The sequence below is a fragment of the Hyperoodon ampullatus genome (assembly GCF_949752795.1).
Source record: "Hyperoodon ampullatus genome assembly, chromosome: 4".
Lineage (NCBI taxonomy): Eukaryota > Metazoa > Chordata > Mammalia > Artiodactyla > Ziphiidae > Hyperoodon > Hyperoodon ampullatus.
The window spans coordinates 176,085,438-176,226,244 of record NC_136917.1 but is presented as its reverse complement, the minus strand read 5'-3'; the positions used below and the strand labels follow the sequence as shown (position 1 = coordinate 176,226,244).

At 52.0% G+C, this 140,807-nt stretch overlaps 4 protein-coding genes across 9 annotated transcripts; 3 read left to right on the top strand and 1 right to left on the bottom strand.

Moving 5' to 3' along the window:
- Positions 1–64,860: 64,860 nt before the first annotated feature.
- On the top strand, positions 64,861–69,566 carry LRRC14B (leucine rich repeat containing 14B; the record flags this gene model as incomplete). Its single annotated transcript, XM_079703666.1, has 2 exons — positions 64,861–65,750; positions 68,921–69,566. The coding sequence occupies 2 exons, from the start codon at positions 64,861–64,863 to the stop codon at positions 69,564–69,566; spliced, it is 1,536 nt and encodes a 511-aa protein (XP_079559792.1).
- Positions 69,567–76,682: 7,116 nt separating this feature from the next.
- CCDC127 (coiled-coil domain containing 127) lies at positions 76,683–89,337 on the bottom strand. Its single transcript, XM_079703510.1, has 2 exons — positions 89,214–89,337; positions 76,683–77,823 (listed from the first exon to the last, which is right to left on the bottom strand). Exons 1-2 carry the CDS (start codon positions 89,332–89,334, stop codon positions 77,168–77,170), a joined length of 777 nt encoding a protein of 258 aa, XP_079559636.1. The 5' UTR covers positions 89,335–89,337; the 3' UTR covers positions 76,683–77,167.
- Positions 89,338–90,702: 1,365 nt separating this feature from the next.
- Positions 90,703–111,757, top strand: SDHA (succinate dehydrogenase complex flavoprotein subunit A; the record flags this gene model as incomplete). 3 transcript variants are annotated; one of them, XM_079702924.1, is made up of 15 exons in its annotated part: positions 90,703–90,765; positions 95,775–95,861; positions 96,838–96,999; positions 98,917–99,060; positions 99,284–99,448; positions 100,037–100,185; positions 100,831–100,955; positions 102,491–102,659; positions 103,480–103,675; positions 104,316–104,487; positions 106,271–106,389; positions 107,920–108,031; positions 108,194–108,324; positions 110,051–110,164; positions 111,436–111,757. In XM_079702924.1, 15 exons carry the CDS (start codon positions 90,703–90,705, stop codon positions 111,520–111,522), a joined length of 1,995 nt encoding a protein of 664 aa, XP_079559050.1. In that variant the 3' UTR covers positions 111,523–111,757. The 3 variants fall into 3 exon arrangements, with proteins under 3 accessions (XP_079559050.1, XP_079559051.1, XP_079559052.1); XM_079702925.1 differs by lacking the exon at positions 98,917–99,060; XM_079702926.1 differs by lacking the exons at positions 107,920–108,031; positions 108,194–108,324.
- A 5,194-nt stretch (positions 111,758–116,951) lies between these two features.
- PDCD6 (programmed cell death 6) lies at positions 116,952–133,264 on the top strand. 4 transcript variants are annotated; one of them, XM_079701803.1, is made up of 7 exons: positions 116,952–117,081; positions 117,993–118,054; positions 124,617–124,661; positions 125,545–125,697; positions 129,546–129,655; positions 130,066–130,220; positions 132,695–133,264. In XM_079701803.1, the coding sequence occupies exons 1-7, from the start codon at positions 116,987–116,989 to the stop codon at positions 132,699–132,701; spliced, it is 627 nt and encodes a 208-aa protein (XP_079557929.1). In that variant the 5' UTR covers positions 116,952–116,986; the 3' UTR covers positions 132,702–133,264. The 4 variants fall into 4 exon arrangements, with proteins under 4 accessions (XP_079557929.1, XP_079557928.1, XP_079557931.1 ...); XM_079701802.1 differs by having other exon boundaries at positions 125,545–125,703; XM_079701805.1 differs by lacking the exon at positions 130,066–130,220.
- The last annotated feature ends 7,543 nt before the right edge of the window (positions 133,265–140,807 follow it).

Below are 140,807 nucleotides of genomic sequence, written 5' to 3'. Positions count from 1 at the left end.
TCTGGGATCCTGTGAGCAGAAGGCACCCCACAGTTGCCATTTACCCTACAAGGGAGTCAAGGAGGGCAGGTGCCTGGGGAGTGGAGAAGAGGCTCTGGACCTCCACCTGGTGCCCAGGGCACAGGCCTGGGGCCTTGGATTGGATGTGCAGCCACATCCACCCCCTGTTATCTGTCAGCCTTTGGGCCGGTGGTTCAGCCTCTTGGAGTTTCAGTCTGTTCACTTACAGGATAACCTGTGGCCACCCACCTCTCGGAGCACCATAGCGTCTAATTTTAAAGTGGATGAGTTGATGCTTCTTGAAAGGAAACCCAGGTCATCACCGAGCTGAATGTTCCTGAGTTGAAGGCTGTCTCTGTCCTGATATCTGGGACAACTTTCCAGGTGTCTCAGTTCACACCTGGGCCCAAATTCTCAAAGACAGAGCCTTCAGATACTTTTAGACAAGTGTCCAACCTTACAGAACTTTCCCCAAAAGTGAGAAAATCAGGTTGTGCAAAACTCACTTTGTGGGGAGTTTATTTTATATGACTTTAAAACTACTTATGTTTCTGAGACCTAGGATAGGGATTAAATCTAATGCCAACAACAGTTTGGGACAGGAATTAATTAGAAGTTCTGCACTAAGACTGTGCAAGTCTGCCAGGTACTGAGTATGTGCACCTTCCCCGGCGAAATCTCTCCTGCCTGCAGCCCCCCAGCGTGGGACCCCCAACCCTGGTACGCATTAGCCTCAGAAAGCTCCCCTGGGTCGTCCTGCCTGCAGCCCCGTCCGCAGCCCCCTGCCCCACAATGATTTGGACTGACATCACCTTATCCTGACTACCCTCAGTAGCCTGTTTCCCCAGGCAGCACCGGCTTTATTTCATTCCCCGTATTTCCCTGGTGCCTGGAATGGTGCCTGGCACACAGTAGGTGCTCAACAAGTATTTGTCACAAGGTGGCAACTGTATCCCCTCCTCTGAAGCTCACTGTCACTCCCCCGCCCAGTCCCAACCTCACGGGGCTACGCAGATGCAGGGCTTGCCCCGTGACCTGAGCTAACACGATTCCTGAGATTTTTAAGAATAAAATAACGGCCTCAGAGGGAGCAGCCAGGTTACAGATGATTCTGGGAAACTTTCCTTGCCTAAGTGCAATATAGTAAAGCAGGTTCAAGGCAATTACAGAGAACAGCTTGGCGATACCTGGTGTGACATAATGAATGAACTTTGCATGTGGTTTCTGAGGTGGAGATGATAGTGCACGGTGCAGAAGAGAAGTGCCTGAATGAATTTTCAGTGAATGGAAAAGGTTGACCCTTCCCTTCCTTGTCAAGTGGTTTGGAATTAGCTGCGGGCCATCAGGTGGCCTCGCCCGGAGGGTGAAGAGGTTAGAATGAGTTTCTGAGAGCTCTTGGGCTCTGTCTCTGGCTAGAATGAGACACAGGGCAGTGGGCTTGGTGGTTAGGGATGCAGGCTATGTGGCCATAGTGGCTTGGGTTCAGTTCTGGTTCCCTCACTGAGTGGGTGGGCAGGTAAGCCCCTCAACCTCACCAGCTTTAGAATGGGGAAGATAATAGTATTTCGACGTTTTTAGAATAGTGTCTGGCATACAGTAAGTGCTCAGTAAATGTTGGCTATTATTCTGTGACTCTGTGATAGAGAGGAAGAGAGATTGTCATACAAATAAGAGAGAAAAACGATTGAGTTATAATTTTTCCTTGAATCACTTAATGAAAAATATTCATTGAAGTTATCTTCAAGGTACGTTGATGCTCAAAGATATCACCAGGGAAGAGGAATTACAACTACAATTATGTGCTATTTTAACAATGTATTCGTGAATTTTTTAAAGAAAAAGTGAAAGTGCCCAAATCAGTAGGTCATGAGCTCCATTTAAGTTCAAGGGTCCCAGAGCTTTCCCTATGGATTATTCAAAAAGACTAAAGAAAAGGTAACTGGAAGAAGCATTTAGTCAGCCCAGAGTACCACGCTGGGTAAAGGGTGAGCGTTTGGTTCTCAAACTGATTCTTGCCCGTCCAGAGACGGCAACCCAGAGAATCACGGCAATGTGAACCGAGCAGACAAGCCTCAAAGCCCCGTATAAGCTCCCCCGAAAGCACATGTTTAAATAGGAGGAACATGTGGAAGGGTTGTTGGGGACACAGAGCAACAAAAGCCACACATGAGGAGGAAACTACCACCACAATTTCTGGAAGGTACCAGAACTAATTCTTTAAAACACAGCTAACTGAGGTGAAATTCACATGACACAAATTTAGCCATTTTAAATCAAACAATCTGGTGGCATTTAGTACATTCACAATGGTGTGCAACCACCACCTCTGTCTAGTTCCAGAAGATTCCTACAGCCCAAAGCAGAACCCCACACCCCTTAGGCAGCTTCTCCCATTCCACCCTCTGCTCAGCCCCTGGAACCACTAATGGGCTCTGTGTCTCTATGGATTTGTCTACTCTGAATATTCCATATAAGTGGAATCATAAAATATGTGACTTTTTATTGTGTTAAAATACATATAGCATGAAATTTACCATTTTAACCATCTTTTAGTTCAGTGGTATTACATGCATTCACCTTGTTGTGCGCCATCACCACCATCCATTCCCAGGACTCCCTGGTCTTGTAAATCTGAAACTCTATGCCTACTGAACAGTAACTCCTGACTCCGCCCTGCCCCCAGAGCCTGGCAACCACCATTCTACTTTCTGTCCTTATGACTGTGCCTACACTAAGTACCACTGAGTGTAAGTGGAATCGTACAGCATCTGTCTTTTTATGATTGGTTTACTGCACTGAACATAATGTTCTCAAGTTTCAGCCATGTTGTAGCGTTATCAGAACTTCATTCCTTTTATGGCTGAATAATATTCCATTGTAGGGGACTGCCCTGGTGGCACAGTGGGTAAGACTCCACACTCCCAGGTTTGATCCCTGGTCGGGGAACTAGATCCCACATGGATGCGGCAACTAAGAGTTCGCGTGCCACAATGAAGACCCGGCGCGGCCAAAATAAATAACTAAACAAATATTTTTTTAAAGTTAAAAAAAATTAATATTCCATTGTATGGATGGACCATAAATTTGGTTTATCCATTTATCTGTTGATGGACTTTGGACTGTTTCCAGCGTTTAGGTTTTGTGAATAATGTTGCTATGATTATGTCCTTGCAAGTTTTTGTGTGTACATATATTTTCATTTATTTCACTTATTGGGTATATACCTTCAGGGTCATATGGTAATTCTGTGTTTAACTTTTTTTTTTGGCCTTGCCACGTGGCATGTGGGACCTTAGTTCCCCGACCAGGATCAAACCCATGCCCCCTGCAGTGGAAGCTCAGAGTCCTAACCACTGGACCACCAGTGAAGTCCCCAGCTATGTTTAACTTTTTGATGAACCACCAGATTTTTTTTTTCACAGCAGCCTAATCATTTTACATTTTCCCAGCGATGTATGAGGGTTCCAATTTCTCCACAGCTTCACCAAGACTTTTTATTTTCCAGTTTTATAGTCACCCTAGTGGGTATGAAGGGATATTGTAGTTCTGGTTTGCATTTCCCTAATGACTACTGATGTTGAACTTATTTTCATGTGCTTGTTGACCATCTGTATATCTTCTTTGGAGAAATGTCTATTCAAGTTCTTTGCACATTTTAAATTGAGTTGTTTGTCTTTTTATTGTTGAGTTCTAAGAGTTCTTTATATACTCTGGTCACTAGACTCTTAACAGATATATGATTTGCAAATATTTTCTCCCATCTGTTGGCTATCCTTTTACTTTCTTTCTTTTTTTTTTTTTTTTTTTTTGCGGTATGCGGGCCTCTCACTGTTGTGGCCTCTCCCATTGTGGAGCACAGGCTCCGGACGTGCAGGCTCACTGGCCATGGCTCACAGGCCCAGCCGCTCCACGGCATGTGGGATCCTCCCGGACCGGGGCACGAACCCGTGTCCCGTGCATCAGCAGGCAGATTCCCAACTGCTGCGCCACCAGGGAAGCCCCCTTTTACTTTCTTGATAGTATCTTTTGATGCACAAAAGTTTTAAATTTGGATAAAATTTAATTTATATATTTTTTCTTTCATTGTTCATGCTTGTGGTGTCGTATCTAAGAAAACATACAAGGTCATGCCACATACAAGGTCATGAAGATTTATCCCTGTGTTTTCTTCTAAGAATTTTGTAGCTTCAGTGCTTACATTTAGGTTGTTGACTCATTTTTAGTTGATTTTTGTGTGTGGTGTGAGATAGGGGTCCAACTTAATTATTTTGTATATGCATATCCACTTTTCCCATCACCATTTTTTGAAGAACTTATTTTTTCCCAATAGAATAGTCTTGGAGCCCTGGTTGAAAGTCAGTTGGCTGTAGTTTGGGGGGTTTATTTCTGAACCCTCAGTTCTATTCCATTGGTCTATGTCTGTCTTTATGCCAAAACCACACTATTTTGATTACTGTAACTTCGTAGCAGGTTTTGAAAGCAGGAAGTGTGAGTCCTCCAAATTTGTCCTTCTTTTTCAAGATTCCTTTAGCTACTCAGGACCCCTTGAAATCCATATTAATTTGAAGATTTTTTTCCCATTTCTAGAAAAAAAGCAATTGAAAGTTTGATAGAAATGGCATTGAATTTGTAGATCGCTTTGAATGGTATTGACATCTTAACAATGTTAAGCCTTCCAATCCATGAACCAGGAATGTTTTTCCATTTAATTAAGTTTTTTAAATTTCTCCCAGTAATGTTTTGTAGTTTTCAGTGTACAAGTCTTTCATCTCTTGGGTTAAATGTATTCTTCAGTATTTTATTCTTTTTAGATGCTATTATAGAATGGAATTGTTTTCTTAATTTCCTTTTTGGATTCTTCATTGCTGGTGTAGAGAAGCACAACTGATTTTTGCATGTTGATTTTGTATCTCATACCCTGCAACTTTGCTGAATCCACTTATTAGCTCTAGTAGCTTTATTTGTAGATTCTTTGTGATTTTCTATATATAAGATCATATCATCTGCAAATAGAGATAGTTTTACTTCTTCATTATTAAATTAATTTGCCATTAATTTTTTTCTTGCCTAATTGCTCTCGCTAGAACTTCCAGGGCAGTGTTGCATAGCAGTGGAGAAAGGGGGCATCCTTGCCTAGCTCCTGTTGCTAGAGGAAAACCTTTTGGTCTTTCACTGTTGAGTATGAAATTAGCTGTGGGCACTGATAAGTGCCTTTTTATCATGTTGAGGAAGAGCCTTTCTATTCCTAGTTTTCTGGGTGTTTTTATCATGAAAGTGTTAGAGTTTGTCAAATGCTTTTTCAGCATCATTAGAGATGATCATAGGGGTTTTTTCTTCATTCTATTAATGCGGAGTATTATATTGATTGATTGTTCAACCACCCTTGCATTCCTGGAATAAATCCCACTTGGTCATGGTCAATAATCCTTGTAATATGCTGTTAGATATGGTTTCTTAGTCTTTTGTTGAGAATTTGGAACAAATTTTATAACTCTGCTTTAAAATTTCATTATATTGTACAAGAATACATCTTAAGAATGTACGTTTTGAAATAAGAAGTAACCTCTTTAAGAAACAAGTTTGTGTCAAAGGCCAAAATATAAAATTACTAGGAAATCTGCAGAAGTTTAAGACTTCAAAATGTAGCTACTGGGTAAAAAGCCATTTGGGCAAGGACTGTGATGAGGTTAATCCGTATAAAATGCTTAAGCGGTGTCTGACACATACCAGAGTTCACACGTTTCCATCATGTTGTCTTTGGGGTACAGTCAAGCATCCAAGAGGTGCTTGAGTCCTCTCCTGTGATAATACCCGCCTCAGTACTATAGTTTTCACTTTCTTGTGATACACCCCCTACTAGGCTATCAGCCCAGGACATTGGTCTTTGTATCCTTCAGGGTGCTTAGCACACAGTAGGTACTCCGTAAATGCACTTTAGTGTTGAGAGTGGAAAATATTTAGTGATCCAGGAGAGTGGTGCCTCTGTGACCAGTGTATCATGAGAAAGACCACAGGTCAGGAGTGAGGAAAGAGCAGAAACACAGGGTTGGCGCATCGGGACCGGGCCTGGGAGGAAGTGTCCCCTGACGCTGTGCTTCCTGTGGGATTTCTGCTCAAACCACAAGGGGAGAGGAAGCAGAGCGCCTGGTCCAGGCTGGACCGACAGTTGGAGAGAGGCACCTGGACCCTGCAGTGGTTTTCGGCAGCCCCTTCAATGGTGCTTAGGCAAACGAGGACCCACCTCTCAAATCCTGAAATGCCAGCACTCATAGATGCTTTCATTGGCCAACTTCATGCTGCCAAGAAGTACAGATTTTATTTCAATATTCCCATAAGCTTTGTCTTCCGTGTTTTCACATCAGTTAATATTTTGTCCCTCCTGTCACCCCATCTAGATCCATCACACTCTTCCCAGCTAGAGGAAACAGATGCCTTCCAACCACACTCCAAATGGCTCACAACCACCATGAGTGTGGGGGTCTCGGGCAGGCTGCAGGGGGCGCTGGCAGTGCCCAAGCCCTCCCCTGGTCTCCTGCCCCTCGCCTTACAGGGGCGGCGCTCTTAGTTCTTCCCCGGGCCCTAGATCCGCAGGACGCCTGAGCTCTGTGCAGCTTGAGCACCCACTGGCCTCTGGCCCACTTACCTCTGTGCCTGGGAATTATACTAGGACAGCAGCCTCTTCACTGCTGGCCTAGATCTCCTAGGTGCCCACAGCCTTCGAGCGGTGCCCAGATGGCGTTGTTGCACGTGCCTTTTCCCTTTGCGGTCCTGGAGGGGTGCTTGTTAGGAGCAAACCTGGTAAAGGCCTCCTGAGTCTTGCACCTCCCATTCCGAGTGGCGGCACGACTTCCTCTCTGGACCCGGCTCCGGCTGGTCTAGGACAGACCTGGGTGTCACCGCTCTGTGATGGAATCAGGGGTCTTCTGTTAACCCCCAACCTCATACACTTACAGCAAGCTGCTGGGTGGAGATGACACCACTCACTCTTCCTGCCAACGTGCGTCATCCCTGCCAGGCCCAGCACTGCATGAGTAGGGTTCCCTTGATCTCCGTTCTCCCTTTTCCTTCCCCCTCTTGGTTCACAGAGGGACATATGTCAGGGCCCATTTGTTTTGCCTCTTGAATTCAAACACAGTCAGTAAAATGTAGCAAGTGAGGGGCGAGAACAGTGGTGCCCGCTCTGGGAGGAGAGGGGCTTCTGCACAGCACTGATCAGAGACCCGGGTGCGCGCCCCAACCTCACACGCTGTTTCTCCGGTTTCCTTGCACGCAAGGGTGTTATTTTTACACCCCTGCGACTTGCTCGAGTACACACACCCCTATGCTATATTCCCGCCCTCACTCTGGACTTACTGCCATTATTTGCAGAATTCCTGCCAATTCTTGTGAGGATTCAGTAACCCGGGTCAGGCCTTCTGCTACTGAAACACTGTCCTCTGAGGGCACAGATGTCAAATATCTATTAGTGTCTCATCAAATTCCTGAGCCATTGAACAGATGGGCGGACCCAGCACAGTCTTCATAAAGTGAGGTTCAACATATCCTGAATTGGTTTAAAACAGAATTATAACTGGAAACTAAAAAAAAAAAAAAAAACTACTCCTCACTCACCTCCACCCTCCCTCACCTCCAGCCTCACCTCCAGCCTCGCCTCCACTCTCACTCACCTCCACCCTCACCTCCACACTCACCTCCACCCTCACCTCCACACTCACCTCCACACTCACCTCCACACTCACTCACCTGCACACTCACTCACCCCCTCCTTTTGTTCAGTGTGGTATACCCATTTATAGTACCAATCAAACTGAAAATTCAGGGTTAAACTTTGGTACTTGAGCTGAGAGCTATCTCCTTATGGGCTCAAGGAAACCCACATGTTATAAGCAGACTAGCCATATCATTTATTGTCCAAATTCGAGCACTTTGAGGAGAAAGAGAGAGCTATTGCCTTGACCACAGGTGAAAACCCAAACTGTGTGGGAAACCCTGCCCTGGTGGCCGGTCTGTGACTTAGGGTATCTCCACCTCCTGGGGTTGTTCTTCTCTGTGGGTGAGGAACGCTCATGCACAGGTGTTGGCCCACCTCCCTCCTGGACCAGGTGTGTGACTCCCAGTGTGAGCACCCGAGAGCCAGGCTGTGCAGACGCGCTGCCCACACGGCCCCCAGCAGAGCCCCCAGCCTGCACTCGTCTGGCTCTGCCCGTCAGGCTGCTCGCACTCTGAGCCCGGCCGCCACTGGGTGCTTCTAGTTTGCACCAGCACCACCCCCTCTATACTGTGTTTGCCCCCAGGGATCCCCCTGTTGTGTAATTCCAGGAGTTGTAAGCGCCTGCCAGGCCCTTTCAGAGTGTGGTTTGGGGCTCCAGGGTTAGCTTCATCTTCAGAGTCGACATCCCTCCCAGTTTTGTTTGGCAAGTCCTTCTCTGTCCCTCTCAGGTCCCTTTCTCAGGAAACCCAGGGCCCGTTCACATGGCAGGAGCCACACATGCTCTGCCTGTCTGTGCCTGGGACCATTATGCTTTGTGGTCACTTTCTTGGGGCAGTTCGGTGGCAGGGAGGGTGCATGAAAAGCACCCTTTAGCATTGCAAGTACACACAGTACAGGTTTCTTATTAGAATATCTGTTTTGTTCTTCTAATCATGCATACAGAGTTTGCATTTCCCTTAAAATACCTTAAATTTTGCTTAAACATGCTGCCACTTGCCTCTGCCTTCCTGCACTCCAATATGGCCTCGTGAGGTGTCCCTGTAGCGTTTTCCCTGCTAGAATGTCTGCAGACTTGAAGCTTTCACCCCACCTTCCTTCTGGAAAAAACAAAGGTGCTCCAGCCCAGGCCCAGGCCCAGCCCCGATTCCCAAACAACCTCAGCCCAGTGTCAGCAGTCTTCACCTGTCCCACCAAAACTAAAGATTAAGGCTAAATCATGAGGTCCTTTAAGAAAGCACAGGAACCATGTGTAAAAGCCCAGGCGTTGTGGGTTCCTTACCTTAATGGTTAATATCAAATTAGGATGTGGTAGCAGCTACCTTCAGGGCGCCATCAGGCAAGGAGCAGTGCCAGCCGGAGGGGCACTCTTCCAGGGTTCCTGCACCCTTGTTTGAAGAACCCCAGCAGCAACTTTCCTCGCAGCTGCTGTGTTACAGCTGTGGTCGGGGTCCCCACTCAGAGGATGCTTTGGAAAGATGTTAGGTAACATTTTAAACCTAGTAGTGCAAACATACAATATCACACTCCCACTTACCGTCTCTGTACTTGCTGCTTCTTTATTTATGTAGGAATGTAATCCAAAAGTGTAAAAAGAAAAGCAAGCAAAGAAAAAAAATCCCATGTAATTGGTGATTTAGGTGAAATCGGCTGTCAGATCTACAATTTAGAAAAATTAATTTCAGTCGTCCATTGAGTGTCGTCTAGAATTAGTGTTTTCTCTGCTGGAAACATGCGAAAGGCCTAGGGAGGCCAGGTGTGCTGGCTGAAGACAGGATGCCCGGCAGACAGATGCCCGCGCAGCAGCTGGACTCAGGCAAAAGGGAACTTGCTTTTGAAGGTGTTCTGTTCTGGCTCAGTTTAACAGTGATGTGAACAAAAAAGGACAACGAAACCTCGGAGGGATGAACATGAGTTTTTGCCTTTATACGTGAGAAGCCACACCTCTGACTGAGCTGACAAATCTCAAGAGCACTTTTCTTTCCTGACAAAGGGTTTTCCAGATAAATTAAGCAGGAAAGAATGGCTCCTATCAACTTTTCTCCGAAAGAACTGTAAATATGGCTGCAGAGGCAAATGGTGTCGTCTGCAGGCCTCGAAGCCCGCGCACACTCTGCTGGGACCGGGTCTCCACGGAGGACCCGGGGTAGAAAAGTTAGGTTTGCTGTAATGAAGACTACGGGAGGTTTTTCTAAGTTGACGTGATCTTTTCCGGTTTAGAATGAACAAAACTCTTACTTCCAGCTGAAATCATATTTCATCACGAGGACACCAGTCTGGACTGACAGTGGTTAATGGCAGTTTTGCACACTTTTTATCGAACACCTTCAAAGAACTAAATGAACTAAAGACCTAAATTCAGCCCAAATGCCTTAAAAGCCAACATTTCATTGTCAGTTTGCATTTTGTACTAAAAAATAAAAAGCTTTGAAGTCCTTTCAAGATGAAATACATTGCTACCTTGTGGAATAATTGGTGAATTAGATTCATAGTAACCTTTCCATTTTACAAATGGAGAAACCAGAAGTGCAGAAATCTCGGGGACTTTGTGCTGAGCCACAGCTGATGTAGAACCAGGGTTGACATTTACACACCCTCGCCTCGGCCAGGGGACGCCCTCCACCACCTGGCCAGCCTCCTCCTCCTGGGCCCCTCCACACCAGCCCCCTCTGGCCCTTCCTTCCTTGGCTTCCCCGGTAGGTCCGTTTCCCCTCTGTGCTGAGGGCAGGACCATGTCTGTTTGACTGACCACCGTGGGGTCAGCAGGTGAACAGTAAACAGGACGTCACTCCCTGGTCACTGCTGGTGCCATGGGCTCCTGAGCCCAGGGCAGGCTTTGGTCTGGGACTTAGTGTTTGCAGCTGCTTCTGTCCTGGGTAAAGACCAAGTGAACATGTGATCGGGCTTCCACGTACCTCCATCGTTGTCAAAAGGATGCTGCATGAAAGACCCCTCCCAAGACTTTCACAGCTCCTGAGTTTGGGAGCTTCTCGATGGCTTATGAGGCTCTTCTCCCGGCCCCGCCTCTCGGGGCCCAGTCACCCAGGAAGCTCCAGCTCAGGACTCTGGAGACAGCTCTGTCCCTGCAGGTGCCCTGCAGAACACCTGTCCAGGGGACCCCTCGGTGGAGATGTGTGCCCTGCCCGCCCTCGTGGGAGGTGTCCCCCGGACGCTGTAGTCACCAGTGGCCCTGAGTGCCAGGAATCATCACATCAGCTTTATCTGTGATCGGGTAAATCATGGAATGGCCCCTCTCTGGTGCTGCGCGGCTCATGGAAGGTTCAAGGTGGAGCGCGAGCCTGCTTGCAAAGCTTCTGCCAGAACTGGCATCCACGCGGCCACCACATTTCCTTGTCACGCGGCCACACCTCATGTGGGTGGGCAGGACGCACCGTCCTCCCCGGGGAAGCAGGGATCCCTGAACAACTGCCCCACAGAGGGTTTGCCCTGTTTTCTGCCAGCTCAGCACCTTAGTGGAACACATTTCCTCTGCCCAGCATCCTGGAGACTGACTGCCCCCCAGAGGGATCTTTCCATGTAAGTTAAGCTCCTTTAGAGTCCGAGCTTCTTTGTCATAAATATTTGGTCCAACATTCCTCTGCCTTTCTCTTCTGAAGACGCCGTGGCTGTAACTCAGCTCCGTCAGCAGGCAGGGTGGGCCACACGGTGCACTGGCTGAAAGCAGACCCTGGTTTTGGAGACATGGGACGAGAAGATAGTTAAGTGCTAAGTGAGCAGTCTGAGCTCGCCTGCATTAGGGAGACCGAGAAGCATTTGTGGAGGGCGTGAGGTGAGCTACAATGGCCCAAGGCTCAGGGCCCAAGGAGCACTGGCCGGGAGAGGAGCCTCACCCTACAGGTGGCAGATGCTGCCGCCTCGGCCCAGGAAAGGCCCAAAGGTGGTGGCTGGATGGAGAGGTCCAGCTCCTGCTTCCCCAGCCAAGGACAGGCAGGTCCCACCAATGTTGATCTTGTAAACCTTCCTTCCCCCAGGCCCTCCGCTGAGAGGCAGCTGCAGCAAGGCCGTCCTAGACCTCCAGCCCCCGTGGATGGACGCCTCCCCCACCCCACCTCGGGATCAGCACATGAAGGGCCTCACTAGAGTTGGTTCCCATGTGCATCTCTGACTCTGGGACCCACCGGTACCTGAGAGCCGACCAGGTGGCAGGAGCTGCCGAGGCTGCTTCCCGCGGGCCTAGCAGTATTCCTGCCCCTTGTTATGAAACCCCTGCTCTGGCTTCATAGTTCATTGAATGCTTAGAACCCAACTCCTGGACATCAGCTCAGAGGAGCCAGAATTTCACTGGAAACAACTGCCTTTTGCATGTGTCTTGACACCTGCAAGGGGTTTAACTAGAGACCCACATCTCTGTTAGGCCCGCTGCTTCCTCTGCAGCCGGTAACCTTAGCATCGTTGGGGCACCACGAACAGATAGCTGTGGACGGGCCAGTTCAGGAAGGAAACCGCAGGTGTAGGAACCCCGGTTTACGCTCACTCCAGACTCTAAACCGGTAAGTCTTTAATATCAGAAAACACAGGGAGGGCTGGAGAGCCAACTGCAGCTCCGAGAACAGGCTCCCTTAGAGGCTCTGCTGACTGCTGTGAAATTTAAGGAGCCTTGTTTGAATATGGAAGAGCCAGGAATAGCATAAGGTGGTTCCTTCCTTAATTATTTTCAGTGACCTGAGGAAACACAGGCTGCTCTGTGGAGACACTGGGGCAGGTCCACGTCCAGCCCCCTCTGAGGGGCCCCCTCAGGACCCCATCAGATGAAGGTCCTGGTCCTTAGACTGAAATTTTCCTTTTGGGATTTTAAGAACACTTTAGGCCTAAATACAAAGAGTTGTTTTTTTTTTTTAATACTAGCATATTTATTTATTTTAATACCTTTGTTGTTAGTTTGATAGAAAAATCTGTAAGCAGTATTTAATGTTTAATGTAATGAATATTTAGCACTGCATTTTTAAAAGTTTCAAATTAGAGAGTGTTTTCTCATGCCTCTTCTCTGCCAGCTGCACGCGCTGCTGGAATCCATGCTAATAGTTCCTCCTGCAGGGCGGCCAGAGCAGATCTTGATGGAAAACAAGGCTGCAGAAGTGAGACACGGAGTCCAGGGAGGTGCATGACAGGAGCGGGGCGAGGGTGGGTGTGCATGGGTGTGTGCATGTGTGTGCATTGTGCGTGAGGAGGAGATGAAGGTGCAGGGCACAGTTCTCATGGGTGTGTGCGTGTGTGCATGTGTGCTCGTGGGAGTGTGTGCGTGTGGGCGTGTATGCATGTGTGTGTGCACGTGGGAGTGTGTGCGTGTGGGTGTGTATGCATGTGTGTGTGTGCACGTGGGAGTGTGTGCGTGTGGGCGTGTATGCATGTGTGTGCATGCACGTGGGAAGGCCGAGGTGCGGGGCGCAGTCCTGTCCACTTGGCTTCCTCTGAGGTTTGCTCAGTGCGGACTGTGGGCAGCAGGCTGGAATACGCGGCTCTCTGGGGCCTGCGCACTGGGACGTGCTGGCACAGACCTGCCTCCCTCAGGCTGTAGGAATTAAACACAACGGGCTCATTATCAATCTCAGCAGCTGTACATTCATCTCCAGCCCCTGCCTCTCCCACTGCTGGAGGAGGGCGTGTGCCCATGAGGACAGCCCCTGGTGTCCACAGGACACTTCCTCCTGGGAACCTAGCCCACGCACTGGACTCTGCTGAACCCCCCCTCTCAGCTGCCCATGTCCCATCCCAGGCACTCAGGCCCTGGCCGCATCCTGTCCTCCTGTTGCGGGTTCCGGGATAGCACCTGGCTGTCGCAGGAACAGAGAAGGAATCCCTGGAATACCCCTTGCCCACAGCTGCCCCCGGCTTCCGTGGCAAGGCCAGCCTGGACCCCGGGCTTGCCTGTCTGCTTGCCCTGTGCTCCGCCTGCACGTCCTGCCCCCGGATCTGGCCTCGTTCTCTGGGGTCAGGTTTTGGGGATCCCCTCCCCTGCAGACTGTGAGTTAGTGAAGTTACCCCAGTTACCCTGGGCAGAGGCTTGCTGGCTGTGTAGGTGTGGACACAGGGAAGGAGCTGGGCCAGCCATGGGCATCCTGAGGGCACAGCCTGGCATGGGAAGGGGGCCTCTGGCCAGATCATAGTGGTGTCTGTCACCAGCATGAGACGTCACCACGAGGCCCAGTGCTCAGCCAGGCCACCCCCAGGTCCTGAGAATTCTGGGTGGGACTGTAGCATCAGACCTGGGTCCCAGGTGGGCCGGTGTCCCTGGGCTTCAGGGAGGACAGGCACTGCAGTGACAGCAGTGAAGCCGTGCCCCTCCTGCAGTCACCACTCTGGGCTCAGTTATAACCGAGGTTTAAAAGGTGGCTGTTGGATGGGCTGTGGAATTCAGGGAGAAAGGGTCTCCGCAGTCGAGGGCTCCCTGGAGCCCCCTCCCCAGCTGCCGGCATCCAGAGTCTCCTGGAGGCTTCCTGGGCCAATTTCGTTAGAACACGGGTCAGGAGAGCTAGACATGTGCCGGAGGCGGCTGCTCACCAAGGCCCGGGGTCTCTAAAGCTAGGCCAGCGGGATTTGGGGCACATGATGCTTTCGGTGACCTCTGAACTCTTCTAGGAGCCTAGAGCGCGGACCTCAAGAGGCCCAGGCACTTCCCCTTCCCAACGCTTCCCTCCCTGTACAGCTTTGGGCTTAGAAGCATCTTCAGCCTCCACAGCCGGGAGGGCCAGGAAGCCCTAACATGCAGCAGCTGGCCAGTGGAGATCAGGGCCGGGTGTAGACTGGACAGGTGTGGACAGGCTGGATGCAGCCAGATCTGGTATAGACAGGCTAGCACACCAGCCCGGCCAAGGGGACCAGGCTTCCTAGACAGGTTTCCTTTGACTCAAAGGTGGTTTCTGGGTCTCTGCACACAAGAAATCAGTGATGGCCATCGGGGGCCTGGACAGGACACCGGGGGCCGTCACTGGGCCCTTGCAGGAAGGAGGCCTCTGTTAAGAGTACCTGAGTGGCTGTAACCAGGTCGGTTGCCCAGAGCAGCCCTCCTGGGGAGTGTGGGTTTCATGCCAGCCTCTTCATTCATGCCGATGGGGCTGAGAAAGTGGCCATTGATGGAAAGTGGGCCACAGGGAGGCCCACTGTGGGCACCCCTCCCATCCCCGGGGCCCCTGCTCGGACAGACTGCCGGAAGGGTTCCAGTGTCCCATGATGGGTACCTGCTGCTGCCCTTACAGCCTGATCTTTATTTATAAAATCTGGCGAAGGCAAAGGCCACAGTGGTGAATTTCTGGGGTGGAAGTGCCTGGCTGACAGGCACCCCAGCTCAGATGGTCCCATCCTAGGCTGTGCGCCATCTGGGGTTTGGCTGGGGGCTGGTCATGGGGATGCAGGAGGGCCCGACTCCCAGACGAGAAGGGGGCCCTTTGTGACCACTGCCCTCCCCCTCCACCCACCCAGGGATGGTGCCTCTGGGATGGTGCCCCAGGCCACTTTCTGTTTGCTCTCTGCGCCCTGACATCAGCACACTGTGGATTTTCAGAGCAAGGTGACATGACTGTGTCCTGGAGAAGCCCCCCAGCCTGGCTGAGGGGGGTGGACAGGACTGGCTGCCCGGTCTTCCCCTAACCCCATCTAAGACCCCATCCTGTGTCCTAGACGTGCCCTACTGTCCCTGGGCGTGATGACCCAGATGTCAAGGGGTCACCCACAAGATTGGGCATCTGGGCTCCTTGGTCGTCACGGTGGCCGCAGGGCAGGCGTCCCCAAGGTGGCTGTGCCGATGCCTCTGACTTCCTTGCACTCTCTGTCCCCATCACGATGTGAGGGGCTGCACTGGGTCAGAGGCCAGCCCATGTCTGTTCAGGGTAGTGGGGGATGGTCTTGGAACCTGGTCTGTGCGCCACCTGCTGGGGACCCTCTCTATCCAGCACTCTGTCATCTTGGGTGCCTTCCCTGGGGTGGCCCCTGCAAACCCTCTCCTGATGTGTGGGCTGCCTTGCCATGGCTGCAGACAGCCTGCAGCTCCATCCTGGGTTCACACCCTCACTCATCCTCAGGGATGCTGCACCTGAATTAAAATGTGAGCACTGCACAGCGGGCCAGCCTCGGTTGCATCTCTCCAGCCAGCCGGCCCCTGGACGGGCACCCTGCTGGTCCTTCGCCCCGTTCAGCTGGCATCCTTTAGTCAGCACAAGCCTCCAAGTGAGAAGAAACTCCGTTTGCTGTGACATTTGGCTGTTGCTTGCCCCCAGGAGGGAGAAGCAGGTTGTTTCCAGTGGGCATCTTTCCCGAGTCTCTGCGACCGGCCCCCACTAGGCCCCAGCCTCTGTCTCCTCATCTCCAGCACACGCGAGGTTAGAGGGTCACGGGGCGGGCCTGTGCACGGAGACTGGGTCCTCTCCTGCAGCCGCAGGGCAGGAGGAACTTACTGCCAGGAAGTCACTCTCATGATGTCACCCAAATTTTACTAAACTTAGCGGGGGAAACAAATCCTTCGTCAAGAGTGAAGCTTTACAATGTTTTTCCAGATGTAAATTTTCTGTTGTTAAAAGGCAAAAGCAGTTCTGCCGTCGGCCAAATCACACAGGATTCCCAGTGCAGCGGAAAGGTGATCAAATGCCTTCACACCAGTGTTGTCTCAGCCATCCCAGTAATGTGTGTTCACACTTGTCACAGTCTAAGCCACGGTTAGACTTATGATGAGGTAAACAGGCGCAGTCCTACGTTCTGAAGCCAGCCATGTCCGTATGTGCGTTTGCTTCAAACGGGAATCCTGAGTTGTTTCAGAAGTCAGTCCTTTCCTGTCTACTTGGGATGTTTTGCTGGTTTGCCAGGTTTTGGTGAGTGGGTGAGTTGTACCGTATGGAGAGCGGGGCCAGGTGGAAACAGTTAGAAATGCTCAGCGGACGGCCTCCCTCCCCGTGTCCTCTCCCTCCTCTGCGCCCAGAGGCCTGGGAACTATTTTAAGGATTTGCCCACTTGGCTCCGTACTTATCTAGGTGGACACACACAGACATAAACACACACACACACAGACACCCCACAAAGACACACACAGACACCCCACAAAGGCACACACATAGATGCCCACATGCACAGACACACACACACAAACACCCCACATGCTCACACACAGACACCCACAGCCCAGAAAACATCAGGGAAGACGATGCTAAACAGACAAATGTACCAGATGATGGAACTTCACCCTTTAAGATACTAAAACAACGTTCTCTTTTTAAGCATTCCTTATGGAAATGTTTCTGAAACATACTGTATACTTTCCTGTTTTCTTAAACAGAATTGAATGTATTCAAGGTAATTTGTTTTGCTGTAATGTAATAGTTCCTGCCTCTCTGCTCTCAGGCTCCTGTATGTCTGCTGTCCCTGCTATAGTTTGTGTGCAAGTAGGAACATCTGCCTATACCAAGCACGCCAGCCTGGGGCACCCTTCAGGCTGCAGGGTGGTTCGTGTCTGTTCTGGGGTGCAGGCCCTGGACGTCCACCTCCGGTCAGGTAACCTGCCTGGTGCATCAGAACTCTCTTTCCAAGGACAGGAGTGAGCCCCGTCACCAGGGTGGCAGGGGGCTGCTACGGCAGTTCCCAGAGCGTGGCGACAGCTGGACAGGGCTGCACAGGCAGCGCCCTCGGGCACGTGAGCGCAGGAGAGGCTGCAGGAGCCACTCCCTTGGCTTTCCCGAGGCTTCCTCGACTGACCTAATCTGGGAAGTGGCCTCTCGGACGGCAGGCAGCTCCCCTTGGGCCGCTCTTGCCAGGACCAGGCTCCGAGTGGGGGGACCACACAGGGCATGGGGGCTGGTGGAGGGCCGTCCCCCAGGCTGAGTGCTAGGGCCTGACCCTGTCACCACGGGAACCGAAGGGCAGAGAAGGGGCCGGGAAGGCCGTTGCTGCCCCGTGGGTGATCAGGGCTGTGGGGTCTCAAGGAGCAGCCCCTTCCCCCCGACACTGGGCAGTTTTCAGAAGGTGAGCTGGTGAGGTGGGGGCCGATATCCTGCTGACCACGGCTGACCGAGGAGTCGGGACCTGCCTCGTGGGTCTTGGGGAGGAATGGGCCTGGGTTTGGGCATCTGAGCGGCGTCTCTCTCCCAGGAAGGGCCTGAAGTTTGCATTTCAATTCAAAGTAGGTCCTTAGAGACCGTGCTCCGGGCCGCAGCCCACCTCCTTCCAGCCGATTTGTATCTCTAGTAACTTCCGAGGAGGCTGAGGCCTGCCCCCACTCCAGACCAGCTCCGTTCGGTCCCTGGACTGATGTCTGTTTGTGACTCAGGTGTGATTTGAGTTCTTTTTTTTTTTTTTTTGCGGTACGCGGGCCTCTCACTGTTGTGGCCACTCCCGTTGCAGAGCACAGGCTCCGGACGCGCAGGCTCAGCGGCCATGGCTCACGGGCCCAGCCGCTCCGCGGCATGTGGGATCTTCCCAGACCGGGGCACGAACCCGTATCCCCTGCATCGGCAGGCGGACTCTCAACCACTGCGCCACCAGGGAAGCCCGTGATTTGAGTTCTTGGAAGCCAGAGCACGTGGCACTTTGGGGAAGAATCTGTATTTAGAGAATTCCTACTGACAAGGCAGTGCCCTGCCTGGCGGGGGACAGGACGCGCAGCAGGAAGGCCTGTGCGGGCCTGGGAGCCTCCCCAGGCTGACTGACGGGGAGGTGGAGGGCTTCCAGCCTCTGAACTGACTCTGCAGCACATGGCTCTCGGCTCTCGGCTCTCGGGCAGGGCAGATGGCTTCTCTTCTCTTCGAGGCCTCATTTACTGCAGACTTAGAGGACGCACTGCTTTATTTTCAGTTTCCTTGGGAAAGTATCTATGATTAGCCATTCAGAGGAGTCTCAGACAGTTATCATTGTTCCTTTAAAAATCAATTATGCAATTTTAACCTCTTTGGCTTTTAACTGTTACTTGTGGCCTTGCATTTCGTCTCCAAACAAATAAACCTTACGGCATTTCCTCAGGAAATGTTACATCCAAAAATAGAATTAAGTATTTTTTAAACTGAAAGCTTTCTGTCTTTATATAAAAGCATGTTGCACCAAAATTTAAAGGGGAAATCAGATACCAATGACAGCTGTTTTTGGAATGACTGAATGAGCACAATTCTGGGATTTTGATGCAGGATGCCCTAATGGTTTCTATTTACATTTAAAAAACTCATCAGTACAAGTAAAATGTATTTCCTAGGATGGACTTCTTTTCTGAGTATAAAGTGGCATATGGACCAGCTCTGCCGTCCCCACAAGGGCCCCACGTTCCCTATACAGAGCCAGGAGTGCGGGGTGGGGACCAGGGAAGGGGGAAGCCCCTGAGAAATTCCCCGTGCTCCACGGAAGATCCTAAAAAGCATCATTTAAGGTGCATGTTTCAGAATGTGATGGGATGGAACTTATGTCAGACCAAACTTGGTGGTGCCTCCCGTGATGACAATGACAGCCGTCACTCACAGGCATCAGAGAGGGTTCCCTTCGTGGGCACAGGTGTCAGGTGTACCTGTTACAGACATGGGCGCTTCCTCAGATGCTTCTGCTCTGTGACAGCGTGATGACCAGCAGACCCTCCCCAGCAGGAGCTCTTCTGTGTGCTGGGGATTCACCCATACCTCCTGTGTTTCACAAAGATAACTCACATCTCCGGACATACGACGGGTGCCTTCACAGTGGACACCTCAGTGCTGGCCTGTGAAGGTGTCCAGTGCACCTGTCTTACTAGATGTATTAAATTTACCAAACCTCTCTTCCACTTCAGGATCTGGAATCCCTCGACACCTATGTACAGAACACACTCTCTGCCCTCTACCCACCTTTTGAGGCCACGGCAGCCACGGTGCTCTGGCAGCTGTTCAGCGTGGCCGAGAAGCTCTACGGTGGGGACGGGCTGCGCTGCCTCATGGACTTCCTCATCCCAGCCAAGAGGGCCCTGCAGCACCTGCAGCGGGAGGCCTGTGTGAGTACCTCCTCGGGGATGGAGCCCGTGTGAGGCCCGCCCGTTCACTTTTGACTAGGGAGAAGAGACAGGCAGTGTTTTAATCTGGTAGCTGGAAAATATCTAATCTGAGCTGTAGGGATTTTAGATCCAGGGGAATATGCTGGTGAAGGAAGCAAAGGAGGAGGATATGCTTCTGTGCATTTCAGACTAATCCAGAGGTTAAGCGGACATCATTCAAGTGAGCATTTGTTGTTTTCTTTCTGAAAGAAAGCAGGGTATTATTAAAAAATAAAAATAAATTGTAGTCTCAGCCATTTTTTTTGTAGCATTTAAACACATGACCGGGGAAACCGTCCCATTTTCCTCTATTCCATTGGGTCCTTTGGGCACTGGCTCAGCTTATTCCCTTTGGCTTCTGGCTCCACCTTTTCCTGGTTCCAAATAATTGGTGAAATAAGGCATATGTCCCAGAAACAGGGCTTCTCAACCGGCCGGTGAGCATGGAGCCCACTGTCTGCAGACTTCTCTCTGGTGCCCCAGGGAACTCTCACTCCAGTCTATGTACGAAGGGACTAAGTCCCCCTCCTGAGTAGTCATCTCAGGATGTACGGGAGCAGTTCCAGTAACACAGACAGACTCTGCTGAGTGAATCTCTTATGTGTTTAGTTATTTGGAGGATATTTTTATTGTAGGTTATTTCTGAGGCAGTGTTAAAACTAATGACAGCCACGTTGCAGGTATGTTGCAGTGAACTGCTGCAGAGATTCATGGCTAGATCTTAACAAGTAAGACCTTTATTAATCATCACCTTTTACTAATCCATTCATATTGAATTAGGGCCTTTTGAAAAACTACCCCTGGGCTACTTTGATTTATTAAACTCTTTGAATGTCTTTTAACTGAGTGTGGTAGAGAAATGACCGTGGATATCCTCGATTTAATTCTTCGTTCGCAGTAGTCTGCCTAGAGGATATTTCCTTCGTGATTATGTACCTCTTGCACATCTAGAGGGTGTTTACTGATAGGGAAGAAGCAGAGAAATTTGCCTGTCAGGAGATAAAAGCAGCGCACCGAGCCAAGCTGCTTTAAGCTGGATCTGAAAACACTTGCTCCCTTTCAAAGGCAAGTCTTGAAAAGCTTTTCTGAACTGATATTTTGTCGTCTTTCTTCTAATTTTCTTTTTCCTTCCATTTTAACAAGTCATCACCCTTCCCACTTCCAAACTGCTTATCTTCTGAAAAAGCCATATGAATAATATTACTCTTTAACATGATGCATATTTATAAGTATTTAAAAAGCATAAAATGAAATTTAGGGACAGCCTTACTATTTTCATATTTATATTGCTTTTTACTTTTTAATTAAAAAATTAAAATTTGATCATCTATATGACATAAGAGAAAATGAACTTATCTTGACAACTGTGAATATAAAAATGTTTTAGTTAATGTAAATTCAATGCAGTTTTTATTCATTTACCAAGTATCATCGAAGTATGTGGCTTGGATATCATTATTAATCATATTAATTTTAAGATAAGTTTCTGTGTTAACCTAAGAGTTCGATGACCACCATTTTCCCATCCCTCTGTAGAAACCAGAAATGCTTAAAATCACTCACTGACTTATTTGTAACTTTGTTTCATCACGGTTTGTGTCAGAAAATGCTTGGAGAAGTTTAAAGAAAAGTAATCAGAAAGATATAAAATAGAATGTTTCTGCAAGGGGGGAAAGCAGGGGCAAGGGATTAGAACTTAAAAAATGAAATCAAATAGAAATCAGAAAAGGAGAAAGGAATAAACAAGATAAAAACATGGAAATAAAAAGTACAACATATATAATAACAGGTTGAAAATGGTAGGCCAGCAAAATTCTAACCAAGGATAATGGATGTAGCAATGTTCATAACAAATTAATATAGTCAAAGGCAAATGCATTGATAGGGCTAAAGAGGACCATTCAATAATAATACTGCTAACAACCAGGAAGGTGTAACAATCCGTAAACTCCTAACAACATAGCCTGAAAATGCTTGAAGCATAAATTGAGGGAATTACAAGTGGGAGATTTCACCTCCCTCCAAAGCAAACAGGAAAAGCAGGCCACATATTACTTAAGATAAACATCTGAACACGATACCTCTCTCTGCTAATGGGCATGCGTGGAGTGCTAAGCCCAACAGTTTTACAATACATATAGTTCCCAAGCACAAATGGAACCTTCTCCAAACATAACCAATATTTGATAAAATTCTAGTCAAGTTTTACCATTAGAAGATATACACTTATCTCAAGAATGTATACATTAGAGAATATTAAAGAACATACATTCTTAAGCATTCATATACATTTACCAAATTTGACCAGAATTGACCATTAGCAATAACATGTTAACAAATACCAAAGAATTGATTTCTTAAGACCACAAAGCAATAAAACTAGAAATCAAGTTTTTAAAAGACACGCTTCTATTTTGAAATTTGTAAATGTACTCCTAACAGAGAACCACAAAGGAAACTGGCAAAACAGTTAGAGCTGATGAACAGGTGAGTCCTATTTCCATTTAGGACGTAGAAGTGTATGAAAGACCTCTACTCTCGCCAAAACAACAAGAAATTCTGATATAAACCAAACAATTACCCCTTCCTTTAAAGCCGTCCAAGAGCTGTGGATACACAAAGAGCTAAAAGAACTTAACCGTGGAGTGGCGGTGCCTTCCTAAGTGAGCAGAGAGCAGAAGACACTTTCACCCCCGGGGCCAGTCACTGGGGTTTCAGGGAGGACGATGAGGAGCTGCTAGAGAAAGACCATCTGTGCTCAGACCAGGAGGAGCCGGACTTCAGAGACCTTGGGGCTGGAATATCAGGTTGGAATCCAGAGGCGCCTTAATGTAACGATAATCCTCTCTACTAACCCTAGAAATTCTCTAACAGAATAAGTGGAGACTGAGGGGTGGGACCAGAAAGCAAAATATATCAAAATTTTAAAATCACACAGTTTCAAAGTGTCGTGATTTCCAGCTCTCATGGTCTCACGGTTTCACAGTCTTAAAATTTTCGTCTCACAGTTTTAACATGTCCCAGTTCAGAAGTCCAGGTACCAGGCCTCCCTGGATGGAGATTTGTGAACCCAACCACTAGAGCACTTGAAACAGTTGGTAAACCGAAATTTATGAAAGTTGAACCAAGCCTCAAGCAATGTAAATTTTATAATTTGGTGGCCAAGAGAGTCGGGGGCTGAGCTGAAAAGTGAAGAGATACCTCACTGGACTCCTGGGAAGTTTAAAGCCACAATCCACCCCAAACTTGCTGTTTCTAAGTGCTTTAAACTGATAAACCGTTCATCCTAGCTAACAGAGTAAAGCTTTCCTCTTTTTAAAAAGTTATCTGCTTTAGGCAAAAACTCAGGCATAAAATTTAAAAATTACAAAATGTGCAAAGGCACCAGATTATCAACCCATAAAAAGGAGAAAAAATTGTCAACAGAAAGAGACTCACAGACTACCCAGGTTTGGAATTATAAGGCCGACTTTTTAAAAACTATGACAAACATATTAAATAATCTATAAGTAAATATGGATGAAGTGGATGAAGAATTTCAGGAACGATTTGGAAACTGTAAAATGAGAACAAAATGGAAACCTTAGAACTAAAAATACTGTATCTGCAATAAAAAAAAAAACCTTACTGGATGGGACTAATGCAGACTGGATGCAGCAAAAGATAGGATACATGATTTGAAGACATGCCTGAAGAAGTGAAGCAGATGGAAGCACAGAGAGGAGAGAGAGGAGGGAAAAAGTGAGCGAGCTTCAGTAACTTCTGCGAGTATCAAGTCAGACACATGTGCAATCGGATTCCCAGAGGGGAGGAGGGAGAAAATAGGGCCGAAAAAAACACTTAAAGAAATATTGTTGGATAATTTGACAATTTGTTAAAAAACACAGATCTAACACATAGATCCAGGAAGCTCATCAAACCCGGAGCAGGATAAATACCAACAGAACAACACTTAGACACATTGTAATTAAATGCTGAAAACCCATCATAAAGGGGAAATCTTAACACACAGGGGCAGCAACAAAAGTGATGTTGGCTTTTTATCGGAAGCACTGGACTTCAGAAGACGATGGAAAATATCTTCAAAAAGTTAAAGGAAGAAAAGTCAACCTAAAATTCTATATACAGCAAAAAATATCTTTCAACAGAACAGGAAGATAAAATAATGACATTTTCAGATAAATAAAAGAGTAGACTAGCACAGACGCTATGCAAGAAATGCTAAAGGGAGGTCTAGAGTCTGAAGGGATATGGTACCAGGCAGAAGCTCAGATCTACAGAAAAATGAAAAGCACAAAGAAAGGTTAAATTTGTAAGTGTGAATTTCTTTTAAAAATTAGTGCCCACACACACACACACAAAAAATTACTGACCACTTAAAGCAATAAATTGTGGGATTTATAACAAATGTAGTAATAAGACATATGACAACAAAAGCACAAACTGTGGAAGGGAGTAAATCGAATTATAACATTTAGCATTATAGCTTTATAATGCTAAAATTATAAATTTGAAATTATAGCTTTAGCATTTCTTGCATAGCATCTGTGCTAGTCTACTCTTTTATTTATCTGGAAATGTCATTATTTTACCTTACTGCTGTAAGGTTCTTACATTGTTTTAAAATAATAAACTACTGGGCTTCCCTGGTGGCGCAGTGGTTGAGAGTCTGCCTGCCAATGCAGGGGACGCGGGTTCGTGCCCCGGTCTGGGAAGATCCCACGTGCCGCGGAGCGGCTGGGCCCGTGAGCCATGGCCGCTGAGCCTGTGCTCCGGAGCCTGTGCTCCGCAAGGGGAGAGGCCACAGCAGTGAGAGGCCTGCCTACCGCCAAAAAAAAAAAAATAATAATAATAATAATAATAATAAACTACTGCTTTAAGATAGACTGTGATAAGTTAAAGATGCATATTGTAATATTGAGAGCAACCACTAAAAATAACACAGATAGGTATAACTAAAAATTCAATAGAGGAAATAAATGGAATCTAAAAAATAGAAGAGGAGATAAAAGAAAGAACAACAGTACAAAGATAGGGCAAATAGAAATTTTATGCCAAGATGATAGATTTAATCCAGCCATGTCAATAATTATATTAAATGTCATTAAGTGAATTTAACATTCCAAGTAAAATACAGAGATTGTCAGACTGGAAAAAAGGCAAGACCAACTAAATGCTGGTTATAAGAATTGCCCTTTAAATGCAAAGACAATCCAAAGACTGAAAGTAAAAGAATCAAAACAGATATACCATGTGGTCTGAGAAATGCAAAGCAAATGACAAGACAAGTTTTTGCTTACTAATGAGCAGACAAATAGTTTAGTATTCAGAGCAGAGACAGTTCAGCACGATAGACAAGGTGATGCTTTTCTCATTGTGGTGAAAATTGGGATGACCTCTCTGGAAAGCAGTTGTTGTAATGTATGCAGAATCTTTAAATTGTCATGCACAGTTTGACTCAGAAAGTTTAGCCACAGCAAGTGATCTAAAATGCAGGTCCAGATTCATTCCCAATAATATGTGTTGCAATGTTACTTATAATAGTAAAAAACAGGTATACATATTAGGAGAAAGGTTAAATCAATAATGTATAAATATGATGGATTAGTATACACAGATTGTGATATAATAATCAGCCAAAAAGAGGTTGTAAGTTTGGTTTTTTTTGTTTTTGTTTTTGTTTTTTCTGTATGCGGGCCTCTCACTGTTGTGGCCTCTCCCGTTGCAGAGCACAGCCTCCGGACGTGCAGGCTCAGCGGCCATGGCTTACGGGCCTAGCCGCTCCACGGCATGTGGAATCTTCCCGGACCGGGGCACGAACCCGCGTCCCCTGCATCAGCAGGCGGACCCCCAACCACTGCACCACCAGGGAAGCCCTGTAAGTTTGTTTTATATCTGTGTTTTTTAACGTACATTTTAAAAACAAGCACAAGGGACTTCCCTGGTGGCGCAGTGGTTAAGAATCCAACTGCCAATGCAGGGGACATGGGTTCGAGCCCCGGTCCGGGAAGATCCCACGTGCTGCGGAGCAACTAAGCCTGTGCGCCGCAACTACTGAGTCTGCTCTCTAGAGCCTGCGAGCCACAACTACTGAGCCCATGTGCCACAACTACTGAAGCCCACATGCCTAGAGCCCGTGCTCTGCAACAAGAGAAGCCACCGCAATGAGAAGTCTGCTGGCCGCAACTAGAGAAAGCTCACACGCAGCAAGAAAGACCCAACGCAGCCAAAAATAAATAAGTAAATAAAACAAGCACAAGAGGACATGCAGTGACCTTAGCATGTTGTGCTGTTGAAGGCCTGTGAGTGTGGATACAGAGCAGTTCTGCTTGTTCTACTTTCTTCACTTTGGAAACATCCCCTAATTAGCAAAATAGAAAGGAAACCTTAAAAAGTTGGAGATAAAAGGTGATGTTGTAGTCTATGGCAGCTTTTACTGACTGCTCAGGACCTGGGTGTGTAATTCTCAGCCCTGGATGAAACATACAGACACTGATGAGGCAGCAAGTTGCATGTGGCAGCCAGACTCCATGCACAGAGCTCAGGCCAAGGGCACATTGAAGAACACCTAGTCACCATCTGGGAAGCTGGTCAGTCTTCCTGAAATCTGAGCAAATATGTTCAGGTGCTTCTGGTGCCTGGTAATATGTTGTGGAGTGGACCACCTGGGCACCACCCTCTGCCACAGGTTCAGGGAGCCAGGACCCCAACAGGCAGGTAGTTGGGACAGTGTTCCATGGACACACACAGAGGGAAGCTTGTCCGTCTGTGCCCAGTCGGGCCCAGGAAGGTCGCCTGTCCCCTTGCCCAAGACAGCCTGGACAGTGGATGGTCTGCACGGAGCAACAGTATGTGAAGTTGTCAAGGACCCAGGGAAGCTCAGCTGTAGTTTTCACATTTAATCCACAGCCAAGTCCCTGTTCTGGCTTTTCCAAGGGACCAGAAAAGTTTTGTTTTGTTTTGTTTTTAGTGACCCAAGCGGGAAAGGAATGCTGAGATTTTTGGAATATTGTAATAACTGATGTGATGCATCTATGATGATTGAAAACCTGCTATGATCTTGTGACATGCAGGCTCCTGAACCGCTTTGTGAACGCTCCTTATAAAGAAAGACTCTGCACTTGTTTTTGGCAGCTGAACTGTAGCCCTTAAACAGTGACGCCCACCCGCCTCCTTTTGAATAAAGAAGCTTTGGTTCTAACACCTCTTCCTTGAAACACCTCAAACAGCCTTTTTAAAAAATTTGTTTTGGGGGTTTTTTTGGCTGCACCGCCCGGCTTGTGGGATCTTAGTTCCCTGATCAGGGACTGAACCCGGGCCCTCAGCTGTGAGAGCGTGGAGCCCTAACCACTGGGCCGCCAGGGAATTCCCTCAAACAACCATTTAGAGAAGGTGTTGAAATGAGAGAAAGAAAGCTCCTTTCCAACCTTGAGTTTTCTCAGAACTGGAACTATTCAGAACATGACTATATTTATAGCATCTGTTGAATTTGGATTCCAGAGGAGTAGAAAGGTTTACAATCAAAACTGTATAGAGTTTGCCTTTCAGAACTGTGGTGGAGACATGTCCGCTAATGGTGAGCGCAAAAAAATTCCTGTCTGTTAAATGTTTTTTTTAAATCTTGCAGTAACTAAGGCAAAAATAGGACCACAGTTCATAGAAAGAGCAAAGTACATGAGAATTCACAGAAAACAAGCATCAGAAAACCGTTGGCTTCACAATCACGTGATGTGAATTAAAACAACAATATTCCACAGCATACATGTTAATTTAGGAAAGAGTTTCTTGATGTAGAGCCTTACGCTGCTAATGAGCGGGCACGGTAATACCTTACGGTGATACCCTACTGTTGACAGTGTGTCTCTTGGTGACAAATTGGTCATACTGTCAAGAATCATAAGACGTTCATAGCCTTTGATCCTGTAATCCTAATCCCAGAAAATGATAATTTAAAAGAAGAAGAATATCATGATAATGATATCATGAACATGTTCCTTGCATTTTTAATTTACAGTAGAAATCCATAGAAGCACTGTCGATTCTGACAATAGAGGATCGTTAAGTAGCCATCAGGATGGTAACTGAGTAACAGAAGTGCTTGCTTAGGGTGACTGCTGACAAGAATACCAAATTCTGTCTACATTACTATTGCAGTTTAAATAACTAATAATAATAAACAGTGGATAAGGGCACAGAAAAGTTAAAAGTCTCTATAGATGTATATTAGGATGAGATTCTTTTCATTTTCTGTATTATTTAATTAGGGTTTGTGCAGTAAGTCAGTGCTGGAGTAGGGAAAGCTGCCAAAAAAATGCTGGAACTAAACCCAAACAGTAGACTGGGATCCCGTTTCAGAACCTGTATCTGCAGCGCTTGCAGGTGGGTGTCCCACCGCTGTTCCCTAACGGCCTGACACCCTCCTGCCCCACGGAGACACTGGCTCATCCGTCCTGAAGTCGAAACCTTTTTTCTAGAGCAAGCTCTTCTCAGAGAGGTGGTTAAGGACTCACCCCATCATCGACAGCTTGGTTGCAGACTCCAGTGACCCCTTCAGATAAGCAGAAAGGACGGCTACTGTGGGCGGGAGCTGGCGTGATGTGAGGGCCCTAGATCAGTGCCCTCTCACCGTGGTCCCCACCCTGCAGTTCCAGAGGCCGGGCTCTGCCTGGGGGCTGCCCGTGGGAGCGGCTCGCCCCACAGCCCCTGGGAGCGGCTCGCCCCACAGCCCCTGGGAGCGGCTCGCCCCACAGCCCCTGGGGCTGAGACTGTGCCTGCGGTGTCTCCCCGTCCCCAGCTGCCCACCTCCCCCAGCCACCCAGGAAGAGAGGTACAAATGCGTTTCTAACCGCCCTGTCTTCAGTCCTGATCCCTTTGGTGTTCTGGGGTGCTGGGAGGCCCAGTCGCCCAACCTCCTGCTGGACAGAGACCAGGGGCTCTGACAGGTTCCATGTCAGCCGCTAATCTCCCTGCATCCCTCTCTTGTCCCAGGCCAGGTACGCAGGCCTCCTCTTCCTGCACGAAGGGTGGCCGCTGTGCATCCACGAGAAGGTGGTGGTGCAGCTGGCGCCCCTGCGCGGAGTCAGGCTCAGGCCTGGGGACTTCTACCTGCAGATCACTGTGGCGGCGGGGAGGCAGCCCGCCAGACTGGTCTTGAAACGCCTCTCCCGGCTTGGACAAGGCTCGGAGGAAGTCACTGTCCCTGAGACCATGTACGGCTGTGTCTTCACGGGAGAGTTCCTGGAACTGGTGAACGGGGAGCAGAACAGTGTCCCCTTGCAAAACTGCTTGCTGACCTCGGGCTCGGCGGTCTACCGCACCCCCTGGAACAACGTCACAGACCCTGTCTTTGTCCCCACCACCGGAGCCAACCTGCCCAGCTGCCCCAGCGGTCCTGGGCCTCAGCAGCCACCACCCGGCAGCGCCTCGGAGGCTCCAGCCCTGGCACCAACCGTGGCCAGCCCCGCTCCCCAGGGAGGCATGCCTTCCAAGCACACCCCAACCCTGCCCCACTGCGGTAGGCATCCCAGCAGTGACCAGCCCCGCCGTCTTCCTTCCCCAAGAAGGGCTGAGTGCGAAAGCCGCAGGACCCTGTCCGGGAGTCCCAGTGGAGGCCTCACGGGGGTTGGCCCCTCAGAGCAGGGCCCCTGGGAGTGTCCTGAGAGCCCTGAAGAACCAGAAGGGAGGCTGGACCCCATGGACAAGGAGGACGGCTCCAAGGCCCTCGCCTTCCACGCAGAGGCGGGCAGCCCGAGCTCCAGGAGGCGGCCGCCCAGGGCCCCAGACAGTGTGGAGGCCAGACGCTGGTTCAGGAAGTCCTACATGGAGGCCCTGCAGAACCCTATGCCCCTGGGCTCCAGCTCTGAGGAATCCATCGGGGACGAGGCCTGTGGCTCCCAGACCCTCGGCCGCAGGGCCAGTGGGGCTAGGGCAGCGGCCAGTCTTACCCAGAAAGAGATCCCTGGCCCTGCGGGAGACCTCCAGGAGATCCCGAGACAAGAGAGTGGTCCAGGAGCTGCAGGGAGGACCCTTCCCAGGAGGTCTCGGTCCTGGGATAGGTCCCTCAGAAGCTCCCGAGGTGACACCCGGCGGGCCTCCCAGCACTTCGCCAGCACCAGGCCCGGGGGTCTCCTGGGAGGACAAGCTGTGGGGACCAGAACCACAAGCACCAGCTGTCCAGGCACAGTGGAGAGTCCCAGCTGCACAGGAGAGGAAGGTAAATGTCCACCCCGGCTCCCCCACACTCCCCTCCCCCCACCCTCCCCTCCCCCCACACTCCCCTCCCCCACCCTCCCCTCCCCCCACACTCCCCTCCCCCCACCCTCCCCTCCCCCCACACTCCCCTCCCCCCACACTCCCCTCCCCCCACACTCCCCTCCCCCCACACTCCCCTCCTCCCCCTCCCCTCTCCGACCTGTGACAACTGGTCTGGTCACTTGATTCAGTAGAAGCCTGTCTCCATGTCCGTATCAACTGTTGAAAATGTTTACATGTATTCATTTCCGGGGCTGCCACAGCAAGGTACCACGGACTTCGTGGCTCCGAACAACAGAAAATTATCCTCACGGTTCTGGTCCTAAAGTCCAAGATCAAGGTGTCCCAGGGTCCCACTCCCTCCAGAGGCTCCAGGGGAGGGTGCTTCCTGCCTCTTCTGGCTACTGGAGCCCCAGGCGTCCCTTGGCCAAATTCATTGCCCTTCACCCTGTGTCTCACTGTGTCTCCAACCTCCCTCTCCTTTCTCTTGTAAAGACACCTATCATTCAATTTAGGGCCCACCCTAAACTTCACTAGTTCACTTCTGCAAAGAGCCTTTTCCAAATAAGGTCACATCTGTGTGAGAGTGAAGCCCGCCTCTCTGAGGAGATGTGTGAGGCTGAGGCCCCACTTTCTCTGAGGTGATGTGTGAGGGCCAGGAACCCACTCTCTGAGTGATGCTGGTGGACGTGGCCCCTTCTCCCTGAGGTGATGCTCAAAAAGGAGTCGAGATGATGCATGAGGACAAGGCCCCCCTCTCTGAGATGACAAGTGACAGCGAGGACCCTGTGTCTTAGCAGATGTGTGAGGTGAGAACTCCCTTCTCTGAGGTGTTGTGTGAGGGTGAAACCCCCCCTCTCTGAGGTGATTCTTTTTTTTTAATTTTTTTTTATTTTTTGTGGGGGGTACGCGGGCCTCTCACCGTTGTGGCCTCTCCCGTTGCGGAGCACAGGCTCCGGACGCGCAGGCTCAGCGGCCATGGCTCACGGGCCCAGCCGCTCCGCAGCATGTGGGATCCTCCCGGACTTGGGCACGAACCCGTGTCCCCTGCATCGGCAGGCGGACTCTCAACCACTGCGCCACCAGAGAAGCCCCCCTCTGAGGTGATTCTTGAGGTCCAGGCACCCCTCTATGAGGTGACACTGGAGGGCAAGGCCCCATTCTCTTTTGTGACAAGTGACTCGAGGACCCACTCTCTGAGGAGATGTGTGAGGGCGAAAAGAAACCTTTCTCATTGAAGTGGTGTGTTTGGACGAGGACTCCCTCCCAGAGCTGATGCTGGAGGATGAGGCCATCCTCTCAGAGGTGATATGTGCATGAAGATCCCCTTTCTCAAGAGGTGTGTGAGGCGAGGAAGCTCTCTCTGAGGCATGTATATGGCCAGACCCGCACACTGAGGAGACACACGAGGGTGACGCCTCCCTTTGTGGAGAGGTGTGTGAGGCAGCGACCACCTGTCTGAGGTGATTCTCGAGGTCGAGGCTCCTCTCACTGAGGGGATGTGTGAGGGTGAAGTCCCCTCTCTGAGTTGATGTATGAAGCAAGGACCCTTTCTCTGAGGGGACGAGTGAAAGTGAGGCCCCCTTCTGACATGATGGCCGAGGGAGAATCCCTTCTTTTACACAGCGTGGAGGGTGAGGACTCCCTCTCTGAGGTTATGTGTGAGATCGAGGTCTCAGTCTCTGGGGTGATGCAGGAGGCTGAGGTCACGATCCATGACATTATTGAGTATAAAGTGTTTCTCCCTTGGGTGTTTTCTGGTTGTCAGGATCTGAGAACCCGTTTATTTATGTGATTTATTCATTACTCCTCAGGAAAAGCCTGACCTGCAGATGTGCTCACTGACCTTTCCCACCAGAAATGGGACAAGTTCACAGGTCTCCTGTTTTCTCCTTGCATTTGTAGCTGCCTTCAAACCAGAGAAATGCGGTATCTTTGAGCAGGTCTCTTTGCTTTGTGCAGCTGACGTCTATGCAGAGGGCAGCAGCTTCCAAGGAAGCAGCCCCACCCAGTGTTCAGACCTGCTTGCTGAGCCGCTGTGCCCCGAGGGTGAAGGGTGGACGCCTGGCACAGGAGACCTGCCCAGCCAGGCGCCCAGGCAGGAGCTGGAAATCAACCAGGAGCTACTGCAGTCCGGGGCGGTCACCCTCCCAGGTGAGCATGGCTGTCTCGCTGACCGCACACCACAGGCCAGCGGCTTCTTAACAACAGAGCTTCACTTCTCACAGTCCTGGAGGCTGGATGTCCACGATCAAGGTGCAGCATGGTGGGTGCCGGTGAGGGCCCCTTCCTGGTTCACAGTCAGCGCCTTTTCACCGTGTCCTCACATGGCAGGTGGGCAAGGGGTCTCTCTTTTATAAGGGCATTAATCCTATTCATGTGGGCTCCACCCTCAGGACCAAAGCCCCTCCCACAGATCTCACTTCCAAATTCCATCAAATCAGGCATTAAGATTTCAACATATGAATTTGGGTGGTTACACACGGTCAGAACATGGCAGTGGCCCCCACCCTCCCAGGTGAGCTTGGCTGTCATCTGCCCAGGTGAACACCAGGCTCAACCCTCCCAGCAGATCTCACATCTAAGCCAATAACTCAAATAGTGTTTGCAGATCCTGGCTCCATACTCCTCGAGCTTGAAGCCGCAGGTGTCCTTATGGGGGCCCTTTCACAATGGCCCCTTGTTAGTTCACAGCCTCCTGGGACCTTCCTGGTGGAATCTGAAATTGCCCACATACTCACAGAGGGCAGAGAGAGACCGAAGCAAGAGGCCACGCTCCACATTGGCAGGTGGCAGGTAACTTATATACCAGGCTTGTATTGGGCGGCCTCAAGGTTTCCACCCCGCCCTCCAGAATCTTAAAGTTTACCTGGAGGGAGGCCTGAACTGGCCTCAGTCATGTTACTCTCCAGTCGGTCTCGATGCCACACCACTATCTCCAAGGTGCGTCTTTAGGCAGCTTCTGGGAACGCGGAGGGCAGAGGAGCACAGGGGCCTGGGTCCAGCTCGGGGGTCAGCTAGCGGTCGCGTCCTCTCAGTGACCTCCTCCAGCACCTCTGTTTCTGCAGGAACCCGAGACCGTCAGGGAAGAGCGGTGGTGCAGGTCTGTACAAGGGGCCCACTCTGGTCCAGCGAACACATGTCCAGTGCCGAGCTAACCCGTCTGCTGAAGTACCTCCACACCATCCCCAGGTGGGACTGAGCCAGCCTCCAGTTTTCAGACCCTTTGAGGATAAACCCAACTGAGGTGTAATCTCGGGTGGCTCCTGGGCTCTGCTGTGCGGTGCGTCACTGCCGCAGGTCCCGTCTCCCTCCTCCCCCTCTTCCGGGCCCTCGTGCCCGGGCTCTCACCTGCCATCCCCCACGCACCCCTTCCCTCCCGTGCACCTGGACCCCTCTCCTCCGAATGCAGGCCTGAATTCTGCATTGCTCTTCATTGTTCAATACTTGCATTATTTATCTACATGTTTTATGCTCCACCTCCTTCTAAAAAAGATTTGAAGTGTCCTTGATTAAAGACACGAGCTGATGCAAACAGAATATTTAGTATAACCAGGTGAAGAAATCATACAAATAGGAGGTACCTGGTACCAGAAAGCAGAAAAGACTGACTGCTAACTAGGCCTTGTGTCATCGCTGGGCCTCCAGGCAGCCAGCAGCATATGTGCCAGGAAGAAAGTGCACCAGCCCCTCCAGAGCCACATCTTCCTGGTGTGGAATTCCAGGGGACCTTGCCTCCTGCACCCTACACAAGGAAGCAGACATGCTTGGGTGACCCTCTCCAGGGCTCTCCATGGACCAAGGACAGAGATGGGGGCGGATGGAGAACCGGAGCCATGCTCATGGTTTGGGGCCCCTCACCTCCATCAGGTGCAGACGGGCTTCGGGCTCCCTCACGGCCATCAGACCAAGAGCCTCCACAGTGCTGGGTGGACGTAGCCCCAGGGCTCAGTCCTAAGGTCAACGGCCCAGGTTTGAATCCCGGCCCCGAATCCCAGCCCTGCCCTTGGCTGGAGTCAGTAGTGTGCCACGATGAAGGGCTGTCTCATGGGTGTGCTAGAGGGGCTAGAAATAATCTCTGTGCAGTCCCTAGAGTGAAGTCACATGACCTCGTGTGAGAGCGTGCTGGGTGACTCACTGCCACGTGTGAGCACGTGTGGGAACACGCTACCTGGTGTGCCCTCGCGTGACATGGGAGGTTCCTGGTACAGGGTCACCGGTGACCTCATGCTCGTTTGTGGAGTATTGACTTTCTGTTGAAATTTTTTCTGAAGTAGCACGGGTACAGTCAGTGTGGGAACACACAGGCAGGAAAGGACTTAAAATACTGCATCCCCCAGGCTCCTTCACAGAGCGAGGCTCCCAGTTATCTGCAGGGTCTGCTTTTACTGCCCTGAGCCTAGGATTTCAAACTTATCTTTCAGCAGAGATTTCAAAATATAATGAAACGACTCTGAAAAAAATTAGTTTCATCCTTGCACTAGTTCATACTCTATAAGCCTCAGGTAAACACCTTCAAAGCCCTAGAATAATGACATTTTCTATTGACCAGAAGCTTTCCTTTGACCACTGCAGGGAGGTCCTGACTGACCAGGGCCCCCCGAGAGAAAGGAGTGAGACTGCTGTGGAACCTGTGGGACCGGGGCTGAGCTGTACGTCCAGACCCCTGCTTTCTCCACTTCACCACAGCCGGTGCACACAGCCCGCCGCTGCTCACCTGCTCGTGAAGACCTGGGAGAAAAATGTTTCTGAAGACTTGGGGGGCTTGTTCTGGAGCCCGAAGGTTTGGCTGGTTATTCCCCCACAAGGGCTGTAACTGTGAACGTCCTGATAGAGGGCGGCACCGGGAGAAGCCACACGCCCCCAGCTCTTGGGAAGAGGTACCCGAGATGCCGCATCTTTGGAAGGAGCACCCGGGAGGGTCTCATCATCGGTTCCCGCAGGTGTGTTACAAGGAGCCCTGCATTCCTATGAGTTTGCCTCGTGAAAGGACTGCCATCAAACTCAGATACACAGAACCTTAAGCTCAGAAAGGATCTTGGCTGTTATCCATGCACCCTCCTGCGCCATGCAGGAAGCCACCCATCCATCCTGCCCTCCACACTTACCTGGGAATACAAAAGGGAACAGCAGAAGTTCCTGCCCTGATGGAGACACACACGTGAACCCGAATTGTCGCAGCTCCCAGTGTGAGATGCCCACAGTGCTGAGAGGGACTTCCCAGACATACTGTGTCCTGGAGGAGGGAGAGGGTTTGCAGACGAGAGGGGAAGCAAGAACACACACAAGGCCTGGAGCAGTCGGGCACTTTCTGAGGACAGAAGACGCTATGAAGACAGCAGGCCTCCCTGGGCCGAAGACCATGGCGTGTGGCCGGCCGAGCGGCCTGCAGCTTCAGGAAGACAGTTCGGAGGTTTCCGCAGAAATGCAGACCCAAGACATCCAGGCAGGTCTGCACAGCGGCCTGGGGTGGACCAGGGACCCCAAGGGGCCAGACTGGGGGCCTGGAGGCTGCCTGCTGGTGGGAGTGAGGGCGAAGCAGAGGCATCGGGATCCAGAGCAGGGGCAGGCAGAAGAGGAGCGGATCTGCTCTGGGGTTCCAGTTGGTACCAATGTGGATGCAGGAATGAGCAAAGGGATCCGTCTCAGCCACACAGGACCAGGGTCCAGCAGCTGTCTGGCCCCGGGAACAGCCCCCAGGAAGGGCGGGGCTGTCCTGCCAGCTGCCAAGTGGGTGACGTCCTAGAGGATAGCCTGTGAGTCACTGAGCATGACCGCCCCTGTGGTCCTGGTGAGGCCACTTGCTGGGCTCTGGGGCCGCGATTGACTTGGTAGATGATGGGAAACCCCAGGGCCGGGGGCACCAGGGAAGGGAGGCCCACGACGACAGAGCGAGATCCAGCTGTCCCTGTGGAGGCCGCCGGCCTGACCGGCAGGGCGGACACGAGACCCTCCAAGGAAATGGAGCATCTCGGCCAGCTCCTGGCAGCACTGACCAGGACCCGTGTGGCCAAGCAGGTGGGCACTGAGGAGTCCCTGGGCAGAGACATAGTGTCCAGCTGCCTGCCCCCACCTGGGCCTCGTGGAGCGGCAGCACCAGACGCATCAGCTTGGGCTCCACAGCCCCACGTCTGTCCTTGTACCTGGCCTCCCCCAAGAAACACCCTTTACAATGTTCTTGAGCAGTTTTACCCCAAATTGAACACACCTGACTGGGGGGCGATCAGGAACATGGCACTAAAACTGTGCAGCTCTGCCAGCTTTGTGTAAGCAGGCATCAGGTCCCCAGCTCAGTGCTGCTGCGTGTGCATCTAGAGATCAGACAGGCAGCTGAGTTAGAATACTCTCTGGCACTGGAAGCTACAGTGGAAGGCGGTTCCCAGGGACACTGAAAGTTCTGAAGAATGAATATACCAACTTGTCCCGGCCTATTATTCTTTCCTATTGAATCTGGAACTGAAGCTTCTGATCACACAATACAGACAACAGGGTTTTCAAAAGCACATGGCGAGATTTTTAGTTTCAGGGGATGCTCTGCAGTCCTGCGTCAACCCAGACACACAAACGAGTACAAAGACTCCCAGGAACCTCTGGCTCCTGGATGAAGGCCCTGCTTTGCTCACCCAGAGCTGCACCTGCGTGGATGGCGGTGGGCAGGAGAGAGAAAGCAGGCCTCCCCACCACTGGCCCACCACCGTGGGTCCCGGTTGCCCTACCTCCAGCTGAGAAGCAGCTGATTCCTCAGGAAGCGGAAGGTGGATGTGTGTCAAGTCAAGAGTCCCGAGCTCATAGAGCCAAGAGCATCTGGGCGGGGACGCGTCTCATGGACAGACAGGGAAACTCGTTCTGGATGAGACTTAACATGTCCTGTCTTTCTTTCTCCAGGAAGGAGGTGCGGGAGCTGGGGCTGGTCATCCTGGTGGATGCACGCAAGAGCCTGGCCACGCCCGCCCTCTCCCAGGCCCTGGCAGCCCTGCAGGTGAGAAGGTGGGTCCCGTCCTGGGGCGCTGAGCTTCTCCAGGCGCAGGGGGTCAGCAGCCGCCACCTCCCTCGTGTGAACCTGGAGACGTGGGGAGGGGCCTGCGCTGAGAAGTGGGAGGAACAAAGCAGGTTCCTGCTTCCGCCCCTCCCGGTCTCGCTGCAGACCTTCAAGTCCAGCTGGCCAGGGTCAGCCGTGCAGACGTTGTGGTTTGTGCTCTGACTCAGCAGGAACGGGGATGACGTCCCCTCACACCGTATCCGTGTCTACTGTCCGACTAAATCCGGGTGCAGGGTAGTTAGTCACCCTCCCAGACAGGAACGGACGCCTGCAGGGGCGGCCACCACTCACCGTGGGGTGTGGGCCCTGGACATTGGGCGGCCAGGAGTCCCAGAGCCCTCTGGGACGGGGTCAAGGCTGGTGGTCTAGCGGTGGCCTCAGGAAGCCCCAAGCCTGGATTCCAGGTCATGAGTAGAATCCAGGGAGTCCCTGGAACAGGTAGAGAGGCACCACTGGATGTTTCAGGGACCCAGGGCCAGATGGGAGCCTGAGAACATTCAGTCTCCCTCAGATGTGTGTACACAGGGCTCCTGTGTGCCAAGCACTGTGCTGGGGTCCAGGCTGTCAGAGGCACCTGGAAGCCTCTGCAGCTGCTCCAGCGGCTCCTGAGCTAAAACCGTTTCCTCTGTCCCATCTCTAACGGTGCAGCACTGGTCACTGTTCTCACCCAGGCTCCTACATTTTAGGACGCCGAACAGAAGTTCTTTCAATGAAAGATTTAGTGACTGAGGTTAGAGCAAGTCTGATCAGCTGGAGAGCAGAGTCTGGGGAAGGGAAAGAGGGGCCGGCAGACAGGCTCTGCGCGGGGCGGGGGCTGGGGGAGGCCAGGCCGGAGAGGCTTGGGGAGAGGATCCAAACTTCCCGGCGAGAGGAGAGGCGGGCCCAGCGTGCTGTACGCCTTGCTGCGTGCTGCACCGCGTGTGTTGTGTGCGGGACGGAGCAGAACAGGGCCAGACAGCCAGGAAGACGCAGGTGCGCGTCTGCACGCTCTGCGGGCGTTTCCTGAAGAGGGAGGACTGTGGCAGCACTGCTCCTGTGGCATCTGATGGGAACGTGAATATCAGCGACCATGAAGAACCCACGGAAAGTCCGGGGTCCAGCCTCAGGCAGAGATGAGTGAGCCCTTCGCAGCACGTCGGCCGCGCTTCCCCACCCTAGCTGTTGACCTGAGTTCTAGGCAGATCGGACCTGGCCACGTACCAGTTTCCCCAGCATTTCGTTTTGTTCAGACTTCCCTTATATCCTGGGCCACTCGGGTCCCATGGGGGAGACAGGCCTGAGAGAGGTGGTCCCTGACCACCCACGCAACTCCCAGAGCAGAAGCTGGGAGCTGGGGAAACGTCAGCTACGTCTGGGACTTTTTATCACATGCGAATAGTCTAAGGAGCTTCATGATGGGGTTATGAGAGGAAATCCAATTCTTTTCCATGTCTGGACATAACTATTCCACAAAGCTGGCCTGCAGGGCCTTGCAGAGAAAGCTGGCCTGCAGAACCCTGCCCTGTTTTTGGCTCAGCTGACAGCAGGATTTCTGATCCAAATGAGAAGAATGGAAATGAGCTGGAATTTAAGGATCATGTGTCCATTTTCAATTTAAGTTTTGAGGAATGTATAAAAGTACTTAAATATTTTTACAAAGGGCAAAAAATTTCAGCTGTTCTTCATATCTACCTCAAGTAAGTATACTTCAAATTTGTTAAATTATTAAAGTTCAGATACCATAAAAAGCTTTCCATTTTGAAAAGGGAATAGTGATTTTTTTCCCTGGTGGAAGAAATTCCTGAGACTTTGCACATCCGTACCCCACGCACAGCAGGTAACTATTACCTTATTAACATGGTAATTGTCATAAATCATTAACTGTTCTCTCTTATCTGAGAATTAACATTAATTCTCTTTGGCATGGTAACAAATCCTAGAAGTAAAAGTTCACTCAAATAGGAATGTATAAGAAATATAAAACACTTTTCCAAACTGTTTGTAGTTTCAATGCATGATAACTCAAAATTTTAGCTAAACTGAGTAAGAGAAATAGAATATGGCTCTAAAATAGGAAAACAAGATTGTTCTTTTCTGTGGTTTTTCTATGGCTTATTCATTCAACAAATATTTACAAAGTGTCATCCACAAGAAGCCACTTAACAAAAATGTAAGTATATAGGATGAACTTAAAACAGATAAGATATCAGTTAGTCCTGAGGCCCATCCAGTAAATTCATTTCAAAATAGGGGATTACAAAAAGGCCTAAAATTTGTTTATCACTGTAAGAAAGTATTAAAAAGTAAAGCCTTAGGGAATATGAATGAAGAAACACTGGGTAAATAAAAGCATTTTATTGCTGAATGATCTGGCCTCAATATAATCTAGCAAACAGAAACAGGAGTTTGATTAAAGTCATAAACACTTTTTAAAAATAAGATTTTTTTCAACCAATAGAGTTGGAACAATTGGACATCTGTACGCAAAAGAAAAGAAAAAAAAATCTTCAACACATACTTCATATAATATATAAAAATTAACTGAAAATGGATCTTAAACCTACATGTAAAATCTAAAACTGCAAAACCACCAGAAGAAAACATAGAAAATCTCCATGACCTTGGTTTAGTCAACTATTTCTTAGCTCTGACCCCAACAGCATAATCCATAAAAGAAAAAAATGATAAATTGAACTTCATCCAAATTTAAAACTTCTCCTCAAAAGACATTGTTACTAAAATGAAAATACAAAGCCAAGACTGTGATAAAATGTTTGCAAAACATATCTGATAAAAGACTTGTATCCAGAATATATAAAGTCTCAGAACTCAATAATAAGAAAAAAAAAGTCCAGTAAAATATGGGCAAAATATTTGAACAGACTTTACCAAAAAAAATTTATGAACGGGAAATAGGCACATAAAAATATGTTCAACGTCTTTAGTCACTGGAGAAATGCAACTTAAAACCAAAATGAGATCACACATACAACTACAACCACAAACTTGACAAGAACAAGACCGTGATGTTGCTGGTGGGATGCAGGACAGTGTAGCCACTCGGGAAGACTATTTGGCTGTCTCTCACAAGCTAAACCTACACTTAACCATAGCACCCGGCAAACCAATGGCTGGATATTTACACAAAAGAAATGAAAACACAGTGTTTATAGGCTTTGTTTATGATTGCCAGAAACTGGAAACAACACACATGTCCTTCATCTGCTGAGTGAATGACAGGACTGGTGCCTGCAGTCGAGGTAACATGATGAGCAGTGAGAGGCATGAGCTACTGACCTCCCAGCACTGGGGATGCGTCTCAGGGCAGTGTGCTGAGTGAGAGAAGCCGACACTGCACTGCATGAGTCCGCTCATACGATATGTGGAAAGGCAATTTACTGAGACAGAAAACAGATGGGTGATTGCCAGGGACTGCGGAGCTGGACTACAAAGGCACATGAAGGAATGTGCGGGATGCTAAACTGTCTTATATCTTCATTGTGGTGGTGGTTACATGACTATAAGTTATGTCAAAACTTAGAGAACTGTACACTAAAAAGGGTGAATTTATCCTATGTTAATTATAATCAATAAACCTGATTACCTTAAAATTCATAAGGGCAAATAATTTATATTCACAGCAAAGGCAACTACATTTTATGCATTTTAGGAACTTTTGGAACATATCAAAGTAGAGCCAATAAAAATTGGACAATTTTATTAACTCAATGAAGTTAAAAATTAGAAAGCTAATCAGTATTTCTTATTTCAGAACACATCTCCTCCCTTAATTCATAGTATTTTGCTGCTGGTGGATAAAGAATCAGCATTTAGGCCTAACAAGGATGCAACAATTCAGGTAATGGTTCTAGACCGTAAGCACCAGACTGCCTGATGACTCTGACAGATAGACCCTGAGTGATGCATAAAATTAAATATTAGGGCACCTAGACGAGATAACGCATGAAAGAATTTCTGTAAGATCTAGTTGCTTCCATACAGGAGCCTGGAAACCTGTCTCCAATGCCTTGAATTCTTGCAGGACCCCTGCAGAGCATAACATTAGAAAACTTTTAAAAATCTGGTTTTTCTTCTCCACCTCATTTGCTTTCTTTCCTTCTCTTCTTGCTTCTTTCTCTTTTATCTGAAAATGTCTTTACTTTGCCTTCATTCATTTTTTAAAAATGTTCTCTCTTCCCCTCAGATTTCTTTTCTGTTTTTCTTTATTTATTTTTACTTACTTTTGGCCATGCCACGTGGCTTGTGGGATCTTAGTACCTGACCAAGAATCGAACCTGTGCCCCCTGCAGTGGAAGCACAGAGTCCTAACCACTGGACCGCCAGGGAATTCCCAGCCTTCATTCTTTTTTGTTGTTGTTGTTGTTGTTTTGTTTGTTTTTAATTTTATTTATTTATTTATTTATTTTTGGCTGTGTTGGGTCTTTGTTTCTGTGCGTGGGCTTTCTCTAGTTGTGGCAAGCGGGGGCCACTCTTCATTGCCGTGCACGGGCCTTTCACTGTCGCGGCCTCTCTTGTTGCAGAGCACAGGCTCCAGACACGCAGGCTCAGTAGTTGTGGCTCACGGGCCTAGTTGCTCCGTGGCATGTGGGGTCTTCCCAGACCAGGGCTCGAACCCATGTCCCCTGCATGGGCAGGCAGACTGTCAACCACTGTGCCACGAGGGAAGCCCCAGCCTTCATTCTTGAAGGATATTTTCACTAGATATAGAATTCTGGCTAGACAGTAGTTTTTTTGTTTGTTTGTTTTTTCCGCACTTTAAAGATGTTGTTCTGGTGTCTTCTGGCCTTCCTAGTTTCTGATGAAAAGTTCATCGGAAAAAAGTTCATCTATAGGAAATGTGTCATTTTTCTCTGGCCCCTTCTAAGATGTTCCCCTTCTTTTTTAGCAAATTGACTATAACGTGACTCGGCATGGTTTTCTTCTTATTTATCCTGTTAAGTTTGGCTGAACTTCTTGAACATTTACGTTTATGTTTATCACCAAATTTAGGAAGTTTTCAATCATTATTAAGAGTCTTTTCTGCTCATTCTCTCCTCTCTTTCTTGATTTCAATTACACATACAGTAGTGATATTGTCCCATTAGTCTTTGAGAATCTGGGTTTTTTTTTCACTTTTTTTCTTCTCTTTTCTTCAGATCAGATTGTTTCTATTGACCTATCTTCAAGGTCACTGACTCCATTCAGCTATTAAGCCCATCCAGTGAGTTTTTTAGTTCAGATATTGTGTTTTTCAGCTATAAAATTTTCAGTGGGTTTTTAAATAGATTTTCTATATTTCTGCTGAGATTTCCTATTCTCATTAATTGCAAGCATCTTTTCCTTTACATCATTGACATAGTTATAATAGCTGTTTGTTTGTTTGTTTGTTTTGTGGTACGCGGGCCTCTCACTGTTGTGGCCTCTCCTGTTGCGGAGCACAGCCTCCAGACGCGCAGGCTCAGCAGCCATGGCTCACGGGCCCAGCCACTCCGCAGCATGTGGGATCTTCCCGGACCAGGGCACGAACCCTGCATCGGCAGGCAGACTCTCAACCACTGCGCCACCAGGGAAGCCCACAATAGCTGTTTTAAAGTCCTGTCTAATTACAACATCTGTGGTCTTTTCTGGCTTGATCTCTGTTGATTGTCTTTTCCTGAAGCTTCAGAATGTGTCACATTTTCCTGATTCTTTGTGTGTCAAGTAATTTTGGATTATATTTTGAACATTGTGAATATTCTGTTGTAGAGACTCTGGATTCTCTTATAAACCTTCACAGAATGCTGTTTTAGCCTGCATTTAACTTGATTAGACTGAGTAGTTCCAGTCCCTTTCCCCAGCTTTCTCCATGGGGTGGATATTGACCTTCACTTTCTGCCCCAGCTCTATCCTCTGGCTGTTAGGACAGAAAGATGCCCATTTTCTATCAGAGCTTCAGCCACTCCAGCCTCACCATATTGGCAGCCTGCCTTCAGGCCAAAGACACAAAAACAGGGAGCCACCCCATGCCAGTCCTTTTACCCAGTTTCAGTTGCCTCCATGGTGGCTTTGTTCACCCTCCAGAGCTTTCAGATGGCTGTCGTTATACTTTATCCAGAGTCTGGTTTTGTCTGGGGAAGGTCAACACTGCCAGAGCAGAAGTGGCTCATCCTTGGTTCATCCTCTCACTTTCCCTTCCTCCTCCTGCCTTTTCCCTTTTCCTGTTAACACCTTGCCGTCTCTTCTTCCCCAACTTTTCCATTCTTTTGGTCTTTCCTCTCTTTCTCTTTGCTGTCTCTCCTTTCACGTCTCAGTTAGATTCCTGTGTCCAACCACATATACTCCAGTAATGCCACCAGCAGGCAGGATAGCTGAACCCTAAAGTTGCTTCTCAATCCTCTCAACCGAGTAACCCAGCAGTTTTCCCAGGAGTGAGCCATTCTAGTGGTTTTTCCTGAGAGCTGCATCCATGGCCATGACCAGTGAACGCCTTCCTTGGCAGTGTGAGCTGGTGGGTTCCCTGAAGGCCCTGCACAAATTTGTCGACAGCTCCCAGCTGACTGCAGACCTCGAGGGATCCTTTCCCTACAGCCACAGTGCCTGGATCTGCTTTCGTCGGGTAAGGTGCAACTCACAGCTGCTGCACATGCCAGTCTCCTGGGCTTCTCCTTAGATGGATTTTTTTACTTAAGTCAGAAAAGGGCACCCCCCCACCAAGTGCCACACCTGTCATAGTCACCATCAACAGTCCGTTTCTGGACAACCACACTATGGCACACTTGAGAATGCCACTGAAACCCCTGGGCAGGAGAGGATCTTCTTCTGTAGATGTGCAGAGGTCACCGGGCGGCCGCATGGCAGGCTCTGCAGCCTGAGATGGGTTAAAATGTGGGAACCCACAGCTGCTCGTTTCAGCATCTAACAGAGCCTGTCTTTATGTTTCCTGGCTCTCAAACCTCCATAGAAGCTGGAGCCCTTCACCTCAGACTGCGAGGAAGCCATTGTTTTCCTGCAAAATTCAGTCCACTCCCTGAACTCCCCCAGGACCCCAAGCACAGCACAGGTAGGTTCTCGTGTATTTTATTTTATTTGACAGATAGGTGGGAACATAACAGTTTGGTCAAAACCATCATCCTCAGCAAAAATTTTCAAGCCCTTTTTCATTCATGGATCCTTTTCAATTAGCAAAAAACTTCCAAAAGACCACTTCCTCCCCCTTGTGACCAAAAAAATCCCACTCTGCCCAGAAAAGAAACATCACCACTACCTTTGCTGACATGCCACCGAGGCACAAGTGATTGCTGTCAGGAGTGAGTAATTCAGAGGAGACACAGAGGTGAACTGGCTGGAGGGACCTCGGCGGCCGAGGGACCAGGGGCCTGGAGCTGCCTCCCGATGCCCAGGGCGCACGGTGAAATCCTGGCCTCGTCTAAATGCCGGGATCTCCTCCTGCTGCCGCCTTTAAGCTTCCCTCTTCCTTTCTGCCCTCAGACCTCCCTTCCCTCGGGCAAGGGCATCTGGAGCTGTGCTACGTTCCTGCGGGGACTGGGCGGCATGTGGGGTGCGCCGAGCCCACCTGCTTTTAACTCGGTCGGCAGAGCGAGGACATGGGTCACACTGACGTGTCCACTAGTGCTAGGCTTGGGCGGACTGGAGGAGGGCTTCCAAGCGCGTTTCTCCCACCCGGGCAGGAGGTCGCAGAGTTGATCGGCAAGCACAGGGCGATGATGAAGCATGTCCTGGAAGACGCGCGGCTGGTGGCCCTCCGGCTGGAAGGCAGCACCGTGCTGGCACGGCTGAGGAGGGAGGAGCACGGCGCCGGCCAAGACTACCAGTGAGTGTCCCGCTGGGGCAGCGCTGGACCGCAGCCCAGCCGGGGCGATTCCCCGTGCTCTGCCCAGTCACGGGAAGCCCGTCTTCATCACCTGCAGTGTCTCCAAGGAGTTCAAACCTCCATTCCTCTGACGGACACACTGACTGATCAGAGATTAATTCCCTTTGTAACTAAAGGAAGCCTAGCAGATTCCTTGGAAGGCTCAAGTGGAGAAAGATCACTTCCTGGGATTCAGCATCGGTCCTAACCAAATGCTTCCTTGCCTATTGCCTCCCAGGCACCGGGTCCACCCACCCACATTTCCCTGCCACCTCCCGGGTGCCTGCACCTGTGGCTGGCAGGGTGTCACAGCTCACAGGCATGTTTATGCTCTGCTCAGGCTGTGGGCCTCCTCAGGGGCTTCCGTTTTTGTCAGATGTACAGAATGCAGTTGGTGTTTGTAACCAGGCGTCACCAACTTGGGGCTTGCTGTGAACAAACACCCCGACAGCTGCCTTCTCTTTCCAGGGACACCATCGAGGCTGCCTGCAGGCTGTACGACCAAGTGGACGAAGAGGTCCACAGGCTGGTCCTCGCCTCCAACAGGTGTCTGCAGGCACTGGAGAAGCTCCAGGAGCAAGGACACCAGTCAGGGCTCCAGGGGGGAGGCGACCAGGTCAGTGTCCAGGAGAGGTGACCAGTCAGGGCTCCAGGGGGAGGTGACCAGTCAGGGCTCCAGGGGGAGGTGACCAGTCAGGGAGCCAGGGGGAGGTGACCAGTCAGGGAGCCAGGGGGGAGGTGACCAGGTCAGTGTCCTGGGAGTGGTGACCAGTCAAGGCTCCAGGGGGAGGTGACAGGGCTCCAGGGGGAGGTGACAGTCAGGGCTCCGGGGGGAGGTGACCAGTCAGGGCTCCAGGGGGAGGTGACAGTCAGGGCTCCAGGGGTAGGTGACAGGGCTCCAGGGGGAGGAGACCAGTCAGGGCACCAGGGGGAGGTGACCAGTCAGGGCTCCAGGGGGGAGGTGACCAGTCAGGGCTCCAGGGGGAGGTGACCAGTCAGGGCTCCAGGGGGAGGTGACCAGTCAGGGAGCCAGGGGGAGGTGACCAGTCAGGCTTCCAGGAGGTATGGAATCGGGTTACCTGAAATAACCAGTGTAACACTCACTATTTTAATCCAGATCTTCTTTATATTCATATGCATATAACGATTTCCAAAAGCTTATGTTTTTCAAGTAAAATCCTTATTATTTTATCAGCCACTGTTTCCTGGTTAGTGAATGTGAAGCCAGGATCCCCCGCCCAGCCAGCAGCATAGGGGCAGTGAAGAGTGGCAGGAGACTCTCTGGACCCTCAGCTGGCCCTGCATCCTCCAGTGTCTGGTCACCATGGGGCAGTCAGGGTGGGAGGGGCGCCACCCCCAGGGCACACCAGGCTGGTCCCCAGGACAGCCAGCAGTCATGGTGGGGTTGCACACTGTGTATTTTCCCTCCCTGGTCTCCCCACAAACGGCCCTAGCGCCCAGCCATGGGCCAGTGGGGGGCCTGGGTGGTGGGAGATGGTGACCCAGCTGATCCAGGCTGCAGGCAAGCACGGACAAGAGGCTGACCAGCTCACCTCGTCCTGGTGGTGGCAGCCTGGAGCATGGCTGACTCGGGACACCCCAACCTGGAGGCAGGCCCTGCCTGGGGCTCCTCCACCCCCTCCTCAATCCTGTGGGGTCCCCTGTCTACCCTGTAGGGTCGATTCCCTGTCCTCTGGGGCCTCCTCCATCCTATGGGGTCTACTGTTTCTTATCTATTATGTATTTTATTATAAAATGCCCTCCAGGACTTCCCAGAGGAAGGATGGGAACTCTAAGACCTGCACATCCAGTGCTGTCTCTTCTCCTTCACAGTTCTCAGTAGGTTATTCTCCCTCCGGAATGGAGGCGCCTCACGGCTTGCAGTGGAGAGTCTGCTGTGCTCCACTCTCGGCCTTGGGCTGGGCCCTGCTTTCTCCCTGGAACCTCGTCCACCTCTGGTCCTCAGGCCACCTCAGCTTGGTGAGCAGAGGCTCCTCCTTTGCCTCCCTAGGCTCTGGGGATTCTGGGGTTCCTTGATGAGCACCCCCGTTTCCCAAATTCCACACTTCCTGCTGGTCCGCTCGCTTTCTTCCTTTTCCATTTTCCATGTCGCTGGCCTTTTCCTCTACTTTCAGAGTAGATTGTATCGACTTTATCTTCTAACCCCACTTGTGTGTTTTTGCTTCTGCTCTAACGTTTTTAACTTCCATGGGGGTTTTGTTTGTTTATTCCTCTCAATGGCCCTTCTTTACAGCACCTGACTTGCTCTTGGCTGAAATACTGGTCGTGGCGTCTGCCCAGCCTCTCTCCCCTCCAAGGGGGCTTCTGCAGGCCTGTTCTGGCTTCTCTTTTTCATGCTGGAGGCTCTCCTGGGGATCCTAGGTTGCCTGCCCAGCTCACGAGTGGGGTGGGGCCAGTGGAGGCCCCCTGCTGGGCCCACCTCCTAGGCGCGTCTGCTCCTCCAGAGATGCCGCCTCCGACCCCCGAGGGCAGGGCCTGGCTGCACGTCCGGGAGGAGGTGAGACTCAGAGTTCCCGTGGCCCCCTGCCTGCCTCCCCCTCTGCAGAGAGCAGCCCGGGCCCTGCGGGGTGGACGGGGCGTGCACTGAGGCCCCTGCCCCTCCACAGCTCCCAGTCTCCCTCACCTCCTCCTCAGCTTCGCCACCTGCTCAGGACGCCCAGGGCCGTGTCCCTCCTTCCCAGCCTGTCTGTTGTCCCCATCCTTCATACCTTGAAAGGTTACTGAAGCTTTAGCAGCGTTCCAGGAGGGATCAAAGTTAGATATGTTTTAGCCTGCCATCTTCACCCCAAACTAAATACACTTTAACCTAAAAATGGGGTCATCCTATACAGTGTGTTAAGTTGTCTTTTTTTCCTAAGCAATCGCACGCACACTATGGAAGAATTAGAGAGGACCTAGGTTTTAACCACCCTGACATCCTGCCACACACGCTCCTCTGGTGGGCCCTGAGGTGGGGCCGTGTGGGCACCACACCGGGGGAGTCTCCGGGGCTCTGCCCTGCTGTTCGCTGTTACAGACATCACCACCTGCACATCCTTCACACTTCGTGATTGTTTGCAAATTCCTAGGCTGGATTGGAGGGTCAGGGCGCACATCTTCTGAGGTTTTCAGACATCTGCCAGTGGCCTTCCAGACAGCTGGCCCAGCCTGGGCTCTCGGCAGCCTTTGGAGGCCCGCTTTCTCGTTTGCCAGTCTGACAGGTGACGATGAAGTGTCTCATCATTGTCTGCATTCGGATCTTTTATGCTGCAGTTGAACCTTTTCTTCCTGCATTTATTGGTTATTTTTATTTCCCTAATAAATTGCTTTTTCATGTACTTGGCCAATTTCTCTACAGTTTGTAATAGTTTCATTATGTCACTTCTAATCCTTTGATTGTGTTGCAGATATTTGTAATTTGTCCTTTAACTTTGCTTATGATTTATGTGGCCTTTCCTATCTTTCGGTTACAGAACAACTAATGTATTCCATTATAAGACTTTCATGGTTTGAATTTCTCCATTTAATTTTTCAAACCGACTGGAATTTATTTTTTCTCGAGGTCGGAAGTGGGACTCCACCTCTGAGGCACCTCTGCTCTGCTGACCATTTCCTCTCCTCTACCTGACGGTTCTAGGACTGCAGGTGCTTCCTTGCAAAAATCTAGGTTTGATGTTTTTTTCCATGACTCTCTCCGCAAAGAGCATGTACTCTGGTCTCTCCTCTGCTCGCACATCTGAGTTCATTAAATACAATTATTGTCCTGATAGATCCCGCCAAATCGCTCCATTTTTTAATAGCAAACCTCTTGCTGGGTGTCTAACGACCGGATGCCCCTGCATTGCCCTGTGAGGGTTTGCCTCTGATGTGCCCGCGGTGAGCGTAGTGCTGTTGCCATGGGAACTGCATCTCTAAAGTGATGACCGTGACCTCATCGGACTGCGTAGGTGCAGGCAGGGCTGCCATCGCCCCTCCGTCCCAGGTGCCACCAGCCTGAGGAATGTTTCTGGAGTTTGTGTAGCATAGTAACAAGTTTCGAAACTGAAACTTCTGGATCCATTTTTCAATGATCTTAATTTCCATTTCCAAACAATTAAAAGTTATAAACTTGAGCCCTGGAGATCTGTGGTCATCCCACTCCCTCTCCAACCCAAGCTCATTCACTCCCATTCACAGATTGAAAAATCACGAGTGAGAACCGTGGTTAAAACTGAGGCCGAGTAGCCTTCAGATGCGCTCAGGAGACGCCATTCGGACGAGGCGTGTGGATGTAGGAACAAGATGCACTGGCCCCGAGGTGGCATCTGACACCTCCTTTGTCCTCCAAAGTCTTAGGGCTGGACTCCTTAGCACATTTAAAAGTAAAACCTTCTTTTCCTACATAGATCACATCGTGGTTTGAAAAAGAAAGAAATGCCTTGGGCCTTTGGAGCCACTCTCTCTGGGGAACGCAAAGCAGTGGCAGGCGTCCCAGGCTCTCCCAGACAGGCTGACGGTGGGTGCCCACCAGGACACACGCAGGGACACCCAGGGTACTGCTGGGGCTTGTTCTGATTGTTTGCTCCTTGGGCCGCAGCAATATCATCCGAAAGGGCTGCGGCTGATGGAAGAGGACTTGCAAGGCGCAGAGGAAGGGACCCAGGACTTCAGAAGGAGTCTGAGCACCAAGGCCGGCCTGGCTGAGCGGAGGGAGGGCGAGCTGGCCAGGAAGGCCCTCGGGTCTGAGTTCTGTGAGACGGTAAGAGCCCCGGCCCAGTCCCTCCCAGGGTGTGCACGCGTTGCCCGGTCCTTGCTGCGGACATTCGCTGCGAGGTGGGCGCCCCCCCACCAGGCTCTCCGTAGACCTCTGAGGGGTTTATTTATTGTACCAGATGGGCCACGAGGACACGTGACCTGTCCTGTTTACCGGCTCAGTTATAAAAGTCCACTTACTGTCCAAGATCCCAGAACGATTGCTGCAGCACAGCCGCACCTGCACTCTCGCTAGCGCCCTAGAATTCCTGCCGTTAGGGCGCCAGGGCCAGACTCCTCAGGAGCACAGAACCCAAGAGGCCAGGGCAGGCCGGGAACTCTCGGCCCGAGGTCCCTGGCCCATGGGTCCCACACCAGGCGGACCGTCTCATGGCCTCTCCAGCCCTGATGCCCACGGTCGAGTCCGGCCCGCAGTTGCCACCACGAGCACAGGGTCTTCCTCTCTGGCCTCTGGCTCACCCTGGTCCTCGCTTTGGGCGACCTGGTCAGCAGGCAGAGCGTGACCTGAGTTTACTCAGAGTGCTGGCTCAGGCCGCCCAGGCCGCCTTGGCCGTGACCATCCTTCACTGCACTGACCGGTGCCCTCCTGTGCCGGGCAGGTGAGCGGGCAGACGCTGCGGTACAGTCAGTGCCTAGAGCACCTGGACCCAGAGCTGGTCACCAAGGATCTGAAGCGCTGTCGCCGGGAGGCCGTGCAGAGCTTCCCCAGGGCTGGTGTGGTGGTGGTGAGCCCCGGCGGCCAGTGGGCACTGCCACGGGGCCAAACCTTGTGGCTGCAGAGCCGGCAGACCCGATGCCACTGGCAAGAGGCCCTTGGAGAGGCAGCCCCGGGCCCCGGCACCCTGCCTCTGGGCTGGAGCCCCCTGAAGCACGAGCTTGCCCAGGGACCTGAGGGGCAGCCCCTTGAGCCTTCCTGGACCCCTCCCGCTGACCCCGAGGGCCGAGCTAGGGAGTGGGCCCGACTGCTGCCCAGCCTCACCGGACAAGCTGCTGTGTGTGGGCAGGAGGGTGAGCACCTGCACCCAGGTGTGCATGCACAGGACAGCAGCTGCACCTGCTCCCCGCCCACCCCAGGAAGCACCCCCTGAAGAAAATTAGGAAGAAAGCACAAAGCTTCACGATTCCTCAGCTTGACAGTGGCCCCAGCGACTCCCTCTGGCTGGGCCACACTGGGGTCTTTATCAAAGGCCTGGAGGTGACCGGCACCACCGTGGCCTCAGAGAAGCAGCCCCCGCGGAGGCCACAGGCCGAGAGCCCTCGGCTCCCTCGGAACCGGAGTCTGTCCTCTCCCTCCAATATCCACCCTTCCGAGGAGGATGGGAAGGGGCGAGCTGGAAGGTGAGGCAGATGCCCTCAACCTGTGGGCCTAGTGGTCAGTGGGATCTAGAAACCCAAAGCCGTGAAGTGCCTTTCCACAGCGTGGGAAACCCACGGACGCCCCTCCGGGCCTTCCTTGTCAGGTCCAGGCTGAAGCACTCACATCTGATTTTAAACAAGACATTAGTGATCTCCCTGTGCTCAGAACAGAATCTCTGAAAGCCGCCTCCTTTTTCAGGGCGTGTAGTGACCTAGCATAACCGCTCTGATGGTTAAACAACCAACTCTAGTTGTTTAGAGCTCATTTCTAGAAAATTACAATAAGCAAATCAAGCCCACAACGTGAAGAAATTACTTTAAAAATTGCTTTAAAAAAAAGTCTCTAAGTATTGAGGTAAGAGGTGTGTGCCCGTTTATCTGTTGCCCAAATGAAGATGTACGTTTAGTTTGTTAAATCTTTAGGAAGATGTTTGCAAAAAGAGACTTCTTGTTAACTGTCTGGATAAAAAGTGGTCAAGGACCCCGCCCACCCCAGTGACAGTCCGTGACGCCAGCCTGGCCTCACAGCCTCTGGGTTGTTTGTCCCTGTTTGCAGTGAGCCCTGGCTGGAGGGGGCGTCCCCTGGTTTCCTTTGCTCGTTGGATGGGTCCACGTGTGCTTCCTCCAGAGAGCGGCTCGAATCTGAACTGAGACGGTTACAAAATGCTCTTCTGAACCAACCTTCAACCGCCTTGTTAAAGGTGGACCTTGTGGGGTGCGGGCAGGCCGCAGGGAGAGCTGCAGGTCTGTGGACGGCCTTCCAGCTCATTTTGAAGGTGTCGGGGCAGCAGAAGGCAAGGGTAGGTCCACTCACCGGGAGCCGCCTGGCTACCCAGAGTGCACGTCCTGGGTCCGGGAGGGAGCAGGTTGGCGAAGTTGTCCTGCCTTTGCCGCTGGGCATGGGTCCCCCTCCCGCCATTCACGGGCCTCAGACCCACCAAGCCCAGGCCTGGCGATGGGGACCCCGCACACAACCTCAAGGGAGCGAGTCCTCCCAGATGCCGGGGCCAGGGCGGGAGTTTTGCATGGACCGGCCCGTCTTCCCGGAAACCCAGCTGTCCGGAGGGAGCTCCTGCCGCTTGGCCAGCAGTCATTTCCCCAGAAGTTTCCATCCTTTATGAGTCAATTTCCATTTACTTGGTCCAGATGCCCAGACCATGCTAGTGTGTATTTTTTTTCTGGATGTTGAAGAACACTTGTTTTCGGTGAGTGTCTACAGGAGGTGACTCAGCGGCTGTGCGTGGGTGTGACAAGGGCACCTCGCGTAACAGCAGCTGCATTTGTCGGCACTGCCGCGGCCGAGGGCTCCAGGCCCCTGACCAGCAGAAGGCGCCGTCTTCCCAGAAACAAGAAGCACCTGTAAAATCCGTGCTGCAGGCGTGAGAGGGGCCGTCCAGGGTCTGCTGCAAACAGGATGAACTCACAGCATTCTGACCATGGTGTATTTCCTATCGTTAGCTGCTTTTCTTCCAATTAAAAAAAAAAGAAGTAAAGACAGATAATGGCAGGAAAAACTCTACCAACCCCCACTGGTGTCATTAAGATGGAGTAGTTTCAGAAGGTGGCTGGTGAGATGCTCTCAAATAGGGAAGAAACGCGTAGTGTGCGTGGGGACCTCCAGCCCAGACAGGGCCCTCCGCCCACTGTCCATCTCCGCACCACGCTGGCCCCCAGGCCTACTCTCCGTCCTCTGCTGCAGCGGCTTCTCTGCGTCTGGGTCAGAGGTCACTGAGTAAAGCTGACTTTTCAGGAACACCTAGTGGTAGGTTAGCAGCCCGTGTGCGCCAGAAACCGGTTTTCCCGCAAATCCCTAGCACAGCCTTCCTGACAGAGGGCTCCCTGCTGCGGGCGTGCGAATCTTCTTCCTGCCAGAGCTGCCCCCTAAAGACGGTGCTAGAATCAAACCGTCTGGATTCAGGGTTGAAGTTAGGGAGCCTGCGAATCTCTCCTTTTCAGTTTCCAAAGGGATCTCTCTTCTGAAAAGGGGCAGCGTGGAAACATCGATGCAACAGCTTTCCTTCTGCTGTGACCTCCCTGCGCTCCCCTCCATCAGAGGGGCGACTCCAGTACCGGTGAGAGGACAGCTCAGGTGGGAAGCGTCTCGAACTTACTCGTCCCCACAGACGGGAAACCACGGGAGACAGTGCTTTTGTGCATCTCCCGTCTGTGTATACCGCGTTCATTACTCTGGAGTTTCAGTCTCGTTTCTTCCGAGGCAGGACTAACGCTGACGAAGTGCCTCCTGAGGCTGGCGGCCGCGAGGCCTGAGCGACCCTTCGGCTCTCTGTCTTTCAGCAGCACGTGACGGCCGAGATGATCTCCACGGAGAGGCGGAGAGGCAGTATGTTAGGTCCTTAGGCTATGTCATCGACAACTGTTTTCCAGAAATGGAGAGGACGGACCTGCCCCAGGACCTCCGGGGGAAGCGCAGCGTCATTTTCGGGAACTGGGAGATGCTCTATGCCTTCCACCGCGGGCACCTTCTCCGGGGGCTGGAGCGATGCCGGCAGCGCCCCTGGGCTGTGGGCCACGTGTTCCTGAGATATGTGAGTCCCCAGCCCACTGTGTGGACGAGGTGAGGCCAGCCCCACTCGTGCTGGGAGCGGCCCACGTTTCAGGCGAGTGGGTCCCTTGTGTCCGGGTCAGGAGATACGTCCCTGCCAGTTATGACCTGGCTCTGGACACTTGGGCCTCGGGGTCAGCAGACGGCACCCTGGTCGAGAGCCCCTTGGTACTGGGGTTGCACCTGTGTCATCACACCTAATCTGTCCACAACCCACCCCTCACTGCTAGCCGGCCCACAGCAGCTTCCAAAACCGGTGTGCTCCCTGCACATAGGAAGCCCACCTGGTCCCCATCACGGTCCTCCTGCGAGCCTGCCCAGCTCCGCTTCCAGAGGGGCGCCAGGCCCTCCTGACCAGCTCTGAGAGCCGCATGGACGTACAGATCATTCCGAGGAGACCTGAGGTTCTGATAAGTCTCTTCTCAACCGTGAATATTGAGTCTTTATAAAATTCTTAATTTACTCTGAAAAGAAAGTTCTTTCAACAAGTAGTTAGTTACCAAACACAGTTTTGGGCACTGGGGCAGCGTCTGTGCTGGAGACAGGTGACACTTCTGCTTCAGCATTGTTAAATATGAATTACTGTGACAAAACACCGGTGCTGAAGCACATCCCACATGTTGCGTCTTTTCAACTATTTCTTTTTTTTTTTTTTTTTTTGCGGTATGCGGGCCTCTCACTGTTGTGGCCACTCTCGTTGCAGAGCACAGGCTCCGGACGCGCAGGCTCAGCGGCCATGGCTCACGGGCCCAGCCGCTCCGCGGTATGTGGGATCTTCCCAGACCGGGGCACGAACCCGTGTCCCCTGCATCGGCAGGCGGACTCTCAACCACTGCGCCACCAGGGAAGCCCTCAACTATTTCTTAAAAAATGCTTTTAGCCATCATGTGCAACTTCCATGTTGTTTTATGTTGACAGTAATCTTGAGAATTTTAAATGTTTAGACAAACTTGGTTCTTGACTGTTAATGAATATTTCAAACCCTCCCTCGGGCCCACCCTCTGAGCACCCGCTCTTGCCTCTTCCCCGAAAACTGGTATTTTGAGACTGAGTCTAAGGCTCCCACCACATCCGGGGAGCTGAGTGCCCGCTCCCAACTGTGGCGAGACCCTGCGGAGCTGGGTGGCTTCTGACCCCAGCCCTCCCTTCGCAGGAGGAGCAGCTTGGCAGGCACCTGCTCTACAGCAAGAACAAGCCCGGGCGGACGCCCTGCTCTGCAGCCACGGCAACGCCTTCTTCAAGGTCGTCCCCCCGCCCTCGAGCCTTGCCGCCCGGCCTGGCCCGGGCTGACCCTCTAGCCCGGCCTTGCAGGACGAGCAGCGGGAGCTGGGCGACAAGGCGTACCTGGCCACCTACCTGCTGAAGCCCGTGCAGCGCGTGGGCCAGCACGCACTGCTGCTCCGGCCCTGGTCCAGGAGGCTGGCGGCTGCCCCGCCCCGTGAGCAGGCGCTGGGCGAGCTGAGGGCCGCCAAGGACGTGGTGCGCTTCCAGCTGCGCCACGGCAACGACCTGCTGGCCCTGGACGCCGTCCGCGGCTGCGACGTGAGTGCCTCGGACCCTGGTGGGTAGGACAGGCCTCCGGGGAGGTGCCCACACCTGGGAGGACCCCCCAGACCCCCGCCCAGAGGGAAGGGAACGCCCGGGAGAGGCTGCTGGGGCGGGAGCCACGGGAGGAGAGGCAGGCGGGCTCTGAATGCTAAACGTCGGTGTTTGGGGTTACTCCGAAATAACTGGATATGGGAAAAGCTGAGCTTGGCCTTGGGCTGTGGGCCTGAGCCTACCGATTCGCCCCCGCTGGGGGCCGCGGTGGGGCCAGCGCCCAGGGCCAGGAGGAAGAGCGGACCTCCCGGTCAGGCAGGACCGCCCCGAATTCCCTGTCCCAAGTGAAGACGCGGGCGCCTTGTTAGAGCAGCGTTAGTAAGAGTTCCAAGATGACAGATCCGCCCCAGGCGGCCATGCACAGACCCGAAGGCCCCCGCGCCCTCTGGCCAGTGAGCTCAGTCCAGCGATTTGGGACAGCCCAGGCGTCACCCAGGACAGGGCCGTCCACGGGAGGGAGGGGGGCACCTCCCATGAAGGGGCGGCCTGGCTGGGCGCAGTTGACCCTCACGCAGCCGTTGCCCTGGCTCGTGGAGGCTTCGTTACAGGGGCACGAGGTCAGGGCTAGGATCAGGTCATGCCCCGTCCCCCTGAGAGAGGCCGGCCTGCCTTCAGGTGGATCTGAAGGAACAGGGGCGGCTGAGATGCCAGGACGAGTTCCTCGTTTGCTGCAGAGGGAAGAAGCACCTGAGGTGCGTGTTCCTGTTTGAAGACCTCATCCTGTTCAGCAAGACCCAGAAGGTGGACGGAGGCCACGATGTGTACGCGTCAAGGAGTCCTTCAAGGTACCGCGTCAGGCAGGGCGCTGGGGGCCGGAGGGAACGCCCGGTTATTTGTTAGTGCGGCTCTTCGGCTGAATTTTGGAGCCTGGGGCCTCCAGAAGCCGCAAGGAGCCATGTGTCCTTCGTGTTCCACGTGCCAGTCCAGGGGCTAGAAAACAAATGTCTCCTCGTCGGTGACTCCACTTCAGGTTTGGGTGAAGGTGGGCAGAGCACAGAGGTGGCCTTCCCCTGGGTGGTCTCAGGGCCTAACCCCTCCCCCTAGACAGGCCCTGGGGGTGAAGTCTCCCGGGAGAGGCCCCACCGCAACCCCTTCCCTGCCAGCGAGCTCATCGGAGGGGTCCTGTGATGACGTGCCAGGGAGCCCTTCTGGGGGGGGCACTGAGCCCTCACAAGGGAGCCAGTGTGGATGGCGGGGGTGGGGGGGAGGGGGAACGGGGATGCAGGGGCGACGGGCCCCTGGCCCAGCCTCGTCCACACCACTCGGTGTCTGGGTGAGAGGACCCCCAGCACGGGGGCGCTGGGGTCAAGCATCAGCCAGAGAGGTCAGTTGTCCAAAGGGCAGGATCTGAGGTCCCTCGCGGTGCTTGTGGCTGCAGATGGCACAGATCGGGATGACGGAGAACGTCAGGGACAGTGGCTTGAGGTTTGAGATCTGGTTCCGCAGGCGGCGGAAATTCCAGGACACCTACGTTCTCCAGGCGAGCTTCGCGGAGGTCAAGACCGCCTGGACGGACGTGACAGGGAAGATCCTGTGGCGGCGGGCTCTGCGGACTGAGGTGGGCAGAGCGGCTGGAGGGCGCTCGGCGTGCAGGGCCAGCTCGGGCTGGGCTCGGGCTGGGCTCAGGGCTCGTGGTCGGTCCGAGGGGCCCCTTAGCATCATCCATCAGCACACGAACACTTACTTCTCCTTAAAACAACAAGCAAGACCCCGGCCCCCACGCTCCAAGAGAGGTCTCAGCCCCAGCTCCCAGATGCCCTCAGACCCGTGGCGTCAGCTTTCTGCCCCGCCCTGTGGTCAAGGCCCCTGGCCTCCTGGCCGCTGCGCCGATGGCCAGCCTATGGTCTCCCCACAGGTAAGACCCCCCACCTCGTTCCCTCCTCCTTCATGTCTGCCCCCAGTCCCTCCTCTCCCCTGAGTTCGTCATTGGGACACCTCTGTCTACTTCAGAGTGGTAGTTCATCCAGCTGGCTGCCACACATGCCATCTTCATCGCAACCCCTCCAAGCTGGCCGTCCTTCCGGCGGCTCTGACCATCCCGCTAGGCCTGAGAAACCCTAATATGCTAACACCCTGACATCCAAACACGACCACTTGGCACTCGGAGGCTACCACCCTGGCCAGGGCCCTGACCTGTCACCAGAGATGCCCCACGGCCTCTTCATTGCCACGTCCTTCTTAGTGTGGACCCCCCATGCACACAGACACAGGCACACAGGCATGCACAGACATGCACACAGACACACATGTACACACGTGTGCAGAGACACGCACAGACACACGTGCACACGCACACAGCAGCCTTGCTCGGGGCGCCCGGTGGCTCTTCATTCTCCTTGGAGTCAGTCCGCCCTCATGAGGAGCAGCAAGTCCCCAAGGCCTGGTGTCCCCTCCCTCTGGGCCCCCCAGCTGTAATCGCCATTCTCTCTTCGCTTCGTTTACCGAGCATTCATTCGTGCTCAGGCTCTCACCCTGTGCTTGGATCCCCTCTCAGTTTCAAGCGTGGCGGATACCTGTCAGTTTGTCTTTCCTGGAGCCATGCCCTGCCTGGAGGCCTCTGTCCCACTCCAAGGTGGATGTCCCTTCATCCGCAGACGGAGACCCGCCCCTCCCCGGTTGCACACCCAGTTTCTATGGTCCCACGTCTTCCTTTTTCCTGGTTCACCCCCTTGGGCTCCCTGAGAGAGGCCGGAAAGGGCACCTCAGCATGTCCAGTCCCCCAGAGACACTCAGGGTGGAATTAAACCCAGGGAGCTGCTTAGAAAACTCCCCCACACGCTCCTATTTTAGAATTCAGGACACAGGAGATGGTGTCCCCGGGGACAGGCAGCAAGCCGTTCATGGACATCAAGCCCAGCAACGCGGCCATAAGCGACCGGGCTGTCAGTTACACCGGGAAGGGAACAGGTTAGCGGCCACAGCCCCGGCTCCCGCTCGGCCCCGCCAACTCAGACCCAGGCGCTGCAGTGCGCCGGGCCCCACGGGCCAACACGTCGGGCTGGACGGGTGGCAGCCCCATGAGGCCCGATGTGACCGCGGGGGAAGGAACCTAGTAGTTTTCTGGCTGGCCATCTTGCTCTTGAATCTAGGCTGCACCTCTACAGCAGAGACCAAAAGCCTTGTTTTCTGTCCCCGTCCAGAGGCACAGACCCGAGCGTCCAGAGCTGTGCCCTCCTGTGACCACACCGCCCCCCTCAAGAGACCGCACTCCACCCTCTCAGACAGCAGCACATCCTCCTCCAGCAGCCGGTCCTCCTCCCCCGGGGGCCGCTGCCCCCGCACGCGCCCACAAGCCCCGCCTGCTCCCCCTGTCCGTGCGGTGTGCACACCTGCATGGAGGAGCTCGAGCTGAACCAGCAGGCGGGGCCGGCCTTCCCTGCGTGAGTGCGTGAGTGCGTGAGTGCGTGAGGGCGTGAGTGCGTGAGGGCGTGAGTGCGTGAGGGCGTGAGTGCGTGAGTGCGTAGTGCGTGAGTGCGTGAGTGCGTAGTGCGTGAGTGCGTGAGTGCGTAGTGCGTGAGTGCGTGAGTGCGTAGTGCGTGAGTGCGTGAGTGCGTAGTGCGTGAGTGCGTGAGTGCGTAGTGCGTGGTGAGTGCGTAGTGCGTGGTGAGTGCGTAGTGCGTGGTGAGTGCGTAGTGCGTGGTGAGTGCGTAGTGCGTGGTGAGTGCGTAGTGCGTGAGTGCGTAGTGCGTGAGTGCGTAGTGCGTGAGTGCGTAGTGCGTGAGTGCGTAGTGCGTGAGTGCGTAGTGCGTGAGTGCGTAGTGCGTGAGTGCGTAGTGCGTGGTGAGTGCGTAGTGCGTGAGTGCGTAGTGCGTGAGTGCGTAGTGCGTGAGTGCGTAGTGCGTGAGTGCGTAGTGCGTGAGTGCGTAGTGCGTGAGTGCGTGCTTGGGGTGGCGCACGTGCTCATCGTTTCCCCGATTTCGTACCCTGCCAAAGGTTTCCAAACAGATTAGAAATTTTCATTTACTTAAAAAAAAATTTCCGCTTTCACTCAAGACAAGGGGACAGGGAACAAGTTTAAAACAAACAAGCAAAAAGAGAAACCAGACAAAACAAGTGCCTTCCAAAGCCCAAAATGCGCCACTGTCACCATGAAGTCACCACTGAGGTGGTCCCCACCCACCGCAGAGGTGCCTCTGCGCGAAGTGCTGGGTGTGAGCTGCTCAGAACAGGCAGCGGCCATGGGGAGCACGCACCGTCGCCTGCCCAGAGCGACCGCGCTCTCCTGGACACGTCCCTCAGGCTCCAGGACCGCGGGTGGCTCCCATCTGGGCTGCGGCAGCCTCTGGTCAGCCCCGGATCTGGAGGTGGGACTTCTCCCGGCAGGAAGACCAGGCAGAAGGGTCTGTGTCAGAGGGCTCAGGTCTGCCATCCCCAGCACGGCCTGGAGAAGCCACCCGCCAGCCACATTCGAGGTTGTGGCTGCACCCTGGCAGGGGCCCCACCCTGAGGAGTGACCCCATGGGCCTGGACTCTGCGGCCGCGACTCTGGGGTGGCACAGGACATGCCCCTGGGAGCGCGCCTCCCGTGCCGTCCTGTCCCGCTTTCTGTCAAAGCCGCGTGGCCCTTATTGCCGCATTTTGTGCTGTCCCCCGATTGGGCTCACTCTTACCGCCCAGGGTGAGGCTTCCTGCTGGGGGAGGGGTCGACCTCCCTCCCGGCCTTCCCCTTGCGGCTGCACTGGGCCTCCCGATTTCAGAAAAGCAAAGTCACAGACCTCTTGTTCATGAGCATAAGTGGTGTCTGACCTCCAACAGTGCCGTCCTCCTGCTTTAGCCCGGCATCACGGGTCATCTGGTTATAAATCTGTACCTTGTAAATCATTCTCGTTGTGCAAGCCTCAGGGCCAGAGTGCCTGGCACAGTAGGCCTGAGGGGCAGCCGGCCAGGCCGGAGGACGGTCCTCACTGGCTTCTCTCTGCAGACCGGGAATTCCGAGTCTTCCCACCGCCCGTCAGGGGACAGCGGCCCCAGCCTTGCGGGCCGTCCCTGATGCTCGCGGAGCTGTCCTCTGACGAGGACTGTCAGGGTATCTCCCTGGCCCCTCCCGGGAGGGCTCACAGCAGCAGCCTGACGGGGACCAGTTCATCACGACTGTGAGTACCCTTCCTCTAAGCCCCCACGAGAGAAGCCCAGGTGCTGGGTGGGGGGCTCAGTACCCTCCCAAGAGGTGCTGGGCCGCCGGTGACCACACAGAGCCCTCTTTTGGGCCATCCTGTGTGTGAATCCACCCTACACGCACACTCCGGCACCCAGCGGGATGCCTGTGAAACCAGAGGCCTGGCTCCGTCTCCAGCGATTCTGAGTCACTTAGAGAGATTTGCAGGCCTCCTGAAGCATCACCTGGACTTTGCCTGCCATGCGGAGGCTGCACCTGTGCCATCCAGCATGTGCTGGTTCCAGGCTCGGCAGAGCCCCGACTCCAGGCGGGCCTTGTTAGAGCCCCTGCAGTCCTGGGTGAAGGAGGGCTACTGGTTCGCCAAGGAGGTTTCTGAACCCAGCCCCAGATGGACCAGGGTCAGGGGCTCTGCCCTCCCTGGGACGCTTGCCCGGCCCCCAGTCCCGCCTTCTGACGGGATCGCGTCCTGGGCAAGACGCAGTATTTCCCTGCATTGATGCAGACGTGTGTTTCTACCTTCAGGGGTGTCAGGAGAGCCATGACACCTAACCCCGCAAGTAGGGAGCACAGGAGACCCCAGAAACCCTGGACGCACACACAGAGACATCATCCCCTGAAAAGGAGAAACTGGGGACCAATCCGACAGGAAGCCACTCGTCACCAGCCGGTTCAGTGCATTCACCCACACGGGGTTGTAAAGGTCTCCTCTCTGCAAGCATGTCCCAGGTTCTGGGGCGATGCCGCCGGCCCCCTCCTGGGCAGCACCAGAAGGGGAGGTCCGATTTTAAGTGTGTGCTGAGCCAGAGTCCTTGGTGCTCACGCCCTGGGTCACTCACAGTGACCTGATCCCTTTGCCAGGACAAAACCCCTCACGTCTTGGGCGTCTGGACGGTGGTTTGACTGGCAGGCCACACACTCCACCGTGATCCCTGAGGCGCTGGGCACGCTGCCACCACCCAGGCTGCCCGACCGTGTCTCCACCTTGTCCCGATGCCTCCAGAGCGCGGATGCACCGCGGACGTTAACAGCACGCCGGGAGGGGGCGGCGGGCCAGGCCTGGCTGCTCCCCCATCCCCCGACTCCCCCCCCCCCCCCCCCCCCCCGAGAGGAGGCTGCCTGCAGCGAGAAGACCCTCCCGCCCTGCTCGCCAGAGGGCGCAGCTGGCACTGTCACTCCTCCCCACGCCCGACTCAGCAGGGGAGTTCCCTGCGTGCGCCACAGCCCGCACGTGCCCCACACAACCCGCGCGCCGTGCGCGGCTCCGCCCTGGGTGAGAAACGCAGGACACACGCAGTCTCTAGGAAGAGGCCCTGCAGCGTCCTCATCTGTGAGGCCACTTCCTCCACTGAGGTCTCAGAGCCTGGGCGTCTTGGGGGGCTGTGAAGGGCGCCAGGAGATGGTCCCAGGCAGGGGCCCGCCTGTCCCACAGCCCCTCCCTCCGCTCCCACCGCTGGGCTACACTGAGGGCCTGCAGCTGCGAACGTGCGCCCAGATCTGACTCAAGGTCTGCCGGTAAAGGTGGATTCCTTGTGCCTGTCAGGTAGACTGTTTTCCACAAACCACACGCGAAGTTGTCGAAGTGCTCCCATTCACGCCGTCCGCTGCTTGCGGGACACGTGGGCAGACAGGTACACTCACACTCACGTGCTGGGTCAGAACGGCAAACACTGAACTGACACATTTCAGGGCCCAAACCCTCTTACCCTGGGACTCGGACGCCCAGGGATGCCGGCTGAGGCTGCAGCCGCCACGCTGCTCACTCACTCGCCCAGACCTGTGGGTGTCAGCCTTAGAGGACGCGCTCGTTTCTGGGGCCCGGTCCGTGGCCTTGCCGGGCCCCAATTGCTTCTTCAGAAGATGGACGTCCCGAGTCCGAGAGCACCTTGGGGGAGGAGGGGACCTGAGCAAGAGAGGTCCTTCTTTTGGCAGCTGCGATGCATCTGGATGAGCTGTGGCCCCTCAGGGAGAACCCCCTTCAGAGCAGAGGAGCCTCGCCCCTGACGTGTGCACAGCACACAGGTCACGAGGTCCTGGAAGGAGACACTCAAGCCAAGGCTCCTGACCACCTCCTCTGCCAGGCGCGGGGCCACCAGTCAGCACACCCCTCGGGGCCTGGGCATCACGTCACGGGCCCCCCGCTGTCCTGCCTACAAAGACGCCCCGTGATGCCCTGGACGCTCCCACACTCCTAGGCTGCAAGAGGCCCGGGTAGGAGCACGTGGACCCCCGAGCAGAGTCCCACAATGGACGTGGCGCGTCTCAGAGCAGGGGCCCCTCTGGGAGCGTGTTCCCCCGCCTTCCAGGCGATGCAGGCCATGGACGGCAGTCTCCAGGTGCAGCCCCTACGGGGTGCGTCCTGGACGCAGGGGGAGCTTTCCTGAGTTTAGCTGGAATCTCCGTTTCGTTTTTTTTTCAACAAGCTGTGTGTGGCCAGCGGCACTCGAGTTGGGCTCCACCTGTGAGTCTGGGACAAGGGTCCCTGCGTCCCAGGTGGACCCCAGGTGGCGGGGGCACAGCAGCTGGGCCGGAAGCTCTGATCCAGCCTGTGCTGGAAGGTCCTGTCGTGTGGATGGGGCCCTGAGAGGGCACCCCTCACCCAAGAGAGGAGAGCCTGGGTAGATGCAGAACTCAGCGCACTTCCTGCCACAGGTGCTCCCCCCAGACCCCGTCCTGGGGCAGCGGTGACCTCAGGTGCCATCCACCCAGAACAGGAGCAGGTGGCTGGGGCACGGCCCTTGCCTTTGTGATCTGCCGACTGCTGTAAACTCTCTTCCTTGTTACTCTGTTTCAGGGCTGACTGTTGCAGACTTTAGGAACATAAATAAATGGGACATTTTTTTCTACCACATGGTCGTGCTTCTTCTACGGGGTTCTGCTGTGTCAGGGACGTCACCAACAAGCCTCCCCTAGGGAGCGCAGCCCCTGCGACTTTGAGGGGGCAGGGCGTGGGCAGCAGAGCGCCCTCTGTGGTCTGCCTGGTGCACGTCCTTGCCTCCCATGGGGGTGAGGGCAGGGGGAGGTCCCCGCCGTCTCCGCTCACACCTGGCCTGCCTGACAACGCTGGGGCCCCCGGAGCACGATGCCGCCCCCTCCCTAGAGGAGGCACTGCTGAGGCTCTGAGGGAACAGCAAGCAGGACTGTCCCTGACGGAGGGTCCCACCTGAGTGTACGGTTGGGGGGTCCAGCCCGTGTGGGTCCCCATAAGCGGCACCTGCACCCCCTGCACCCACGTCCATATCCACAGCCCTACACACAGCCCAGCACGTCCACTGGCCCCTGACTCTTTCTCCCTCCTAGTGCCTTTGTCTGCCTCTCCCCTCCTCCCTCTCTTGATCTCTGTCTTTGTGGGTCTCTGTCTGTCTTTCCCTGTCTTACTGCCTCGGTCTCTCTCTCTGTCCCACTGAGGTCCCTCCCAGACCAGCACTTGTCCGGGTAGCCTGTCAAGCTAAGTGCTCCAGCCCTGCCCGAGATGATGGTGATATGGGGGTGGGGGGGAGGTCAAGTCATTCAGTGATGATCTAACACCCGTCAGAGCTGGAGCTGGAGGAAGAGTTTTTCTCTGTCCGTCTTGGGTTCTCTTCTGGGGCTTTGTAACAAAGAACAGAGTCATGAGACAAAAGCACGCAGATTTACTGAACATAAGCTTTTGATGACATGGGAGCCCTCATAAGGAAACGAAGACCCCAGTGGCCTAAGCGTTTCTGGACTAAGTTGAGCGAGGAGGTGACTGATTGTGGGAAAGTAACTGCAACACACAGGACAGTAACTTTGACAATGAACTATCCTGACCTCTCCGGTGAAGAGAATGTCTCCCCTCCCAGTTCAGGGAGGGGGGTTTGCCCGGAGTTCCATGTCTGTTCAGGAAGAAAGGGGGGCGGGTCCAAGCGTCCTTAGCTCAAAACACTCCTTCTGCCAAAGCGGCGTGGTCCGGGGCACATGCTCTGCCACCCTCCAGAGCAAGGAACCAGACACCACGTCACCTGCAGCCCCGCCCACTGCGTGGGTCCTGGGGCTCAGCCCAGGGAGGCCTGCAGCTGGAGGGCGCCAAGCTCCCTCCCATGGACGGTGGGGAAGCCTCGGCCGCGGTCCTCAGTGACGATAAAGGAAGGGGGGTGCCAAGCAGCGTGCCGGTGCCTCATGGGGCCTTTATTTATCTTCTCTTAAAGTCAGGAAACAGTTACCAGAGGTGCCACCCCATGCCCACTGCCGCGTCCCTAACTCTGGACGCGGGGCAAAGGGAGGGACTCGGCTCTCAGGGGTCCAAGAAAAGTTTTGTTAGTTCCTCGGACTGTGGGACGGCCCAGGGTTGGGGCAGACCCACGCCATGGAGGGGGTGAGGTACCCCCAGGACAGGCCACCCCTGCAGTGGACACGGCGGTAATTCCAGGGGCCCAGCCCCCTCCCCCTAGCCAAGCAGTCAGGCAGCTCTGCTTTCCCCAGCTGAGCGCCAGCAGGACAAGCCAGCCACCACCAGACGCCTCCACGGCCAAAGCCAAACAGGCACCCAGGACGAAAATAGCCGTCAGATGACCAGAGGGCTGGCTCACCACAGTCCAGGGCAAGCTGCTCACAGCAGCTGCAACTAAAAATAGGCGAGAAGGGGCCGCGTCTTTGGGAGAAGCACAGAGGAGAGCTCTGTCCTGGCTCCAGCCGCTGCAGGTGGGCATGATGCAGTCACTACGCTTCATTTCTGCTGAGGCCTTGGCGTCCCACCCCCAGGTGGCCCGGCAGAGCCTGGACGGGGTGGCCCACAACCTCTACCCGCTGCTCTTCAAAGCCAGCTACTTGCTGGAGCAGGCGGAGGTGATCCGCGCTCTGCTGGAGCGCTGGCCGCTGGAGGAGTTCCGGCTGGGCGCTCTGCTGGGCCCCAGCGCAGACCACCCCGGGGACCTGCGGGACCGGGCCTGCAGGGCCTGCCTGGAGGCCTGCGTGCGCGGCCTCGCGGACCACACGCTCTGGGGCGGGGGCCGGCGGCGTCTGCGGGTGGCCGACCTCACGGGCATCCGAGACGTGCAGGTGCAGGGCTGTCCCTGTGGGAGGGCGCTGGGCAGGTGGGGCCGCACCAAGCTGCTGGCCAGGACCTGCTGCGAGCTGCAGGCGGAGCCCCGTGCGGCCCGGCGCCCCGTAGAGGTCCTCGCCGATATCTTCGTCACTGGGGGCAACTTCGACTTGGTGGTGCGGGCCCTGGGGCCGGAGGGTCCCGCCCCACTGCGCGTGCACTGCCTTTCCTTCCGGGCCGACAGCCTGGGCCCCGGGCAGCTGCTGCACGTGCTGCGTCTGGCGGGGCCGGGCGAGCTGCGCCGGCTCGAGGTGGTGCACAACGTGCGTCTGCACGCCGGCCACGTGCAGCAGCTGCTGGCCCAGCTGGGCTTCCCCCGGCTGGTGTCGCTCACCCTGCCCGCCAAGGCCTTCGACGCGCCCCCTACCAGCACCCCCGCCCCTGACGGCGAGGACGCCCTGCTCACCTCCATCGCCCGGGAGCTCAGCCGGATGACGCACCTCACCGAGTTGAGCGTGGCTTTCTCCACGCTGACCGGGAAGCTCCAGAAACTGCTCGGGTGAGTCTAGGGTGACCAGAAGGAGGGCGGCGGGGGGAGGGCATCTGCCCACAGCCCCTCAGCCCAGGTCAGGGCGACTCGGGGCCCTGGCTGAGGACGCACTAGCGGACTGTAAAACAGACCTGGTTACTTACAAGGCCACAAGCCCCCGTCCCCTCGCTTTTTGCCCAGCCCAGAGCAGCCGGAGGGGACAGACGGAGGGGGAGGTGGCCCGGCTGGAGCTGGTGTCGGGTGCAACCTGGGAGCAAAGGAGAACCCAAAGGAGACTGCCTCCAGTTCGTAAGAAAATGAGAAGAGTCCCCATTAGCAAGCAAACAACATAGAAGTAACTCCATTACATTGTATTACATTGTATTAATTACCTGTCATTGTAACAAATTACCCCAGTGCTGGGGCTTACGAGGGCAAGACAGGAGCCCGGTGGGGGCAGCTGTGGTTTCCCCTGAAGGCTTGTCGGGGCGGGAAAGCAGAGTGACCCACTTGCACGCTCATTCTCATGGCTGTCGGCAGGCGGCCTCGGCTGCTCAGCCCGTGGGCCCCTCCACAGGCTGCGGATCAGAGGGCCAGAGTCCCTCCGGAAGGATGCCCACCTCCCGTAACCTTCCCTGGAGAGCACTGCGCTGATGCTTCGGCACACTGCGTGGTGAGGGCCCGCCACTGGGCCAGGGGAGGCACCAATGAGGGTCGCAATACCCAAGGGCCATTGGGCCACCTTGGCGGCCACCAGCTGTGAATATACTCATGAAAGTTTATGGAAAATCAGACTTCTCATTCCTTCTCATTTCTCAGTGAGTGGGTGTAAGGGTGTCTTTTCTGGCTTAGGGAGTCCGTGGCTTACAGGAATTTCTCTTCTATACAGAGGAAACCCAGAAGTAGCTGGCCGCAGCTGGCCAGGGCCCACACTGCCTCTCCTCCCCTCGGGGGCCCCGGGGATCCCGTCGCCGTCCCCCATCCCTGCTCCCCACGCCCCCCCAGGAACCCAGTCGCCCAATTCAGGAAGGGGTGGTCCTCGAGCCCACACACAAATACGACCCTGCCATGTGGTGGCCCCCTGGGACCCTCAGGACAGGACTGCGTTTGGCTGGCCTGGGTCCTCAGCAGGAGGTGCCTGTGCTCTGGGGAAACGTGTTCCACAAGCCAGACGACACGTCACAAGCCTGCAGGGCTATCTTGTAAGCTCGGCCCTGACATCGCCTGTCACACTCTGACCTGTTCTGCACGCTCGGTCTTCAGTCAGCTGGTTGCTGAGAGCCTGTCCAAGGCCCCAGAAGGTCCAGGCGTGAAGTGTGTCAGGCCTAAGTGGGAGGGAGATGGGTGAGTGGTCAGGGAAGGCTAGGTCCCAAGGTGGCCTTTGAGCGGAGACCAGGCACAGTGAGCCAGCGGAGGGCCCGGAGAGAGTGTGCGAGGCAGGAAACCTGCAGGTGAAGGGCCGGAGCTGGGGGTGTGGCAGGGCCGTAGGCAGGGGTGGGGTGGGGCGGGGCTGCCCGGAGCTGGGGGTGTGGCAGGGCCGTAGGCAGGGATGGAGCGGGACTGGGCAGGGCGGGGCTGCCCGGACCTGGGGGTGTGGCAGGGCCGAAGGCAGGGGTGGGGTGGGGCGGGGCTGGGGCAGCGGGGACGGGGGCTGTGGTCCTGGGCAGGTGAAGAAGGGAGCAGGGAGAGGAGGAGAAGAAGGACGGAAGAGTCAGGCCAAGCCCTGGAGGCTCTGAGCAGGGCAGTGGGTGATCAGCTTCATATTACAGGGCTCACTCTGACTTCCCTGGCCCACACAGCAGACCCAGATGGAGGGGCAGGGAGAGTGGCAGACAGAGCAGACACGCCAAGACCACCCAGGTTTGGTGATTCCCTGGGAGGACTCACTGCTAAGATTTATTACAGCAGACGGACACGGGGCAGAATCTGCCAAGGGAAAGGGCTTGTGGGGAGGGGTTTGGGGAGACGGGGCACGAGTCCAGGGTCCTGTCGCAGTGGAGCCAGCGCGGACTGTGATGGCACATGGGAGGTGCCGCCCACTGGGGAGTGCATGAGAGACCCAGGCCAGGGGTTTTCCTGGGGGCTGGTTGGGTGGGCGCCTCAGCCTGGCATGTGCCGAGATTCCAGACCCCAGAGGAGGCAGGTGTCAGCAGGGACCACGTTGCTTATGCAGACAGCTCAGGCCAGGGACCCCTTATGAGCTGAGTGAGGGACCCTCCCCAAATCCAAGCTCCCAGACGTGGTTCGCAGTCCTCTGACCCTTGTCCACACAGGAGGCCCCCCAAGGGGTTGCGAGCAGTGCAGGTGGGGAGAGGGTCCCTCATGGATGGATGTGGGCGTGAGAGATAGAGGTGGAAACACGCCCCACAGCTCAGGGCCCGAGCCACAGCCTCCTCAGAGCCGGGCGAGGAGGCACAGAGCCTGCTGCGGGGTGGACTGTGCAGGCGCCGGGTGGGCCCGCGACGCTCAGCGCCCAAAGTACAGGTGCAGGAGGTGGTGGGAGCAGCAGCCTCAGCAGGCGAATAGAGAGCGGAGCCCCCCTACCCCGGCACTCAGTGCCCAGCCAGGTGACCCCAGACCCAGGCCCAGGATCCCGGAGGGCTGCTGTGGGTCAGTTCCCGACTCTGAGAACTGCTGGGCAGGGAGCCACCGACTGTGCGTTTCCGCATGGCCGCCGCCTACACACCTACAGGAGAGCACGAAGGGTCTCTGAGGTCCCAGGCAGTGCTGAGGGTGGACTGGACGCTCCAGGGGCCCTTCCGGCCCTGAAATCCTGTGGGCTCAGGCTCTTCTTGCACAGCCAAGCCAGTGTTTCATTTCCTGCCAATTCACAGGCAACTCACTGCCCCCTCAGCAAGCTGTGAACACACAGCGCCTTGTTGACAAAACAGATTGATCACTTTAATTGCTGAGGGCAAAGGCCAGGCCTGTCTTTGGGTGAAGTTAAGTCTTCACGGCTTGTGGAAGTAAATGAAGGTCGCGCGCTGTTCTGATTACGCTTTACTTACCTGCACTGAAACCTGAATTTCATATAATTCTCACGTATCACACAATATTCTTCTTCTTTTGACTTGTTCGACTACTTAAAAAGGTAAGACCCATTTCAGCTCTCAGGCTGACTGCAATCAAGGGAGGGTGTGTGGCCCCCAGAGCGCCTGCCGGGCCTGCTCTCACCGCGCTGTTTCCTGCCCTGCCCGCAGCCCCCTCCGGACTCCGCTGAGAGTGCTGGACCTGGGCAACTGCGCCCTGAACCACGCGGACATGGCCTTCTTGGCGAACTGCACCCACGCCGCCCACCTGGAGGTGCTGGACCTCAGCGGGCACTGCCTGGTGGACCTGTTCCCCTCGACCTTCTTCCGGCTGCTGGGCCAGGCCGCCCCGACGCTGAGGGCCCTGACCCTGGAGGAGTGCGGCCTCGCGGACCGGCACGTGGGCGCGCTGAGCCTGGCCCTGGGCCCCTGCCGCCGGCTGCGGGAGCTCCGCCTCCTGGGGAACCCAATGTCGGCCCGCGCGCTCCGGCGCCTCTTCGTGGCGCTCTGTGGGCTCCCCCGGCTGCAGAGCGTGGAGTTCCCGGTGCCCAGGGACTGCTACCCCGAGGGCAGCGCCTACCCCCAGGACGAGCTGGCCATGTCCAAATTCGACCAGCAGAAATACAGCGCGATCGCAGAGGACCTGCGCGCGGTGCTGCTGCGGGCCGGCCGCGACGACATCCGGGTCTCCACGCCCCTCTTCGGAAGCTTCGACCCGGACATTGAAGAAACGAGCAATGAACTCGGCACGCTCTTGCTGCAAGCCTTCAAAACTGCTCTGGAAAACTTCTCCAGAGCGCTGAGGCAGATGGAGTAGGGAGTAGGCCCTGGACTGTACGAGGCGGGTCCCGGCGGCGGCGGCGGCGGCGGCGGCGGCCGGGGCTGAGCCTCCGCCCCCGCCACCACCGAGGCATCTCCGAGTGGCAGCTGCACGCGCATCCCTTAGGCGCTCCGGGAGCGACGACCCTGCCTCCCAGGAGCTGTGACGGAGCACAGCGCCCAGCACGGCGGTGGCGCCACAGAAGCAGCCCGCGGCGGGCGGCCGTCCTGGTCCGCAGGGAGCAGGGCGGGGGGCGGGGCGGCTGGACGACCGGCCGGCGTGAGCGGGGGAGGAAGTGGGAGGACACCTCCCGGGGCACAGCGATGAAGGCGACCAGCTGAGGAGAGAGTAAAACCGAGGGCAGGCCGCATCCCTTGCCGCAGCGGCTGGGTCCGGGGGTGCAGGGAGCCGGCCCGGCGCCCTCCCGTCGCGGGTGTGCGGCGCGGCCCTGTCTGGATGTTTACAAACTCCCGTCCAGCGAGGACATGGGCTTTGGTAGTTGACGGGTCTGCCCCTGCCCTCGGGCCACTGGGCGGCAGGCGTGCGCTCTGCAGGCGCCAGGCTGAGCCCCGGGCTCCGGCGGCCTCTGGCTCTGAGGGCACGACCGCGGTGCCCCGCCCACCGCCGCCCCCACTCCCACCTCCACCGACTCTAGGCCTGGCGGGCGGGGGCTCCTGCTGCGGGGAGGGCGGGAAGGCTCCTCCGGGAAGCTGAGTCCTGGTGCTTGAGGAGCGGCTAATGCCAATGTCTGGACTTGGTTTCTGCTGAGATCTGATTTGCCCAGTGCTGAGTATTAGGGTAATTAAATATGAATAAAGTGTGGCTTATTCAGATGTGGTTTTCTTTCTTTTTAAATCTAATGGACGAAAAAAATGTCTTGCATTATTTTGTTTCCCAGATGTTCATGAAACTGAGTATGCCTTTTATATATATATATATATATATATATATATATATATATAAATTTATTTATTTATTTATTTGGCTGCGTTAGGTCTTCGTCGCTGCGCGCGGGCTTTCTCTAGTTGTGGCGAGTGGGGGCTACTGTTCATTGCAGTGCGCGGGCTTCTCATCGCGGCGCTTCTTGCGGAGCACGGGCTCTAGGCGCGCGGGGTTCAGTAGTTGTGGGACGTGGGCTCAGTAGTTGTGGCGCACAGGCTATAGAGCGCAGGCTCAGTAGTTGCGGCGCACAGACTTAGCTGCTCTGTGGCATGTGGGATCTTCCCGGACCAGGGCTCGAACCCGTGTCCCCTGCATTGGCAGGCGGATTCTTAACCACTGCACCACCAGGGAAGTCCCTGGGCATGTCTTCATATGCTTGTTGCCCACTTGTATTACTTTTTAAAAATAATTTCATTTATTTACAAAAACAAAAACAGTTCACCCACTTCTCCCTTCCCCCCACAGACAGCCCCCCCGCCCCACCTCTGGTTCTAATCTGTTCTCTGCATCTATTAACTTGGAGATATATATTCCACATATGAGTGAGATCATAGGGTATTTGTCTGTCTCTGACTTAATTTCACTTAGCATAATGCTCTCCAGGTCCATCCATGTTGTCACAAATGGCAGAATTTCATTCTTTTTATGGCTGAATAGTATTCCATTGTATACATATACCACATCTTCTTTATCCATTCATCTACTGATGGGCACTTAGGTTGCCCATATCTTGGCTATTGTAAATAATGCTGCAATAAACATGGGAGGGCAGATATCTTTTTGAATTAGTGTTTTCATTTTCTTCAGATAAACACCCAGAATTGCTGAACCATATGGTAGTTCTAATTTTGATTTTTGAGGAACCTCCATACTGATTTCCACAGTGGCTGCACCAATTTACATTCCCACCAACAGTGTACAAAGTTTCCCTTTTCTTCACTTCCTTGCCAACACTTATCTCTTGTCTTTTTGATAATAGCCATTCTGACAGGTGTGAAGTGATATCTCATTGTGGATTTGATTTGCATTTCTCTGACGATTAATGATGTTGAGCATCTTTTCATGTCTCTTCAGAGATTCTGCCCACTTCCTAATTGAATTTTTTATTTTTTTGCAGTTGAGTTGTATGAGTTCTTTATATATTTTGGATACTAGCCCCTTATCAGATATATGATTTGCAAGTATTTTCTCTCATTCTGTAATTTGCCTTTTTTTTGTTTTATGACTTTGTTTGCCATGCAGAATCTTTTCAGTTTGATGTAGTCCCACTTGTTTATTTTTGCTTTTGTTGCTTTTGCTTTTGGTGTCAGATTTTTAAAAAATCATTGCCAAGACTGACGTCAGGGAGTTTACCACCTATGGTTTCTTCTAGGCCTTAATGTTCAAGTCTTTAATCCATTTTGAGTTCTTTTTTTTTTTTTTTTTTGCGGTACGCGGGCCTCTCACTGTTGTGGCCTCTCCTGTTGCAGAGCATAGGCTCTGGACGCGCAGGCTCAGTGGCCATGGCTCACGGGCCCAGCCGCTCCGCAGCATGTGGGATCCTCCCAGACCAGGGCACGAACCCGTGTCCCCTGCATCGGCAGGCGGACTCTCAACCACTGCGCCACCAGGGAAGCCCCATTTTTGAGTTAATTTTTTATGTGTGTTGTAAGATAGTGGTCTGGTTCCATCCTTTTGCACGTGGCTGTCCAGTTTTTCTAGTACCATTTAGACGAGAGGGTCCTTTCCCCATGGTATATTCTTGGCTCCTTTGCCGTAAATTAATTAACCATCTATGCATGGATTTATTTCTGGGTTCTCTATTCTGTTCCATTGATCTATGTGTCTGTTTTTATGCCAGTACCATAATGTTTTAATGACTACTGCTTTGTAATATAGTTTGAAATCAGGGAATGTGATGCCTCCAGCTTTGTTCTTCTTTCTCAAGATTGCTTTGGCCATTCAGGGTCTTTTATGGTTCCATACAAATTTTAGGATTTTTTTGTTCTATTTTTGTGAAATATGCCATTAGAATTCTGATAGGGATTGCACTGACTCTGTATATTGCTTTGGGTAGGATGGACATTTTCACAATATTAATTCTAAGAATCCATGAGCATGGAATGTCTTTCCATTTATTTGTGTCTTCTTCAGTTTGTTTCATTAACGTCTTGTACTTTTCAACATACAGGTCTTTCACCTCCTTGGTTAAATTTATTCAGAATTTTTGATGCAGTTGTAAATGGGATTGTTTTCTTAATTTCTCTTTCTGATATTTTATTATTAGTGTATAGAAATGCAACAGATTTTTGTGTATTCATTTTGTATCCTGCAACTTTACTAAATTTATTAGTTCTAACAGTTTTTTGATGGAGTCCTTAAAGTTTTCTGTATATAGTATTGTGTCATCTGCAAATAGTGACAGTTTTACTTCTTCCTTTCCAATTTGGATTCCTTTTATTTCTTTTTCTTTTCTGATTGCTGTGGCTAGGAATTCCAATGCTGTTGAATAAAAGTGGTGAGAGTGGGCATCCTTGTCTTATTCCTGATCTTAAGAGGAAATGCTTTCCACTTTTCACCGTTGAGTGTGATGTTAGCTCAGGGCTGGTCATATATGGCCTTTATTATGTTGAGGTATGTTCCCTCTATACCCACTTTGTCAAGTTTTTATTATAAATGGATGTTGAATTTTGCCAAATGACTTTTCTGCATTCATTGAAGCAATCATATGATTTTCAAATTCTTCAATTTGTTAATGTGGTATATCACATTGACTGATTTGTGGTATTGAGCCATCCTTGCATTTCTGGGATAAATCTCACTTGCTCATGGTATATGATGCTTTTAATATATTGTTGAATTTGGTTTGCTAATATTTTGTTGAGGATTTTTGCATCTGTGTTCATCAGGGATATTGGCCTGTAATTGTCTTTTCTTTTGGCATCTTTATCTGGTTTTGGTATCAGGGTAATGCTGACCTCGTAAAATAAGTTTGGAAAACTCCCTCTTCTCTCTTTTGGAAGTTTGAGAAGGATTGGTATTAATTCTTCTTTGAATGTTTGATAGAATTCACCAGTGATGCCATCTGGTCCTGGACTTTTGTTTGTTGGAAGGTTTTTGATTACTCAAATGACATTTTAATGCAATTCAGAATTTTAAAAAGGACATAAGTGTCTGAAAAGAGAACATCTTCTCAAGAGAGTGGCTACTGCCTGATGTGGCCAAATGCTCCTCACACTAGAACCACCCAAGTGGTCAGTGGGGGTTTGAATCACCCTGTGAGTGGGCTTTGCCCTCAGGTCCAACTCCATGCTGCCATCTCCACAGGTACATCCCTGTTGCAGGTGCTCCTGTGCCACCCCCTCCCCCAGGGATGGCCCATGCCTTTCCCCCCACAATGAAGTGAGAGTCCTCTCAGGATCTGCCTGCTGAGGAAGGCAGTAACCTTCCTACTGGGCCTTCAGGAGAGGAGAGACGACACCAGGTGGGCAGGAGCAAGGAGGGACGTGGTGGCTTCTAACTCCCTGTGCTCTTCGGCTGTTCCTTCTTTGCTCACCCCTGCATATGTCCTTAGCTGTGTTATGCTGGAACCCTGTTTCAGCCACATGGACTTTGCTATTGCAAGAAGCTCTTGGAAAGAGAGTAGGCACAGGGCAAAATTTTGAAATGTTTGATTTTAACTCTAAAGAGTAGAGTAGCTTCTGCTGTTTGTGTCTGTGGAATTTTCTTGATGAGACCCAGCCTCTGGGTGGTCAGCAGGTAGGACTCAGCACGGGCATGGCTGGGCCCAGCAGCTGTGGTGGAGAAGAGCCCAGGGGTGCTGCGGTGACCCAGGACCTGAAATTTGGGGCAGGGGTGGGCACACAGGTGTCTACTAGTGGAGAATGTCCCTGACAGCCCCCGCCCCACGCCGAGGAATAACCCATTCTTGTGAAACTGGAGAGGCTGGGAGGCTCGTCCGGAGCAATTCTGAGGCACGTGGAGCAGCCCAAGTGGGACCCACACCTCCCACTCACCCCAGTGCATGTAGTTCACTTGTTCCTGTGGACCCGCTCAGCCCCAACACTGAATGTGCCACTTGCAGCCACAATGGGTTTTACCTGTACCTGCCCAGCCCGAGATTGGTGGCCCTGAGGATGCCCAAGGTGACGTTGGCTGCGAATGCGGTCATGGGTATCTGTCAGGGCCCAGGAGCATTCCTGTGCTTCTTGTGCTGCAGACGGCGCGGCTCCCACACAAAGGCAAAGTGTGGGAAAAGGAAACACGCTCAGCAGGTGAAGAGCAAGACAGAGTGCCAAGGGCCAGGAGGGCGTGAATATGCCACACGGCAACTCGACTGGGCTCCTCCCGGTGAGCCTGGGCGGGCTATCATCTGCACAAACCCACCTGGTCTGCCCAGGGGCCAGACAGTCGTATTGAATGGGGACATGATGGGGACCATGATGGACACTCTGGGACCACCGTCTTCGCCTCCCCTCGTCCCCTTTGGTGGACTAATCATTGCACTTCCTCCAGGAATTCATCAGTGCTTCCTGTTGACCATCCTGGCAAGGAGCGGATGCAGATTCAGGGACTTCCACTTCTCTTTCCTACCTTAGCAACTCTTGTTCCAGACGGTTCTTTCCAATTATATACTCAGAGACTAGGAGACACCTGCAGGCCCAGCAGACCCTCTGTGCAGTGGCCGTGTCCAGAGACCCGGAGACGTCAGCCTGCAGCTCCGTCTCTCATCAGCTGCCACCCACTAGATCCCAGGAGTCCCCTTCTCTCTCCACCAGCCGCTGGCAATCCCACGGGTGAGCGCAAATCCTTGATCTGCTGGAGGGCCTGCCACCTCCTTCAGAGCTGCCCGAGCCAGTGGCTGGCGTTTGAGCCCCGCTTTCTTTGTTCTCTCTGCTCCCACTCCGCTCACAAGCCACGGCACTGCACAACCCAGTGGTTCCCAGGCTTTGCCACACACGGGAGTAGAACGAGGCAGCTGTTTTCACCATGGGGCCCGGGGAGAGAAAGCTGGTTTGCAGGGAGAGAAGATTAAACAGACACGCAGAGATCTGAGGCCAAAAGGTCATTACTGCAAGGTTCCCAGTGTTGTTTACTAGCCATTTCTGGCTCTCCTCTGAGGTCTGGCCATCACTCTCCATCCTTGCCCTGAGGTTCCACAAGGTAGCCTTAAAACAAATGCCCCCTTGTCTAAGCTAGCAGAACTGACCCCTGTTGTTTGCTGCCAAAGCCCTCATGTCTGGGGAAGCAGGACAGCGGTTTTCGTCATACGCCAGGGGGAGAAAAGCACTTTTGGCATCAGCCCACAACACCGGCTCAGTCATTCGAAAAGGATCTGGATTCACATGGATCAGGGCAGTTCTGAAGCCAAGCTGCCTGGGCTCACACTAGCTCCAGGACCACCTGTGCGACCTCGGGCAGGTTGACTTCCCACCCCTCACCCGTAGAATGAGGGCTGCAGAGAAGGGCTCACACCATAGGCCTGAGACTGGGGGCCTCTGAGAGGCCTGCTGACAGGTTGGACCTTGGCTGGCATCTGGGACCTGGATTTGGGAGGGTTCCCTCCACCATCAACTGCTAAGAGTGGATCACTGCGACCAAACCCTGCCAACAGCTCGGACACCTGCTTTCCTCTGGGAGTTTGGAATTTGGGTCTGTGCCAGGCACAGGGCGCCTGTGTGACCGGCCCTCCACAGAAACCCCGGACGCTGTTTCTGAAGAGCGTCCACATGGCCGTGTGACCCCTGGGAGGCGACTGGAAGCTGCACCTGGTCTCCCCACGTTGCCCATGTGCCTGTCCCTTTACTAACCTTGCCTTGTATCCTTTCTATACGACGAGTCTCAGCTGTGAGTACAACCATGTGCTGAGTCCTGAGCAAGTGTGGGGTGGCCTAGGGGACCTGGAGCCCAAGGGTAAGAACAGTGCTCAGCGCACAGCACTAGGGTCAAGATGACGTGAGTGATGTGCGTAAAGCCGATTCATATTAACTTTATGGAAAATGGGTCTAAGTTTGCAGTAAAAATTGAGATAATCTGTTTAAAAATGTAAAGAGTAAGGAATTACACACGTAAAAAGCGGCACTGTTGCTTTTAAATTGAGGTGTTTTAATTATATGTCATTGCTTATAAACACACACAAGGGTACCAACTGGAAATAAGAAACACTTTTTCTCCTTTGGTGGGAAAGAGCTTCAAAACACCACAAAACCTTGACGGTATCACTACCTTCCTTTCTTATCTATTAGGCAGTCCTATCCACTACCTGACAACTTCTAACTGTAATTTTAGGAGAGAGGAAAAATAATTTGAGGAGAAAAAAGAATTTATTTAGGGAGTGATAAAAACAGACAAAACAATGACTTATAGTAAGGATGAATATTATATTTCACATTCTTAGAAACAATGTTTCCCTAAATCTATGAGGTTATACTGTTCCGCTGAATAAAATATTGACAGCTTTAAAAATGCTTCTGAGAAACTGCGTCCTTAGCCGCTGAGGGGGACGGAGAGTCTCCTGAGGCCTCGCTGTCCTGCTCAGAGGGTGGCGGGAGTGGAAGGCCACTGCTGAGAGGTGGCTGTGTGCATGCGTGGCCACAACACAGGGAGCGCTGGCAGAAGGAAAACATCGGATAACCCAGAACACACAACAGTCTGACGCTGAGCCATGAACCCCTGTCTTACTTCTCCAGTATGGCTCTCTCTACGCTCTTAAACTTTTTCAGTTCGACCATTAACTCCCAATATCTGAGATACAGCCACATGAGCCTCCCATTCTGGCGCTTGTTGGTGTTCCAGACGTCACCACAGTAAGTGTCGTGCTTGAATATGTCAGTCAGGCCGGCTGCCATCTCTAGGTCAGCAGCCACTGGGTCAGTGGACGCTCGGCCCAGCAAGCTCTTCTCGATCTGCAGCCGCTTGTGGCGAGGGAGAAGCAGACTGCAGTAGATGCTCTGTCTTTCTGTGAGAGCGTCCTCAAAGTCCCTCAGCAGAAGCCTGGCTCTCCGCTGCCAGTCCTCCTCCTTGCCCAGGCAGCTCAGGTATGCACTCCGCAAGGGCTGCCTCTTCTCCTGCAGGACCTGAGCCCGCTCCTGTTCCAGAAGCTTCTTCTCTTCTACCATCTTGCGCCCCTGAGAGATGAGGGCTTCTCGGTAGCTAGTCGTTCTGTTTTGTTCCTTTTCAAGTTCCAGGGACAACTGTGCCACGGCCCGCCGACTTTCTGAGATCGTGGCATGGTACTTGGCTTCGAGGTCCCGCTGGAAGGCAGCTGTTCTCTGATGGTATGCTTCCCTCTCTTTTTCTATCTCTTTTCGGGACTCCCTAGACCAAATCCAACCTGACACAAAGAAAGTGGAGGAGGAAAACACACATGATGAAAAGTCAAAGCTCAAGTTCTATAATCTTTCTTTACAGAAAACATAAAGCAGCTAAGGACAGCACTTTGATAAAATCTTAAGTCCCAAGAGGTACAAAAAAGACAACATTTTGAATGAAGCTATACAACTGCAAAGTTCTTATCTTAAAATCAGATAAGGGCTCCCCAAAGACAAGCACAACAAGGTTGCAGAGACCCCTTTCAGCCTCCTCCTAATGTCTGATGGCTGAGAAAGGCCACCGCTGCCTTCCTTTGTTCCCAAGCCTACCACCCTGTGCCTACTCTGGCTACGGTGCCCCAGCATACTATCGGCAAGGGTTAGAAATGAATATGGGTGAGTGTGCTTCACACAGTGCTGGCTAGGTTATTAAGAACTGAGCAAAGTTCAAAGTGTGTTCAGCTTTGCCTGGTCATCACTAGTAAACAGCTGAAGCCCAATGTGTTTGCTTATATTCTGATGGGGGTCATGTAAATAAGGAGTCGGAAGTTCAGCCTTAAGACGAGGCTCCACCGTAATCTAACAAACACAGGACAGAAGGGTGCAGGCAACTGGGTGGGTAATGCCCCGCTCGCCCCACAAAGTGAAAAGCCACCAGGCCTCTGGCCTCTGCTGCACGGAGAAGTCCAAGGACAGAGAAAGGGAGTCTGATGACCACAAAGCCTGTGGCCAGCAGGTGCCTGGGTCTGGGTGTTGTCACCAACCCTTCCCCGTCCCACCAATAAGAGTCTGGTGTGTTCCGATAATAAGATAAACGTCAGCGCGCTGCTTTCACCGGTACAGGATCTCCACTGCGTTCCGAACCGGCGCTCCTGCTCAATAACTTAGTAAGTGTTGGGGCAGCTATGCTGAGTCCTAGTTTCTCACAGTGGTAACCTGTCCAACCTGTACAGATCTGAGTCCTCTGGAAAACAGAAGGACTGCCCAACAAGTCTAACTAGCAAAGTTACCAAGAGCAGCAGCTTAAAGCAACACTTAGGCCCAGCTCTCCAAACACAGCCAAGGTGGCTCACGCGTTTCTCTCCTACTTTCTCTACCTCCCTACGGTGTCCACCCCCCTTCCGGTTCTCTTGCTGCTCTTCTGGTCCCTTCCCATCAACACCCAAGGTGCTGTCCTTGCTTGCTGTGTGGCCTTTCCCCAGGTCCCTGGGAATCGCATCTAGTCCACAACGTCAGCCGTCACCTTGCGAGGACAGCGTTTCCGTGCACCTGAGAGCCTCTTCACTTGCAGTGCTGCTGCCCCGATTCTACAATCAGGAGACCAAACTCGTCCTCCCGCAACTAAAGCAGCCCCTAATCCTATGCCAGCTGACAACTCCAACTCCAACGCACATGCCATCTTTGTCTCCTCCTTGGGGCTGACCAGGAAAGAAGGGGTCACAGTATGACTCAACACGCCCTGGAGGCAGGCAAAACGTATGTGTGGAGAAGAGAGGAGAGAAGGACTAATTCAGCTTTGGGTGAACGTGGACAAAGTCCGGAAGGCCAGTAGGAGTTGGCAGGAAAGGTCCCTCCAGGTAGAATGAACAGGGACAGGAGAGCTTCCAGGAGCTGCTGTGCAGGGGCACAGGGCTCATGCCAAGGAGACGCTGGAGCAGACGCTGGAAAAGTCAGACTCCGCTCAGGAAGTGGACTGACCTGATCTGACCGCGCCCTGGCTGTGATGAGGAAGATGAGGGGGCATGGGCGGAGGGGGCAGAAAGGAGGCCAGAAGCAGCGCGCCAGTCCTGCTAGAATAACCCAAAGTGCCATGCTGCTCGCACAGAGCCAGGGAGGCTGACACACACCCAGGCGCACACCAGCCCTCAGACCACAGAGCACCACTCATCAGGAAGGCCTCCTGGAAGAGGTGGCACAGGGACGTGGAGACAGGCTGGGCGAGGAGGTGGCCAGGGAGGTACGGAGCCCAGAGTGCAGGCTGGTGGCCCGGAAGTCTGGACCCCCAGCTCTGGTCCGCCCGGAGGGTCCCGCCTCGTGACTCTGCACAGACACAACTTTTTCGAGCCTCAGTCTCAGAGGCTGGTAAAAGCGCTGGGGCTCCCGCTTTTGGGAAAATGCAATAGAAGTACTCTCTCCTATTCCCCCTGCTGAGAACAACAAAAAACCTGGACATCGTATGTAAAACTAACACAAGACGACCCTGAAAGGTGGAGAGCGGCAGGCAGACTGTTGAGGGACCTTGGCACCCAAGGAAGACCATGCTGGTGAGTCCCATGGGGCTTCATTTTGCCTTGTAGATCCCAGACTTAAAGCTGAAATGCCAATGATGCAGATTTCCTTTAAAAGCCCCAACAAGAGTCTGCTCTCTCTGGCCAAACAACTAGCAAAGGGGCTTAGCAAGACCGAAAACTTTTAAACAATAACCATTCTGCCCCTGCTACATAGCACAGGAGACACTGTGCCCCCGCCTCCATCCATGTGGGCAAAGCCTGAGGGGCGGTGATGGTGGCAGAGGAAGCCATGTGGGGATTCTCCCCTGTGGGAGCATCGGCAGAGTCACAGGGGAGCTGGACCTCCCACTCTTGCCCAGCAGTAACAAGGGGGCCCTTCCTTGGTGTCAATGGGCTGGAGGATGAGTGGGGAGCCTGGACGCCCACTCCCACCTGGGAGTAAGGAGGCAGTGCTACCTCTCCGCGTCCAAAAAGGCAGCCTAAGAAAATATGAATAAAAACCAGCCTCATGATACCCCAAATGCCCAGGTTTCAGTTGAGGATCACTCTTCATAACAAGAATCAGGAAGATCTCAAGTTGACTTAAAAGGTAATCAGTGGATGCCAATACCAAGATGATAGACATGTTAGTGTCATCTGACAGTTTAAGGCAGCCATTGTAATGTAAAGTCTAAGCAAAAATACAGAAAGTCTCAGCAGAGAAATAGAAAATATTTAAAAAAGCAAACGGAACTTTTGAAACTGAAAAAGGCAGGAACTGAAATAAAAAAACATAATGCTGAAACAGGTGTGGAGAAGAGAGGATCCCACCAAGATACTCAATACAGCTCCTGTGAACACAGACATTAAGATCCGAACAAAATACTAGTAAATACAATTCTGCAATATATAAAAAGAATTACACGGCATGACCAAGTGGGGATTATTTCAAAAATGTAACACTGGTTCAACATTCAAAAACCCATCGCTATAATCCAACAAATTAGCAGCCTCAAGAAGAAAAACTACATGATCATATTGACTGATACAGAAATACAACATCCATTCATGATAGCAACTCAGAAAAATAGGAACAGAGGGAAACTTCCTTGTCTTGATACTGTGTGAAAGCCACAGCTAACATTTACTTAGTGGTGAAAAGACTGAGCGCTTTTCCTCCAAGATCAGGAACTATCCAACAAAGTCCTAGAATTTCTGGCCAGTGAGAGAAAGCAAGAAAAGGAAATAGAGGCCAACAGACTGGAAAGGAAGAGATAAAACCTGTCTCGTACCTCATAGAAAAATTAACTCAAAATGGATCATGGGCTGTCATGTAAAATGTAGAATTAAAACTGTAGGAAAAAACACAGGAGAGAATCTTTAGGATCAAGGGCCAGGCAAAGAGTTTTCAGATGTGGTATGAAAGCATGACCCATAAAAGGAGAAACTGATAAGACGGACTTCATCAAAATTAAAACTTTTGCTCCATGAAAGACTCCAGTAAGAGTCTACAGACTGGGAGAAGATATTTGCAAACGAGACAGCCAACAAAGTACTAGAATCCAGAACACAGTAAAAACTCTCAAGACTCGGGAATTCCCTGGTGGTCCAGTGGTTAGGACTCTGCGTTTTCACTGCCAGGGCGAGGGTTCAATCCCTGGTCAAGGAATGATCCCACAAGCTGCGTGGTGACAAAAAAACAAAACAAAACCCAAAACAAAACAAAAAACAAACAAAACAAAACAAAAACCTCTCAAAACTCAACATTAAAAAAAAATCCAATTAGAAAATGGATTGAATCTGAAAGACAGGATTCAAGGAAGTGGATACACCGATGGCAGATAAGTATGTGAAAAGATGCCCAACATCATTAGCCCTTACAGAAATGCAAATTAAAACCAAAATGGGGTTATCACTATACACCTGCAAGAACAAGCAAAATAAAAATAATGGTGGTCACACCAAATGCTGTTGAGGACGCCAAGAACCTGGATCCCTCATACACTGCTGGCGAGAAAGCAAAATGGTACAGCCACTCGTTTACTTTCTTCGAAAACTGAACATCAACTCCCAAGGAGGCTGACAAGAGTAGGTAGTTTTTATGATTCAATGATCTGCATTGTCTGCGTCTTAGTGAAAGACCCAATTGCAGCCCTAAGGGCTGCTATTTAGAAACTCACTAACCTGCCATCTTGAAAAAGCCTACTGAACGCTTGGAAAGGCTGCCTGCTGCCTATGGCTAGGCAATGAACTTGGAGAGTGAAGTGGAAGGCTTAAAATTACACTGACTAAGCCAAAGCAATCTTGAGGGAAAAAAAACGGAGCTGGAGGAATCAGACTCTCTGTTCAGGCTATACTACAAAGCTACAGTAATCAAGACAATATAGTACTGGCACAAAAACAGAAATATAGACCAATGGAACAGGATAGAAAGCCCAAAGATGAACCCACGCACCTATGGTCAACTAATCAATGATAAAGGAGGCAAGGATATACAGTGGAGAAAAGACAGTCTCTTCAATAAGTGGTGCTGGGAAAACGGGACAGCTACATGTAAAACAATGAAATTAGAACACTCCCTAACACCATACACAAAAATAAACTCAAAATAACTTAAAGACCTATATGTAAGACCGGACACTATAAAACTCTTAGAGGAAAACATAGGAAGAACACTCTTTGACATAAATCACAGCAAGATCGTTTCTGACCCACCTCCTAGAGAAATGGAAATAAAAACAAAAATAAAAAAATGGGACCTAATGAAACTTAAAAGCTTTTGCACAGCAAAGGAAACTATAAACAAGACGAAAAGACAACCCTCAGAATGGGAGAAAATATTTGCAAATTAGTCAACGGACAAAGGACTAATCTCCAAAATTTATAAACAGCTCACGCAGCTCAGTATTAAAAAAACAAACAACCCAATCAAAAAATGGGCAGGGGGCTTCCCTGGTGGCCCAGTGGCTGAGAGTCCGCCTGCCGATGCAGGGGACACGGGTTCGTGCCCCGGTCCAGGAGGATCCCACGTGCCGCGGAGCAGCTGGGCCCGTGAGCCATGGCCGCTGAGCCTGCATGTCCGGAGCCTGTGCTCCACAACGGGAGAGGCCACAACAGTGAGAGGCTCGCGTACCGCAAAAAAAAAAAAAAAAAAAAAAAAGGGCAGAAGACCTAAATAGACATTTTTCCAAAGAAGATATACAGATGGCCAAGAGGCACATGAAAAGCTGCTCAACATCACTAATTATCAGAGAAATGCAAATCAAAATTACAATGAGGTATCACCTCACACCAGTTAGAATGGGCATCATCTGAAAATCTACAAACAACAAATGCTGGAGAGGGTGTGGAGAAAAGGGAACACTCCTCCACTGCTGGTGGGAATGTAAATTGATACAGCCACTATGGAGAACAGTATGGAGGTTCCTTGAAAAACTAAAAACAGAATTACCATATGACCCAGCAATCCCACTACTGGGCATATACCCAGAGAAAACCATAATTCAAAAAGACACATGCATCCCAATGTTCACTGCAGCACTATTTACAATAGCCAGGTCATGGAAGCAACCTAAATGCCCACCAACAGACAAATGGATAAAGAAGAAGTGGCACATATATACAATGGAATATTACTCGCCATAAAAAGGAATGAAACTGGGTCATTTGTAGAGACGTGGATGGACCTAGAGACTGTCATACAAAGTAAAGTAAGTCAGAAAAACAAATATCATATATTAACACATATATGTGGAATCTAGAAAAATGGTACAGATGAACTGGTTTGCAGGGCAGAAATAGAGACACAGATGTAGAGAACAAACGTATGGACCAAGGGGGGACAGCAGGGGTGGGGGAATGAACTGGGAGATTGGGATGGACATGTATACACTAATACGTATAAAATAGATAGCTAATAAGAACCTGCTGTATAAAAAAATAAAATAAAATTCAAAAAAAATACACTGACTGTCGTAGTAATTAATTAGTTTTGAGGCTGGGAGAGGCCCTGAGGTGACTTTCATTTTCTGTTTGTTTTTTCAGACTCATCTCTGGCTTCTATAGCTTTTCATAGTAATTTTTATTCTTGAAGTTCCTGCTTTCTTATACTTTTGAAATGATGCTTTTTGTCCCTGAGAAGGGTTGAGGAATATTGTATTTTCTTCTTTTTGGTTATCTTGCTTAGGTAATGCGATCAGAGAAAATTTTTAACTTTGCATTCTTGTAAGGATGTGTTATTACAAGATTGTAATAACACATGTTATTACAAAATGTGCTATTACAAGATTAAGAAATTATGTCGAACATATGGGTGTTAAGTAGCCCCCTAGCATAGCCTAAAAGTAAAGGCAGACAAATGAAGTTGATAAATGCTACTCTTGTCAGCCTCCACTTTCTCTACTCAAACCTGCTAACCTAAGAAATCCAGGCACATAAAGCCACTACGTAAAAAGTATCACTGCCTGCTCACTTTGGCAGCACATATACTTAAAAAAAAAAAGAAAAAAAAATTGGAAAAACACAGAGAAGACTAGCACAGCCCCTGGTGGAGGATGACACACAAATTCGGTGAAGTGTTCCATATAATTTAAAAATAAAAGCATCTCTGCAACAGAGGGCAGCTTTTCTTCCATTTCTCATATTCTTAAGTGCCAACCCAGGACCATGGGATATGATGTAGGGAAGCACAACATACCACCCTTAAATAGGTCCCTTGGGCCTTGCTAAGTTTCTCGAGGGGCAAGCGACCCACCCTCATCACCAAATGATTCTAACCGAAAGCGGAAAGTAACAGATTAAATCTGGAGCTGCAACAGAAGCCTTAGTAGGAGTGTGGAATATCAAGGTTCTAGGCTTGGCCAAAAATATCCAACTGGTGACTATTAACTTAAGACCTGGATGGTAATATCCCTGTAAATAGCAGTAACCAAAATGGGAGGCCACTGGTCTGACTAACCACAGCTGACATTTGGGGCCTGATAGGAATCTCGGGGGGAGGCCTTCTCCTCTCCTAAGCTAAATGAGGGAAGGTACAACCTTGCCACATAGGTGAATGGGTGTGTCAGTCATTTGATATCATTGAGGTGGCCACTCAGTTCTCAGAGGGAAAAAGACTTGTTTCTTCAGGCCTTAAGAGAACAAAGTCATCCTAGGAGGCACTTGCCTACGCCTTTAAGATGCAAATGTCTACCTGACCTTCTCCAGGAACCCTCATCTCCAGCATCCTTTTAAAATGCAAATTTGGGGCTTCCCAGGTGGCGCAGTGGTTAAGAATCCACCTGCCAATGCAGAGGACCCGTGCTGCAACTACCGAAGCCCGCGCTCCACAACAAGAGAAGCCACCACGATGAGAAGCCGGCACACCACAACGAAGAGTAGCCCCCGCTCGCCGCAACTAGAGAAAGCCCGCACGCAGCAACAAAGACCCCATGCAGCCAAAAATAAGTAAATAAAATTAAATTAAAAAAAAAAGAATTTGGGTTAAAAAAATAAAAAATAAAATAAAATGCAAATTTCAAAAACGGGGTAGGTAATTTGGAACTTGACTTGTCAAGGACGAAAAGAAATCCTAAGTGTCTTTTCTGTAAACATTAGAAAAAAGGGTTTGGCCATCTAGACAGGTGACCTTGATTTGCTGCATCTGCCAGAAGCCCAATTTGAATCCACCCCCTTGTAACTGATGGGTCTTACCTTGCTGTACCTGACTCAGGGCTGAAATTTTCAAATGAGAACTATAAGGTCTCTGTGTTTGTGTGTTTGTATGTATCTATGTGTGTTGTAGATGTATAGTATTACCAAAATTAATTTGTAAAGAAGCTCTACTTAATTGACTTAAAAAAATTAAGTGCTTATATAAATACTCAGGAATATAAAACTGGCCAGAATGAATTTCAGGTTCACGCGATCCAAGAAATATTAACATTAAATTAATATCTGGTATTGAAGGAGGCTTAAACTTGTTGATTTGATTAATACAGATATGTCTTTAGAGTCATCAATGTTAAGTATAGTACTTCTGCTGTACCTAGGTTTACTAGAGGTCAAATAAGACCTTATATGTTGCAAATCTGTCAGCAAGAAAAGTAACTTGAAGTGAAAAAAAAAAAGACTTTTAAGGAAAGTAAGATATATGTTTTCAGTAACAGAAGGTGTAAAGAGTGAGAAAAAAAATACTGGAAAAAAGAGTTGTACATGATCTTGGGACTTCCCTGGTGTTCCATTGGTTAGGACTCCGAGCTCCCAATGCAGGGGGCCTGGGTTCGATCCCTGGTCGGGAAATTAGGATCCCACATACTGCAACTAAGCCCACATGCTGCAACTAAGCCTGCACGCCTCAACTACTGAGCCCAGGCTCTAGAGCCCACGTGCCACAACAAGGACCCAGTGCAGCCAAAATAAATAAATAAATAAATAATAAATAAAAGAGTTGTACATGATCAAGATTTTCTAAGATTGGATTAAACTTGGTTGGGTAAATGGATTTTGTTGGGAGTGGGCTGTGGCAAGACTGGATCTGGTTTCTTCCTCCGAAGTTTTCTTGAATTACTGCTTTTAATAATATGAGTTACTTCGCCTTAAAGGGATCTGTATTTGCTTTCAAGATCTGTTTTAACTTTGGTTAAGAAATAAGTATTGTCTCAGTGACCTATGATCTTACTTGACCAAGTCTTTTAAAACTTTTTGACAAACTTCCCAATATCAAATTTTAATTAAAAGTTCTTTGGATTTCCAGCTAACTTTGGGATACTTTAGAGGGTCCCTGAGGTACCTCAAAGAAAAATATTTAACTAGGATTATTTCGTATGTTAAACTAAATGTAATCAGATGGTTAATCACGCCTTTTAAGTCTTTTGTCATTTATAGATAGTTTTTTTGTTTTTTGTTTTTTGGGGTTTTTTTGCGGTTTGCGGGCCTCTCACTGTTGTGGCCTCTCCCGTTGTGGAGCACAGGCTTCGGACACGCAGGCTCAGCGGCCATGGCTCACGGGCCCAGTCGCTCTGCGGCATGTGGGATCTTCCCAGACCGGGGCACGAACCCGTGTCCCCTGCATCGGCAGGCGGACTCTCAACCACTGCGCCACCAGGGAAGCCCTAGATAGTTATTTTTGTACTTTGATGCTGTTACAAAAAAGTGCTTCATCATCAAGAAGATTCATGGGAAGGCTAAGGAAACAGTTACAACACTTCCACATCAAGACAATGGCTATGCAAGGATTCCAGCCCATACCGACTTAAAACAAGAAGCTGTCCTGATCCTGGGGCCCCTAGATCAGGCATCCTAGAGATTTTTACTCCCTGGCAGGCGGGGTCGATGCCTCTACTCAGCCTCGAAGCAACTTCAGAAGACGGACCATCGCCCCTCTGCTTCCCATAAAAATATGGGAGTAAAATCTCCGACGGGGGAATGAAACAGGAGGGAAGGGGGCAAGGCACAACCTTTAAAAGAATGACACAGCCATAGGACATGACAAAAACTGGTTAGAACCAGACATACTCACCAGTGCTAGGACAGTTGAGGCCAACCATAAAAGGTCAAAAAGTAGGCTGTGGCCCAGTTCCTGGAAATCCCCACCCCTTCCCCAAAATAATTGGAATAACCCTCCCCCTCATTAGCCTATGAAATTACCCAGCCCCATATTTCGGGGCCTCTCGCCTTCTGAGATGGCCCATAATCTGTCTGTGGAGTGTGGTTCTCTCTAAATAAATCCACTTCCTACCTATCAAAAAAAAAAAAAAATAACACGTCTCTTTGGCATAGGGATTATTTTCAACTGGTTATTTTCTACAGAACAGCAGACATGGGAGAAACTTTGAAAACCAAGTAGGAGTTATCCTTTTGTAAGAAACTTACATTTATAAGGGAGTTCTGCATTTGTAAGGGTGTCTCCCTGGCTGTACTAGGAAGAGGTTGACCAAATTTCTGGAAACTCTTATCATAGGAAAAGGCTAGAGCTTAAATCTGCATAACAACCTTACCCTTGATTATTGCGCTTTTCCTAGTCTCCTCTGGTAACTAACTCTCCCCAACCTCAACATCCTCTTTTGTCTTAAGCTTGGGATGGTATTTAAGGTGAGGGATTATGCCATTCTGGTAAGTTACTCAATTTTCCTGAGTCTCTCCTATGGATACATGTTAAAAACTTTTGTTCGATTTTCTCCTGTTAACCTGTCTCATATCAATGTAATTCTTAGACCAGCCAGAAGAACTTAAAAGGGTAGAGGAAAGTTTCTTCCTCTGTGACAGTGACAAAACATAAAACCAACCCCTAAACATCAGGAAATTCATCATGTAGTCGGGATATAAGCTAAGAGCTGGAATAATTACAATTGACTGGTAATTTCCCCAAAGTGGTACAAAGTCGATTCAAAGTAGAGAATTTCTGGCCAGCATGAGCAGAGGTTTCATGGATGAAGTCTCCCAAAGACTGATTTCCTAAACATTACACAGACATACAAAACCAGTTTTCTTTTATGCCTGTTTTATTCTTCCTCATCAGTGCTTATGAGGGCAACTGAAGCAAGGGAGCCCCCCTCAGAGCAGTACAGCCCTGAAGGGAGCTAACAGTTACTAACTCACTCCAGACAAAATGCCTCTAAATATCTTGCCTTATTTAACCCTCACTTGCATTAAGGCAGTTATGATGGTCAGAGAAAATGAGGCTCAGAGGGTGAATAATCTGCGCAAAATGTACCATATGCAAAAAATCTAGGGTGTACACATGCATCTCTGTAAACAAAGACTGCTGCCAGCCATTTATGATTAAGTCATTAGCCACAGTCACTGACCTACAAGTTCACCCGGAAAGGGATTCAGGGTGAATGCACTCTGTGTTTTGGATACATGGGACCCTACAGCGTTAAGATACATGACTAAGAAAGAATTTCAGTGACCCCAAATTCCTGCATCTTCCCATACGTAGGTAAGCACTAAAGTCACTAACTTGACACACCTGGGTTTCTGTGACAAGTATTCATCTTTTACCAAGACGTATGCTGGACCACATGTATTTCCTGGCGCCTCCCCTGCCTCTTCAGAGTGGTTCCTAACAGCTATCGGAGAGACTGTATCCTGGGCTAAAGTCTTCATAGCTCTCACATTGTACATTTTTTTTACAGTCAACATCTGTCAGTTTCAAAAGCCCAAGATCTTAGAGCACCACACTTTCAGCCCAGAAAACACACATTAGGAAAACCATGACTTACGAAAAGCAGCCAATCCCAGCATTGGAACCAACAGGGCATAATTCCATCTGCTTCCATCACCCCCATCAGCCCTGGAACTGGGCCGGATATTCCAATCTGGGGGGTCATTTAAGTTATTCATGGAGATACACCTTGAAGTAAATAATAAAACCATTAACCACGCAAAAAGAACAAAATACATTGGTCACAATTATATCACCTACGTGGCTCATGTGAGACTTTTTTTTCCTTCAAAAAATTTTGTTCAGATCTAGGTATGCGCTGTACAGCACTGAGCCTTATGGGATTAAAAGAAAAAAACAAGACCTCAGACAAAAGCAACTCACAAGTCGTGGGGGAGAAGATGTGTCTCAAATAACTGAAATACAAATAGGACGAAGCAAATATAGTCAAAAGAAACTTAATTCAACTTCAAAGACTCTTAACAGGCTTTTCAATAAATACTTGTTCAACACCTAAAGATATAAAATTCTAACTGGCAACAAAGCAATGACATACACACAAAAAGCCTCAGTACTTAAGGAGCTTGTGGCGAGTACAGAATAAAAAGAGATCTGAAGTCGTGAAGCTCGTAACCCTCATAGGGGAGGTCTGGGAGCAGCATTCCCTTCCCCCCAACCCGGTAAAGCAGGGAGCACCAATCCCCGGGCCGTGGACCGATACTGGTCCGCGGCTTGTTAGGAACCGGGCCGCACAGGAGGAGGTGAGCGGCGGGAGAGTGAACGAAGCTTCACCTGCCGCTTCTCATCCCCCCCACCCCATCGCTCGCATTACTGCCTGAACCATCCCCTCCCCCCACCCCGTGGAAAAATAATCTTCCACGAAACCGGTCCCTGGTGCCAAAAAGGCTGGGGACCGCTGCCGTAAACGACAGGGTCCATCGCCCCCAGCCCCACCCCACAGGGTTCGTGCCCTCCCGGTCCCATAAATTACAAGGTCTGCGCCCCCCACCCCGACACCGTAAACTATATTACGGAGTTCGCGCCCCCAAGACCTCATGAACTGGAGGGTCCACGCCCCCACCCCCCGGTAACCTACAGGGTCCGCCTCCCGGAACGCGCAGTCCTAATAAAGCAGCGGAACCCGGAACGGACCCGCGGGACCCCTAAACGTCGGGAACTCCCTCTGTGTCCCGGAGAGAAAGCGAGGCGAACACCACGTTACCTGCGAGCACCGGTTCATCTCACAAAACTGCCGTAAACTCGAGAAAAAGAGAACACCGTCTGGACGGGAGGAGAAATCAGGCGAGCCCGTGAAGACCCCCGACCCCAGACCCCAACCTACCTCCGGCCGGGAGGTCACGGCCCCTGTGCTCTGAGCACCGCCGTCCGCTCGTCCCTCTGCGCAGGCGCCGCGTTGCGCCGTCGACCCCGGCGCTGCGATGTGCGCAGGCGCGGCGTTCCGCCCCACCACCGTCGGCCCCGGGCGCGGCGACGTGCGCAGGCGCAGTCTGCGCGAGGGACTGGCGGGACGGTGGCGGAGGGCAGACATGTCGGGGATTGGAGTTGTGTCGCGGCTGTTGCGCGCCCGGCGCCTAGCGCTGACCTGGGCGGTGAGTTGGCGCTGCTTGTGGGGCAGGGCGGACGCTGGGTCCCGCGCCCCCGACCCCGAGGTGGGACGGGCTGGGGAGGGCCCGCCGGACTCTGTCCCAGCCGGGCGGGTTGCGGCGCGGTGAAGGTCACTACGCTGCGGGCCGCCCGGGACCCCTCCTCTCCCAGGACCCGGTCAGGAGCCCGGGGCGACGGCCGAGGCAGCCCGCTCAGCTCCGGGCGCGCGCTCCAGGACGCGGCTGCCCAAGGTCACACGGCGGGACGGGCCCGGGGCGGCCTGATCGCGGTGGACCCGGGCGGGTGGGGTCCGAGCGGAGCCCCGGCACTAGGCTCGGCCTTGCTTCTGGGGGTTGTGCGGTGACCTCTAAGCACTGACCGCAAAGCCACTGGGGCGGACGCGGGGCGGGTGTCCTCCTGGGCGTTCCCTGCGGAGTCCCGCTAGCCCCACTCAGGTCGGTCCGGGATGTGCTTTCCCGAGGCCTGGCTGCTGGACCGTGTCCCCTGCACTCCTGACGGTGAGGCCTTCAGAGTCGATTTTGGGGGGTTTTATTGGAAGCACTGAATTTGGAGGGTTTAGTTATTTGGTTCTTTTACATGAACTCCTCGAGCCTCCTAGTTAGTAATTTAATTACAAAGTAAAGGTCCCAGTGGGAACCAAGGCTTTCAACAATGTTGAAACATTGTTGACTTGATTTATGCCTGTAATTATACCCACATTTTTTTTCTTTTTAAAATACAGGAATTAAAAGTTAATGTTAAATGTGAGGCGGTTTAGTCGGACAACCTACCAACACCAGAAAGCATTGTAAATGCTTTCATGTGTTGCTGGTTCTTTCTGAGCAGAGGTTCCCCCAGCCCCCAAATCTTGGGCTCTAAGAAGCAGCTGTAGCAGGGGGTCCACAAGCAGGAAATGAAGTCCATGGTCAGTGCGGTAGTTTTAGTCAACGAAGCTTGAGCAAACTTCTGAGTGGGCCCCTATCGTCAGGTGAGATGACAGATGTGGTATGTGCTGGTGACGGGGGAAGAGCTGCACGTCTGTCTTCAGAGCAGACTGGAGCCGGGAGTTCCTTGTTCCATCCTGCAGACACCCTTCACCTTCCACTCGCGCTTCGCCATTTTATGAAAATATTGCTGTCCTTTACACAAGCTGGGCTGGAAGGAATTCAGCTGTGAGCTTTTAGCTGAAAGTAAGAGTAAAGTTCGGCGCACCACAAGTTGGAGCATAAACCTCTCCTTTCCTATTGGCTTGATTGGAAGTGATCTCGGTTGAACCCGCTGTTGGCTGCCAGCACTGTGCTCCACTGTCTCCTTGAATCTTCATCACGGTCCCGTTTTCAGCTGGTTGTGAACATGATGGCAATGTCGAGTTAGCAAAGTTGAACCACAGGTTAGGTCTGCCGAAGATGGTCTTGGGTTTCTAAAGGTTTTTATTCTGATGTAGATAGCTTTGGAAATTATTTCCGTCTATGGAAGTTAATCTGTCCACAAGCCGTGTGTTGGAGTTTCAGATTAGCAAGAACAAAAGCGTCAAATTAGCAGAACAAAGAAAGAAAGGGATTCATGATCTGCAGCCAAGGAGTGTCCCTAAAGCGTCCTGGATGAGGATAACTGGAATAAAGGCCACAAAATGTTTCTTTATCTCGTTTTGTTCAATTCTGTGGTGTTTCCAAGTCATATTTACAGCTGCTTTCAAGTTACAAAATTATCAGACCTATTTTGCCTTTGTTTCCTTTTCCGTTGTCCCAGTGCACTGACAGAATTTACAAACTGTTCCAAAGTATTGATAGTTAAATCCAAAGGGAAAGTAAAACCAAGAACTTTAAATAGTTGCTTCACTTCTCACTTCAGATGAGATTTTCCAATTTTCAACAAGATATTGTTCTAGAATAAGTCAACTTCTTCTCTTTGAATGTATCATTCTGAGTATGTTTTAATGGTGTATCTAGGTTTACATTATTTAGGCCACTGTCGTAATGTTTTGTTTCTTGGGATAATTATAATGCCACTGGTTTTCAGTTCTGCATTCTGTGTCATGTTTTTCCTGGTTCACTTGAAAAGTTGTGGCTCAGTTTTGGCATACAACCTGGATATTCATCTTAGTTTGGAATCCCAGAGATTTTTCCCAAGGGTCCCTAGATGGTGGGGACAGTACAGAATTTGGAGCCAGCCAGCCAGACCCAGTCCAGAGCTCCTGCATCCTGGAGAGACTCGGTTTCTCTGTGGGGTTAATGAGGATTCAGTGAGGTAACCTGTGAAAGCTTTGTGTGGCGCTCCTCCGTGCCAGGCCCACAGCTCACAGCCTGCCCTTGGTAATCATGTGAATGGTATTTTAAACATCCCTGTTTTAAAAACCTTTAAATTTTTAGTGAAAATAATTACACATAGTTGGAAAAAAAAAAAAGTCAGGACAGAAGCCCTTATAAGTGAAAAGGAATAAGACCACCTCCTTCCCCAGACCTTTTCCCCAGTGGAATCAGTTTTGAATTGTTTTTGGTATTGGCCCTTGCTGTTTACCTCCATTTCTCTAGCTGATATGCAGGTGCATTTTTGTCCAGTTTAGACATTGATTTTTGCTGGTAAATGAGGATTTAGTTCACTTAAACCATCCTACTAACCACATCCTCAGTTCTCCCAATATAATTATGCAACCACTTCAGATCCTTTATTGTCTACTTTTGTAATTGTGTAGCTTGTGCTTACAAATTGGTTTCTTGTTCATGATTCACAGGTGTATTTTGTTAGTGAGGACAGCCCCCGGCACCACTGTGCTGGATGGAGGGCATCAGCATCTCTACCCTTCTCACTTTTTCTCTCCTTTGCCTCCTAATTCAGTCACCTGTACTTTTATGCTGTTAAGAGCTCTGTGTTCTTTTAATTCTACCTTGGGTAGATTTCTGCATTCTTTTTCGTTACCCTCGTGGGAAATGTTTGGTAATTTCTCTTCAGAAAACGTTAGATTAATAAGTGACATAATACAAATTTTATCTAAAGACAGAAATTGGATTAAAATTGGACTCTCCAAATTCTAAAATCACTCCCCAGATTGGATTTAGACACAAAAAATAATGTTACTCTTTCCCACAGAGAGATAATAGGATAATTTGTTAAGGATTTCATTACGGCAGCTACTGCTTTTTAAGCTAACCGTGTGCGTGAGGGGTGTGTGTGTGTGTGAACATCCTAGAAAGAAGAAATAAATATTTAGGGAATCTCACGGTTTCTATTTTAACTTTAATTTGGCATCACAAAATGTACTGTTCTTATTGGTACTATTAGCTGTATTTATATTATTCTTTATGAAATTTTCAAGAACGTTTGTATTAGAATTGTTTCAATTCTTAGTTTTTTGTTAAAATATGATTTTACCATTTAAAAATTATAATACAGCTGAAAAATATTTGTTTTTTTAGTTCATATCTGAAAGAGTGGTTTTGTCAGTAAAAACAAACGTACTTAACATTGCAAATGGAGAATTCAAGAGTATGACTCTTACCAGTTCAGATCTACTTAAAAACCCAGGAAACTGCTTTTTAATTGGAGCTATTAAAGTACACTCAGTGTTTGTGTCAGCTACCACTCAGCCTCAGGGTTAGAGGGAGCCATCTCTGACGCGCCTCGCAAGTAGTCTGTCAGGTCATCCAGCTCCGGCCTGAGTCCCTCACTTATAGCGAAGTCTGTCCAGTTTCAAACAGCTCAGTTGGAGTTCATTTTGTATTTGGCAATTCTCCTCCCTGTAATCCCCACTCGTTTGTCCCATAGCGTAATTTCTTTTCCCCACAGAATTGAAACATCTCTTCCAATTGCAGAATACTTGAAGGCATCCCTTTTGTCATCGTTGAATGTACTTATTTCCCAAAACTGTTCTTTAAAATATTTCTAAGACTGTTTTATCAGTGGTCTAGTAAAATGCAGTCAGCAGAATGGAAAAACTTATTCCCTAAATTGCTGACCGTTGCTAGCCTATGGAGAAGGTTGCCTCTCATGCTGGGCTGTGATTTCATTAATACCATTTTCTTGGGTAAATGGTTGTAGGATGGGACATTTGAGCCGAGGCTTGTAGTTGTAGAGGTTGGCCAGGGACAGGTGTCCTAGCAGAGGGAACGGCACGTGGAGTGTGACAGGTAAAGGGGTGTGGCTGAATCTAGCGCAGGTGTGGAGAGTGATGAGGCAGGACCCGGAGCATCTCTGGGCCCGAATCTTCTCGTCGTCAGGGAAGGGATGTCACCACACCCAGTGACAGCCTGCTCTGGAGCACCTGCTCCCAACGCGCTGCCTGTGACCCGCACAGCCTCATAGGGGAGCTCCAGTCTGAAGAGGGCTGGGGTGGATCCTGGAAACTGCTACCTAGGCAACACAGATGTCTTCTCCATTCTCCATGAAGTACCATGAATTAAGAAATTAATGTGAAAGTGTGCCTTTTGTCATTTCCTGAGTCAGTGTCCTGTCTGGAGACAAACTTCACCTAGAAGGGCCTTTGCTGGAGTGCCAATCCTCGCCTCCTGGGCCTGCCCTGGGTCCTTAGCCCTTGCCTTATCCTTCAAGGTTAAGTGGAGGGTTCCAGGTAAGCCTTCTGGGTGAAAGGGAGCACCAGCGGGCTTCCCTGATGGCACAGTGGTTAAGAATCCGCCTGCCAAAACAGGGGACACGGGTTCGATCCCTGGTCTGGGAAGAGCCCACGTGCCGTGGAACAACTAAGCCCGTGCACCTCAACTACTGAGCCTGCACCCTAGAGCCTGCGAACCACAACTGCTGAAGCCTGCACGCTTAGAGCCCGTGCTCCGCAACAAGAGAAGCCACCACAGTGAGAAGCCCGCGCACCGCAACGAAGAGTAGCCCCTGCTCGCTGCAACTAGAGAAAGCCCGCGCGCAGCAGTGCAGCCAAAAATAAATAAATTAATTTAAAAAAGGGAGCACCTGGGTACATAAGAAGGTTGTCGACTTAGAAGGGAAGTTTTAATTACAAGTCCCCTGTTCCGTGAGGACACTGAGTGCTCCGTCTGTGTTTCCGCAGCGGCCAGCAGCGTTGCAGACAGCAGCCCGCGGTTTTCACTTCACCGTTGATGGCAGTAAGAGGTCATCCGCTAAAGTTTCAGATGCAGTAAGTTCATGACCTTTTTATAAGTGATTTTTTTGACTTAACGGAGTAGGGTTCTATACCAGGTTTTAATGTATTTGAGTGACACAGGTTTTACCTAAAAAATGTTCATTCATGCTCATTATTTGTAGTGTAATAATAATTATAGTACAAATATAAGCACAGATATTAACATTGTTTTGTTTGTAGCTCTTACATATCTATAAGCCAGATTAAACTTTAAGTAAAAAAATAATGAAATACAAATGTCAGATGAACACTATTTACTGGAATGGATGGTGACGGACACCCTCCTCAGCTGAGGACCGTGTAGCAACTTGGGCTCTTTTGTGTTTACGGGGCCCTTCTGCTCTCTGTTGAAGAAACTGAAATTTGCTTCTAAGTTTCTATCTCAAGCTCACAATAGTTACTGAATGCTTGTTGGCACTTTCTCAGTCGTAAGTACAATTTGGACCTGGAATAGACTTGTGTCCTTGGTTCCTGGATGGTCACTCAGGCGAGTGGACTGTCCTTATCTAAATGAAGCAACATTGCAGTGTTTTCATGAGAAGCTTCAAATCATGATCTATACTACATTGTAAGCTTAGATTTGTATATGTATATGGGTATAAATGTAAAAACATAAGTAAAAATGACAATTGCAAAGAAACACCGTAGTTAGAACTGGTATTTGGATTTGCGATGTTGCTTTCCTCTGCACCTGTGGTCCCCTACTTTGAGTCTTCGACCTTCCAACTAATGGTGGTGCCCCAGCTCCGTGGGGTAGGTGCCCTGCTGTTGATGCGAGCTGTTGGCCGTCCCCTTTCAGTTCGAGGGTGAGCCCACCACGTGGGCTGTGACTGCTGTATTGTACCCGGTGTGCAGCCCCAGCGCAGGACGGAGGCCCTCCGGGCGTGGCAATCACTCTCTCTCACCGTAACCACAGCCTCAGTGTCTGGCCTAGTTGAACCAGTGATGGACGGGGATTTTTCTTTTCCAGATTTCTATGCAGTACCCAGTAGTGGATCATGAATTCGATGCAGTGGTGGTCGGCGCCGGAGGGGCAGGCCTGCGAGCTGCATTTGGCCTTTCTGAAGCAGGGTTTAACACGGCCTGCGTCACAAAGCTCTTTCCCACCAGGTCACACACTGTCGCAGCCCAGGTATGAGAAGGGGCTCTCTGCGTCCTTTTGGTGCTTGCGAGGCACCGCACAGCCCGGCGCTCCACCACAGCAGCCTCCTGCAGTGGGCCACCCTCCATTGGGCTCCCTCTGCTCTTGGCACTCCCTCGCCAGGAGGTCTCTGCCCACCCTGCCCCCGTCCCACTGCCCGGAGCCTTGTTGTCACTCCTGTTTCTGCTCCGGTCATGCCCGCCTCCATCATGGTGTGAGCTCCTTCACTGCACTTACCCGATGTGAACAAGTTTGTTGTGGGCTCGCTCTGTATCTGCCGGAACCTCAGGGCAGACCGAGTGGTGGTGACGAGCTCTGACGATGGTGTGAAGCTGCAGCACAGAAAACAATGGCCTTTAATGCTCTGAATTTAGGGAAGAAGAAAAAGTAAGGTGGAAAATTATGTGACTTTATTATTTTGTTTTTTCACTCTAGGCACACTGTAGGTAGTGCCCAGCTGGTTTGCAGGTAGTATTCTACAATCACATTTGACCGTCTTTTCTGGTTTTTGAACACATTTCCCCATTGAGACAACAGAGGATGTGGTGACTTTCTGTGAAGCAATAAGAGCTTCCATCACCGTTACATCTGGAACAGCTGTATTCAGGGTCCAGCCACATTCTTTACGCACTAAACTGCCTAGACACTTCGTTCGAAAACTGTGCTTTTTAAACAGAAGAATAAGTAATAAATATCCTTGGATAATTCATTGCCTAAAAGGAAGAATAGATATAAGCAGATCATTTTGAATGGTATTGCAAAAAATACAGTTTTCAGGTAGTGCAATAGTAATACAATAAAAAGAATGAGAAAAGGGTAGCTTAACTTGAATGCTGGTTCTCGAGAAAAGAAAGTTTAATTGGGGGAAGGATAACAGCATTTTTGCCTGCACTGGGCCACGTGGTTTTGTATTATTTGTTTATTTATTGAGATACTATTTTTTACTTACTGGATTAGCAAAACTCCAAGTTTGATAAAACTCTGTTGGCAAGGTTATGGGGAAACACATTTTTTTACATTGCTGGTGAGGATATACATTTCTATAACCCCTTTGGAAGGCATTTCGTTTTTGCATTATTTTAAACCAGCTTTCTACATTCTGCTGCCCTGGTACTTAACATTTTTAATCAGGATTGTGTTTGGGTTTAGGACTGGAGGGGATGGAGGAGGGAGGGAGGAAGGAAGGATTGTGGGGACTCGTGCCTGTCTGTCCAGGGTTCCTGGCTCTGTGCTAGTGACTCGTTTAGTGGTAGCCAAACATAACATGGGAAACTGAGGCACAGCAGCAACAACTGGAGAAGAAATTCCAGTGAGAGTGCTGACTCAGAAGTTACGACTGAGTAACAACTGGGAGAAAGGGAAGTTAGCGAGCGTGCCTTGTGAGAAAGATTATCTGAAGAGATGTGCAGTTGTAATTTGGGGGGGTGGACAGGTGTTAATGTTTGTCCCTGTACTGCGATTTCTGTGACTGAGGGGCAGACTGGGGGGGTGGGGGGTGGGGGCTGGGGCTCTGAGCCCTCGGCAGGAAGCGCTTCTGCCTTTAACGCCTGCATTCCAATATCGTTGGGAACGTTTGTCATGAAGCTATTAGATTTGAATCCCTTTTACATGCCAGGCTTGGTAAGGAAGAAACCTCGTCTGAGGAACCTCGCCGACCCTCCAGATAACGCCCCAAGGGGTTGGGCTCTGTGCCCCTCTCATGGGTGCCGCGCCTGAGGCTGGGGGGTTCCATAACTGGGCCCTGTGTCTAGGTCGCAGGGGGAGGAGATGCACTTCGGAGGCTGCCGGACGGTGAGATCCCTCACTGACCCTCTCCCACGAGTAGCTGGCTTTCTCCGAGTCTGGTTCCGGGCAGGAGGCGGTGGGGAGGTGAGCCTGCTGCAGCTCACGGGGCCGCTGGTGTTTCAGGGAGGGATCAACGCCGCCCTGGGGAACATGGAGGAGGACAACTGGAGGTGGCACTTCTACGACACTGTGAAGGGCTCCGACTGGCTGGGGGACCAGGATGCCATCCACTACATGACAGAGCACGCCCCAGCCTCCGTGGTGGAGGTAACGCCCCGCCAGCTGGCCGAGGCGGGAGGGCTTGTGGTGGGCGTGGTCAGCCGGCAGGTCGGCGGCGTGCTGCCCTAGCGGGAACGCGCCCCTCTTCTGCTGCTGAGCTCTCCATAGAATGTGTTCGTTCTGGGCTTGCCGATTTGTGTTGAGGTTCTAGTGTGAGTTAGCCATGAGCATCTTGAACCCGTTAAGGTCCAGGTGTTTTTCTGTTTCTCAGCTGGAGAATTACGGCATGCCGTTTAGCAGAACGGAAGATGGGAAGATCTACCAGCGTGCCTTTGGTGGCCAGAGCCTCAAGTTTGGGAAAGGCGGGCAGGCCCATCGGTGCTGCTGCGTGGCCGACCGCACTGGCCACTCGCTGCTGCACACTTTGTATGGAAGGGTGAGGTGCCCTGGGTGCACAGGGTGGTGGGACGCGGCTGGGCCACCCTGGGGACAGGTCAGCGTGTCAGCCTGTCCGCCCAGGGATCGCTTTTTGAGCAGCAGAGTAACTTGATAGTTGTTAATTTGAAAGTATCTGTTCTAAAAAATTAAATTGATAATCATTACAAATGTGCGGAGCGTTTCGTTTTACTTGGACTAAGTGGGCATATGGCAGCAGACGCCACGCAGTACACCCTGGTCTGAGTCGGGACCCCGAGGTCCACGGGCGCAGCTCTCACAGCAGCTCTGAGGGGAGGTTAGTGTTGCCTCTCTGGCGCCTCTCGGGGTTGTGTACAGCCGAGAGATGTGTCCCACATACGGCATCCTCTTCTGGGGTGCGTTGTTTGTACAGCTGAGTTGTCACATGATGCATCAGCACTGCCATCCATGGGTCGAAGTCTGTGGCCCCTTTTCCAACCCAGTGTTCCGCTCGGGTCCGCCTGACCCCTGTGCCCCACACCAGATCAAGGTCTCTAATCTGTTAGCTTTAACAGTGCAATTGCAAATGCAGGATCCCTTTATCTGGTTGTTTTTCTTTCCTTTTCAGTCTCTGCGATATGATACCAGCTATTTTGTGGAGTATTTTGCCTTGGATCTCCTGATGGAGAACGGGGAGTGTCGAGGCGTTATTGCTCTGTGCATAGAAGACGGGTCCATCCACCGCATCAGAGCAAAGAACACTGTTGTAGCTACTGGGTAAGAGTCTGGCTTAGTCGTGTTCACATTCTCCGCAGGCAAGCTGAACTTATTTATTCTAATGAGAATAGGGGTGTCGTGGGGTAATGGCTGAGGCGCAGGCTGTGACTTCACCCGGCAAGGGGTAGCTTTGTGGGCCTGAGGGGCGACACCAGCACCTGCCTCACGGTGGCAAGAAAGTGTCAGCGGTTCATAGCTGGGAGGACCCTTGAGGAGACTGAGGCCTGGAGAGTCTGATGCTGTCTGGAGTAGCGTCTCCTTTGCTTTGAGGGATGCTGTGTTTATGCTGATTTCTGGGGTAGAAGAGTGCTGTTTGTTCACATGAGGAAAATAAGTAAATTCCATCTTATATACTGTCTGTTATTTTAACTGTTTTAAGAAGTGCGTCCATAAATGTTTTTAGATTTTATTATTTTATACATTTTTATCAGGGAAATCAGTTACATAGCACAGAAGTGCCCTAAGGTACAAGCGAGAGCGCCTTCTCTGCCCCCCAGGCTACCGTCCCGGTTGCCCAAGGCAGCGTGTGGACATGCATCCACAGAGGTGCTGCCTGGGCTGCTTGGTCCACTGCAGTCCATTAGAAAGGAGGTCCTGATGGGACGCTTGTGCAGTCACCTCTCTGCCGGCCTGTCTGTTTTCCAGAGGCTACGGGCGCACCTACTTCAGCTGCACATCTGCCCACACCAGCACCGGGGACGGCACTGCCATGATCACCAGGGCAGGCCTTCCCTGCCAGGACCTGGAGTTTGTTCAGTTCCACCCCACAGGTAGGATGGCATCAGGCTCTTTGTGCCTTTCAGGTGCTCGGGACCTGTGGGAAGGCTCCTCTGCAGTTATGTGCACCTGCTTTCTCATATCTCACATCCTAACTCGTGACTTCCCCAGGAGATTCTTCCCTATGTCCCCCAAGGCAGTGGAGGCCAGCGTCTTACTTCCACGCCTTGTCTCGGTGCACTTAGCCAGACGTGAAGCAGTGATTGTTCGGTGTCCCTCTCCTCAACTAGGGTGTCGGCTCCCCCCGGGAAGCGGGGGCAGGTCTGTCTCATTTACCGCTGTCTTCGCAGCGCCCAGCACATGGTAGGGCCTCAGTCAGTAGAGCCAGAGGGAATGCATTTGAGTGGAGAAGTGGCACAGACACATGGCAGGCTGCCATAGTGACAGAGCACGGCAGGCGGGGCCCTGAGATGTCCACAAGTGAGGGTGATGAGTGCGCGAACGTGGGAGGGGGCCTGGGAGGGGGGTTGGTGAATCCCATCCTGAACTTTGTTTCTGGGTTGTTTACTGATCTGTCAGCTGAGGAGCTGCCACTGTACTAAAGAACAGGGCCTGTTTTTTCTCTTTGCTCTGTCAGTATGTTCTTTCTGACCCTGGCAGGGATGAGTAGTAAAAAAAAGTATTAGGTCGTAGTCTTACTACTATTTTTAACCAATAAAATGTCTGAGACTTCTGAATTCCTTTTATAGTTAGAGCTCCATTTCTTTTGCTTCCTTTTCAACGTATGAGAAATAAACCACCAGAAGACATGGCCACTGAAACTAGGAAAACTGAAAGATGAGATACAGGAATTTGCATCTTGTCTTAAAGGCAAGGTAACCCTTTGGTGCACTAATAAAAGTGATAGCCTTCAAACTACGCTGATGGACGTGTAGCACCCAGTGCTGGGCATCCTTGTCCTCATTACGTAGGGGGACAGTTGAGATCAGGGTGCAGCTGCCCTCTCCCCGCCAGATTCGGGTTTGGGCTCTGCGTCTCCCAGCATCATATTGGTGGGCTTGTCTCGGAAGAGGGGGACCATCCCACAGGGTCGTGGTGAGACTTAGAGTTGTACACAGCAGGTGCGACCTAAGCATCGGCTGTAGTGATCATTGCCGTTTTGTTTGGTTACTTGATATGCCAAATTTCCAAGCTGGTTTCTGTACCTACAGGGGCCAACACAGTTTCATGGTGCAAAAGGGCATTCAGCAATTAACACCTGATAAGGTTTTAGTAACAATTAAAACCGAGATATTTAACATAAACTTGGTCATGTTGAGAGTTTAAAGCACAGTTGTAATTGGAGTATTGAGCAGAGCTGCGTTGTCCACGCAGCCGACCTTTCTCCTCTGCAGCTTGGTCATTGCTTTTTTTCATACCGCGCCGTTGTGCCGTGCCTTAACTTTTCCTCTCTTACGCTCGTGAGTGTGGTGCTCTTTGCACACCTTTTCTGTCTCCTCCCAAAGTGTCTTGGGAAAAACATTTGCATTTGAGATGTAGGCCCAGCGGTCCTTAGGTTATACGTGTTTAATCAGTTCGTTGTTTGCAGGCATATACGGCGCTGGCTGTCTCATCACGGAGGGGTGCCGTGGAGAGGGAGGCATCCTTGTCAACAGCCAAGGCGAGAGGTTCATGGAGCGCTACGCTCCTGTCGCGAAGGACCTGGCATCCAGGGACGTCGTATCCCGCTCCATGACCCTGGAGATCCGTGAAGGAAGGTCTGTGTGCGTGTCCCCAGAGGGGTCCGAGCATGTCTGCACGCCCCGCGCCTCTGGTGGCTGTGATTTGTGTCTGCATTTCAGCGCGGGCTGGGGGGCTTCTGTGTGAGTGTCAGCACCCCACCCATCCCGGAGGCCTGTGTGCAGTCACCTCTGACTGCTCTCTGTCAGTTTAGGATCTCTCCATTTGAGAAGCTTAGCCAGTGAGCTGCAAGTCCATCTCAGGTGGTTTGTGTGTGTGAGTGAGTGTGTGACAGAAGCAGACAGTATGGGGGAGAAGACACATCCCTGTCCTGAGTTCAGTGTGTGAGCTTCAGCTGGTATGCTGCTTGAACTCCCCGGTGCTTGGGGCCCTCAAGGTGGGCGGGTTGTTTGTTCCTCAGTGAAGCAGCGTGAGGCCTCGGTGCCTGACTTCGTGCCGCTGTGGTGACACTGGTTAAGTATCTGGGGGTGAGGCGTCACGTTTGCACACAAGAAAGGAGACGTCAGGTGGTTCTTTGGAGCATGTGGCGTGGAAGACCCCTGTAATGCATCACCAAGGAGAGTGTGGCAAATTGTCACCTCCCGACCCTCAGATGGGAGCCCGGTGAGGGCAGGGCTTCCGTCGTGTTCGTGGCTGCATCCCAGCACTTGGTGTCTACCCTGGCACGTGGTGGGTGCTGAGAAGAGACGCCATGAAAAGGTGGCCTTAATGAAGGGAACATTTTCTCCAGGATCAAAGCATGTGGAACCGGAACCTCATGTGCTGCAAGGATTTTGTGACCTCACGGTTTCTGGATTGCTGTTCTCGACCTTACAGCGTGATGTCCTTTTTCACCAGAGGCTGTGGCCCTGAGAAGGATCACGTGTACCTGCAGCTGCACCACCTCCCCCCTGAACAGCTGGCTATGCGCCTGCCTGGCATCTCGGAGACAGCCATGATCTTCGCGGGTGTGGACGTCACCAAGGAGCCGATCCCCGTGCTTCCTACCGTGCACTACAACATGGGTGGCATCCCCACCAACTACAAAGGGCAGGTGATGGTGCCGAGCCCGTGCCACAGCAGGCCCCTTGCACAGGGCCTCCCTCAGAAGTCCTGGGCAGTCTGGTAGGCAGGGCAGGGGCCTTGGCTTGACTGCGGTGTCTGCGTTCACGCCTCAAGTAACCGTTGATAATTGATTCATCCCTTCTTAGTAAACAGTCACGGACATGAGGTCATTTGCAGTTTTTCCTACATGGGTGTATGTTACCAAGTGTAACTTGTGTGTTCTTTACAGTTAAAACCTTTGGATGGTTTGCAGCTCACAAAGACCTTTTTAGTCGCCTGGTTTTAGTCCTCCCCAGGCAGGTGGCTGGAACTGCTGGAAGAGTGACTTAGACTCCAGTCCCCCACCTCCCCGTTTAAGGCCCTCCACCCGCCGTGCTCCGCTGCTGTGAGCCCGCCGTCGGAGCGGGTGTGCAGGGGCACGTCGGGAGGTGGGTGAGGTGCAGCTGGGTGTGAGGAGTGGGACTGGGGTCCTTTGACCTCGGCACGGGGGCCAGGGAAGGGGGCTGCGCAGTGTCTGCGGGGGTTCCCTGTAGGTGGTGTAGGTCCAGTTTTGACCTTTTTCCGACCCCCTGCTGTAGGGAAGGGGGGCTGAGCAGACCGCCCTCTGTAATCTCAGTCTTCTTCCCCAGGTTCTGAAGCACGTGGACGGCCAGGACCAAGTCGTGCCCGGCCTGTATGCGTGTGGGGAGGCTGCCTGCGCCTCAGTGCACGGCGCCAACCGGCTGGGGGCGAACTCGCTCCTGGACCTGGTTGTCTTCGGCCGGGCATGCGCGCGGAGCATCGCGGAGTCCTGCAGGCCCGGTGCGTGCTCCTTCCGGTGGTCTGGCTGTTTCAGGCCGCTTTGCGTCGCGGTCATGTAGCGGGGGTCCGGTTTTCTCTCCCTGGAAGCGAGGAAACAAAGTCAGAGATTTTTATGGTGAGAGACCTGAGGCTAGACACAGGATGGGGGGGGCAGTTAGAAGAGTAACTTCAGTCAGTTTTTTTTGCAGTCGTTATGTTCTCAGAAAAATCACTGTTGGGAAAGTGTTATTTAATAGGGGTTTGTCACATACTACTTGTCTGGTATGAATTATCTCCAAGGAAATGTTTTAAATGGCAGGTATAAATGAATGTATAATTTTTTGGTACTTAGAGAAAATTAATAAAATACTAAAAACAAACTATAACTAAATCTGTTAAGGGAGAAAGGGAGAAGTTAATGCAAACAAAACAGAAGATGGGTCACGGCTGTCTCCCCTCAGTGAGAGAATGGATTTCCATCAGTGATTTTCTTTTGTGGTGACTTAAAATCACTTGCCGAGGAAAAGATACATGTGCTAGTCTCACAACGACTCTAGTGCTCGTTTTGCTGTAGCCAGAGCCCAGGAGCAACCTCTCAGAGCAAAGCAGAAAATTTGAGGTTCCCTTTCTTTGACAGCGAGAAAAAGGGCGTTTTTTGAGAATACTTTTCTATCTGAAGGATCAGTGCGCGCGTTTAAAACCTTTGGAACTCAGCATTAAGAAGGAACAGACTGCCCACACATGTGCAGCACGGGTGGATCTTTGTCAGGCTGTGTGATCCAGACGCAGGAGACCACATATGTGTGATTTTTTTGTGTGGCATCTGGAGAATGGAAGCTGGGGCAGGAGACGGTGGGTGGTCACCAGGGCCTGGGTCCACTTGCGGTGGGGCTGACGCAGCTCTGCTTGTCAAAACCAGCAAACTGCACTAAAAGTGGTATCACACCTTCATTACGCTTTAGTTTTTAAAGACAAAAGGAGAGGAAAAGTGTTTGCCCCACTACTTTCCCCAAAGTAGGACTATTTTAAATGTTAAAATGCTTAAATTCTATAGTCTGATCATGATAGTTACAGGAGTCTATGCGTGTGTTAAAATTTGTAGAACGGTGCACCTAAGGATAAAACTCCGTTTTACGGAATGATCGTATTTTAAAGCATTAAAAACAAAAGCTAGCAAAATCGCCTGCCTAGTAGAGCTTGGGCAGGTCTCGCCTTGGAGAGAGAGTGGCTGCAGACCTTTGTCTTCTGTATTTCACACCTGCGTGTGTTACCTTCTACAGAAAATATATTTAAAAACATGTCATCCTCAAACAGCTTAAAAACCCTCAACGCGTTTATCTTTTTAGAAAGGCAAGAACAGAAGGTCTTGAGGTTTATGTAAGAGGGTGCAGGGCCAGGGTCAGCAGGAGGCTGTTAAATACCTCCAGCCAGGCACCCTCCACCTCCACCCCGACCCCCACCAGGTCTGAGAACCAGAACGGGGTTGGGCCAAATGAGAACAGCTATGGAGGATGGAGTGTTTTTCCTTCACAGAGTAGCAGTGCAAGGTTTGTTTGCATAAATCTAATTTTTGACCTTAAGAGAGGGTTTCTGTTTTGTTCATTCAAAGATTACTTATTGGACACCAACTTTTTGCCAGAAATTTTGTTTTTACTCTTTGGCCCCCAAGTCAATAGATGCTTCCTCAGGGGTAGAGTGGTCCAGGTGGAATATTAGCTCAGGTTATGCATGCATTTTCCAAACTCCCTGAAAGGGTATAATACACATTTGGTGGGGTTTTTTGTTTTTTTTGTCTTTTTTAAAGGAGATAAAGTTCCCATGATTAAACCAAATGCTGGGGAAGAATCTGTCATGAATCTTGACAAATTGAGATTTGCCAATGGAAGCATAAGAACATCGGAACTACGGCTGAACATGCAGAAGGTAGGAGCCTGGACACGCTCTGGATGAGCAGGCCAGCTGCGTTGGTAGCCCTGCACTGGGGTTGCTGAGTCACGGAGACGTGCTCAGGCCTGAGTAAGATAAAAGGGTGTGCTTTCCACGCTGAAGGCTGGAGAGGGCAGCCCAGGGCAGACACAGCAGCTCTGCAACATCAGGACTCGGCCTTCTCGCAAACGTGCTAGGTGTTTGGTGCAGCTTCCCTCCTCAGACCGTCTCTGGCCCTGGTCTTCCGTCCCAGCCTGAAGGAGGAGGGACAGTGGAAGGTCCGAGAAGCTCGGTTCCCAGCTGGGAGCTTCCCAAGCCCAGCACGTCTCCTTGCTGAGGAATAATCCCATCATCACACCTACTTACGGCAGCTCTGGGAAATGTCTTTAAACTGGGCCCCTTGATGCCCCTGAATGAGATCAGGAGGGGGAGTGTGGATGGCGTGCAGAAGCCGTCGTCACCTGCATCAGCACGTCCGATGGAACGGTCTGTATTTCTGACGTGATAGTGGAGCATGGGATATGAGGCCAGTCTAAGTTAATTTTATTTAATTTCAGTTTAAGTGTAGGTACACGTGGTTAGTGGCTACTGCGTGAGGTAACACAGGTTTAGGTCAATTAAAAATACTAGTTGGGCTTCCCTGGTGGCGCAGTGGTTGAGAGTCCTCCTGCCGATGCAGGGGACATGGGCTCGTGCCCCGGCCCAGGAAGATCCCACATGCCACACAGCGGCTGGGCCTGTGAGCCATGGCCGCTGAGCCTGCGCGTCTGGAGCCTGTGCTTCCCAACGGGAGAGGCCACGACAGTGAGAGGCCCGCGTACCGCAAAAAAAAAAAAAAAAAAAAAATTCTAGTTGACTACTGTAGATAAATAAAATAAAGAAGTAAATAAAACAGCTAGGAATCAATCAAATTGTTTTAATACCAGGATTCCTGGTCCACGAATGAGACCTTTATCCACTTGAAATTATTTGTGAGAATTTCTGTGTGGGCGCATTTTCTGGAAAGAAGCCCCTTGCTTTAGTTGCATCCTGAAAGGGTTCCACTGGGCCATCTACACAGACACCACCAAAAGGGAAAAGGTGAATATGGCCATTCTCATAGGACTGTGGTTCTGTGGTTCTGTCTTCAAACGAGACTGGGCTTCGGGGAGGCCTCATGGGATGGTAAGGAAAGGCGCAGGAGGGAAGGAACAGAAGCATGGAGAAGAAAGGGTATCTAACGGTACACGTCTCCAGATGAAAACAAGCCCTGGGGATGGAGCGTACCACATAGCGACTATAGTGAACGTTGCTGTATTGTACATTGGGAAGTTGCTTAAAGAGTAGGTTTTTTAAGTTCTCACAAACAAACAAACTTCGTTTTAAAATTCAGAGTAATAAACTCACAGTCTGAATTTCCTGGTTTTTCTATTTACATAAATATTTTACAAAAAATGAAATGCATAAGGAGAAAAACCTAAAGGTTTAACAGTTCTTGGCGTGGCTTTTCCACATGGATTAAAAGCTTACAAATATTTTGTATTACAGTCGATGCAAAGTCATGCCGCAGTGTTCCGTGTGGGAAGCGTGTTACAGGAAGGCTGTGAGAAGATCAATAAGCTCTATGGCGATCTAAAGCATCTGAAGACGTTTGACAGGGGTGAGTGGTTCCTCGGGCCCCTGCGTACGGTTGTTGCTGGATGTCTGCAGGGCGGGCTGCTTCGGGGCACAGCCCGACCCGTTTAGCACTGACGTAACTCGTCCTTGCTGAGTGGACACTGGCTGGATCCTGTTGTCTTTGACGGCTGCCTTGTGTGCCCAGGAATGGTCTGGAACACTGACCTGGTGGAGACCCTGGAGCTGCAGAACCTGATGCTTTGTGCCCTGCAGACCATTTACGGAGCAGAGGCCCGGAAGGAGTCTCGCGGTGCTCATGCCAGGGAGGATTTCAAGGTGCACCTCCATGTCCAGCCCCCGCCCCCCACCACCACCGCCGTGCACTGCTGTCCTCCCCGCTGCCCTCCCCGCTGCGCTGCTCAGCCCTGACCCTGCACTCTCTGCATTCACTTCTCTGCGCTTTCTCTGCATTTCCCACAAGTCAGTTGAGAAGAATGCTGTTTCTCTTCTGATAACCTTCGTACCTTTGTTCTCACCATGTTCAGTACTAGTTTGACCTTTTTCTGGCTTTGGATCAGTATCTGCTGCTGCATCTCTCAGCCTCATTAGGGCAAAGGTTAGCGTGCAGCGGGTTCTGTTGCCTGGAAGTGCTCTCTTACTGACTTGAAATGATGAGTAACTCATTGTTTCAGACCCACCTCTGGTTTGGGAAAGGGTTATAGAGCCTCATCTTGGATCACCGTTGTTTTCATGAACTGGGTTTATGCAGAGCTCACTTATCAGATTCTGCAGAAAAGAGTACTCGGCATGTGGTAGTTGAGATTTTCACGGAAGGGGTTGTTTGGGGGGCGGTCAAGTTAAGGATGGAGCACATTAGCAGGAGCTGAGCTGCTTTCCCGTGGTGGACACAGAGGCTTTGGTCCGGGACAGTGTTTGGGTGGCTCAGCTAGAGGCTGAGCAAGAAGAACTGGATTTTGATCCACCACGAGACACTGATTGGAGCTGGATTCCAGTTGCTGAGTGCTTGGTTAGAGGAGGAGGTTGGTGAGCGCATTCGTCCTGTGCACCAAGGACAGAAGCCTCTCCCAGAGCCCGTGGTTGGTTCTGCGGCTGAGACGTCACTGCACATGTGCAGGCAGAGCCCGCTCACCCTGGGGGGCACGTGAGGGAGTGTTCCCTGCCCCATTGCCCCAGGCAAGAGGCCTGGCCTCACTCAGCAGAAACTGCCAAGTAGTTGGATGTTTTGGGTTTTATTTGAAGAGGCTTTTGTGTGTCTTATCTGTTACCACGTGCAAGATATTCCTTAGCAGCATTCAGCTTCTCTTTAAAAATTTTTGAAAAATTAATATAATTGCTAAAATTAGAACATTTAAATAGAAAAGGCTGAAAGAAAAAGTCGAACTCTGCAAGAGTACAGAGCAAAAAGACAGGAAAAGTATTTGATAAATTTTTAAGTGCATAAAAGATCAGTTTAATTCCAACACCCATCTGCTAGTTGTAGAGAGAAAATGCGGAAGTGGAGCTCTGGGTCCCACTGTGCTGCAGCCTGCTGCCCAGCTGTGCTGCTTGGGGCCTGACCTTGTCAGACTGCTGTGGTGGAGATGGGATGAATAAAGGGGAGGGGGCCCTAGGCTGGGCCAGCGCAGAGTGAGGGGCTCATCTCTACGTCCAGAGGACTGACAGTTCATCAGTGAGGGCCCATGGGTGCGTCTAGAGGACTGGCCACTGGCCGAGGGATCCCGAGTCTCGTGGCCCTCCTTTGCGCGTGGTGCTCAGTGGCGCGTGTTCTTGGCCGTGCGCTCTTCCAGGTCAGATCTGCACACGTGGTTTCAGTGGGGATTGTAGAGGAGACGTGCTTGGACCGGGAAGGTCCTGGCTCTACACGAGGTGCGCTTTGCCGGTGGAGACCTCCTTGTTGAGTGGGATCCGGGGAATTAATGTCAGACTAGTCTCGTGTATCTTTTTAATGAGTTTGCTGTGTTTTGCCACGTTTTCTGGTTTTGCTGTGTAGAATGTTTGTTGACGGCACTGTCCGAAATAAACTTCCTTTCTGTGGCCTCAGGAGCGGGTTGACGAGTACGATTACTCCAAGCCCATCCAGGGGCAGCACAGGAAGCCGTTTGAGGAGCACTGGAGGAAGCACACGCTCTCCTCCGTGGACATCAGGACTGGGAAGGTACGCGGGAGCGGGGTCTGCTCATGTTTGCGATGGCGCGTGGGCTATCGCTCGTGTTACGCTGGTCAGCATTTGGTGAACTGGGAGAAGCAGCATGGGTTTAAATGGACTGTGGACAGATTGGAGACACCACTGAAAAGACGCAGTCAGGCTTCTGCCTGGAAGCAGAACCCCGCGTGGGCGGGTGGTCCATAAGGGCCGCCCCCACTGCGCTGGTGCTGGGCAGGGGTGGGCCAGCGCCAGAGGCCTGCTGTAGGGGGGGAGATGGAGGTTCTGAGCCCACAGAGAGCTGCAGGCAAGGATGGGGGTGGGGCGGGAAGACACCCCTCCCCTCCCCTCCCCTCCCGTCCCTTTGACTGGACCACCTGGACGCAGCCTCAGGGAAGCCCAGGGGATGCTGTTCAGCCCTTAGCTTCCCCCGGCAGGGAACAAGTTGGGAGGGGCAGGGGGCTGGCAGGGTCCCGGAAACCACCAGCTGAGAGAGCAGCGGGGCCCCGTCGGTCTTACCCCAGCAAAGCATAACTCACCCATTTGGCCTTTCTGCTCGGCATTAAGACTCAGAAATAATTAAGATGTAAAGCGTAAGCTTTTCAGAGCTCCCTAAGGAATAGTCTTAATTGTCTATCTGGATTTACAGAAGTTATGCTGTGTCCTCATACTTCTAGAATGCCTAGTGGGATTGTTTACTACAGGCAGACAGCAATTTTCATAGTTCTTCATGTAGGCTCTTTTCTGACAGTGTATAGTCAGACGATCCTCATAATACAAGCCTAATTTTGTAGTGTTTGGGTTTTTTTATGCTTGTAAAAGAAATACATGCTCATTTTAGAAAGTGTAGAAAGTATAAGAAGAAAATTAACATTTATAAGCTCACCAATCAGGGAGATCTTTTATTATCATTTTGAAATATTTCAAGTTTCGTATGTATATAAAATCGTTCACTTAGAAGTAGGAAAAACTGCAAATACAAACATAATTTATGGATAAAGGATAACAGTACATACAGGGGTTCACCTACTTTTTGAGCATTTTCAGTTTAAGTTTTAAAGCATTGAGAATTTGGTACAGTGTTATTTTAATTGCTGTATTCCATACATGGATTTACATAGTCAGTCCCGAGTTTGTTATTGAAAAATGTTCCGGTGAATACCTTTGTTTTTAAGTTCCTGTTTGTCTGCAAATCTGCTTTTATGGTTAATTTTCCAAAAACATACAAGAGGGTTGTTTGTACGTTCTTGTGCACTAACTCATCACCGACTCTTCTTTTTTAGGTCTCCCTGGAATACAGACCCGTAATCGACAGAACTTTGAACGAGGCTGACTGCGCCACTGTCCCCCCAGCCATCCGCTCCTACTGAGGAGACCGGAGTTTACCAGCTCTTGTAATTATGTACAGTAGCTCATGCACGTGTTCATATTGTAACTGCCTTCTTAAACTGTCTCGAGTGACTGAGGATGCCACTTGACAGAGATTCCTACCAGAGGCCAGCAGCTTGCCAGTAATCAACAGCCAGGAAGTGTTCAGCTTGCCTTTGTCCCTGCTTCATTCTTGAGAAATAATAAAACTGGGTGCAATTCTTAGATGAAACATAAGTTATAAACTTGCGTTTATTTCCAAGTTCCTTTAAAATCATACTGTTTGACCTGAGGCATATTTGTTGACCTGAAATATAAAACGTGACTATCTTTTTATTCTGTTGCATCAAAATGCAGAAATTTTGCTGCAATGTATGTTTAAGTGAAAATGCATTTTGGTGCCTGACAGCAAATGAAGAAAACAAACGTTTCCTCCTAGTTCTTAGGAAGCAAATGGTTTAATATGTGAACGTGTGTCCTGAAGTATTTAAACGACCGAATACTAAATGAAACTGATGTGGGTGCAGATGGGTTTCTTCCTTTTCCACCTCCATGCAGATGCTGCTTGGGGCCACCTTCCAAGTTCTTGTCTCAGGGTCGGCTTCTGTAGAATCCAGTCCGAAGCAATTGAGTTCATTCATTTCAGATTCTGTTTTTCTAGTTTAGGGATTGCCTTTAAAAATTTAAAGTTTGTAACTATGTAAAGCATTGACATGATTTCACAGCCTGTTGTGTTCAGAGCTCAGCTCCGTAACTATCCCTCATGCTCCCCTCTCTCTCCTCCGCAGGACCCACTGTTGTTTTTCTTTCTAGTCGGTGTCCTAAGAAAACAAAGCAAGTATGTATTTCTGTTGTGTTAGACAGACGGCCCTGCCCCTTGCCTGCATATCCTGGAGGTCCTTCCTAATCACTCGTCCTACGGCCGAGTCCTCCTCCACTGCATGAGCGTACCTTGTCCCCTGGCAGGACAGTTGTGTTGATGCCACAGTGAGTAACTGTGAAGTCATTTTCTTAGCCAGTTTCTTAGAAGTGGATTTCTAGAAATAGGGTTGCTGGGTCAGAGGGCAAATGCACTTGTCGTTTTGTTAGATGCTGGTAAGTTCTCTTCAAAAGGGCTGTGACATTCTGCATTCCCACCACAGTGTCTCAGTCCCTGTTTCCCACAGCTTTGCAGAGAAAGTATGATGGTAAGCTTTTGGATGTTTACCAATCCAAACAACAATGGCCATATCTGATTGAAACAGATGGAATATATTAAAAACTGAATTCATAATGATAGTTTTAGAAAGCCAAAATAACCGAACAAGAAATACAATTGGTCACTCTTGAAAGTAACTAGGGCACTAACCCTGACACTGAAAATGGACAATTACAGGAAAATGATGAAATGATTATCCTGCCTTTTTTCTACAAATTGCAATTCACGATAACCTAGTTGATCAGGGAACTTTACAGAGGAATTCCGCAGATGAATAAGGAATGATAGAATTTCAAGATCACCATTTTGCAATCCTAATGTAGTGGTTCTCAGACTTCAGTGCATCAACATCACCTCGTTAAAGAATTCCCGACCCTGCCCCAGAACTTGTGACTCAGTAGGTTCTGGGATTGGGCCTGAGAATTTGCATTCCTAACATGTCCAGGGACCACACGTTGAAAACGACCTGCATGGAATCATGTGGTCTAACAAATATGAAGGAGGTAGTTTTCAGGAGCAAATAACTGGCGGAAAGACTGCTGACAGCTTCAGACCGCTTCATCCCAGCCAGTGGGTATAATGAGGAAGTAGACACCAGGGCATTTAGTAAACTAGGTGGGAGTGTTAACCTGGGCATTTGAGCAGCATTGAAGTGTTAGGACAGGGAATTCAGAGCTAGCACAGGTACCCCTGAAGCAAGGGAGGGTAACAGGAGGGCTGATCGTTGCAAAGGAATAATGGATGGGGGTGGTTTCCTTATGTCTGTCTGCGACTTCTGAGCCAAAAACAAACCTTCAAACTATTTTCATGAACATTCTGAGACTAAGAAAACCACTGGGGAGTGGGTAGTCTGGAAATGTAAGTTCCTGTGGAATTCCGCTAGGTATGGAACCACCGGGCAGAATATTTCATACTGGAAATGTTTTATAAAATATGTGTTCAGGGTTTCTCAATGAACCCACGTGTGTTAGGGGAATTGACGAACCAGAGAAGTAAAAAAAAATGTGAGTCAAGATTAAAAGAAAACAGAGGGACTTCCCTGGCGGTCCAGTGGTTAAAACTTCGCCTTCCATTGCAGGGGTTGTGGGTTCGATCCCTGGTCAGGGAGCTAGGATCCCACGTGGCCCGCAGCCAAAAAACCAAAACATAAAACAGAAGCAACATTGTAACAAATTCAATAAAGACTTTAAAAATGGTCCACATCAAAAAATCTTAAAAAAAAAAAAATCTTAAAAAAAAAATAAATAAATAAAATAGAATACTGCCCAGAGAGATATAGGTAATTTCTAATATGTATCAAAAGAAGCAGAAAGGTAAGATATACAGTAAAATATTGAGACCTGCACTGTCCATAGCAACAGCCATAGCAGCATGGCTGTTTACATTTAAGTTCATTAAAATTACTTAAAATTTAAAATTCCGTTCCCCAGTCCCCTTGATCCATTTCAGGTGCTTAGTAGCCACATTTGGTTGGCTGATAAAGAACAATTCCTTCATTGGAAGTTCTATGGACCAACGCTAGTGTAGATGTTTGGTAGTTTATTATACTAAACATCCTATGTTCAGGAAATTGACAGCTACTCAGTAAGAAGCCAGAGTGAAAAACAAAACTGGAAGGTCATTCGCTTTCATCTGAATTCTGGCAAGAGTATTGGTTGGAAAGGAAGGGGAGAGCAGGGCTCCGTCAGCCTGTGCCTGGAATTCCACGCCAGGCTGTCAGGGGGAAAGTGACTGAAAAAGGAAAAGTCTCCAGTACAAATCCCGGAGTGGTCCTGATAAGAAAAGAAACACACTTTACGAGCCAAAGTGTCTTCCGAGGGGAAGCTGGTACGGTAGATAACACAAGATTGTGTGCACATGCGCACAAGTGTACAAAGGACAGAACAAGGGCACATAACCTACTGGGTCATCCATTCATTTAACATGTTTATTGAGGGCCTACTATGTGCCAAAGACAGATGAACAAGAGGGTGGACTGAAAAGTATTAGGAGTGCTAGCACCCTATGTTTAGAGCCAACGTTTAGAAAAATTCTAAGGATAATAAGAGGCATTTTCCAATTAGAGAAATTAGACCAAAGGAAAGGCTGGCCCAATATTAGGGAAGTGTTGTCTTTCAGTTCATTTCTCCTCTCCTCCACCCAGAAGCACTATATAAATGGAAAGCTTAGAACAGACCTGGTTAGGAGGGAACTGAATCCCAAGATAGGCGAGGAGATAGTGGCATGCACATCAATACTTTAAATGACTGGGTCAGCAGTACCAGGGGCAGGAAACAATCTGCCTTTTTCTCTTGTCAGAAGGTGGTCGCCAGTGTTGCTGTACGCCTTTGTAAGGTGGTGTCAGGACTCCAGGTAACACCCCCACCCCAAAATAGATGGCAACTGTCTGTGGCCAGGACTGCAGGCTAAATAAGCCCTGCCCTAGAGCACAGCACAGGTGCCATGGCCCATGTGTGCACTCCCACTAGCCTCTCAGAGTCTCAGTTTCTTAGCCGTCAGGGCTGAGGTGACTGAGGCTGCCTAGTTGCAAAAGCACCAGGCCAGTCTCTGATGAATCCTAGACTCATTTGTACATATATAGGGGTATACATTAGGGGGGATGATTTTTTTGTTTCAATCTTCGTTTCCTAAATTAATCTCCCTTTTAAGAGTCAGCCTTGCCACCGCTGAGATGATGCAGGAAAAGTACAGACAGACCTGGGCTACAATCTCTTCTCGCCTCTTTGACCTTAGACCAGCATAGTTTTCTCATTAATAAAATGTGGACCTTGATACCTTGCCACGAGGTGCTGGTGTGAGGATTACACATAGTAATATTTAAACACTAGGGTAGATTCAGTAAATGCTTCTTCCCTTGAATGAATCATTTCCTACCCCTGGAACTAAACAGAAAGCAGAACGGAGCACTTCTGGGCCCCACAGATGGTGTTGGCTGTGGCAATCGAGGCTGGACTCCATCAAGGGTTGGTGGAACCCATGACACTGTCAGGAGAGGGAAGCCGAGGCCAGCTGGAGTCGCTGTGAAGTTTCTTGCTGAAGTTTCCCTGTACACTCTGTACTGGAAAACTTATAAATTGGGTTGCAAAATTATAGTTACTAATTTTGTAGCTTTCTAGAGAACAAAAAAAGAGGCAGAGATGGGAGATAGAAAAAAATGGGTTTCAGAAACTAGAGATCAAAAAGCTGTGGAAAATTGTAGAAAGGATTAGTCAACGAGTGATGTGAATGCTTCATGAGGAAAAAACTAGAAAACACTTCAATTCATGAAGTCATGAAAAAAGCCACATTGTTGAGGTTTGTAGAAGAAGAATCTGTGTGTGTGTCAAGTCAGAGTATCTTAATCTCTTTGAAGAGTTTAAAGAACTCTCCAGCATATGCTCTGGTGGTTAGAAGAGAAAAGGGACTGAGGACAATACAGCTGGAGAATAACAGCGGGTCAGATACAGAGCCAAAGCGCTGAATAATGGATTCGTGTCCAAGGAAGGAAGTGTCAGGCGCTTCCTTGGTGCCCGGCCCTTCCACAAACCAAGTAGGGGAGGAGGATGAAACGAGTCAGCGTGATTGGATCAGGAGCTCAAAATCCTGAGAGGCTGGAAGGCGGCGGGAGCGCCCTGAATAAAGCTGGGCTTCCCTGCGCGGGGTGCGCTGCGGCTCAGTCGGTGTCCAGACGGAAGCGGTGGCGTCAACTGGCCGAGAGGGACACGCTAGCCGCCCACCATGGAGAGCAAGAGCCATTTGGGCTTGGCCACGCACCTGTAGGCCGAGCCGGGAAGCGGCGGGCGCTGTCAGGTGGCGGAGCGGGGGCTTCGTGTGCTCCTGGGAAGCGGGGCGCAGGGATGCTGAGATGCGCGAGCGGGGGCGGGCGATAAGTCCAGAAAAACAAGAATGTCGGGCGCGTTCTTCCCCTCCATCACAGTCCTTCCATGACCTTCTTGGTGCAAGAATGGATCATGCTCGAGGGAACCGCCTCCGCCCTTCATGTCCACTCTGCGCTGCGGGAAGCGGCTCCCAACGCGCGTCCGCGACCCTAACGGTAGCCTGGCCTAGGCCACCTGCTGCGCGGTGTCCACGGGACCCAGACACGCTGGCCGGACGCAGGGCGTCGCCCGGCAACAGAGCCGCGACTGGATTGGCTGCGCTCGTTCCCGTGACCGCCCCGGAAGTGGCGTGAGCTTCGGGCCCCGCCCCGGTCTAGGCGTAGGCGGAAGTGGAGCCGCCCGGAGCCATCTGTGTCCGAGGAGCCCGTCAGCTCCGTCGCGCCTCGGCCCATGGCCGCCTACCCGTACCGCCCGGGCCCCGGGGCTGGCCCTTCCGCGGGCGCCGCGCTACCGGACCAGAGCTTCCTGTGGAACGTCTTCCAGAGGTGCGGCCGGCCGCGCAGGCGCTTGCGGGCCTCCACTGCGTTCTTCTTGGTCTCAGCCCCGGGCCTTCCCCCTCCCCGTGACTCCGGCCTCCAGTCCGGCCTCCTTCCTGGTGCCCCCAGGCCCCTGTCCCTTGCTCCGTCCTCCCACCCTCCATCCTTGGCGCCCTGTCCGGCCCCCTTCCTAGTCCCCCTCGGCCTCTCCCACGCCGGCCCCTGCTCCGTCCCCCCCCACCCTTGGCCTTCTCTCCGCCCCCCGCCTTGTCTCCCGCCGTCCCCAGGCCCCTCCCAAGGTGCAGAGCCGCCAGCCAGGGGTCGCAGCCCGCTCGCCCTGGGGCTTGGCTTCCATCCCTCTCCCCTCACAGCCGGTGCCCGAAGTTGCTCCGGGGCGGAGGGTCTCCCAGGGATGCTTGTTTAGGGGAGCAGAAACGCAGACTCTTCCCCGGCTGCTGAAATGCCAGCAACCAGGAAAGAAGCCGGGCCGCGGCTGTTGGGCCGTGACCATCACCGCAGTGCCCTCCGTCCCTGGTCGGCCTTCCAGCGAACGAATGACCCAAAGTGGAGTGACTCATGATCAGGGAACGACTTAGTTATCTGAAAGAATCTTTTCCTGCTTGTGAAAAGGAGAAAACCTGGTGCAGGTGGAATTCATCCAGGCCGAGGGAGGGAGACCTGAGAAAGTGGAGAAGCAGCTTGGGTTTCGGCAGGAAGCGTGCCTGGACAGCGAAGGAGGCAGGCTTCCTTGTTCCCCAGCGGGTCATGGGACTGAGAGGACGAGCAGCCAAAGGGAAGGGCCCAGGGAAGGAAGAGCCAGAGTTAACTTAGGGTTGACTGCAGAGTCAAACCTTTGCTTTTGCCCTCTTTTGCTTTTCCTGCACTTTGAATCGCTAACTTAACTGATCTTAATTTTGTAGGGTTGACAAAGACAGGAGCGGTGTGATATCTGACAACGAGCTCCAACAGGCGCTGTCCAACGGTGAGTGGCACCTTGCCATCTGGACTTGTCAACTGCAAGTCTGACCACCCGTAGTAAATAATTCTCTTCTTAAATTATTTTCCAAATCATTAAGCCTTAGTTATCATCTCTGGCCCATGGTGGAGGAGCTTCTGGCTTGTTTTGTCGGGTGGTTTCCTGGTTGTTGTGTCGGTGCCGCTCTGAGTCCTTGCCGAGCTGGTGGGGCAGCTGCATGGAGGACACGGGGAAAGCCTGAGAAATGGAGCCTGGGGTGTCGGCTTCAGGAGCGCAGGGAGCCTGGCTTTGTACGGCAGACATCCTTCAGGTTTGTCGAGGGCTGTTGAATTTCGCAGGTGACTGCGTCTTGTGACTCCTCTGGAGAGGGGCATCGAGGCCCCAGAGACACCGATGGGGAAGCGACTGAGGATACTGGAGGCTCTGACAGCTGGATCGCGGGGAGGTGGGCTTCTCAGTGGGGGATGCTAGTCATTCAGACATGGGTGAGAGGGGGTTATAGCTCTTGGAGCTGGTGCTGGGAGCTCACCGTGGAGTCGCCTTGTTGCTGGCTTCAGCATGATTGATCCGTGGAGGTACTACTGGAGACCTTCATTCCATAAATACCTGGCTGTGCGGCCCTCTTTTCAACCCCTCACTTGCCATTGTCTTTTCTGGTGCCGTCCAGAGGTGTGCCATTTAAGCCCGAAGGGGGTTGACTTTAAGAGGTAACGAAGGGCTTCCCTGGTGGCGCAGTGGTTGAGAGTCCGCCTGCCGATGCAGGGGACACGGGTTCGTGCCCCGGTCCGGGAGGATCCCACATGCGGCGGAGTGGCTGGGCCCGTGAGCCTGCGCGTCCGGAGCCTGTGCTCCGCAACGCGAGAGGCCACAACGGTGAGAGGCCCGCGTACTGCAAAAAAAAAAAAAAAAAAAAAAAAGAGGTAACGAAGATGTTGAAAGGCTCACCTTGCCTAGTGGGGGCAGCTGGCGGTGTAGCAGGCGGACGTGGCCTCACAGCCCTGCGCGTGGCGCACACTACGATGTTCCCTTGTTTTTACTGCTGGTGGATTGGTGTTTACAGGTTAACACAGGTAATATTTTCCCTAGAGGGAGTCAGTACTGCTTCCAGTTCAGCTGGTTGTTAAAGCAGATGGTTCTTTGCCCTGTCAGAACATAATCTTGAATCAGGAGCCTGCTGGAGAGAGAATTTTGACAGAATTGCCCACAGGCTGTGCAGCCCACCATTCCGAAGATGCTTTGAAATCGATACCTGGTTTAAGCACACTGAAAAGTGTGTATCAGGACCGTCTCACAGCGGCCCTGTAGAGTCACTTCTCTTGATTTGCCCTGAGGGATTCCCTCAGCTTCTGTTGGGGCGACGTAAGGACTTGCCCCATGAAGCGGGTGGTAGCCTAGCCCTGAGCGGGACGGGCGTGGCAGCCCCCGCTTCCCGCCACGTGGCTGCCTCACTCCTCCCCAGGGCTGTGGTGCTTCTTGTGTGGAGCAACTGTGATGGCTGTTCTGTTTTGTTTTGTTTGTCTTAACCTGAATCTTGTAACCAGTCACATTTTCTCTTCAAATTAGCTGCTAAAAATTTTAAATTAAATTTCTGGCTCTCCAGTCCCATGAGCTTAGAATTTTAAAGAGGTGAATTTTACTGGTAGTCTGAGACCCCTAACTTTCGTATGCTTTTCTCCTCCCATCCAACATGACCAGAGTTTGCTTTCTTTTGCTGTGCCGTGAATATCTTGTACATTCCCTTAGGCCCTTTCTGCAGGAAGGCAGGTTATGAATGGGTACAGATCTCTCGTCCTTCCACAGCCTCAGAGTGCGCGGTGAGCTCTCAGGCTGAGAGCAGGACCAGAATCCGGGTGTGTGCCTGCACAGCTAGGCGCTCACCCCACCCTGTGCGGCCCCACCTGTGTCCTCCCGTGGGCGCCCCCGGAGGCGTAGGTGCCCCGTGGCGCCCACCGCTTGCCGGGCGCTGCTCCTCCCACCCAGGATACCTGCCTTTCCTCGAGGCACCGCGGCACCTTCCTTTCTTGGATGCTGCACTCTGCCTTCTCCTGGCTCCTCTGGAGTCGTTTGGCAGCAGTCTCTGGCTACCGGGCATCAGCTTTTGGAGGAAGCTGGTCGAGCTGGCCTCTTGTTTGCAGTTGTACTGTGTCACCTCTGTCACCAAGGATGGGCACAAGTCAGTTCTCTTCACTGTCCTCGAATTCCCATAGCTGATATGATTGGAGTTATTTTGACTTTTGATTTCTCCCCCAGGATTGGGCTTCTTTTTTCATATTAGGACTAGAATATTAAGCTATTTCAGGAAATCAGTTTAATTAGCTTATTACTGGTGGGAAAACTAGAGGTTCAAAGTAGCACGGTTTGTCTCTGTGGTGAGATCTGTGCCTCTGATGCGCTCTGTTAAAATCCAGCTGAAACCGCCCTGAAGGAGTACTCGTGGGCCCTGTACACTGAGTCCTTTATGCAACTTGTTTCCCCGGGAGCGCGTCTGAGAATGACTGCTCAGTTAAGAGGTGTGAATAGAGACAGGACTGTCTTGCCTTCTGTTTGAAATAACATGTCACAAACTGTCTTCAGTTAGGTACTTTTTTTTTTTAATATTTACTTTCGCATTGTTCCTTGGAATTAGAGGAAATTAATTTTGCTCAAGCCTCTTTTTTTGTGCTTCTGTAGGTTTACGTTGACATAACATATTGATGTGTTTTGAGGAGGCATTTTTCAGCTGGACTTTAAATAATAATAAGTCATATATTCTTTTAGAGGTATTTTTAGCAAAACAGATTTCAGCTCTTCTGGAGATCCCATATTGACTAGTAGTGAGAGAGACCAGACCACGTAGGCCGACAGTTCCCTGGCGACCGACCACCAGGTCACCTCACTGCCACTCTGTCAGAGGCCCGGCTTATGAGGCAGCGGAGGGTCTGGGGTTTACCTTCTTCACCCGGCACCTGCTGTGCTCAGAGCCTGCACGTCCCCAAGGAGGGCCTGCCTGTGTGGCTGCCGGCCGCCTCCTGGAACTTCCTGCCCCTTTGCCTGGGCGGCTCACGCCCACACTGCGGCTGCGGCAGGCACGTGCTCCCCCGGTGCCTGGAGCTTCCCTGGTTGACAACACATGCGAGTGTGGTCTCGGCTTCCGGTGGAGGATTAGGGGCACCCTGTGCAACTCCCCGGGAAGCGGGTGCCTGGTCCCCCCAGATGTTTCCCCATGCCTTTTCCCTCTGCTGATTTTACTCTGTGTCTCTTGCTGTAATAAACTGACAGAGTTTTGTGAGTCTTAGCGAGTCATCAAGCCTGGGGGTGGTCTTGGAGGCCCCCAACACAGCCTGTTGTATCTGCTCCTCCCAGAAACTTGTGCAGCAGAGTTTCAGGTGGAAGCAGAGGAAGACAGGGTTGGCTTTATTCCAAGGCCTCGGCCTTGGGCAGATCACACTCTGGGACAACTGGAGGCTTAGCCCCTCCCCCTCGGGCCCAGCCCATGTCCACCAGGTCCCACATCGCCTGGTACAGAACCGGAGACATCACTCATCTATCAGAACTGAGTGTACAGAGTTTCACTGTGAGACACTTAGGTTGTTTCTGATTTTCTTCAATGTAAGTACTGTAGTGATTTCATAGAACACGTTTCTAGAAGTGGCATTTATCAGATCAAAGGCTGTAGGTGTTATGGCTATTGCTGGTGTTCAGATTGCCTTTAGAAAGACCGTATTTCCAGTCGTGGCTCTTTGAGGCCGTAGTTGAAGGCGACTGGTGGGATACAGAGTTCGTGACCCTGAAGAGGCACCAGTGTCCTGGCCGATTCTGTGCGAGCCTGTAGAACCACTCTCACCCCTTCCTACTTGGCTTCGCCTGCGGGAAGAAATGCCCAGAAGGGCTGGGAGTCCCAGATCTGATGCAGTAAAGTGGAAGGAGATCGCCAGTGGTGCTGTAAAAAAAAGTCTGTTTTTTTCCCCGAAGATTCCAGGTAAGAAGGTATCTCAGTGCATTTGCTGGGTGCCGTGACGACTCAGCCCGTTATTTCTCACTGAAGTCCAAGTTTGTGGTAACAGGATGCAATTTCAAGAAAGAAAACTCTCTGGAGAGCAAAAAGACAGAATATACTATCAGAGCAGAGCTGGGTTTTTTTCTCATTTGAGAAGGGATCAGATATAAATTCTTTAAATCATCTGTGTGCTTGAGAGTTACAGGGGAAAATGCTAAGTGTCCTGGTGTTGACCCACCCCCTCAATGGAGCTGCGACCCACTCGTACCCAAATTATGGGTGAAAAAAGTTATGTGTACTCAGTTTACATGGAAAGTACTGTGTATGTTTCTGTTTTCTTTGGTCTTTTCTGAAGAAATTGAGGCAAGACTTACAGGAACAGGGACCATATATTGTATTTCTAAGTAAAAGCCTGACAGGAAATCTTTTGCAAGCTGGTGGTCGTGACATTCCTAGACATGTTGGTTACTGGGAATGTTTGAAATTGGGGCTGGCCCAGAAAATCCGGGTGAGGGTCACTGGCGCTCAGTGTATCCTGTGTTTCCAGTAGGCTCTGTTAGACATGCTTCTCCACATTGCAGTGCATTTTCTTACAGAAAACTGCAGATTTTCAGGCTGACGCGCCAGTGGGTTTAACACTTAGTATAACTGGAATACTAAATGTTGCCCTCGCTAGGGGCTGTGAAGCTTTGATGTTTAGTCTGAGAACCAGGCGACAGGGCTCGGCATGAGCTAAACAGTCAATTAACTGTTGGCTGTTGTGATTACCCCTCGGTTTCCGTGGAGAGTCAGGCCCCGTTTGGGTAACAAGGATGGGCCGGGGGAGGCACCAGGAGCCTGTCTCCGCCTCCCAAGCTGGACAGCCTGCGGGTCTCCTCTCCACCCCTGACTCAGCCCAGGGCGACCTGCCGCTCTGCTGAGCCTCAGGGCCCTCCAGCTCGGCTGCCAGTTCCTCTGGTCCACACCTCCCTCTGCCTGGCCCTCACCGCGAAAAGTGCCTGTGTTTGCATCATCATTTGACTGTTCTACTTGTGTCACTTCTGTTGAAAACGCGTTCGGCCGAGTCAGTTGCCAGCGTGGCCAGGGACGCAGCCCCGCTCACAGCCGGGATGGGCAGTGGGCGCAGGCCGTTCAGCGGGGCGATTGTTGAGGACTCTCAGGTCACAACCTGCGTCAGAGGTGGAGGGAAGGTGGGAAGGAGTCCAGCGGCTGCGTTTGGTTTCTCGGGCTCCTGGTCCTGGTGGGTTATCTCCTGTGGAAACACCAGCCAGGGTGTGAGCAGCTAGAAAGTCAGGAATGGTGAAGAAGCAACACCCTTCTGTGCATGGAGTCCTCCTCTCTCTCTTGGCTTCTCTGTAGCACAGTTTCTTTGTACACTGGTTTTCAACGATGCTGACCTTTTCTGACACCTTTATATACATCCTCCTGCCTGCCCTCCCCCAAACGCCTGTAAAGTCTGCAGAGATGCGCACCCAGTGCCCAGGGGTCCCCGCTGCGGGCCAGGCTCAGGGCGCCGGGGGAGCAGATGCAGTGACCGAGGGGCCTGGGTGCGGGGCGCTCAGGAGGGATCCTCTGAGAAAGCCTCGTATAAACAGAGGCGTAAGGAGAGGCAGGGGCTGAGGTGAAGGTGTGCGTGTGTCTGGGGGGCCGTGCTGGGCGTCGGGAGAAGCGCGTGTGGGCCAGGTCGGGGACGTGCTCGGAGCCCAGTGGTCGTGGCCAGGCAGGAAGGGTGCTGCCTCGTGTGTGGCCAGGGGATGGGACTCTGCCACCCAGAGCTGAAACCGTCCGTAGAGAGGGAAAAATGGGGGGATGGGGAGAGACGCTGCTCTCCCGCCCCATAAAAATGTTTTTACGTTGTTTCTGGTGAGTATAAAAATTGGTAAAGGTGCAAACCACCCTGAAAACAGATCCTTGGGCGTAAAGGAACCTGGTGAGCATTCTGTCATCACAGTGGATACATGGTTCTCAATCGCCAAATCCATCAGTGCCAACAGGCTCCTTTATAATAGGTATTCGGTAACATCCCCATTACTGCTCTGAAGTGAACTGTGGAACAGTGTGTCCTGCCTTTTCACAATTTCAGAGAAAATAGTATGCTGCCCAGACTGTCACTTTAGGAGAAAAATGTAAAGCGTGGTCTCATGGTGTGCTTTCCAGCAGGGTCGCTACACGACCTGTGCGGCTGCCCCGGTCCTGGGAGCGGTGGTGCCCTTGGGGTGGGATTTTCTGAAGTGGTAGCTGGTGATGTTCTTAGCACAGCTGAGTGCCATCTTCTCAGCTTACCTGGTGCTGTGGCCCCGGGAAGTTCAGTGAGTATTAAAATAGCATCTCTTGGTTATAAAGTGAACAAGGGTGAGCTTCCAGGTGCAGGTCTTCCTGAGCAGCTTTGAATGTCTGGCTGGACCTGAGCGATTCCCCGGGCAGTGTGGATGGGACCTGACTGACCCATCGTCCTGGGGGCGGTGTCCCCTGTGGAGAACCGTGGCTCTAGGGTCTTGATGTTGAAAGCTAATTACTTATTTTCTCTGGCTTCTGGGGTTACAACTGGGGATCCAGAGTTTCTTCTTTCTTAATTTCTGCTATTTGTTTCAGGCACCTGGACTCCGTTTAATCCAGTGACTGTCCGGTCAATCATATGTAAGTAGGGGCAACGCATCCTGCCTGTGCTTCTGAGCTGATTTCTCTTCTGGAGCTGCCACCCGCCCTGGCCCTTTCCGGAGTCTTTACTTTGACTTGACTGGCCAACCCGCCCTTTCTTTCTCAGTCTAATGGTCTCACACTTAACGTTTCACACGCAGTCACGTCTTGCATGCCTGTTGACTAGAGGAGGTGTGCGAGTTCTCATGTGAAATGTCTCTGCAGTGGAATGTGCTTGTGGCCAAACCAAGAACACTCAGATGACCTGAAAAGAGACCAAACGGTGTATTACTTTCTCTGTAGCAGTGTTTCAGACTCAGTTTTTATCCATTGTGCCTGCAGTTGTATGTAAATGTAGTTATAAGTTCTTTCTTGTTTGGACCTGGAATTAGGCTGATTTTTTTTCTCAGTGAAAGGCAGACCTTACTAAACAAGACATCTAAAGCCAACAGTCTTGTTCTCGTCAGAGTAGAGGCCTTCCTCACCCGAGGACTCTTCTGAGCCCCCACTTGGGACTCGGGTCCGCTGGGGGACAGGGGGCAGCTCCAGGAATGGGACCCGGAGCTGGGAGGGTTGGGGTGGGCCCCTCGACGGCTCTGCACTGCGGCTCCGGTTCCTTCCTGAACATGGGTGCGCCCTGCCGCCGTCATGCTTTTGAGGAACCTCCTTCAGTGTAAAGCGTTTTTATTGTGGCTCCACCAGGGTGTTTGGCTTGCACGCCTCATGCCCACCTAGCACGATTTAGGGCTGTGGCAGGGTCACCGCCAGCACCTGGGGACCTGCTGGCCGAACACCAGGCTGGGTCCCGGGGGAGCCAGGCCCGCCGGGGGTGTGGGCGCGCCTCTGCTCTAGGTTCTTGCTGATTCATGCCCTTCCGTCTCAGCCATGTTTGACAGAGAGAACAAGGCCGGCGTGAACTTCAGCGAGTTCACTGGCGTCTGGAAGTACATCACGGACTGGCAGAACGTCTTCCGCACCTACGACAGGGACAACTCGGGCATGATCGACAAGAACGAGCTCAAGCAAGCCCTCTCAGGTTTTGGTAAAACACTTGTCTTAACTGCGTAGCTGTTTCATTTTGGAGCCAGGGCCATAAAGTCTATCTTGTTACCTTGTTTAACTTAATGATTTTTAAAGCAGTCTGTGTGAAATTTTTGTTTACATCACACGGTTTTATATTTTCATGTTGCTTATATCGTGAAGGCTTATATTTGACTTGGAGGCTTCTATACGGTTTTTCATCCAAAATGAGATAAGGGCTATGCAGTAGTTTGTCTTTTGTGAAGTGGAGTGATGTCACAGGCACATTGAGAATGTGGCTTTTGAAACAATTTAAAGTGAACAAGTCAAAATAAAACAGTGTAGGGCTATTTATATTTCCTGACGTGAAAATACACAGAAAGAAAGTTAAATGCCCACAGGGGACGAACCCGTGAGTTGCGCGGAGCGTAGGCCTGAGTGTGGAAGCTCCCATTCTCAAGTGCATGTCAGCACGTGTGCCACACGTGTGCCAGCCTGAGTGTGTGCCGTGCTGTGAGCAGTGTTCACGTGGTGCCTTCCAGAGCGTGCCAGCGGGCCTTCTGGTCCAGCGCCCACGTGGGCCTGAGGGGAACTTGGGATTTGTTATTTATGGAGGGAGGACTGTAGTCGTTACACCAAGGTTCTGGTTTGTTTGACATTCGCTGGGCCCTCTGTTCGCAGGGCCCTTCTCTCAGGTTACAATGCACTTTATTCCGACTAGTTCAGGGTTTAATAGTATAAAGTACATTCTGGTTCTTGTGGTTATTTTTTTTTTTTTTTTTGCGGTATGCGGGCCTCTCACTGTTGTGGCCTCTCCCGTTGTGGAGCACAGGCTCCGGACGCGCAGGCCCAGCGGCCATGGCTCACGGGCCCAGCCGCTCCGCGGCACATGGGATCCTCCCAGACCGGGGCACGAACCCGTATCCCCTGCATCGGCAGGCGGACTCTCAACCACTGCGCCACCAGGGAGGCCCCTTGTGGTTATTAATGTGCTTCTCCCCTCCCCCTCTCTTTCTCTGGGCGTGTCCTTTATGGCTTTCCTCTCCGGTGTCTCCTTCTTGCTTTAGAGGCTCTGGGACCCCACAGGAAGTTTGTGTTGTGAGCCTGCCACGCGTGGGTCAGGCTTTGGGCAGGACATTGACCTCAGGTTCTCTGAATTGAAACTTGGAATGCAGCTGACCTTGCTGTGCCTTAGGTGGGGGCCTGGGAGGGAGGTGGCCCCCGCAGAGCAGTCCGGGCAGGAGGGAGCTGGAGGCCTGGCCGGCTGGAACCTGGACCCTGTGAGTTAACTTCCACACACCTCAGGTGTCACACCTCAGGTGTCTTTGACACACCTCAAGTGTCACCGAGCACAGCGTTTCTAACGTTGTCAGGCCCCGGAGCCCTCTTTTGACTTAGTGCCAGGGACCATCACGTCCTGGGAGCTCACGTTGGAGACTCTGAGGTCGACAAGCCCTGGTCAGACCTGGGACGTTTGTGGTCGTGGTAGGTCAGCGGTGGTCCCTCAAGGTCACGAGCCCACAGGCCGCGTCGAGCTGGGCACAGCCGAGATCCTTCCTGACTTCCAGCTTTTCCTGGAAAAAGTAAATATCCGGTTGCAGCATTTTTTCAGTTATTCCCAAAAGTTTCTGCCTATGATTGGTCCACCATTTCCTAGGGCCTTCTCTGGAGCCTCCTCTTCCACACAAGGAGCATTGCCATCCTTTCACAGGTTACATGTTAGTAACGGTTAGGAAATGTGACCCATGAGTGAAATTTCCTGTTTTGATTTCACTCCTAAGAACAAGCATCTGTCAGCCAAGCTGGGGGCTGTGTTGTAGCTCAGCAGATGCGTGAGGGAGTCGGGGGTGCAGGGGGAGGTCAAGCCCTAAGGTGTCCTCTGACCTCTGTTGGTGCCACACAGGGTCTCAGGCCTGCCCTGGCGGGGCTGTGTGACTGACCAGCGCACCCGCTGGATTTGATGGTCCACCCGTTCATTTCTTAGGCTCTTATTCCTAGTATGTGCTACATGCCAGGTGCAGAGACCTGGAAATAAGAAGGTGCATAAGGCCTGGGCCTCATACTCTGCTGGGGGGGGGCTCTGACAGCCCCATTCCCAGCAAACGACCCCGTCCCGCACGCAGCCCCTGGCAGCTCAAGGCCAGTGTGGTTTTTATAAGGAATTTCACGAGAGTGTAGTGAACCTTCACTTCCTCCTTGCTCGCTTTCAACCACTTTCCATCTTCCTGCTGCATTTGCTCCGCCCCCCTTTTCACACTGAGGAGTCCAAGACGGCACCCTGTCATTTCATCCCTGGAGCCCGAGCCTTTGGCTCCCCTGACCGCGTTAGCAGTGTGTTTACAGCCGGGTCGGCTGAGTTAGGCCCCAGCAGGTCTGCAGCAGCCTCCGCCCCTTTCTTGGTGCCATTGGCCCCGTGTAGACACGGGTGGTGCCCTGATCCGGATCTGTCCTTTGCCATGGTTACTGACTGGCGTCCGGCTTTTCTCCCGGGGCTGAGAGCAGGCGCTGGATGCCCAGTGGAGGTTACTGGTTCCCAGGAAAGAAGGGCTTGTTCCCTCCACCGGGCATCTGTGCCCTGGAAGTGCAGCAGCGGGGCCGGGGGACACACAGTGAGGGGCTACCTCACTGACCCTAAAATGGTCTGCTGAGGGGGGTTCACGTCTTGGGCCCAGAGGCCCAGGAGTCCCGGCGGCCAGCAGAGCCCTGGCTGCTTCCGGAGCTCTGCTCTCCCTGCTGCTTTGTCTTTGTCACCATCTCTTGTGTCCTTTCCCATCCTGGGCAGGAAACCATTGCACAGCGATGGCTTGGGCGGGCACTGCCCTGTCACCGTGTCCCAAGCTCACCCTCACCAGCCGGACCTCTGTCCCTCTGGGCCACAGGCACCGGTACCGGGCGTGAGGGGGCGCCCATCTAGCACCCGCCTGTCGCTCTTTTCTAAGTCGGGGTCCTGTCTTCTACTCAGCTGCAGGGCAAGCGGCCCTGGATGTAAGTCACAGGATGCATAGAGCGCGCTGACCACTCTGGAAAGTACTGTCATGTGTTTGCATGTGTGACTCTTTTTCAGTAGAGTGATGAAGTGCTTGTACAGGTAATTAACTGTGGCGTTCACTCAGACAGTAGGTGTACATATCCTTGCAAAGATTCCAGCGAGACTGAAAACCAGTAAAAATATGTTGGCACCTGGATCTTGTCTCCTGAATAAGTAAGGAAACCACGGTCACACAGGTGGTGAGGTTAGGAGGGACGGAAGGGGAAGGGCTTAGAGCCGCCCCGGGGCGTCCCTGCTGGAGGCCTTCCAGGACGCCCCGCAAGCTGAAGGTGGGGTCACCTGGGTGGCGCTTGGAGGGCTTCAGTCTGTGAGAGGCCGCCTTACTCCTCACGGCCTCCCGTCCTGACCTCGTGTCCTGACGTCAGGGAGCTGATTGAGGCGGGTCAGTCGACCTCCGCCCGAGGTCTTAGCTTGCGAAGCCTCCTCCAGCAATGAGTAACCCAGGGCAGCCCAGTTATTCACAGGTCCACCATGAAGTTAATACCATAGTAAAATTCAACAATGAAGGGCTGTTAAGGAGGCGAACTCCACAGCGGTCCAGGAGACCCCTCGGGGCGGGGGCGCGGCACTGGGGTTCGTGTGAACTGGTGACTGGGTCACTCGGACCCTCCAGGAAGGGGCTGCTGGTCTCGTCCCTCCTCGGGGTGGGGCCGGCACTGCACGGTGGCCGCCAGGCTCTCAGTGTGTTGCAGTGCGCTTGCAGCCGGGGATCCCTGGGGCCCACGTCCCCTGGGGCCCATGCCGTGATCTCTCGGGAGGGAGAGGCTGGGGTCTGGGTGGGGAGCGTGGGTGCTGACTCTCCTCTCCTCCTCCAGGCTACCGGCTCTCTGACCAGTTTCACGACACCCTCATTCGGAAGTTCGACAGACAAGGACGGGGGCAGATCGCCTTTGACGACTTCATCCAGGGCTGCATTGTCTTGCAGGTACCGGCTGCACGGGGCCCGCAGGCACCGACTGCGGGAAGGGATGGGCCGACGAAGCCGGCGAGCAGGAGTCAGACACAGGAACTGGTTCCGGAACTTAGAAAAGTTAGCGTGCTGTTAGGAGGAGTAGCTGGTTGTTCTGTTAGACAGAGGTGCAGACAGCAGGGCCCCTCCTGCCCTGGAAGCGCCGGGAGCTGTCCTTTTGGAGGGGATCCGGTGGGCTCTTCCCGTGCATACCCTGGTATCTTGGTGTATCTTATTATGAGAGTTGGGTAAGCTGCTTCCGTGTGCGCTGCTGGCTCCTAAGCTAGGAGCTGTGCCCTGAGCACAGGGGGCCCTGTTTGGGTGTTGGAAACAGTGTCTGGCCGGGCTGGCGATCACAGTGGCCGCCGCCTCACGGTTCCCTGCAGTGCTTCTGCGGTTCCTCCTGCCACCTCACTGCCTTACCCAGGAGAGAACTAAGAGCGGGCCTGGACAGCGCCCAGAGGAGCCCTCCTAGGACGGAGGGCGGGAGCACTCGAACCCACCCTGGCTGTTCCCACACAGGCCCTGCTGCTGTTTCTAGGTAGGGAGCCAAGTTCCATAGATTTAAGCTTTAGAAATGCAGTGAATTGGTATAAACCCTCATGTCTTTCAAAACTTTTTTTTTTTTTATAAATTTATTTATTTATTTTTGGCTGTGTTGGGTCTTCGTTTCTCTGCGAGGGCTTTCTCTAGTTGTGGTGAGCAGGGGCCACTCTTCATCGCGGTGCGCGGGCCTTTCACTGTCGCGGCCTCTCTTGTTGCGGAGCACAGGCTCCAGACGCACAGGCTCAGTAGTTGTGGCTCACGGGCCTAGTTGCTCTGCGGCATGTGGGATCTTCCCAGACCAGGGCTCGAACCCGTGTCCCCTGCATTGGCAGGCAGATTCTCAACCACTGCGCCACCAGGGAAGCCCCCAAAACTTTTTTTTTTGACGAATCTCAAAAAAAAAAAAAATAGCAGAGACAACAGTATAATGAACCCATGTGCCCATTATTTAGATTCAGCAGTTGTCAACTCATGGCCAAGTCCACATAAGACTGTGTGACACCCTCCCTCTTAATTCTGTCACAATTCCATTGATGGGAAGCGAATGTGTTTTCCGTAAGTATTTCAGTAGAACCTATCCCTGAAAGATACCCTTGCAGTTCGCATTCAAATCGAGGTTACATCTTGTTGGTTTTAGAATCCACAGAGGGGTGTGCTAGGCATGAGGTTATCAGTATAATTTGGAATTTGGGAAAGCATTCTCAGGTTTTTTCCCCGTTAAAGTGAAAGTTCAGTAAGTGAGGTTGCTCTGCCTGGTCTGCTCTCCTGATTTCTTTCCCGGGGAATCTGGGCCCATCCGTCCCTGCCCCTCAGTGACTTGGAGAGCCAGGTCTGTTAGCATTGAAGCCTCACGTCTCTGAGGAGCGGGGAGCCTCGCCCTGTCGCTCCCTCTCAGGGTCTGGTGGGGCAGGAGCACGTGTTTGCAGTGTCGTCGGCACACGTTGGGAACAGGTGTAGCGTGAAAGTCTCTCACTAGGCTCTGCGTCTGCGTTGCTGTGGGCTTAGGATTCTCCTCTGAGGTCACGTCCCATAAGTGCCCACCTGCTTCTCTCATCTCTGCGTAAGCAAGGGTCATCGCATGTCAGCTTTCAGCCCCCAGAGCAGCAGGATCGGAGTCCCCTGAGAAGCTCACGCGGCGCCTCTGCTCGCCTGTGAGCTGAGCACAGGCCGGCCGGCAGGCTGCCCGCAGCTGGCCATGGCCTCTGGGCCATGCTGGAAGCCTGCTGCTGGCCCTGCTCGCTCCCAGCCTTGGAGAAGGAGCCTAAACGCTGGACAGAGGTGGGGAATCGAAAAGGAAGGGAAGGCTAAGCTGCAGGCCACATGTAAAGAATCCTCAAAAGCATTTTCTTTCATCTGCCTCTTTCCAAAAAGAAAAAGGCTTTTTGAAAATCGCAACATGGAAACTTGTGGAAATCTTGGGAAAAGACAGTTAAGTGTAAAGAAAGGGAAATCACCCATCGGACTCCTGGCGGGAGGTTACTGCCGCTGGTGGTTTCTGTGGTTTGTGTCAGGCCAGCGTTTCACACACAGGAAGCTCCTGGCTGACGCCTGTGTGGACTGTCACCTGTGTCAGCCCGTATGCTGTTGGCCATCAGCCTGCCCAGCACAGGAGACGGGTGGAACTGGAGAGACTGAGGTGCAGGGGACACGGCTCACGGGCCAGGCTGCAGCCTTGTTCTCGGCCCCTGGGCAGGTGGACAGGCGACCACCAAGGTCACGATGAGCCTGGGGCACTGTCTTCTGTCAGGAGGATTCTTCAGAGCCTGCCATGGGTGCCCAGCATCTGTCATTTGACGTGGCACTTACCTAACCGTCCCTGCTCTCGGGCGGCCAGGCTTGTGAACAGACTGAGGTGGCGCCCTGGGGGTGTGGTCAGACAGGAGGAGGGCGGGCAGCAGAGAGGAGGGGGGGGTGCCTGTAGCAGGGCTGGGGGCGTCGGGCAGGAGGTGGGCGAGCCCTGAGTGGGGAGGGGGGCTGGGCATCAGCCAGGGTCCTGGGCTGGCACGAGCTCATCCTGCCCTTCTGGCCCTGTGCTGGGCTTCGCCTGTTGGGCGGCAGGCTCTACAGGAGGAGCCCAGTGGGCACCGGCTTCCTTTTGTCCTGAGCAGAGGTGAGCCTGCAGGGAGGCCCCCCAGGAGGACGGCCTTAGAGTGGGAAGGGAGGACCCAGGCTCACCACCGGGGACTTGGGAAGCCAGCTTCTGGGGCCAGAGGGCTCCGCCAGGACCCAGGGCCGCCGTGTGTAGTGGAGCTGGGCTGGCGGCGCACCCGCCTACCCACAGCTGTCCTGCATCTCCAGGGTGGACCGGCCTGGCTTTTGAGGGTGGTCGAGGGCACCTCGCCTGTGCCCCTCTGTGGGCAGAGACGTGAATGCTTCTGAAATTGGGTTCCTGAATGCCCTTTTACCAGTACAGTTGGTTCCTTCTGTTTGATAAGTATTAGATCTAAACACCTGTTGTTTTTTCCTCAGAGGTTGACAGATATATTCAGACGCTACGATACGGATCAGGACGGCTGGATTCAGGTGTCATATGAGCAGTATCTTTCCATGGTCTTCAGCATCGTATGACACTGGTCTCCTGCAGATACCAGCGGGACTTACGGAAAAAAAGACTGAAAACGCCAAATCTCTTACCTGTAACGAAATGGTACACAGATGAGTTAGATACTGTTCTTCCTTTAGATTTTGTATGATTACTACTTGGGGACCCAACTGTACATATGTGGATAAGCTGGTTAATGTTTTGCGATTGTAACAGTAGTTATATCATTACTTAGATACACACATTTGATTTGAGGCTGTTTAATTGTGCCATGACGTAAGATATAATAATGTTACAGGTACTCTGCTTGCAAAAAACTCATCATGTGCTTTTCTACATAGCTCCAGTTCTAGAGTAGAAATACTTTATTAGCCAATAGGAATTTTAAATAATACGGAACTTGCACAGAAGGCTGCTCACGTGCCTTACTTTTTAAAGGGGTTTATTGTATTCATTTGAATATGCAGCATAAACAATAAAGCACATGTGCCCTTGTCCCCATCAGTCTCAGCTCTGCTCACCTGGAGCTCCAAGGGGTCCGGCACCTTCTGGGGTGCACGCTGGCTCTGCTTGTGGAAATCCCGAGATTCATCCATCCTCTATGACAGGAGGTGGTTTGCATTTCGTGAAACTTCTTTGGAAATACAAACCCAAATTTGATTCAGAAGGGAATGGGTTTTCTTTCACTTACTGATGATGCACCTCTGTGCCCTCTGATCGACTGTTAATTACGGTTTTTCACACATGAAAGCGGAAGGAGGGATGCAGTCAGCCCCCCACGTGGTGCCCGCACAGCCAGTCCCAGGGTGGCCCTGTGCCTGCCACACGGCATTGCTTTAGGCTCTTTCTGTCCCCTCACCCTTTACGTGTGCTTCCCCAAACCAGGGCTTGGGGTGGGGGCTTTGAGGATGTTGGGATTCTGGGTGGGTGTCAGTGATCTATAAATAGGTCTGGGGCATCAGAAATTGGGTATCCGTGGGGTCTGTTTTGGGGGACCTGTGCTGGTTGGGGATGGAGCCTCGGGGCTGTGGGTTCCTTTTTTTTTTTTGCGGTACCCGGGCCTCTCACTGCTGTGGCCTCTCCAGTTGCGGAGCACAGGCTCCGGACGCACAGGCCCAGCGGCCATGGCTCACAGGCCCAGCCGCTCCGCGGCATGTGGGATCTTCCCGGACCAGGGCACGAACCCGCGTCCCCTGCATCGGCAGGCGGACTCCCAACCACTGCGCCACCAGGGAAGCCCGGGGCTGTGGGTTTCTTATCTGTGGTGTCTGATTACAAGGAATGTCACTGACCACACTACGTGGGGTTGAGGTAAAGAATCCGTGTGGCTCAGACTGGCCTTGTGAGCTCATGGAGGAGGGTCCGAGGGGGTCTCTGAGGGTCTCCATGCCTTTCCATTCGGGTGCCTCTCTGTACTTCAGCACACTGGTGAGGACGCCAGCCCACGATCCCAAGTTGTACTTCAGTGAGGTCAGTCCCCAAGTTCCTGACTCTGTGAGGCCTGGGACCTCCAGGTGCTCAGGTGGACTCTTCCAGCTGGTGCCCCACTGCCTCAGCCCAAACTGCCCCTTAGCCTGTCTCCCTGTCCCCCATTAGACAGAGGTGTACATAGTGGGGGCCCCTTCTCCCCCACAGGTTCCCCTTCAGATGGAGGCATGGACGGCGGGGCCCCTCCTCCCCCTGGGAGGCACTGTGCTCACCCGTCCCTTGAGCTCTGGCCTGCAAACACCCCAAGCTCGGAGTGAGGGCAGCAGGCGTCCAGCCTCTGTGGACTCTGTCCCCCTGTGACATGGGAACCCCGCCCTCCACATGCTGGCTTTGCTGTCCACGTCTTCCCCCATCCTGCACCTGTGGCACCTTGGGCTCTGGGTTCATCCCGGATTCCCAGGAAGCTGGAACCCCTCAAGCTGGTCTCAGGCAACGGCAATTCATGGCTTCAGTGAGGAACCTGCCCAGTACACAGTTTAATCTCCGAGGATCACTGGGGGCCTGACAGAGCAGAGCCTGCGAGGCCTGCTCTCACGCTGCATGTCAGCCTTGGGCAGGGAATGGTGCATGTGTGATTAGGTGCCTTCCTTGATTCAGGGAAGTGAGGGGAAGGGGAGGTGCAGAATGTAGAGAAAGTCTTGATTGTGTGGGGTACAAATATACTTGGGTGGGTGGTACAGACGTACTCGGGTCAGAGGCACGGACGTACTCGGGTGTGTGGCACAGATAGAGGTGGGTGGTACACGGGTACAGTCAGGTGTGTGGTGGAGATACAGGTGTGTGGTACAAATACAGTTGTGCAGATACACACTGTGCACAGACCCTCAGTGGCGTCTGTGGCCTGAGCCAGTGGACGCACGTTGAGGAGTGGGTGGGGACGTGGCTGCGTCCCTGGAAGGCACGAGCAGCAGACGGGCTTAAGGTTTGGGGGTTCCGTCCCGAGCCCCAAGCCCCTGCCCAGGCGGGCGTGCAGCAAGATGACTCCTTTCCGCCAAGGCTGCACCTGATCAGTCTGGCGCCAGTCGGCCACACGGGGGCAGTGCTGCCCCGCCTGCAGGGATGCCTGACCCTGGTGCTTCATCTGGATCCAGAGGGGTGACCTCGAGGGACAGCCAGCGTGGAACTTACAGAAGCAACAGAGAAACCAGAGGGAGTGGGGGTCAAGTGAGGGTGGCGACACGTCTGTGGCTTTTCCTTCAGCAGGGTGCTCCATTCTCAGACCGTGCCCCACCCCCTGGGAGTCGGGGCTCGGGGATGGGGCAGGGGAAGTACTGCCCGGGAAGCCGGCCTGGGCTCGGGGAGGCTCACAGGCTGCTGCCCGTGGTGCCCGTTCGTCTGCACCCGGCGCGCCGCCCCGGCCGCCTGCTCTCACGCTCCGTCCCTCCACGTGCGCCGTGTGCTGATGACCCAGCTCCCCGTTTGACTTCTGGGGACATGAAACATGTGCTCAAGACACCGGAATTCTGGCCCAGGTTCAAAGTCGGTGCTTCATGAAGAGGGAAATAGTCCAGGACAGGTAGGATGGACTACCTGTGGTCACCACTAGTCACCTCAGCCAGCTGGGAGAGTCACCTTCCCAGTCCAGGTGAGCCTGGTCAAGGGAGGACCAGGTGGGAGGTCCAGGGCGGAGGTGGAGGCTGTCACCCCTCACCTGTGGAGGGTCGGGGGCTGCAGGCAGAGCTGATAGCAGATGCACACTCTCTGCAGTGTGGCTGAGTCAGTCCCCATGGAGTCCCCACTGGGTCCTCTTCCTGTCCCTGAATTCGTCTGACCACGGCCCCCAACCCACAGGGGCCGCCCTGCTGCCCTGGAACTCGAGGACCAGAGGGGCTGGGGCACCGTGTGCCCTCCTCACCTCACACCACCTGACGGAAGTGGGCCCAGGCCAGCTCGGAGTTCACCGTGTGGCTCCATTTAAGAGCACGTGAGTGTGTGAGGATGCATGTGAGTGATCGGTGTCCAGACTAGAGGCTCCAGGAAGCCAGCCTATGACTCCAGGTCTGCCCCTGAGATTGGGAGTGTACGTGCCTGGTGGGAAAATGGGTAAAGGTGGAGATTCTTACCTGTTGTACATGTGTTAAAATATACGTAACATAAAATTTAACATTTTAACCAGTTTTAAGTGCACAGTTCACTGGTATTAAGTACACTGACAATGTTAGCAACGATCACCACCGTCCATCTCTGTAGCTCTTCATCCTGTAAAACTGAAACTGTCCCCATAAACACCCCTCCCCCTCCCCCGGGCCCGGCCCCACCGTCCTCCTCTGTCTCCAGGAATCTGCCTCCTCTGCGTCCCTTACGTGAGTGGGATCCTACAGGATCTGTCCTTTTGTGACCGGTGTATCTCACTGAGCGTCACGTCCTCAAGGTCCGTCCATGCTGGAAGCCTGGGTCGGGATTTCCTTCCTTTCTAAGGCTGGATAATGCTCCGCTGTGTGAATGGACCACCTCGTGTTTACCCTTCATCTGCTGATGGACACTCGGACGCCTCCACCTCTTGGCTATTGTGAATGTGCTGCTGTGAACACGGGTGGACGCACATCTCCTCGAGACCCTGCTTTCAGTTCTTTCAGTTCTATCCCCAGAAGTAGTGGATTATATGGTAGCTCTATGCCTAATTTTTTGAGGAACTTGCATACCGTTTTCCACAGTGGCTGCACCATTTTACATTCCCACCAACAGTGTGTAAGGAAGGATTCCTATTTTTCCACATCCTTGCCAACATTTGTTATGTTTTGACAGTAGCCATCCTAACAGGTGTGAGGTGGTACCTCATGGTTTTTATTTGCATTTCCTTAATGATCAGTGATGTTGAGCATCTTTTCATGTGTTTATTGGCCATTCCTGTGTCTTTGGAGAAATGTCTATTCGCATCCTTTGCCCATTTTTAAATTGGTTGTTCGTCTTTAATTGTTGAGTTGTAGGATCTGTATATATGTTTTGGATATTAATCCCATATCAGATATATGATTTGTAATACTTTCTCCTATGATAGGTTGCCTTTTCACTTTATTGATAGTGTCCTTTGATGCACAAAGGTTTTAAATTTTGATGTACTTTAATTTATCTTATTTTCTTTTCTTGCCTGTGCTTTTGGTGTTATATGCAAGAAAGCTTTGCCAGATTCAGCCATGAAGCTTTTCCCCTATGTTTTCTTCTAAGAGTTTTATCTCTACTTTAGGTCTTGATCCCTTTTGAGGTAACTTTTGTATATGGTGTTAGGTACGGGTCCAACTTCATTCTTTTTTTTTTTTTTTTTTTTTTTGTGGTACGCGGGCCTCTCACTGTTGTGGCCTCTCCCGTTGCGGAGCACAGGCTCCGGATGCACAGGCTCAGCAGCCATGGCTCACGGGCCCAGCCGCTCCGCGGTATATGGGATCCTCCCAGACCGGGGCACGAACCCGTATCCCCTGCATCGGCAGGCGGACTCTCAACCACTGCGCCACCAGGGAGGCCCCCAACTTCATTCTTTTCCAAGTGGATGTCCATTTCCCCACCATTTGTTGGAAAGACTGTCCTTTCCCCATTGAACGATCTTGGCACCTTGTCAAACATCACTGACCGTATGTGTGCGGGTTTATTTCTGTGCTCTCTGTTCTGCTCCATTGGCCTATACTTACCCGGTTTATAGATAAAACAGTGAAGGCTCAGAGGGGCCCATAAGTTGGCCGAGGTTACATGGTAAGTGGTGGTTAGGCTGGGATTCGGACGAAGGGTGCCCCGGTCCTCGCCCTGTTCATGCAGAGGTGGGGAGATCAGGGGCCGCATCTGACCCACCCACTCTTCCCACCAGATGACACTCCACACCAGCTGCGCTGGGCCTCACCTTGTTTATATAGGTTCAAACTAGCTGCCAACAATTCAGGGAAGTTTTAAGATGGCAAAGGTCCCACTGAAATTGCCTTCAAACAGTGCAAAGAACCAGAGAGGGAAATACCTGCCCCCAAGACCCAGAAAGGGCAAATTCCAGGGCAAAGCTGACAGTCCCCTAAGAGCCAGGGAAGGCTCAGGAGAGCAGTGGCAGCAAAAGGGGTTGGGGAGGACCCTACACAGGGGGGGGAGGACCCTACACGGGGAGGGGGAGGACCCTACACGGGGGGCAGGGAGGACCCTACACGGTGGGAGAGGACCCTACATGGAGAGGAGGACTGTACATGGAGGGGAGGACCCTACACGGGGAGGGGAGGACCCTACACGGGGGGGGAGGAGAGCTGAGGGCCCCTGCATGGCAAGCCGCCTCACCCCAGAGCAGGAGGTCAGGGAAACCCACCACCTGAGATCGTGCCCACAGGTACCCACTGCCCAACAAGCCCACCACTCTGTCCATTTAGGGCAGTGCCTCCCTCTTGTATGAAGCCCAGGAAAGTTCACCTGACATTTGTAAAAGGGGCAAAGCAGAGACTAGAAGGAACATCTCAGAAGCACAGCCAGTATCTCAGAGGTGACCAAAGACAAGGCGTCCATTAAAAAAGAACCAACTCTATAAAAAAGAAATAATACAGAATGGAAATAACTCAGAAATTAAAGATAGAATATCTGGAAGGGAAAAAGTTAAAGAATAAAAACTGTAAGGAATAAAAATTCAAAACTGAAAAGGACCTTTTCCAGAGCTAACGTTGGTGAGGTGAGGTTTGGAGGACAGGGTGCATGAAGGACCGCCGGAGCCTAGGACAAGGAGGAAGCACAGGTGAGCTGGGGTGGACCTCAGACGCAGCAGGCAAAGTGGGTTCCACCCGCAAGTCCTTGGTGGAGCCGTGGTCAGCTGAACAGGAGACAGTTTCTGAGAAGCGTTCCTCCCATGTTCCGTTAACTGGGAAGTTCTTGGAGAAAGTGCGCCAGCAACACAGAGGGAGTCACCCTAGAGGAGGCCGGGGTGCTGAGTGGGCAGTGCCTGGATGGGCCATGCAGGTGGGGTGGGGGACTGAGACAGACTGACTCATAGAGCCTGCGGAAGGCCCATTCCACGGGGCCACCAAAGGATGTGGAGGACAAGGCAGGTTCAAAGAAAACCGGGCAAGTGAGTCATTGTTCAGTGGGGGCCGTGGTTGTGCAACAAAGGAAATAACTGTAGTAAGTTGGCCTCCTCACTCCCCTCCCCCTCCCCCTCCCCCCTCCTTCCCCTCCCCTCTCCTCCCCTCCCCTCCCCTCCCCTCTCCTCCCCTCCCCTCCCCTCCCCTCCCCTCTCCTCCCCTCCTCTCCCCTGCCCTCCCCTCCCCTCCCCCTCCCCTCCCCTCCACCTCCCCTCCCCTCCCCCCCTCCCCTCCCCTCCCCTCCCTCCCCTCCCCCTCCCCTTCCCCTCCCCCGTCCCCCTCTTTCTCCTTCCTCCCTTCTGCCCCCACGATGGCTGGTTCTGGGCTGTGAGGCTGTAGCAGGTTAGGGTTAGAGATGAAAGTTCCTGCGTCCCCCCCTCCCCAATAAGCCCAAATGTCAGATAGCCAGGGACGGTAGGGGTGGCCTCTGCCTTAAGCTGAAGGAAATGACAAGACAGATATTCAGGGAAGAGTGTTCCAGTCAGAAGGAACAGCACCTGCGAAGCCCCAGGAGCAGGCAGAGGAGAGGGCGGAGCCTGGAGGGTCTTCGCTGCACCCTCTTCACAAGCACGGGGTCCTGTGGATCCTGACCCTGAAGGTAGCTCAGCTTCAGCACATGGGTGCCCCCAGGCCATGCCAAGCTCCCCTGCAGGCCACAGCTCCCAGGGCCAGCTGATTCCCTGGAAGGAGGGCACTGTCCTTCCCGTGCTCTGTGCCGCATGAGCAGTGAATGTGCAGGCAGCTGGTTTCCCACTGGACCCTCGAGTTGGCTGAGACCCTGAGGGTCTGCTGAGGGGTGGGACCTGCCCACCGCTCCTTGTTTTCTGCTGACAGGAGCCCCAGAGGAGGGGATGTCGGGAGCAGGGGGCCGTGTGGCCGGCCTGGGGTCTGCAGGGGCCTCAGGGTGACTGCTGGCACCAGGCAAGGGCGCTGGGAGGTGGAGGTGAGGGGTGGGCTCAGACTGGGTGGGGACCCTGGCTCTGCCCATCCCCTGAGGCACCTCACCTTCTCCCACTTCATCTACAACCCTTGCCAGCCACCACAAGCAACGTCTCTGGTGTTCGGGAACAACCCCTGAATCGCATTCATTGACTCAAATGTCCCTGTGCCAGCAGAGCTCCTGGTTCACTCTCTGCCCGCGTCCCAGGCACCACCTGTCTCTAAGGCAGTTCTGGACCCCCAACCACATCCGGGCCTTCTGGACAGGCATCCACTGGGTGGCCCCTGCCCTTTCCTGGGGCCTCTGTCCTGGGGTGTCCTGGGAGTGAGCCTCTGGGGAGGCACCCGGAGCCCCTGCTACTGGGCCCCTCTCCACCTGCAGGCGGGAACCCTGGGCCTCCCACGGACACTCCTGCAGATTCAAGGGTGCAGGTGCATGTCGGCCACCCTCACCTGGCGGCCTCGTCCTGCACCTCCCTGCCGCCACCCTGCTGCAGGCCAGGCGGGCTCCCCAAGCTGACAGACCTTGTATGATGGCAGCCTTCCCAGGAGTGGGAAGCCCTGCCTGGCTGTGCACACA

Bases quoted from the DNA above. Each gene is read 5' to 3' on its own strand.
- CCDC127 (XM_079703510.1), bottom strand. From the start codon at position 89,334: ATGAATAACTTAAATGACCCCCCAGATTGGAATATCCGGCCCAGTTCC. The intron at 77,824-89,213 runs GTAAGTCATGGT...TCTTTGTGTCAG, and splicing joins GCTGGGATTGGCTGCTTTTC to GTTGGATTTGGTCTAGGGAG.
- PDCD6 (XM_079701802.1), top strand. From the start codon at position 116,987: ATGGCCGCCTACCCGTACCGCCCGGGCCCCGGGGCTGGCCCTTCCGCG. The intron at 118,055-124,616 runs GTGAGTGGCACC...TATTTGTTTCAG, and splicing joins CCAACAGGCGCTGTCCAACG to GCACCTGGACTCCGTTTAAT. The intron at 129,656-130,065 runs GTACCGGCTGCA...GGTTCCCTGCAG, and splicing joins AGGGCTGCATTGTCTTGCAG to TGCTTCTGCGGTTCCTCCTG.